The following is a 144,179-nucleotide window of genomic DNA, read 5'->3' on the forward strand; positions in this document are numbered from 1 at the left end:
TCACTTTGCACCAATTCCGGTTGCTGTAAAGTGGGGCCACTGCTGTGAAGATTCGCATCAGCGGATTCATAGAAAATAATAGAATTGACCCCTGTGTGTGTGACTCAGATGAACTTAGCAATTGTGAGCGATAAAGTGAAGAAAAATCAACCAATGAGCTCCTAACTTTTTAAACACAGCCTGTAACATGGCAGTTAAGAGCAAATTGTCTGGTACGTTATCTCTCTTACCAAGGCTTAGTATATGTTTCACTCAGACACAATGCGTTTGGGTAATGGGCCCCATACATCAGCAATCACAATTTATGGATTTCCAGATACAGGGATATTTTGGCCAGATAAATGGATTTTACAATCTATCTGACTTTGCCCACACATTACAGATTTATTTCAGTGATCGGCAGATTTTTCCATCTAAAGCTTGCATCTTCATATCTGGAAATTGCCCAATCGATTGTCATTTCAGCTGTTCATAATGTAAATAGATGAAGAAGACGAATTGGGAATGCCCACACATATAAAAAAGATCTGCAGATAATACCAGATTATTAAACATGTTTAAAAACCTGATTAAGCAATCGATTGGCGATTTTGATTGGGATTGCCAAAAGGGGGAGCCCACACATCTAAAATTAATTGTGGCAATCATCTCCATATCTGAAAATTGTCACAATTAATTGCTGATGTATGGGGCCCTTAAGTCAAAGATGTAGTCAATCCATGAACCATCAAAATAACATATGCTCTGAGAAGATGGTAAGAAGTAAGGCCCAAAATAGTGTCGGAAATGGTCACAAGCACGAAATTTTCACTTTAATCACTTTCCGTAATATTTATCCGACTTTCCTTTACACTGCTTAATTATAGACCAGTTCTAGAAGACTTTGAGGGAGATTTATCAAGGCTTGGAGAAAGGGAAAAAAAATGCAGAGAAATAAAATACCAACCAATCAGCTTCTAGTTGTCTTGTTACAGGCTGTTTGAAAAATGACAGCCAGGAGCTGATTGGTTGGAACTTTCGACCCTATTCTGGTCCATAACCTCCCCTTCGTGTTTGCGCAGGGGGTGATGGTGTGCGTTTGCGCATGCGCGTAAACTGTTATGAGCATGCGCAGCCGCATTGTAAATTGAATATTCAATAGCCAATCACCCAGAGCACTGCGGGTGCAGCCAAGTGGTCATGTCCATGGGAACGTCCAGCTTTTCATGGGCGTTCCCATGGAAATTCGGTGATGATGCGGGCGCGGGTAGCAGATGTCAGCTGCCTGCCCGCTTTCCGCACAGGGCATCATAGGTCTGCGAGTGCTGTGGGGTATCGCGGTGTGCGAGGAGGCAGCGTGTGACCATGCAGGAGGCGTTTAGTGGGCTCGTAAGGCTGCAAAATTTGCATCCTTGTGAAACACGCAGCCTTGCGAATAAACCAGAATAAGGTCCTTTATGTCTCTCCTGTTTGTTTTACTCCAAGATTTAAGAAGTCTCCCCTGTTGTTCAGTAGAATCACAGGCCTATCTCAGCCAGCGTACCTTGCAGCACATCTCCTAGTCCTAAATACTGACCGTTATATTCCTGCAGAGGGAATCGTCTGCATTATTCAAAAATAGGATACAGGAAATATTTGTTTGAAATATGCAAATATCCATAGTAATCAATGATCCGTACAAATGTTTGTAAAATATATATTGCTTTACATCAAAGATGAAGAATTTGTTCTCTGATAAAATAGATTATTCATTCAGAAAAGGGTCGAGTAACTATTGCACAAGTAACGTACTGTGATACGTGAGGGCTGAACCAATATCCCCGCAGTTATTCTGTCACAGTGATGATGACGTAGCTAGTTCCCGGGGAATTCCTAAAATCATGCACGTGTTCAGGTTATATATATATATATATATATATATATATCTCTACAGTCTTTAGCTTTGATCAGTCACATGTGAATGCCAGCCCTGTATAGAGCCACCATTCCATTTAGTAAAACAGGATGGTAATCCGGTAAGTTGGGATCCCAACAGTCAGGATGCTGACAGCGACGCCCCAAATACAGAATCCCGACACATCCCATATTAAGCATATTAACCCTACCCCTAACCTACCCCTCCACAGCCTAACCCTGAAGGCCCCCATACACTACCTTTATTTGGGACGATCCCGTTCCCAACGGAACGGGCTGAAAAATCTACCCAAATCAGGAGAGTGTGATGTCCCCTCAGGTCCACTGCGCGGTCCCGTGCACACGCCGGGCCGACTTCCCTTTTAGGAACAGGGGTCACATGCAATCCATCACAAGTTAAAGGACCGCGTGTAATGGATCACCCGCGAGCCGCCCGGGACCTTCCTCGGTTGCAGGGTCACATTCGATCCCTCCCATGCGGTCCTTTAACTTGTAATGGATCGCATGCGATCCCTTGTTCCCCGCCGCCGGGAGGTGAGAGGTCCGATGCATATGGGACTGCGCATTGGACCTGAGGGGACATCACACTGACCCGATTTGAGCCAATATCTCGGCCTGTACCTTCGGGAGCCTTTGAAATCGGCCCATATTGAGGTAGTGTCTAACCCTAAGCCCAGTACATTTTAGTTTTATTTCCGGTTCTCTGTGTGTAAAGCTTTTTTTGTTACATAAGCCAATGTGCACCTAGAAATTCTACAAGGTGCAACATAAACGGGTCTCATTAAAACTATGAGACTATGAAAACTCTGAGCTGGAGTTCCATTCCCTCATTAATGATACACTAGTACCTGCCTCGGCCGGCCAGCCAGAAGACTATGCCCTGGCCTTCAGGATCCTATTTCCTGCTCTTCCTTTCAACGTGAAATGTGATTCCTCGCAGAGAACAAAAGCCATTATTTGCTAGCTTGGTTAATGCCAGGATTATCTCCTGAAAGAAGGATTATATACTGTAGTAACATTCAGTCAGACAGACTGCTGGCAAAGCTCATGTAAAATTAAAATCAACTTTTTCTTTATTTGTATTTATCCCAATTACTAAGGCAGTTTAAAGAAACAATATTGTTCTTTGTGTACCATTCTTCCATCCTACAACATGCACATTGTAATGTGTGGTGAAGCCACAAACATTAGACGTATTTTTAGTAGTAATTGCTGAAATGAGGAGTTGGCTCAGTGGCTAAGACCTCCAAGCTACTGTATATAGGAGGAAATGAATACAAAGAAGTGCACACTGGTGTCCACCTTGCCCAAGAATGGTGCACGGAGGGACTGGGAAGAAGAGTGGTGATAAAAACAAATGATTTCTTTAAAGGGACAACTAGAAGAAGTATATTTGGTTCAAGTTTAGAACACAGGACCCCCGCTTTGGGCGCAGTGGCTCACTCTGCTCCCTTTCGCTAGCCGCAGGTTACTATTGCCAATAGCTGTCCATGTGGGTAGTGTTCTGAGGCAGGTAGTTATGCTAGCCGAGGGGTCCCGTGTTCTCTTCTTGAGAACAGGATGCGTTCAAAGTCAAAAAGTTGACTTTTAGAAGGCCGTCATGAGAAAGTCAACATGGACACCACAATGTTGCCATTGACATATTGTCAACATTGTGAATATAGACAGCCATTAGGGATAGAGTAGGGTTTCCACATGCCAACTGTTGACACTCTGGCAATATCGACATTGTCTATGTGGGAAGTCATCGCTGTTTGCCGTAATCACTTTTGACAATTAGTTTGCCCAATCCGGGGTTAAGGGTACGTAATGCTATAATATTCATTCAAGTCTGAACTTAACAGTGCCCCCTATGACAGTCACATGTAAGTATCTCTTTAATCTCTGAAAATAAACTGATGAGTTTAGTGCTTTAATACTTATGACCTACATATACATATATATATATATATATATATATATATATATATATGACACACCAATAAGCCATGTCTAGACTGGTTCATTGCACTGAGGCAATGTATATACAGTATACATGGCTACTCATTTAAAACATTTCAATTATGTAAACGTAGCATCTGGTCAGTAGAAATATTAGGGATCATAAAATGCGTACAGTACAAGAGTTGGTTTTGCTCCGACACCAACGTGAACTTGACAAATACAACTCTTCAATGCTTAACTACGAGAAAAAAAAAATATCTAAAAAAATAGAAAACTCTTATGTCAGATGAAAATATAACACTGCGTATTCGCAATATGCGCAACCATCGAATGAGGAAATCCCAGTAGCGCGTGAAAGCCCAGGGATTTGTTTTATAATAAAAACAGAGATGAGTACTTTACCAAAAAAGCATGCATACAATCGCTGTGGTCATACAGCACGGCCATCATGATCATGAACACAATAGTGAGGCAGTGATGTGGAATGGTGGAGAATGTGGGTGGACTACACGTTGACCAAGCTTTCCGAAGCTGCAAAGTGGGGACACAGAGCCATGTCCGTCTTCTGGAGCTGCTTCAAGATACGCTTGTGAAACTTGTTGCGTACGCGGTTAAACTCCATTATGTCCACGGGATCCTCTTCGATCCAAAATTTATGAAACTCGTGCATGAGAAAGCCTGGGAAGAAAATTTTTTCTATTATTGTATTTTCCATTATTGCTATTCCAGTACATTATGTATCAAGTGTCCTCTACAAGACATCTGGACAAGCCACCTGTATCTTCTGTATCTTGTCATTGTAACGTATTTATATTTATAATGATCCCCCTCAATGTACAGCGGTGTGGAAAATGTGAGCACACTATAAATAAAGGGTAGCAATAATAATCTATTTTACAGTAAATATTCTTTAAAAGCTTTTCCAATGGGGACTATCTACAGAAGATGTTATATGTCCAGGTAGTAAAAGTCCTCGGCGGTCGTTTCTCCAACATCTGAATCTCAACTGACTGGAGCCTGACAGGGGTGAGAGCGCATTCAAGCTACTTGCGAGCTCTGTGCAAGTTGCCTACTTTATTCTCCCTCTATGGGGGCCGTGGACCCCACAAGGGAAAAATAGTCCATGTACAGTAAGTCAGGATTCCGACTGTCAGGCTCCTGACTGTTAAAATTCCCATGTCGGAGAAAGGACTGTCGAAATCTTGACAGTCGGTCAGTCATCCAGCACACATATGTCTAACCCAATGCAGATTAACAAAAAGCTAAAGTGAAAAGACCAGTGCATTGAGTATCACAAAATAAGCAAAAGTAGAGTGACCAGACAATTGAGGGTCATAAAAGGTGCTAATTTGTGTTGACAGGCCCAACGACAATGACCAACCTATTAAGGAATCACAGCAAAGCCAATAAAATATGACCAGCCAAGTGAGGATTACCAGCTAATGTGCAGTGGCTAGGTTATTGCGGTTCACCATGGAGCTACTTTCGAGTGACTAACCCATTGAAGATCACTACAAGGGTAATGTGAAGTGACCAGCCCTCTGATGATAACTAGGGAGCAAACATGGAGTGACCAGCCCACTGAGGATCATCAGGGAAGTAATGTAGAGTGATCAGCCCTGAGTGACAGCAATCAGATGCTGCAGGATGATGTCATAGGGCAGCACCTGGCTTTATGTCACTTAAGAGGAGAAAGAGTTTTGGTGTCAACCCGTCCAAGAGAGACACCTGGGTGTGGTCTGCAAACCCCCCTACCTTCTGAGTACCAGTGCTAGACAGCACTATAACAAGGAGACCATGAAGATGGTGTATGTAAGTAAAATGTCATTACAATGTTCTGTCCTATATAAACTATACTTTACCTCCCCTGAACCCCTAACCTACCCTTGTGGCCTAACCCCCCCCCCCCCCCCCCGCAGCCTGATGGTAAAAAATATCATGTTGCTCCTCCGGTCCTGCACAGTTTCTCCCCAGGCTTCCATACTGTGACTAGCTCCTCTCAGTACTCTAAGTGGTGGATAGCTCGACCAATCAGCATACTAAGTACCATTCATTGTCTGGCTGCAGGCTGGGAGGCAGGTAGAAAATATTCCTTTCATTGTGTGACCACCACTTGTCCCTGCTCAGAAGCCTCTAGAATTGCGAGGCCCTGGGCAGCTGCCAAGTGTGCCTGTACGTTAAGATGGTCCTAACTATATGGTCCCTATGACCTCATCATAAAGCCATTACATCATCATGAAGCAGCCCGCAGGAGACTGGGGCAACATAATGGAGTCATTTGGGACAGATCAGACAGTCTACAGGCTACATAGCAATGTGTTACTCTGAGCAACCTCACTATGCTCCACAGGAGACCAGGCCCTGGCAAGTGTGTTAGACTGAAACATAAATATTTAATGATGACAACATGTTTGAATGTAGAAGCAGTAAGATAATTACCAATGCATCCCTACATAATAATGTTACATAGTAATCACAGAGATAGGAAAGTGTGTATGGAAGACTTACAGAACGTTTGCTGGAAATGATACAAAGATGGAGCTTCTGGGGCTACGTTGTACAGATGGGTCTTCAGGGCTCCACTGATCAGCAGGTTGTAGGCCAAGTCGGTGATGTTAATGCCAACAATGGCGAAGGAGTAACTGTAAGACCACAAAGGGTTTGTTGGTGAACACGGCAGAGATTACAGAAAGTGTCTGCATTAAGGGTCTGAACTGACTTTTGTTTGCGTCTGGCTGGATGAAGACAAGGTGGGTGGCTGATGTCATGTGAGGTGAGCTGCCTGCCCCCCGTACCCATGGTGAATACCCTGTGCTTTCATGGGGATGCCCATAAAACACTGGCCATTCCCATGCGCGATCCCATCCCCATCCCTCCCCGCTGCGAATGGTCGGGGAGTGTGTAACTTGCAGCGGCCCTTCGCAGTCGGGATTTGCACATGCAAATATGCATGCGGAAACCCTGACCATCGTGGCAGGGGCCAGATTCAGATCACTATAAGTGATCCAGAACCGGCCCCTAACTGTCTATCTGTTTCTACAATTATGCTTCATGCATAAAAGTCCATGTGAGACTGCATTTTTTTTTTAATGAATAATTACAGTGAAGGAAAATCGAGTTTCAAGAATAGCTTTTTCAAAACATTCTGTTTACATAATTCTTCTGCAGGACACACAACAATGAGGGGCTGGTCACAGCTTTTAAGAGGTCATGTGACGGAGGGTGAGGATGTTACACTGTAAAGAATAAACTGAGCTCAGAGGGGTGTTTCAAAGCCCCTCTGTTCAGTACATCACGTGCCTGTGGTTAACATTGTAATCATATGACAGTGTAGACCATGGAGTATTATAAATAGGTATTAGCAGCCTGAAGAAATAAACCAAATGAAAAATAGTGTTCACTGCATCAATATTCTTCTGTTAAAATTTACAAATCTAGTGGTTTTCATGGAATTGCCCCTTTAACGAGTGTTTAAGCAGTGGTTAAAATACTGTTCATAGCTGGAAGGATTCAATTAAGTTTTCACATTTTCCATTATGTGATTTATTCCAGTAGGACCCAATTGCAATTTTGCAAAAATAATGCTTTTTTTTTGGCTCAGTTCCAAACATTAGGATGTGGGTGGAAATCTATAAATGTACAAGGCAGACATTTATACACATTTGTGTAAATAGAAAAACTTATGAAAACAATGTACAATCTACTATGGTTGGGATTTACGTTAATCAATATTAAGTTTGACACTATAGGTAGTTAACCTCCTAAACTTACATACATATTTAGGCATTTTTATTTTTTTTAGTAAACATACCCGATCGCCTTGTCAAACTTTTTCATCTCCCATTCCATTTTGCTGATTTTACTGGAAGAGATAAACAAACCAAAAAAATCTTAGGTGGGATAAATGGTATTATATATATAAATCGCATCTTGGACCCATCAGTTGAGGGGCTTCTGGGGTTTTAACTCCCAGGATGGCCGGTACTATTGTATCAACCTACTATCATGGTAGTTTTGCCCCTTCCACCAAGGACTGGTGGTGACGGCAAACTTGGGCAATACGTTATGTTGCATACCGAATCTCTAGTATTATGGTTTTTTCATGCATTGGTTCAGAATATTACTCCCCCTGTAAATTTAGATATAGAGGAACCCCCAGAATTAGATGAGCAATAAAGTGGTGTGTGCCTGTTGGTGTTTTTTGTTTCTAATGAATTTTTTGAAAATTTGTTTGTGGATTTTACAGCATTTCTTAAAATTCTACTGCAGGTTTAAGGTGCATCTGAACTTCAGGGAACGCTGTAGTACAACAAGTGCCAAAAGTATGATGATGGCACTTGAGTACTACCATACCCAAACACTTTAAGATGGTCAGGTCATGAGATTTGTGGAGTAACATTTAAATATACAGTACTACACAGTACTAAATGTAGAAATGACCCTACACAGCTCGCACCAAGAGTGTGAGACTAGCCCAATGGCTCTCATCACAACGGTCCTGTCCGGATTCTCGGATATGGCAGTTGGGGGATCGGGGCATTGCCCCAATATATCTCAAAAGAATTGGGGGACCTTGAGATGAACCAGTGGTTTCAAAAGCAGGCCCCAAGCTATCACGGTCCTCTAGACCAAAGAGGTGTCAAACTTGGTCCTCAGGACCCCACACAGTACATGTTTTGACTTGGAAAACGTGAACTGTGTGGGGTCCTGAGGACCGAGTTTGAGAACCCTTGCTCTAGATGTATGTCTGATAGGTAAAGGAAGTACTGCAACCAGGTTTTTAAAATAACTCCCCATGTTTATTCATGTTCACATGATAACCATGTGCGGTCATATGTAACGGCGTTCCGGGAAAGACTGATCCCTTGCTCAAAGTGCTCCAACAGTGACCCACTTCTCTTATTTACTGGTGACTAACAAAAGCAGCGTCTCAGGCAGACTAATGGCATATAATTTATACTGCTTTTATTCAATGTACCGAACACGGGCTGTGGGCGGATGGCCTGACATTTGCTATCGTTATAAAAAGCAATTCTATGTCAAATAATGCTTAATAGGCCCATCTTTTTCTAAGCTATTGCTTGACTGAAGTGGTGTAAACAAGGTTAGAGAAGATAAACTTAAAGGGGAACTCCAACAAAATGTAAACTTTACACTTTCAAATGAGAGGCTTCTATTAAGTATATCCGCACACACATTTGCCGATACAGGATGGAACCCGGGATCTAACGGTTAAGAAGATCAAGCGATGTCTGCCTTCTGGTAGAGCAGTGCTCCAATCGGGTCAAGAGCTTATCATGAGTAATTGCAGCTAGGCTACAGAATGCTTGATGATATAGGGTGTTGTGTCCACATACATTTTCTTCCATGTGCTAAAAGTAATGTGTGAGCTCCGTGTTACTAGGCAGTGCCAAAAAAAGACGCACAAGCAGCTTCTGCTGATTCAAGTGATATGCAGCATACCTATATTCTGTTTGTGACTGCCGCTGTACCTGCATACAAAGTGATATGGGATGGTGTTTTACTATAAATTGGCACACAGAGAGACTCTGCACTATTGAGTTGTGCCATGGCATGACTAGAAGAGCTGTTTAATGAGCAAGGAGGCTAGATGTATGTGATTGCAGGGCTCTGCAATTTAGCCGAGCGGCGATTAGGTCTGAATAACCACAATGTTATAGAGCTCAACACTATGGGGACAAGAGCAGTGGCGTAACTACTGTAAGGCAGCCCCAGCAGCCGCTTGGGGGAGCAAGCAGTATCTGATATGCTGCTGCCTGCCGCTGCCCACTGACTGAGCACTGGAGGCAAGTCAGCCGCAGCGCGGGTGTGGCCATGGCAGATATGTCAAATTCCCCCACTGGTTCAATTGACTGTACACAGAGCTGGCTATTGGCTACTGTGTACAGGATGGGCAGGGTGGATGGGCGTGCTAGGGATGCGTCGGAGCCAAGGGAATCAGCAGTGTCTGCTGGTCTCTCTTCCTCTCACCTGCTTCAGCTTCTCCGTTATGCGTGTGATGTCATCATGTCACACGCTGGGGAAACATGCTGGAGAGGAGCCTGGAGGGGGGGGGGGGGCACAAACTTTTTGGCAGGGGGGAGCAAAATGTATAGTTATGCCACTGGACAAGAGGCCCTATGGCTTGGTGGTAAGCTTCTTCATGTTTATTCAAGCATCATGGCAAGGAAGGCAATAGAAGTTCTGTCATTGGCATCTTGGGATGGTAAGAACAGATCTTACTAATTAGACCCCACAATCACATATAACATACAGAGAATTAAAAAAATAATCTAATGTTTTAAAAATATTTATAGATGTGCTGTGATAACTTAGTCTAAAATAATAATTATTATTCAATAATTGCATGTTCTATTTCCATTTAGGCATATGATGAATAATCAACAGGTTCTGATAACAAATCCTGTACCGAAACAACACTGCAGCGTTCCACCACAACAAGCAACACAAAAACAGAACCAACTGTTACAACGCGTTCTGTAAAAAGATGCAACCCTGCTCAGAAATACTGAAAATGAACCCTTCGAGTGCCAACATCTCTGAGAGAGATGTGCAAAATTGTCCCTAAATATGCCGGCGTCGCGCACATTTGTTATATAAATTCAAATCAATAATGTTATGTTAAAAAACTATTAGATTTCCTATATAAGGTGAACGTTACAGGTCATTGTGATGAATGGAAAGGCTTGCTTGCCAATGTTTACACCTATCTTGGCAAATTCACTTGGCAGTCAAAGGGTTAAGGTGTCTCTGACCCCCATACTATATTATACTTGGTGCACGATGGCTGCTTTCACATACAGTATCTGCAGAGGCGTAGCGAGGGCGGTGCCGGCGGAGCACACGCTCTGGGCGCAGGATGATTGCATGGCGCCGGAGCTGTGCTGTGGCACCGCCAGCTCGCTCGCCAGCCAGCTCCCCCGCCCGCCCGCTAGCTTCCCCACTCGCCCACCAGCTAGCTTCCCCACTCCATCCGGTGACAGAGACATGCTCGCTGCTGCTATGTAAAATTCACGGGTCCCGCTGGACCGCTAGCCAATGGGCGCTTGCGGTCCAGCCGCCAATCAACTGATGGCTGCTGGACCGTGAGTGCCTATTGGCTAGCGGTCCAGCGGGAGATATGAATTTTACGTAGCCGCATCTCTCTCCCGGACACAGCGCAGAGAGCCGTGAGCGGGCGGCAGTGTGCACACTGGCAGGGGGGAGGAGAGGGGAGAGGTGCACACTCACAGCTGCAGTGCATCGACTGTCTCTGTCAGCACAGGCAGGGGGGGGGCGCCTGGCTGTAACTATGGTGTACTCCCACCCTCCACCCACCCTGCTGCACTCACCCTCCTCCCACCCTGCTGCACTCACCCTCCTAACCACATAACCCACCCACCCTGCTGCACCCACAAACTCACCCTACTGCAGCCACCCACCCACCCTGCTGCATCCTACTGCAGCCACCCACCCACCCTGCTGCATCCTACTGCAATCACCCACCCACCCTGCTGCATCCTACTGCACTCACCCACCCACCCTGCTGCATCCTACTGCACCCGCCCACCCTGCTGCACCCTACTGCCCCCTTGGCATCGAGCATGAAGCTCCTTGGCATCGAGCATGAAGCCCCTGGCATTAAGGTAAGTGGCACTTATGTGTCAAATGTGTAATCGGCATTATGGTGTGTTGTATGTAATGGGCATTGCGGAGTGTTATATAGTATGTCATGGGCATTACGGTGTGTTATATAGTATGTCATGGGCATTACGATGTGTTATATAGTATGTCATGGGCATTGCGGAGTGTTTTATAGTATGTCATGGGCATTGCGGAGTATTATATAGTATGTCATGGGCATTGCGGAGTGTTTTATAGTATGTCATGGGCATTATGGTGTGTTATATAGTATGTCATGGGCATTAAGGTGTGTTATATAGTATGTAATGGGCATTACAGTGTGTTATATAGTATGTTATGGGGATTACGGTGTTATATAGTATGTCATGGGCATTGCGGTGTGTTATATAGTATGTCATGGGCATTGCGGAGTGTTATATAGTATGTTATGGGGATTACGGTGTTATATAGTATGTCATGGACATTGCGGAATGTTATATAGTATGTCATGGGCATTGCGGAGTGTTATATAGTATGTCATGGACATTGCGGAATGTTATATAGTATGCAATAGGCATCATGTGTGGGCTTATGTGTAATTGGAATTACAGAGTTCACTAAAATGTGCAATGGGCATTACGGTGTGTGGTATAATGTTGGTCCCTGCCCACTTTTCACTGTGCAGGAGCCTCACCTACTACAAATTGGGGGGGGAGGGGCGCGAAACATGCCTTTGCTCCGGGCGCCGTGGTACCTAGCTACACCACTGAGTATCTGTCTGGGTAATGTATAGTCTCTAAATGCCTTCCTGTGATTGTTCACATAATGAGACTCATTCAGGTGTGTTAGTAAGTGCGCTATCATGTTCAAAGTTCCGATGCTCGATACTTTGCGCACATGCAGGTGCCGTTCCGTGCATGCACGATGGGTCCTGCAACATCGGAATCAGGACAGCAGCAGACTGACAGTTATTGAGAGAATGCTGCCGTCCAATGGGCGGGGAGGGATAGCAATGGCCTCTGTATGTGAAAGGCTTGGCACCGCCTTTGAGGGGGTGGGAAGAGGTCTAGGATCATAGTCATGTGACAGCGATTTCTTGGTCTTTGTGACCAGTGATAGCAACTCCAACCATATGTGAATGAACCTCAATGTTACTGGCTTAATAAGAAAGCATCTTTAGATACAAAAAAAAAGGATACTTGTGAAGAGAGATACCTGAAATCCTCCTTACTGACGTCCCTTTAATCGCAGAACATAAAAGAGAAACAAAATAAAAATGAAAATAATTTGTAAAGCAAATAAGCGCTACAGAAAGATATTCTATGTACAGTAAGCACAGCTACTAAAGGCCAACATAAAAGGATAGCTTGTAAGAGGATAGAAAAATGATACTGCTACAGATGGAGCCTTCTTCAGCTAGCCTTCTCTGCTGAGCCGTGGCTTATTATCATCTATTGTTCTCAGCCGCAATACAATACATAGAACAATACAGCAGAGGATTAAGTCCGACAGCTCTGGCTCACTTATTCCTATTGAAGGGCTAGATGAGGATGGCTCTATCTGTATTTACACTGCTACATATACTGTTATATACACTGCTACATATACTGCTATACAGGGCAGCCGAGAGGAATGTCGGGCCCCGGTAAAATTGTGGGGGCGTGGCCTAAGTGTGGGAGGTGTGGCCACCTCCCGCACTTAGGTCACACCCCCAAAATGTTTAGAGGAGGGTGAAAGAAACCTCTAAAAATGCTAAACTTGGCAGCACACACCTATAGCATGTGCTGTGCTGACAGTAGGCTCAGTATGACCTCTCACGCTGTCAGTGAGACACTCATGCTGAGCCTGCTATCAGCACAGCACATGCTGTAGAAGTGTGTGCTACTGTTGCTACCTGAGAGGGACGGAGGGGGAAGGGAGGGGTCGGACCAGGGCCCTTGCAGGGCCCCTCCAGCAAGCCTGGGCCCGGGTAATTAGTACCTGCTCCCCCCCCCTCTCGGCTGCCCTGCTGCTATATACACTGCTACTGTACATATACTGCTATATACGGTACTCTTTACCTAGCACGGCGCCCACGATGTTCATTGCGGTCATCGGGGGCAAAAAATCGCGGCCATCGCATGCACTAAAAAAAACGGGTGCGACGCGATGCCCGCGATTTCCCATAGGGATCAATGTTAAATGTGTGATTGGACGCGATTTTACTGCCTCAATGCCCGCGATTTTTCCATAGGAAACAATGTTAAATGGGCCACAGAGCCCTAATAGTCTCCCTGAAGTCTGAAATGGCCCCCACAATTGTTAACGCCACCCCACGATCAACGTGAACCCGAAGCGTGGCGAGCGCAGCGAGCCCGCGAGGGGCGGTGGTACGCGTCCTCCGACCTTTTCATACCCCCACTATCCACGTCGGCGTGGAGTTGAGAATAGAATAGTGTGGCGAGCGCAGCGAGCCACCGAGCCCGAAGCGTGGCGAGCGCAGCGCGCCCCGCGAGGGGACGCGGATACCTGTGAAGACCGCGAAGGGACGCGTTTACCTGTGAAGGTATCCGCGTCCGATCGCCACGCTTCGGGCTCGGTGGCTCGCTACGCTCGCCACACTATTCTATTCTCAACTCCACGCCGACGTGGATAGTGGGGGTATGAAAAGGTCGGAGGACGCGTACCGCCGCCCCTCGTGGGCTCGCTGCGTTCGCTACGCTTCGGGTTCACGTTGATCGTGGGGTGGCGTTAACAATTGTGGGGGCCATTTCAGACTTCAGGGGCACTATTAGGGCTCTGTGGCCCATTTAACATTGTTTCCTATAGAAAAATCGCGGGCATTGAGGCATTGAACAGTAAAATCGCGTCCAATCACACTTAACATTGATCCCTATGGGAAATCGCGGGCATCGCGGCCATCGCGTCGCACCCGTTTTTTAGTGCATTTGATGGCCGCGATGGACGCCGTGCTAGGTAAAGAGTACCCTATATACACTGCTACTGTACATATACTGCTACTGTACATATACTGCTATACACACTGCTGCTGTACATATACTGCTATATACAATGCTACTGTACATATACTGCTATACACACTGCTACTGTACATATACTGCTATACACACTGCTACTGTACATATACTGCTATATACACTGCTACTGTACATACACTGCTATATACACTGCTACTGTACATACACTGCTATATACACTGCTACTGTACATACACTGCAATATACACTGCTACTGTACATACACTGCAATATACACTGCTACTGTACATACACTGCTATACACACTGCTACTGTACATATAATGCTATACACACTGCTACTGTACATACTGCTATATACACTGCTACTGTACATATACTGCTATATACACACTGCTACTGTACATATACTGCTATATACACACTGCTACTGTACATACACTGCTACTGTACATATACTGCTATACACACTGCTACTGTACATACTGCTATATACACTGCTACTGTACATACTGCTATATACACTGCTACTGTACATATACTGCTATATACACTGCTACTGTACATATACTGCTATATACACTGCTACTGTACATATACTGCTATATACACTGCTACTGTACATACACTGCTATATACACTGCTACTGTACATATACTGCTATATAATGTTTCCATTCAATAGACCACATAATGGGCCCGATTCAGACGTATACTCGCAGCCTAGTGAACACGTCAACGCCACCCGGCAGAATGTCTGCCCCCGCCACCTGTGTCCCCTCACTAGCATGCGCAAGAACACACCCCCTCGTGCAGCCAAAGGGAAGAGAAACTATTCGACGGTTGCCGACCATCAAATGATTTCTCTCCCCTTTGGCAACAAAAGTCTGAACTGACTTTTGTTACCGTTGGAGATGGCCGAAGAGGGGGCGGGCCCTGATGCCATGTGAAGTCAGCCGCCTGCCCCACACAGGCATCAGCCCACTTGCATTCCCTGGGGAATGCCTGTCATTTTTATGGGGACACCCATAAAATGCTAGGCGTTCTCCTGCTGTTATTTAACCCCAAAACAACACAGCTCATATGGGGCCCTGAACAGTAGATGGGGCCCTTTTTGTAGCCACCATGAGAGGTCATCGCTGAGCTGCCCTGTTCCTAGTTAACGCATAGGCCCCGTTGACATAACATCAGGTGAGGCCGCAACATTGTAACTGCTGCATAACAGTATTACATACCGGTACCTCCCAACTTCTGTGTTGGGGAAATAGGGACACTCGCGCGGCGAAGCACAAAAAGGGGCGGGGCATATGCAAATGAGGGTGCAGCTTATGCTAATTAGCCGCAACCTCATTTTCATACTAGAATAGACGCTGTGCGCATGCGATAGATTGGGGGGTCTCCCAACTGCCACCCCCCGCAGCGGGACAATGCCTGCCGCGGGTGGGACAGCGTGACAGGACCCGAAAATCGGGACTGTCCCGCTGTAATCGTGACAGTTGGGAAGTATGGTATTAGCTATAGAAATAAATGTACAGAACCCACTGTATAGCAATGACATAATACAATCTCTACATCATTACCTGCACTTCGGCTGAAGGGAATCGGACAATATTTGAAGAGCTGAATTCGTGTCTTTCTCTGCAAAGTATCTAAACAGAACAGTGGACACACATTTAAAATCAAGCCACAGTGTTTGTTAAGTGTATCTCTCTCTCTCTCTCTCTCTCTCTCTCTCTATATATCAACAATACAATATCACTAGATATTTGCGCCAAGTTAGGGTGGTCGCTACTAACACTCGATCCCCTACTAGAGGGATCCACAATCAAATACACAACCCAATAGTGTTATACAGCGCCCATGTGCAATTAACCAATACAATGATTTCAGTCTTTCCACTAGTTGTAAAATATTGTCAACCAAGACTTCTTTCAGATATAAAACATTTATTATAAAACATATAAAAATTAGAATTAAATACTCTTGGAAACGAAGTGTTCTCTTGGTGCTAGGATCACACCAGATACCCGTGGTGAAGTACCACCAATGACCACTAGAGGCCACTCGACAGACCAAATGACTCCTTTGTGTGCTAACAGATGTCTTAACAGAAAGAGAAAGCAATGTTTGCAGGGGCGCTGATCTGTTTCAAACTTGCTGGATATGGAGAGAGAGGAGAGGTTTTATTTGTATGCTTATATAATGTATATATGTTTTCTGGGTATACTTTATTTATGTATTTTTGATGGGACAATGTCTGAGAATTTAGGTATAGCTGGAATCGTTCTTTGGTAAGAAGATCCTCAAAGTGTAAGTCCAACATTTGATAGCACCAGATGCTCCCTCTATGAGGTTTGAAACCAGTGGGACCAGTGGCAGCACCAGAGGTGGGGCTGCAAGGCAAACAAGAATTTGTATAAGGGAACCACACCAACTGTCACCCTGCATGCTGACAAATGTTTCACTGCCAGCTGGTGGGCCACTCCTGTTTGAATTTTGGACTGTGCTGCAGCCCCACCTCTGGTTCCACCATGGAAGAGAAAGAGGGGGGGACTGGACTGCACACCATATTTTTAAACATAATGAGAGGTGCTACCAAGTTAAGGCTTCTAGTAGCATACAGGAAAAAAGAACAATACTGATGCACACTCTAGGGGCTAAGAACACTGATAGTAAAAATAATTTTGATAACTCTTACAATTAACATGGAGTATAATTGAAGTTCTTAGCACACATTTGCGCAAATATGTGGGCCCATCCACCGCGTCCAGGTGAACATTAGATGGGTCCCTAACATTTCTAATACTAACACATTATATAAATCCACCATGGAAGAGGACCTGGTTGCAAGTACAGTAGTTGTAGGTGGAAAAGTCTAATCAATATGGCAGCTATGGAAAGTCCAGGCAAGTATATAATTTTCAGTGGCGGCTCTTACCGTTTTCGAAGAAGGGGGCTGCTACAATGCGGGCTGCACCCTCCGCTGCCGTCCCCAGCGTGTTCCTCGTCCGCGCACGCTCCCCGGACCCCTGCACAGGGCCGGCACATGCGCAGTAACTTCATACATACTGCACATGTGCTGGCCCAAGCCTCCATGGGCTGCCTTTGCAGCAGCCCCCGGAGGCTTGATCGGGTTCCCGGGTGCGCAGTATTGTCCGCGTTACTGCACATGAGCAGAGCCCGTTTTTGGGGCTGCCCTGCAGGGGAGGCATCCCGCAGGAAGAACACCTCCAAATGTCACTGCCATGAGTGACTGTCAGGTTGGACATCCAATAGGGAGTCACAGCCAGTCACAGTGAAGCCAGTGCTGTCTCACAGACTGTATCTGGCTTCACTTAAGGCAGAGACAGTGGCGGATTTTACCTGGGGGGGCTGCAGCCCTGCAGCCCATAGGTAAAAACTACCACTGATCATTTTAAATAAATCTGCCTTCTCCAAAACTCTCTGGGAGCATTACAGAAGGCACTTTGGCCATTGCAGAAAATTCTCTACCTAAATGTTAGAGTTTTCATGGTAAAAATAGTGAAAATGCCTCTTTTTTCACTAACTGCTTCATCGCTGCTATCCTATTGTTCACATTCCATAATTCTGCACAGAGTTTATGGAGAATTTCTCTTAACCTGCTCTGAGCAGGTAAAAAGTTGGGGAGAATCCATTTTTAGGGTAAAAATGGCAGGACTTGATCCAGAACCCCTTGTCCAGAAGAACCCATTAATAACTAATTAGGCACTTTTTTATTGTTTTTAATTAGCCAATAATGAGATGTCAGTTTTGGGGTGAAAAGTGCAAAGTGATGTAAATAGGGGTACAAGGTACGGGACAGGTTTAGTGGGCTGCTTTATGAGTGGGACAAGTGTTTTTATTCTTGCAGTTTATTCTAGTATGCCCTACTTCTATACTGTTGTCATTTGTTATTTTGTCGTATTTGTGGGTACATGCTGATCTCCCCATTTTCACCTGCACTTTTCACTGTTTCAAACATGCAGGTCACCCTATTTCACTATTTTGAAATAGGATAGTTTAAAAAACAGGGGCTCACAGGCGATAATTGGCTTTTTTTGGGGGGGGCGATATGTGCAATAACTTTACCTATGATCGCATATAGGATGCTGGGTACACTCCAGGACGATTAGGGCTCTAATCCCCCGATTTAGAGGCATCGTGCGACTGATTGTATGTAAAAAGAACAGAATCGTACCTGTTTTCAGTACGATTCCGATCCGATGCGAGCACCCGCTGGTTGTCTGTCGGTTTGGAGATTTGACCTGCTGCAGTAAAGATTCGCCATCTACATTGGATTGCGTACCCCTCATGTGCAGATCGTGTACAGGTTGAGTATCCCTTATCCGAAATGCTCGGGACCATGAGAATTTTGGATAAGGGATATTTACGGTTTTTGGAATACTTTTGTTTTTTAATACGAACCTGGTCCTCTGGTGGTGCCCCAAGTGTCCCCCGGCATCAACCGAGGCCTTCAGGATCCTTTTCAGCGGTCCCAGGAGTGCATTGTGTGAGGTCACCAGTGCGCCGACACACTCACGCAATGCAATCCTGGGACCGCTAAGGACGCTGAAGAAGTTCCTAAAGGGCACCGTGGACATCGGGGGACTTGGTAAGTATGAAAAAAGGGGCAGAAAAAAAAACAAAGAACAACAAAAAAAAAATACTAAAGAAAAACATGGTTTTTGGAATATTTAGGATAACGGATCTACGGATACGGGAGACTCGACCTGTACTCCAATCCATCGTGAGACCTTTCAAAGGAAATCGTTTCACAATCGTCGCACGATCATGGTCGTCCTGGTGTGTACCCTACATATGAGTGAAAAACTATAATTTGTGATATAAGTTATGTTACTTGTGCACCTAAATAAATAACAGTCGGAGGTCTCTTAACTTGTCCCGAATATATAGGATTCATTTCACTGCCATTTCACAGTGTTATATATACTTACGCCAAATTGTATAGTCCCAGGAGACCCATTCCTCTAAAATCTGTTTTTGGGTCATCGCCTTGGAAACCAATTTCACACCACTGCTTAGAGACCCGTGCTTCCAATGGTACACTAGGTTTCAGCATCTTCCACAGCTGTAAATTAGAAATGAATCTGATCACAGGATGTTTATGCTTCTTATCTAGAACATACTGTACACAGTATACAAAACCATCAATTATAATAAGAACTTCCATGCATCAAAAAGAATGGCAAGTAAAAAAAGACAGATACAGATCTAAATAGTCACAATAACAAACATAAATAAACAATAATAAATGACTAACTGAAAAAGTGAAACATTATACATGTACTGGTTAAGGGCCAGATTTACTAAGCCTGAAAAGTGATAAAATGGAGAGTGATAAACCACCAGCCAATCAGATCCTAATTGACATGTCACAGGCTGTTTGAAAAATGACAGTTATGAGCCGATTGGTTGGTGATTTATCACTTTGTTAAGGCTTAGTACATCTCACTCTTAACTGCCCTGGAAACAAAAATAAAAACAAAAGTATCTGCACTAAAAGTGCGTTTTTAATAATATGTACATTGGCACAACATGTGTCATGCAACTTGCTGTCCAATACGCTCCTGGGGCAGAATGGACGGTGTAATAGTTAGCATTACTGCCTCACAGCGCTGAGGTCATGGGTTTGGTTCCCAATCTTGTGCGGAATTTGTATATTCTCCCTGTGCTTGCGTGGGTTTCCTCCAGGTGCTCCGATTCCCTCCCACAATCATAAAATATACTGGTGTGTGTGCGCGTGTACGTGTGGTAGGGAATATAGATTGTAAGCTCCACTGGGGCAGGGACTGATGTGAATGTTCAACTACTCTGTAAAGCGCTGCGGAATATGTGTGCGCTATATAAGAAACTGTTAATAAATAAATATGATCTTGTGTATTTGTAATATTGTTTGACTACTTTTCTGCTCCTTATAACACTTATGCAGACCAAAATAGAGGATCTTTGAGAATATTCACGGACAAAGCTGGAGAGGAAAGTCCATAGATGTTGTTAGCTAGGCACCAGTATTAACCTTTTCAGTGCCAGCATCTCTGTAAACGATGTTCAAAATCTGCTAAAAATACCAGCGTCACTCACATTTTTTATATAAATTCAAATAAAAAAATGTGTAAAAAAAAAGATTATGGGTGAAATTTAATAGGATGAGAGATTCAGAAAGTGAGAGATTTGGTAAGAAATCTCCAGTTTTTTAAAAGCAACAATCATTTACACTTCAAAATCAAACTGTAAATGATCGCCAAAAATAACTGGAGATACCAAGGGCCAGATACACTAAGCTTCAAAAGTGATAAAATGGAGAGTGATAAACAGCCAGCCAATCAGCTCCTACCTGCCATGTCGCAAGCTGGGTTTGAATAATGGCGGGTAGGAGCTGATTGGTTGGATGTTTATCACTCTCCATTTTATCACTTTTGAAGCTTAGTGCATCTGGCCCCAAATCTCTTACTTTCTGAATCTCATCCTATTAAATTTCGCCCCCATATTTCCTATATAAGGTAAACATTACAGGTCATTATGATGAATACCAATGGTTTGCTGGCAATTTTCACACCTATTTTGACAAATTCACTTGGCACTCAAAGGGTTAATAAGGAAATTGTGGAAGTACTACAAAAAATAGTAAAATAATCTGGCGAGCAAGCAGGACCGAATTAGAGGCGGAGCTTCCGAGTACCTGACACACCCACAACCTGTTATAGGTGCATCCGATTCCCAAATCATCATGCTGCCGTCAGTGTGACTACTAACATGGCAAATACGTTTGTTATTACTAATAATATAAAACAGAAGTTGCTATTGTGCCAAATACAGCAAGGACTTCTTTTTGCTGGTCTAGACATCTATCCACTGATGCTCCTACATGATCATAGTTCCCCTAATTGTTCCTCCCACATTGCAATTATGGTCATATCCCTCTCTTGTGACACTATGAGACCCTGGGTGACAATTGTGGTCAGGCCACATTCTCCAAATAGGAATGACTATGAAATTGTTCAAGGCTACCAACTACATCGTAGTCATCATTGCCATTAGATTCTGCCTACATAGGGCCACATTCCATGGCAGATCATTACAACCAACCACTTTACTCAAAACTAATCAAGTTAAAAAAAAAAAAAAAAAAACGCATGATAACAATGGTCTGTAAAAATCTACCCCTCCATACCTTGATCAGCATCTCTTCATGTTGAGGGTTATCGGAGTCATAAGCCTCCCGACGCAGTTTCTCCACCTCTAGGGTCAGATTCCTGTACCCAACTATCTGCAGAAGGCAAGCTTGGAGGGACACTGCCAACCTACGGAAATAAAAACATGGCGGATAGAGAACCTCATGGGCATTACACCTTGTGCTTAATAGAATGATGGAGTGTACACTGGCTGTATGTACACTGTATATCAGTGGTTCTCAACCTCGGTCATCAGGACCCCCCCCCCAACAGGTCAAGTTTTCCAGGTCTCCACACAGACACACACAGTGGATCTTTTAAAATGTGTCAGTGAATAATGAGTGCACCTGTGGGGTGACCTGGAAAACGTGAACTGTTGGGGGTCCTGAGGACCGAGGTGGAGAACCACTGCTGTATGGGCCTTATTCTAGTTCACTCTCATAGGCAAATTCCTTCTTAGCTGGACAAAACCATGTGCACTGCAGGTGGGGCAGATGTAACATGTGCAGAGAGAATTAGATTTGGGTGGGGTTTTTCTTCGCAGTGTAAAAATAAAGCAGTCAGTATTTACCCTGCACAGAAATAAAATAACTCACCCAAATCTAATTCTCTTTGTACCCGTTACATCTGCCCCCCTGCAGTGCTCATGGTTTTGTCCAGCTAAGAAGGAATTTGCCTCTAAGAGTGAACTAGAATAAGGCCCTATATGTTAGTCTGATACATGCGTTAGTTTATGCAATATACCCTGTCATTAGCATATAACTTTCTCAGTCAATCAGCTGTTTCTGTTATCTAAGCCAGGCATGTCCAAACTGTGGCCCTCTAGTTGTTGTGAAACTACAAATCCCAGCATGGCTTGCCATAGTTTTAGCATTCCCTAATAGCAAAACTGTGGCAAGGCATGATGGGACTGATCTAAGCTCTCTAGTGCAGTGGTCTCCAACCTGTAGCTCGCGAGCTACTAGTAGCTCACAGTCATAGTTTGGGTAGCTCGCCTAGCTGCAGTACTGCTGTCAACTGGGATTAAGTGCCTGAGATCCGGGAGCCACCACAAGGAAGGAAAAGAGAACCCGGAAGCCACTGGCAGCTGCAGAGGGATCCAGTTTCATTGTCCCATAGCAGACTGGAGGCTGCTCCGAAGACCCACGAAGACGCACATCACCGGTAGCCACTGGTGGGAGACAGGAGAATAGGTCACACTCCCACAGAGATACTGTAAGTGGGAAGGTAGTTGGGAGTCACGGAGAGATGGAGAGGGGATTGTTGGGAGTTGGCCAGACAGGTATGGGGACCATATGAGAAATTTCTCTAAAAACATTTTTAGCTGCTCTTCAAGCGGTTTCATTTTTCTCGAGTAGCTCATACCCCAAATAAGGTTGGCAACCACCGCTCTAGTGCATTTGTTTGGGTGTCTCTTCTCTGTCACCAGGTCATGCCACAACCCAAGGTGGAGACTGCTCTGTAGCGGTCTTATCTGGTGAGCACTGTCAGTGTGTCTGGGTGACCTGTCAGTGTGTCTGGGTGACCTGTCAGTGTGTCTGGGTGACCTCCAGGAGGGTCAGTGCGTCTTTGTCTAGTCTGTTTGCCTCTTGCAGTCTGGAGGGCAGTGTTTTGGTTGGGGGGGGGGGGGGTTATGAATGCCCCACAACACCTCATTCACCCCTGTCTGCCGCTCTCATTCATCTCTGCACCTCACTCTCTCTTTCTTTCCATCCCTGTCTCACCCTCTCATTGTTTCATCTCTTACTCATTCCTCATCATTCATCTATATCCAGCACCAACACCTCTATCCCTTTTATCTCTTTCTATTCCAACCCATCCTAACCAGTGAGTAAGGGTTAATGGTTAAGGGCAATCGCCTGTGGGATAGCAGGCAGCCAGTGAGAGCTGTAAGAGAAGGGAGGGAGTAGGGTAGCCCCCCCCCCCCAGTCTGCTCTAGGCAGGCAATAGCATTATACAGAAGATATAACAGTACAAAGTGGGCCACATGTGATAAAGTACCAGCCAATCAGCTCCCAAGTGTCATTTTTCAAACACAGACGTAACATGACAGATAGGAGCTGACTGGCTGGTACTTATCACCAGCCAGTTACGTATCACTTTCCACTTTCTCACTTTTTAATGCATAATACATTTGGCCCTACATTTTATTTGCATATATAACAATGTCATGGAGTATACAGAAAGGCTTCTTACTGCGGATTGGTGTCCAGATTCACTTTCTTCAGCGTCAGGATGTCTTCTACGGTTTTTTCAATGGCATCGGGATGTACACCCACTGCACTCTGCAGGAGCTACAACAGAGAACAAGGACATGGGGCCATTCGTGAACAGGCTGACTAGTGGATGACCCATCTCCAAACCTACTTGGTTCACAGTAGAAGGGTGGAATGTAACAGGGTCAGAGTTTTTGTGCGTATGAGGCGCGTTTGTTCTGAAACTCACAGTGTGTGACAGCCTGCGGACTTGAAAGGCGCGAACATATCTGAAATGCGAGTTTTCTCCTTTTGTTACGGCAACTGGTAATAGGAATTTCATTACAAGGTGCAAGTTCGGCAGAAGCCTGCACCGATCAGCGAGATTCACGCAGGCTATTGTGTGTTAAGGTTAACCCTTTCAGTGCCAACATCTCTGAGAGAGATGCGCAAAATTTTGACAAAAATCACTTGGCACTCAAAGGGTTCATGAAATGTTATTATGGTTATGTAGCCAGTCCTGGTTGTACAAATATAGGGACAGAAAAAATGTTTGGGGTGTAATAGCAGGGGTACACATGTGATGGGGGCCCCCTGGCAAAGTATTCACACCTCACACTAGTCAGGCTAGAGATTCCTTGGGGGGTGGGGACTCCCCCATATAAAGAGGTTCCCCGCTCTAAGCAGCCCTAGGCCTGGGGAGATAAGTGCTGGTGAGTGCAAGGTCCATTATGTAAAAGATAAAAAATATTATTGTCCTTTACTGGGGTGTCTGCAGGTCCTATCAAGCCTCCCCTGCTTGCTGGTACTATGGGAACCACAAGTACCAGCAAGTCTGGGCATTAAGGGCCATATGGCACATGCAGTCCTTCTGTAAGAGAAATATTTAAAAAACACAATACACCAGTGGCGGCTTGTACCTTTTGGAAGGAGTGGGGCTGCCGCTGGCCGCAATGCAGGCACCCACCCCCACCCCCCGCCGCTCCTCTCGGTCCCCGCCTCAGGCGCTGCATTCCCGGTGCCTGTACTATGATGACAGGTGCCGGGATTGGCGCATTTGCAGTACAAACCTCTGTGCTGCGCATGCGTCCACATTCTATGAGCTGTTTCGGCAACAGCCCATAGAAGTAGAATCATGGTCCCGGCGGCTGTATAATACAGATGTCAGGTACCGGGACCGGCACATGCGCAATACCAATGGAGGTACTGCGCATGGGCAATCCCTAGGTTTTAAGGGCTTACATTCGGCAGCCCATGGAGAGGCATTCCGCAGGGAGGGAACACCTCTCATTGGGACTGCCTTGGTGACTGGCAGGTCGGACTTCCAGTAGAAAGTCACTACCAGTCACAGTGAAGCCCGTGCAGTCTCACTGACTGCATCTGGCTTCACTACAGTGGCGGATTTTACCCTCGGGGGCTGCAGCACTGCAGCCCATAGGTAAAACCACCACTGCAATACACACATTTAATAAAATAAATAAATAACTAGATTCTGATTCAGAGACCGGTAAGCGACCCTACACACAGCTGCTTGCCAAGAATGACATTTCCCACTGGGGTAATGCACTGATTGGCTGAGGGAGGACTGGCTCTTAGCCAATCAGCATTATAAATTTGCATACACACTAGACCATTATCGTTAAGGATGTGCACACTAACGTTATCTTTAATGACATATTCGTGAGCATAGACTAGGGGATAAGCACCATATCATTAACAATGTATGCTCCCGTGGGTCTTTAACAATCCCCATTGTCGTCTCTACAGGAAGTAAAATCCTATTGTCAATGATATCATACTCCTGGATGTTGCCACTCAATGATATTGTTTGTTAAATTGTTCAGTGTGTATGCACTATATTGTTTGTCAGCATAACTGCTGAACAAACTGCAGCTGAGGATGATGTAGGGTACACACCAGGATGAGCATGACCGCGCGATGATCAGGAAACGATTTCCTTTGAAATCACACGATGGTCTCACGGTGGACTGAAGTACATGATCGGTACCCAATCGCATGTAGATGGCGAATCTTTACTGCGGTCGGTAAAATCTCTAATCCGACAGACGACCGGCGGTGGCGTCCATTGGATCGGAATCATACAGAAAACAGGTATGACTCTGCTCTTTGTACATACAATCAGTCGCACGCCGCGTCAAAGTCAGGGGATTGGAGCCAATATCATCCTGCTGTGTAACCAGCATAACTCACTACCTTAAATTAGATTATTTTTTCCCCAAGGCTTATAACTTGCTGTCTTTAACTGCATATCCTTCAAGCATGGATGGGGTAAGGCTTCTCTGCAAAACTTCAATCTACTTTCTCCCCCACCCCACACTGCCAAAAATACCACCAAGTGTGTGGATGGCGTCTTAGAAGTTCCACAGCCTCCAGTGCCACCTGCATTAAGTACAACAAGGATGTCTTCCTCACAGAGATCCTTCATTTCATAAAAGGCAGACTTAGTGGCCTTTCAGTTGAATTTTTTGAATGGAAAATATCTAGACGTGTTTGTGTGATGCAAGCAGAGGTAATGTAATGTGAGCTTGCTGCCAGTTTGCATGTTCTCTGAGTCTATTAAATGTGAATAGATCCTTGCACGTTTCTTGGGGAAAACTCAGACTCTGACCCAATTACATTCCGCCCAAAATCTTCAGAGCTTATAGCATATTGAGGGTCATTCAGACGGGTATGGATTGTATGGTTGACCTAAAGATGGTTGACAGTCATTAGGTCGACACCACTAGGTCGACATACTGCCAGGTTGACAAGGGGTCTAGGTCGACATGGCACAAGGTCGTTAGGTCGACACTAGCAGTATGGTCTAGGTCGACAGTCAAAAGGTCGACATGGGGTTTTTCAGTTTTTGACCCAAATGTCGACACAGTAAACATGGACACAGTTTTAAGTGCACCGCGTGACCTCCCATGGCTCGCTGCGCTTGGCACACTATTTTATTCTCCCACCACGCCCTAGTGGATGGTAGGATATGAAATACAGCATGTCAGCAAAAAAACCCAGTGAAAAAGCCAATGTCGACTTAGACCATGTCGACCTAATGCTTGTGTCGACCTAAGGACCCGTCAACCTTGTGCCACGTCGACCTAGATCCTTGTGGACCTTGCAGTATGTCGACCTAGTGGTGTCGACCATCCCCTACCGACCGTATCCCATTCAGAGGCGGTTGTTCCTACTCCCGTTGCAATGATTTGCCTTATGGAATTGCGATTATATGCTAATATGGGCAGAGGCTTATCCATGCAAAAGAACAGCCGCTGCATCATTTGCGCGCAGCGCCGCATAGCTGCTGAAACATCGCTAACATCGTTGCACATCGTGCAGATTCTGAGGCAGCATTCCATGTTCTCTATCGGAATCATTGCTCTAGTTTCTCTAAGCCACTTCACAATGTCACCAGAGGATAAGCAGCTTCCCTGTGCTGTGAGGGAGTTAGAGAAAGTAATCTCCCAGGCTAACCGCAGTCTCCTACACAGCGATGGCCTGGGCAAGCAGCTTGCAAGTAACCATGTGGTCTATTGTCAGACAGAAACAAAAAGGTTATTTGTTCTAGAATACGTTTGCAGCTCTAACACAGAGACAATCCGAGAACGCTGCTGCAGAAGAGGGATTTCAGGAATGATTCAATTGCAGGTGCAGCTATACCAGGAGCACAGATACTGTCAGATTTTACTTTTAATCTAAATACATTGATTTTACAATCGTTTATCGTAAGGTTGAGCGTCCAGGTCGACAGGTGGAATGGGATCATAGGATAGACAGCAACTAGGTCGACATGCCCAAAGGTCAACATGCAGGAAGGTCGACAGTGTAATTAGGTTGACACAAGCATTAGGTCGACATGGGGTTTTTAACGTTTTTTAAGCAATTTGATTGATAGGAAGCTGGTGTTGAAGGGTATTACCAGCTGTTTTCTGGGAGTGTGAGGAAAATCACAGCCGCGCCCAGGAGTTTGGAGGGAAGTCATGTGACATCAGCTCCGGTCCCGATCAGCCTTAGGCAGCCACCGTGTAAGTCCTGGGCTACACACAGACTACACACAGTTCAGTGGCGTAAATAAGGCTCCGCAGCCACAGCAATGGCGGGGGGGAGCCGGTGCCACAGGGGCGCAGGAGCCCCACCGATGCTGGCGATCTGCTGCTACCTGCAGCCCAGATAAGCTAGAGTAGAGCGCACGGACTCGGAGCTCCACAGCCAGCGAGACTAGAGTAGCAAAGTCTCGTGACTGCACATACCCGGCCGGAAGTTACTCCGGGCAGCGTCAAGCACCATGGGGACATCAGCCGGCGGGTGTGCGGTGTACGCACGCGCATACCACAGCAGAAGTTTGAACAACGCCGAGGGATGGACGCTTGGCCGTGGGATAGGACTTATTCCACATACTTCCATCTCCATCTGTCAGTAAAAGCAGTGCGGTCTATCGGCAGACCCTAAGGTAATATAGGCACAGGTACACTGCGGTTGGAACGTCCCGCAAGCACTCCGCACCACCCGCCTGCACTGTGACTTATTCCTGCACTTCATTACTTACTTGCTGCAGGAAACTCCCCAACCATCCTGCCCACTCCATCCACCACGATTTTTGCATCCATTGTATTACCAGTCACCCATAGTATGATAATAGGTTGGCATTGTGACCAATAAAGACCGGGGGGGGGGGGGGGGGGGGGGGGGGGGCGCCAGAAAATACTTTGGCTGGGGGGAGCAAAATTTATAGTTACGCCACTGACACAGTTGAAAATGATTTAGATGTTGAGCGGCTTGTGTACGGATTTGCGGCTATTCGCCGATCCAGCTAGTCGTGCTAAGCAATTCACAGCCTTATACAGGGCGGGATTTCACTCTGGCGGGGCAGCGTTTACCGTATGGCAGGGCTCCAAAAATGAGCAGCCCAGGGATCAGGTCTGAATTATTCCCCTTGTTAACATTTTTGCCTCAAGTGAGGTGAAGAATACCCAGCAGTAAATGGTAAACTTAAAACCATTTGTAGATACTACAGCAAGCTTCATGATCACAATAGAAACAGGAGAGGTTTTGAGCGCAGTAACTGTGACTGGCAGGGACTTCCTATTGGAAGCCTGACCTTAAGTGCCCCCCCCCCCCCCCCAGGGCCTTAACCTGAACCCCCCCATTTCCAGTGTAATGCTAACCCGCTCAGGTTACTCACTAGTCGGCATTCCGGCACTCAGGATTTCGGTGCCGGCATTCCAATTTATGTCGGATTCCGGCATCCCTCCCGCCTCCCCCCTAAATGCATTCCCAGTAAACACCTGGTAAATATACCACCTGGTTTACGGAGATACATATTGGGGTCGGCGGGTTACTGTATACTGATGGCGGGCAAAGGGAAGCCTTACCTTGCTTTTGGATGACTTCAAAGATGACTCTACAAAACACAAGGAATAAAACGATTCAGTCATGATACAAACTTACAACACCCACATACAGTAACACACTTTAGTGTCGGTTGCAAACATAACATAAAGCATACAGTAATCAATGGTTTAGAACAGGACAACACGTTTCGTAAATAATTTCCCAAAGCCGCAGGGACAGGATATTTCTCTTGTGTACTATTCGTTTAATATTCAAATCTCTCTTGCTCATTCGCATAGAATTCTGTGTGAGATTTAGTCAAATGTAAAAATGTCAGACAGCTTTAATGGAATGTACTGTAGAATTAGATCTTTTTAATTCCTTTAATTGCGGCTAATTCCTTTAAGTTATCACGGTCTGGTAAATGCCAGAGAAAAGTCCTTTATTCTCAGACTCAGATGATACAATAAGTGGCGGCTGCATCCCCGACAGGTAGCGCAGGGAGGAACCGCTTGGCACATATAAACATACATGCGATCATGCACGTAATACATGTGCTGGATGGGTACCCGAGGCATAGGCCGCACTGAACACAGTGGGCGACATGTGGCACACACTCCTAACCCCACCACCAGACTCCTGTGGAACTAGCCAATGGGAGTTCGGGGGTGGGTTTAGGAGTGTGTGTGTATGAAGCATGCAGATTTTCCTAGGTGCCGCAAGCCGCCCACTGTATTCAGCTTTGGGGAACCCAACTAGCATAAATTCTACATACATGATCACATATAGGTTTATATGTGCTAAGCCAGCGGTTCCCAAACTTTTTTGAACCATGGCACCCTAGAGTGTCAGAATTTTGTTCACAGCTACCCTAGGCCAAAAGTTTCTTATTGAAAAAAAAAAAATTAAATTAAATTAAAGTAAATTGTGTCTTCCTTAGGGAGAGTGATGTGGTGAGGGATAGGATTAGCTCAGTGGCGTAGCTACGTTTTGGGCACCCCCCGCTGCCCCGCCAAGCACCCCTACCCCCCCCCCCGCCCATGCAAACCCCCCCTCAATCCCCCACAGCCTTACCTATCGCGCTGGTCCCGGCGGCTCTGTTCTTCTGCTGAGGACCACCACAAAATGGCCGGCCCCATACAGCAGACAGTTTCAGAGAACTGTGTGCTATATGGGGGCGGCCATTTTGTGGTGGTCCTCAGCAGAAGAACGGAGCCGCCGGGATCAGCGAGATAGGTAAGTCTGCGGGGGATTGGGGGGGGTTTAACTATAGCACCGGCGCCCCACAGGCGGTGGGGGTCGGTGCTACCAGGGCCGGTGCTACCACTAGGCAGCTGCCTAGGGCGGCGGCCACTGGAGGGCGCCTCTTCAGCCCAACATTTGAATCAAATATAGTTGTGGCAGCAGCAGGTGCTGGGAATAGCTCTCTCTAGTTTCCCAGCACCATTCTAAAAACCATCCCTGGTCCCTGCTGCTGGCGATGGCTGCCTAGCGCTGCTACCGCTGGTGGTGAGACACTGGTCTCAGCTGCCGCCCGCCCCTCACCATTGGCGTCAGCGGGGAACAGTGCCTCCGTGGCAGCAGCGCTAGGCAGTCAGCGGCTGCAGCAGGGACTAGAGACTGGTCTCCCCACCAGCCGCAGAAGAAGGAACCAGCGCAGCCGCAGAGGTGAGTGGCACTTCCTATTCCCCCTGCCACCCCCCTTCCCAGGGTAATGACGCAGCGGGTGAGCATTGCAGCGTCGTCGTCCCCCCCGGAGCGCCGCGATCACCAGCACCCCCCCTCTCCTGTACAGCGGACGGGTGAGCACCGGGGCGTCCCCCTCCCGCCTGGGGCGCTCCGGTGCCTTGCACCGGCACTGCCCACATGCACAGCGCCCCTCCGCGGTAGCGGGGGCTGCGGTGCTATAGTTACGCCGCTGGATTAACTTCTGTTTGCCCACATATTTTATGGTGGGAAGCCACAGACAATAGTTTTGCCTATTATACTTACCAATTTGAATTTGAATTACTCCTGTGCCACCAACGCGAGGCACCCTTGCAATGTGCCAAGGAACCCCAGGGTAGAACAGCACACAGTTTGGGAACCATTGTGCTAAGCGGTTCCATCCTGGGTTGGGATCATTTAGTCTACAGCATTATGGTCGACAGTCATTAGGTCGACATGAGAAAAGGTCAACATGGGTCTAGGGCGACTTTGGAGAAGATCGACATGGTTCTAGGTCGAAAGGTCATTAGTTCGACAGGTCATTAGTTCGAAATTGTCTAGGTCGACAGTCAAAAGGTCGACATGGGGTTTTTCACTGTTTTTTTTTACCTGAATGTCAACAGAGTTGACATGGACACAGTTTAAAGTGCGCTCGCAATGCGTCGGGCACACTATTTTATTCTCCCACCAAGCCCTAGTGGATGGTAAGGCATGAAATACCACCTGTCGGCACATGTTGGCTCAAAAAAACTGTGAAAAAGTCCATGTTGACCTTTTGACTGTCGACCTAATGACCTGTCGAACTAATGACCTATCGACCTATAACCATGTCGACCTCTTCCCATGTTGACCTAGACCCATGTCGACCTAATGACTGTCAACCATAATGCTTTAGACCAAATGACCGCATCCGCCCCCTGTATGGTCAGCCTTTCGATTACAATAGACAGAAGAGGGATACTCAATGCCCTGACAACGAGTTATAGGCTCCTCTTGCAGCTGGGCAGTCACCAGTTCCCTCCCTGCACTGAAGAGATGCCAGGTGCAGGTGCACGGTATCTCTTCAGTGAGGGACCGCGCATTATTTCACAGGTATTACGCGTCCCCTCGTGGGGCTCGCCATGCTTCGGGCTTGCCACACTATATAAAATCAACTCCACACCGACGTGGATAGTGGGGGTATGAAAAGGTCAGAGGACGCGTACTGCCGCCGCTCGCCACGCTTCGGGTTGGCGTTCATCGTGGGGTGGCGTTAACAATGGGGGGGGGGGGGGCATTTGTCATGTCAAATACCCATAAGGGTGGCTATACAATGAAAAATCGGGTCCATTGGCCCATTTAACATTGTTCCCTATGTAAAATCGCATCCATCGCATCGGTCGCATCGCATGCCTTAAATTAAGGCATGCGATGGACGCGATTTTTTTAATTGTCGGGGAAAAGGCTAAAAATAGCCATGAAATCGCGTCGGTCGCGTCCATCGCATGCCTTAAGTTAAGGTATGCGATCACCTGCGACAGGTGCCGTGCTAGGAAATAAGTACCGAAATCTCCAGTTTTTTTAAGGGGCAATCATTTACACTTCAACATCAAACTGGTTTTGCAGTGTAAATGATTGCCGCTTTAAAGAAACTGGAGATTTCTTAACAAATCTCTCACTTTCTGATTCTCTTTTAGTCCCCCCCCCCCCCTACCCCCAGATCTCTAAGTTGTCTCCCACTGTGGTGCTCTTACACAGTCAACAAGATGGCACTCTGCATAAGCAGACCTTACCTCTGTGGCCATCAAGGAAACGGGAGTGAATTCATGGAAAAGCAACACTGGGGGGCAGATTTATTAAGCTTGGTGAAATGATAATGTGGCTGGTACTCTATCACCAGCCAATCAGCTCCTAACTGTGAAGTTACAGACTTGGGGCGAGATGTATTAAACTGAAAATGCGGTAAAACCCCGGTTTTACTGCATTTTCCTATGTATCAAAACCCGGCCGCACCGATACCACATTGTAGGAAAAGGTGGCGATACCCTATAGAAGCCTATGGGCTTCTTTTCGCTGCCCGCCGCCTCCGACGCAAGAGGCGGAGACCAGAGTACAGGTATCGTGGTGGGTCTCCGTCACCGCACCGCGATGCCAGCTGCATATGTTAGTACAGGTACGAGCTGTTTGGCCGGTGATAAAGACCAGACACTTTATCACTTCACCGAGCTTAATAAATCTACCTGAGCCTGTAATACCCCACTACGCTGCTACACGTTTTATGGAGACTTGCTTGGCACACACTGCAGAGTGACTTTTTGAACTCCCTGTAAGCTCAAATTTGATTGGATGCTATGGACAACAGCTCCACTTAGTCATTTTTAGTAAGTTTAATACATTTCTCTTATTCCCCTTTTCCATCAAATTGCCACCAAAAACCCAGGTTTAACCTATGTAATTGAACATGGTTACAATTACCTAACTTGATACCCAGTTCACATCAGAGGCTAGAACCAGATTAGTGGCAGGTCAGAGAAGACCTGCCACTAATCTGGATCCAGCTTCTTGTGTGTCATCAATAAGCCTCTGCCAGCGCTTGTAGATGACATCATCTCCGAGCGCCTGCGGCTGCCCATAGGTTTTTAGCATGACCCTAGACATGTGTGCTCACTGCACCATTCATTCCCAGGTTTGACCCTGGTAGCTACCAGGAATGGATTCTTGGGTATCGCAACCCAATGGATTATGGGAAAGAGAAAACAATGGTATCTTCCTGTATGGTTAGCTCTGTGTGTAAACTTATTAGAAGGATACAATCCATAATATGAAATGAGAAACCAGGGTATTGAAAATCAGTGCTGGGGCGATTAGGTACCTATCTTTAATGTCCGCCCGGCGCCAGGCTTGTTCTTGCAGCAGATTCTTTGCAGCTCGCAGCGTCCAGTCAGCTTCCTCAAAATAAACTTTAGGCAGCGCCAGAGACAAATGCAGTAGAAGTACAGCCACACTTGAACCACCATTCTGTAGAGGACAAACAGCAGAAAACAATTACCACAAACGGAGATAAAAGTCAATCACCGTAAGAGTGACCCGGTGTCTTCACTTTATTGTACTTATTGATGGTTAGTATAGAAATAGACATGTTTGGCTGAACGGGTTACAGATAACATCAGCTATGACCAATAGTAAGGAGTCAATCTTTGTATTAGTAAATAAATGGGAAAACAAAGGCTTATAGTACAGATCCTGTTATACAAACACATTCCGGAGTATAGGGCATTTTCTGACAAGAAGACCGCAAAATGTTCCTGCACATACTACAGACAAGATGAATGCATGACGACACTACCAACATACAGTCAAGTGTAAAGAGAATTGTTACTTTTCACTCGTACATGGCATCAGCTCAATGCTGTGTATAGCTTTGTTAAGCAGCAATTCATGGATACTCTGGTGAAATGTTCCGACATTCAGAGCCGGTCTTTACCTGCGGTCCTCTGTGTTAGCGGGGAGTATGTTTGTAGGGAAGCAGGACCTTTGTATGCATGCGCCAGGTCACCACACGGGTCATGGAAGCAATAGTAGGATCTAGGGCAGTGGTTCCGAACCAGGGGTACAAGTACCCCTGGGAGCACACTGCAGACCGGTTGGGGGTACTTGAAATTAATATATTGGTAATGGCGGAAGAAGTCTACTGATGATGGAAGAAGTCTCTCATTGCTGTGTGAAGATGAACAAGGTCTCGTCACTTCCGGTTTTAACCTGCAGAGACATCAGCATTTCCTGGTGCTTTTGCCTGACCAGCATTACACTGGGACCTACCCGCACTTCCCTCAGACATCCATCATCATCTGGAGGTAGCAGTGGCATTAATCCTACAGGCGTTAGCAGGAACTCCGGAGACCGTACAAAGCCAGTGGCCAGACACAGAGGGACCGATTCCTGACCGCACACTACTCCTCTGCTACTCCTTAATATAAGCACATGTATAAGGACACGCATACCGCTCACTTCCACTCCACTCGGAAGTACTGTGGATATTGCTAATTAAAAGGAGGGGTACTCATACATGAAAAGCCTAGTCAAGGGGTACTGGAGAGAAAAATAGTTGGGAATTGCTGATCTAGGGGACTGTGTCTGTGGGGTGGTGGTTGGTTGGGGGGGGGGGGGGGGCTTTGGGAGGCAGCAGGCAGTCAGCATATGCCTAGGTTGTGGGTCATCTCTCTAACGGTATATAGCAGTGGTGGTGTTGAGAACAGAGTGGGCAGCTGAAAGTCAGCAGAAAACTGAGGTGAACCAACAATAGCAATTCAGAGTGGTAGTGGTGGGGGAGTAAATAATGGAGATAAGCAATGGGATACCCGAGAAGTCTATGCAACTTCTTCTGAGAATAGGAAAAAGGGCTGAGAAACCTCACACCCTTCGTTTCTCACACTTTCCTCTTGTCCATCTCTTTCCATTGGCTTCTAGTGTTTTAAATAAAGTCGCTCAACACCATGAGAGACAAATATGGAAAGTAAATATGGAAAGTGAATATGATGTTTTTGGAACAACAAATACACAAAGTAGAACTCTTCATGAAGTAGAACCCATTTCCCATTAGAAGCCTTGAACTCTTTTAACAACTCCCCTAACAGGGATCAAATAGGACTGGTTGACCCAGCTCTTGCCTAAAAAAAGCTGCTGATCAGCTGGCTCAGAAGAGCTTGGAGAGGACATTGGCTCTAATCATCCCAAGGATCAACCAGGTGTGGCTGCACCTGTGTTATGCACCAGGTACCGATAGGGTTGCCACCTCTCGCGGATTTCCGGGATTCTCCCCGATTAGGTGGCAACCCCCAAGGAGACTTTTCCAGTTCCCTGGATTCTCCCGGAATCCTGGTGTCTGGAAAAGCCTCCAGCCTGACCCCAGTGTACAGCAGCGCTGCGCCTGCCAGGCCTGCCTCCACAGCCTGACAGATGTACTCGCGAGATGATATCATCTCGCGAGTATTTGCCTTGTAGGCAGCTCGCCAGCCGTCGCCTGCCCACCATGACTGCTGGCAGCCCGCCACCCACCATGACTGCTGGTCTGGTAAAGAGCAGCCTGACCTCCTGCCTCCACCTTGGCCGCACTGCCACCAGCTTCCCGCCGGCCCACGTCCGTGTGAGCAGAGTATGAGACTCTGCCTGCTGCTCCCGGCGGGGCTGAACACTTTTCCGCCGCTGCCTGCCACCTATATATATATATATATATATATATATATATATATATATATATATATACATACATACATACACACACTCATATATTAAATGACAGGCCCACTTTAGAATATAACACACCCACATTTGAATAGGCCATGCCCTTAGGGTATGGAGTTTCAAATCTCCAAGAATGGATGAAGGGTGAGGTGGCAACCCTAGGTACCGATGTTCTGTACTTTGTACCTGTGCAGGACCCATTCTGTCCATGCGCGAATGGCTCCTGCAACGTTAGAAGCAGGACGGCAGCAAATTGTCAATGACTGACATTCAGCTGCTGTTCGGGGGTGGGGAGGGGGCAGTGATGGCCTCTGTTTGTGATGTGCAGCCCAGATATAGGTCCCCTGCAGTGTCAAGCACAGCGCCCCGGTCTGGGCTTCTCACAAAACACATGACACATGACCCGACAATCTCCATGGCCACCAGAGTGCAAATGAATATTGTATGTGGATGGTGGAAGTTGCATCATTGCCATCCATTTGTTATGCAGGAAGTGCCTCTGCATTTCATTATTCAGCATGACTGCAGCTAGTAAAGCCACACTCCTGCAGTTCTCCAGATACCTGAAGCGGTTTGCAAATACACCACTTTTTAATTCGCCATTGATTTCTATTTAACCGCATAATCTAAAAATATCTTCTAGCTTTAGTTTGTGTTGGAGTCTAGCTTCAGTTCTTCGACAGTCACCATGCAGGAAAACTAGTGCAACAGGAAGAAAGCGGCTTTTTTATATAATAGGCTTAATATATATACTTTGGTAATATAAAGCGGCTTCTGAACTTGGAATTTTTTTTATATCTGGAAGAGAAACACTTTAAAACGGACCTATTTCATACTCTCAGAAGGAACGCTGCACTTTTCCTCTCTTAGCTGCCTCCGGCACACTTTCGTTCTTGTACATTTCAGCAGCAGATTAAGATGTACACCTTCAAACATGTTCGGAGGTCATTGCTGATCTCAGCCAAGAGTCATTAAATAATATATCATCTTTTTCTGTGCTCCCAAAAGGAATGCCGTGAGATACGTTATTAATAAATAACGCTGGTACACGCTAAAAACAAACGTTTGAAGAAAAAAAAAACATATAAAAGGGGACAATGTGTAGTCAATCCACAGAGATGTGCGGAGATGACTAGCTAAAAAATAAAAACACAAAATCTCAGACTCAAAATTAGCTAGTGGGATCCAGGGCCATAATTAGGGGTGCACATGCGGTGGCGAAGCACAGATTGAAACCTCCATTGTCCTATTGTACCTGCATTTGACCTACGGAGTATCTAGAAATGCACCCTACAGCCAGTACCATTGATGCACAGCTGCATATGGGATGCTCAGCTGGCTCTACACTTGCAATAGCCAGTGGCCCTGCCCCCTGGGTATGACATCATGACATCACAGGTTTATGGGGCAGGCCAGCAGTGGGCAATCTGCTGCTACCTCCAGTCCCTGTCTTCACAGCTTCCTTTCTCCATGTCCAGCGAGTTTTAAACAGATCAGTGTCCCTGCAAAAATGGCTTTCACTTTCTGTTATGACTTCTTTAGCACACAAAGGAGTAATTTGGTCTGTCGAGTGGCATCCAGTGGTCAGCGGCAGAACTTCACCTCATAGAGGTGAGGAGTAGTTAGCCTTTTATATGTAAAGATAAGTTTGCAAAATGAACAAGTAGGTGTCTGACATAACGGTGTTCTCATGTCCGGAGCCATCAGGATAGATGTATTAAGACTTTAAAAATTATAAATTGGAGAGGAAGATAAATTACAACCAACCAGCTCCTGATTTTTTTTTGTTCAAACACAGCCTGTAGCATAACATGAGCTGATTGGCTGGTACTTTACCTCTGTCCACTTTATCATATTTCAAGGCTTAGTACATCTGGCCCACTTATCTCATGTAGGAGGGTCCTAAATGACATTAATATCCCATTAATCCGATTGGCTATGCTGTGATCATTCCAATAATCAGATTGGCTATGCTGTGATCATTCCAATAATCCGATTGGCTATGCTGTGATCATTCCAATAATCAGATTGGCTATGCTGTGATCATTCCAATAATCCGATTGGCTATGCTGTGATCATTCCAATAATCCGATTGGCTATGCTGTGATCATTCCAATAATCAGATTGGATATACTGTGATCATTCCAATAATCAGATTGGTTATGCTGTGAACATTCCAATAATCAGATTGGCTATGCTGTGATCATTCCAAGAATCAGATTGGCTATGCTGTGATCATTCCAAGAATCAGATTGGCTATGCTGTGAACATTCCAATAATCAGATTGGCTATGCTGTGAACATTCCAATAATCAGATTGGCTATGCTGTGATCATTCCAATAATCAGATTGGCTATGCTGTGATCATTCCAATAATCAGATTGGCTATGCTGTGATCATTCCAATAATCAGATTGGCTATGCTGTGAACATTCCAATAATCAGATTGGCTATGCTGTGAACATTCCAATAATCAGATTGGCTATGCTGTGAACATTCCAATAATCAGATTGGCTACAGATGTAGCAGGTCTCATCTTTGCAGCCTATGGCGATTTTTCCGCCATGGCCGTCATGGCGGCCGTGGCGCTCGGCATTCGCAATATCTTTTACAAGCTTGGCGATTCGCCGTGGCGTGCAATATCACAGATTAACCACCAGATGTCACTTTTGAAAATCTCATTTGCGCATGCGTAAAATTTGTGCTGCAGCGCGTGCATGAGGCACAGGAACTTTATTATCCCTTGCAAGCCTAGTCACCACCTCTCTTACGCCGCCTGCACGAGCGTGATCGCGTCTCTTTGGCGGAGACGGAGAGGAGCTGCATTTTATTTGCCTCGCAGGAGCGTCTCTGACACTCCTAATAAATAGCCGCTGAGTTCACTAATAAACAGTATACTGTAATTCTATTACAATATTCAGTATAAGACTTTTATGCAATAGTGCTGCGTCCAGCAAGCTGTACTACAGTATTCTGTAGATAGTGTACAGCCAACCCTAGTCCTAAATATACTGTACTGTACATGGACGCTTTTGGTGTATACAGTACTTGAGCGGCACGGATGCTAGTGCGTCTCAGTACAGTATATTGGTCTAAAGTTACCCACAATACAGTATGGTGTTGCAGTAGGACATTCACAGTACTGTACTGTACTGTACTGATTCGTATAGCGATCATTTTACTGTACTTTGAAGGACGCAGCTCTGTTGTGTAGTGTAGTTGATACTGTACCTGCACGGCTCTTCATGATGGAGACCCGTGTTCGATTACGGCGTCAAACTTTTTATATTATAGTATTAGTTTACAGTATATTGTATAAGTATTATATAAAATATAATGCTTTTACAATATATATAATATTATATAATATATATATATAATACTTTTATACAATAGTGCTGCGTCCAGCAAGCTGTACTGGTCATGGGCGCTTGTGGTGTATACCGGAGCGGCACAGACGCTAATACTGTACGTCTCAGTACAGTATACTGTAGTGTTCAAAAGTTCTTTTACAATATACAGTATAATACTGTACTTTAATACAACAATGCTGCGTCCGGCAAGCTGTACTGTTCATAAAGTACTGTAGTTTATCACTGGCCAGTGATAAACTACTGTACTCACTACTCTTGCGGGCGCACAGAAATGCGACGCTGTTCCGCACAGCGCACAGGACGCACGTGGGCAGAGCGCCATTACAGTAGTAATACAGTATATAGTACTGAATATTGCATTGCTGCACTATGGCGGACCGCAGGCAGAGAGCGAGGCCCTTCGGGACAGGGGAGCTCCTCACCCTGGTGGCTTGGCGGGACAGGCCCCTGGTCTCCAATCGTGAGGTTGTGGACGCCTACCAGGGGGCAAGCCAGGCCATCAGGGACAGATTCCGGAGGGACAGGAATGTCAGGAGCCTCCAGCGCAGGTGGAGCGACCTGGTTCGTCGGGAGCCCCAACTACTGGACTCCCTAAGGGAAAGTAAGTACTGTACAATGTTGAGTGCTACTGTACATTTTCTACTTGTTGCCATGGTGGATTTCATATTTGTTTTTAATGTGCTGATTACTGTACAGCATACTGTACTTGCCTCCTTTTGAAAATGAGTTTCAGGGAGATTATACAGTAGTTGCTAGTAGAATTTTGCACAGGTGTGTCTAGTTCCAAACTTTACTGTAAACAGTACAGTATGGAGATATTGTGAAAAGAGATTGTGAATGTGGCACTTAGAGTAGAAGCGTGGGGGCAGGGGTGCCGAGAGGGGAGCAGGTACAATTTATCCGTGCCTGGACCTGTCAGGGGTGCCCTGATCTGGACAGAGGTTTTTTTTTAAAAATTGTTGGCGAGTGCGCCGGGTCTGAGTGCACCAGAGTCAGCTGTTCAGTAGTGGCATTGGGAGTGCAGATGTGGGGGCAGCAGTATCACAGAGGTTCTTCTGAGCGTTGTTCCGTTCTCCATCTCCAGGGCCTGCCACGTGACTTGGGAGTCTCTGGGTGCTGGGAGGAGCAACCCTGCGTTAATACACCCACTCCGCAGAATTCAGCCCACCCCACTCCCCACATTCCCATCTTAGCAGCCCTGGTTCTTAACCCATGTCCAGGTCACTGTGGAAGGTGGGTGGAAGGTGGGTGGCTGGCTTTTCTGTGTCTGCTGCCTCCCTGCATGCTGCTGGGGCTGAGATCCAACTCTGGATGTCCGCATGTTAACCCCTTGCAGAGCATGTACTGTAAATCCTTGGCAATGAGCATGTTACCCCCTGGCAGAGCATGTAACACCTGGCAGAGCAGGTTAATCCCATGGCAACGAGCATGTTAACCCCCTGATATGCAATGAGCATTATGGTGTGTGGAATAATGTGTAATTGCCATTATGGCATGTTGTAAAATATGTCAAACTGTAGGTACAGTATTACGTGTATGGCATACAGTAGCGTGTAACGAGCATTATGGCATGTGGTATAATACAGTACAGTATGTAATGGATGTGTGACATGTGTACTGTAATAGGCATTACGGCGTAAATTTGTGTCCCTGTATCCACCTTGGAAGCAGTGGCGTAACAACAGGTCCTCAGAGGAGCTCTGTCTGTGGGGGCCACAGGAAATTGTTGTACCGGGGCCCAGGATTTCTCTTGGCGGCTCTGTGTGGGTGTGTACTGCTACAGTACTGTACTGTACATCTGAGAAGACTCTTCAAATAGTCATTATACTGTACTGTACTGTTTCTTATTTTTCCAGGGATCAGCAGGATGACGGCGCAGGAGAGGCGTCAATGCCACTGTAAGTACAGTAGAGTATTCTTGGTGCAGTTAAAGTACAGTATACTGTAGTACAGAACATTGCATATTGACTTTCAAACATGTGGCATACTGTACAGGACCTACAGTACCAACATGACCCATTCCAGGGGCCACAAAATGCTCTGCTCCTGGACTTCCTTGCCAGTGCCACTTGCAGAGGTGGGGCTGCACAATTGTTCAAAGTTCAAATAGGGACTGGTGTTTGGGGTGGCAGTAGGTTGTGCTCCCCTATCTGAATTTTGGACTGTGCTGCAGCCCTGCAACTTTGCAACTGCCACTGGCATTGAGGTCAAGGAACAGAGCATTTCATCCCTCCTGGAATAGGTTAAAGTATGTTGGGAGGTTCTGTATAGTACAGTACATTAGTGTTACAGTAGAAAATATACTGTACAATAGTTTTTTGTGTGCTTTTCCACAGTGCCAGGGAGTGAGCGGCTTGCCCCCCCCCCCCCCCCCAACCCCGTCAGGAGGAGACGGAGCAGCCGAGCACCAGCTCTGGTGGTAAGTACAGTAATGTACAGTACAGTAATACTCTACTTACAGTATGGGCCCAACCTGTAACATACAGTAGCTACAGTGCAGAACAGTAGTTCTCTACCTGCACTGTTGTAATTAAGGCTGAGAAAAGATGTTAGTCCATCAAGTTCAACAAACGGAACTGTACTGGACAGTATCTAGAGTAACTTGTACTGTAACTACTGTACTGACTTGAGTAAAACATACTGTACAGTATCTATAGTACAATATACAGTAGCAGAGCCAGCCCTAGCCTAAATTACACCCTAGGCAATATTTTGGCCCCCTAGCACATCCACTAGTTCCACCTCAGGATGTGCTTACACTAATTCAGTACGGAAGTTATTTTCCTCCGGCCTCGCTACAGCACTCTACTGTACGGTACAGTCTCTTTATTTTGTATTTTTTTTTTTACATTTGCAGCATCCGAAAGCCTCCCGCCCAGCCAGGAATAGCTGACGGCCTCCACCTCCACCCAGCAGGAGACGGGACCCAGTGCGGTTGGTAAGTATTGTACAGTGTAACACCAGGGCTCCCACCACGTGTACCGGAAAGTACTGTACGTGTAGGTCCACCCTGTAACATACTGTACAGTAGTACTCTACCTGTACTGTTGTGCAGTAATTCAGGCTGAAAAAAAGATGTAACTGTAGTCCATCAGGTTCAACCAACTGAACTGTACGGTATCTACAGTAACTTGTAACTCAGTAGTTACAAGTTACTGTAGATACTGTCCACTACAGTTCAGTTGGTTGACTTGAGTAAAACATACTGTACAGTACAGTATCTACATGTACAGTGCAGTATACAGTACTGTAGGATTCCCTTAGTGGCCAAAAATGAATACAGTTTTGATTAAAATTAATGAGCAGTAGTAGCTGTAACCGCCCCCACCGACAATGACTTTCAGAATGTTACTGCTCTAATGGTGAAGAATCCCATTCTTACACTAATTCAGTACGGAAGTTATTTTCCTCCGGCCTCGCTACAGTACTCTACTGTACGGTACAGACTCTTTATTTTGTCTTTTGTTTTTTTACAATCAGTGGCATCTGCAGCTCTAGCGGCGAAACACGAGTCCTGGCAGCGTCTGAGACGGGCCGCCCCTTGGCGCATTCTGAGTCGCAGCAGCGTCTGAGACGGCCCGCCCCTTTGCGAGTCCCAAGTCGCGGCAGCGTCTGAGACGGCCCGCCCCTTCGTGGATTACATTACAGTAGCTCTGCAGGAGACGTTGTGGTGTAATGTCCTGTATTAGCCGACCCCCTACACCCCTGGGGGGGAGGGGAGGAGGCGATTGACTTCAGTTGCATAGACATCACTCCTTGCAAGAGACAACACTAGTGCAATGGTACTGTAGCCAAATCAAGTCCTCTTACTGTACAGTATACCAACACTTCATGAACACCCACAGTGCAGTAGCTGGGACACTGGTGTACTCGTTACTGACTGACACATTTATTTACAGTTTCTTATATAGCGCAGCAGATTCCATTGCGCTTTACAATTGTAGACAGTGATAAAACAAACTGGGTACTGTAGCAACAGACAGACTTGGAGGTAGAAGGGCCCTGCTGCAAGCTTACAATCTATAGGGACACATTATAAATGTATAATAACACTTTTACGTTTAATGGTCTGGTTTTATTAAATATCACTCTACAAAATATTGGAATAGAAGGGAAAAAAAGGATGTCACCGTAGTCTAACCCGGGTCTCCAAGCATGAAGAGCCGCGCAGCTAACCACTAACCTACGCAGCACATTGATACAGTATGTACAGGCTGTGGAGTGCAGATACAATCAGTGGCATCTGCAGCTCTAGCGGTGAAACACGAGTCCTGGCAGCGTCTGAGACGGGCCGCCCCTTGGCGCATCCTGAGTCGCAGCAGCGTCTGAGACGGCCCGCCCCTTTGCGAGTCCCGAGTCGCGGCAGCGTCTGAGACGGCCCGCCCCTTCGTGGATTACATTACAGTAGCTCTGCAGGAGATGTTGTGGTGTAATGTCCTGTATTAGCCGACCCCCTACACCCCTGGGGGGGGAGGGGAGGAGGCGATTGACTTCAGTTGCATAGACATCACTCCTTGCAAGAGACAACACTAGTGCAATGGTACTGTAGCCAAATCAAGTCCTCTTACTGTACAGTATACCAACACTCAAGGGCGTAACTACCATAGGTGCAAGGGGTGCAGCTGCTATGGGGCCCGGAGCTGAAGGGGGCCCATCTTTGCTGTCTAATTAATATGTTTTACATACATTTATCACCATCAGTTGCTAAATAGGGGGCCCTTACAAACTTTTGCTATGGGGCCTACATATACCTAGGTACGCCTCTGCCAACACTTCATGAACACCCACAGTACAGTAGCTGGGACACTGGTGTACTCGTTACTGACTGACACATTTATTTATTTACAGTTTCTTATATAGCGCAGCAGATTCCGTTGCGCTTTACAATTGTAGACAGTGATAAAACAAACTGGGTACTGTAGCAACAGACAGACTTGGAGGTAGGAGGGCCCTGCTGCAAGCTTACAATCTATAGGGACACATTATAAATAACACTTTTACGTTAAATGGTCTGGTTTTATTAAATATCACTCTACAAAATATTGGAATGGAAGGGAAAAAAAGGATGTCACTGTAATCGAACCCAGGTCTCCAAGCATGAAGAGCCGCGCAGCTAACCACTAACCTACGCAGCACATTGATATGTACAGGCTGTGGAGTGTTGCTCATACAATCAGTGGCATCTGCAGCCCGAGCAGCGAAACACGAATCCCTGCATCCCTTACATGGATTAGCGCTGTAATATAATGTCTTGTACTTTTGTGTACTGTAGGTCAAGTCTGGAAGGGGAGGAGGCGGTTGCCTTTAGCTGCATACTGTACACATTACTGTTACACATTACGGCTACGTGAACAGCTTGTAGCCCTTTTGCTCACTCCTACGGCCACGAGCGTCTCATTTCCTACGAGCAGCATATTATGCACGAGCGTCTCATACTGTAAGCGCACTCTTTACAGTGAATGTACCACTGGCACATCACTCCGACTGTAGCTTGATGGAGCATTAGCCACCCAGTGGTGGCGGATTGTATTACATGGCGTGCTCCCACACCCCTTGGCGGACGCCAGCGCCAGGAGAATATCGATGCGCCAGAGCCTCCGCCATGGCGGCCTGGCGGCAAAGATGAGACCCAGTACATCTGTATGCTGTGATCATTCCAATAATCAGATTGGCTATGCTGTGAACATTCCAATAATCAGATTGGCTATGCTGTGAACATTCCAAGAATCGGATTGGCTATGCTGTGAACATTCCAATAATCAGATTGGCTATGCTGTGAACATTCCAATAATCAGATTGGCTATGCTGTGATCATTCCAATAATCAGATTGGCTATGCTGTGAACATTCCAAGAATCAGATTGGCTATGCTGTGAACATTCCAAGAATCAGATTGGATATGCTGTGAACATTCCAAGAATCAGATTGGCTATGCTGTGAACATTCCAATAATCAGATTGGATATGCTGTAAACATTCCAAGAATCAGATTGGATATGCGGTGAACATTCCAAGAATCAGATTGGATATGCTGTGAACATTCCAATAATCAGATTGGCTATGCTGTGATCATTCCAATAATTAGATTGGATATGCTGTGCACATTGTAGTGATTAAATAGGTCAGTGGTTCTCAAAATCTGTCCTACGAAACGCCAAACAGTTAACATTTTTCAGGTCAATTGGCAGGTGCACAGGTGTACTTATTACTCAGTGACACATTTTAAAAGGTTCCAAAGGTGGCACTAATGAATCCAGTTGTGAATCTGTGACGGGACCAGAAAAACTTGCACTGTTGGGGGTTGTTGAGGATGGGAGTGATATAGCACACCAACCGTCCGGATCCTGACAGTCATTAGCCCGATGTCGGGATCCTGACTGCCCGGACTCAGACAGCGGGGGTGCACAACAAAGTCATGGACCCCCACGAGGGAGAATAGCCGGTGGCCATCAGGACGGGTTTGAACAGTCGGGATTCCGACGTTGGTGTAATGAACAGTCGGAATCCCTACTGTCTGTCAGTCATCCGGCACCCGTTGAGGATAAGAGTTTGGGCTATGCTTTGGTGTACATTCCAATGATCACATTGGCTATGCCCTAAACATTTAGATGATGTGCATTAGCTAAACTGTGGACAATCCAATGATTCCATTGACTGTTCATTTAATAATCTAATGAGTGGCTATACAGGGATACACACCTTAGGCCCCAACATTCCAAAGAAGAGGTCTAGTCAAAGATTTCAACAAATAATAAATCTTCTCTATACTGTATAACATTTCCTTGTAAATATCTACTTTAATCATCATTCCAAATTTAGTAATAACACACATTCACCTTAAACGACTTGAAAATTATTAGAAACTTTAATATTTATATACAAATATTATACATGTACATATTTGCCTATATAAAAAGTTTGGAGACGGAACCAAGAATATTTGAGAAAAGGATTTAGTGTGACTACTAATCTGGAGAAGAAGGAACGTCACGGCGCGGCACGGTTATTGAGGAATGCAGCAGGAAGCCACTTAGCCGGGATTACAATGACAGCAGCGCGCACATGAAGTAGTTAGTGAGGAAGAGAATGTGTCATTTGGAACACTTTATGTGACTGTTACATACACATTAAAAAATGCTTTTCTATGGTGAAGAGAAATCTTACAATTAAATCTTCCTGTGAGAATTAATTAAGGGAGATTATTAAAGTAGGAATCAGCTACAGCAGGGCTGGATTGTTCTCGAAGTTGTAAGGAGGAAGAAAAGATTAGTAAAGAGCAGGGAGTTTTTTTTAAATGCAGGTACACCGCTGATTATCCAGCACACGATGGTCCGGCGCCTCTTTTAATACAGACACAGCAGGTGACAGGCGGAAGTTAGGCTGCGGGAGGGCTCAGATAGGCTGCGGGAGGGCTGAGTTTGTCTGTGTGGTAGAGTCAGGTTTACCCACTTTTAGAGTCTTCTACCGGAGAAGAGATTATCAGAAGCACTTCAGGGGGTGGGGCCCAATCTCAACGTCATCAAGCCCTGCCCCCAGTAACGCAAATATCTTGATTTGCGGGTCTCCGAGGAGGGGGCTTGACAGAATGACGCCATTTGCATCTTTTTAGCCCTGCCCCCTCCCTGAAAGGCCGCAAATCATGATATTAAAACGCTGACCAAGGGGAGATGCAGTGGGTCTGGGGGAATGCAGGAAGCTTGCCCACCTTTCCGGGAGGGTAGACAACCCTGGATAGAGTTAGGCTGTAGTCAGGCCGCAGAAGGTTTAGGTGCTGTAGGGGTATTTAGGTTACAGGAGGGCTCAGGTAGGCCGCAGAAGGGCTTGGTTAAGCTGTGGGCAGGAGTCGGGCAGTGGGTGATTAGGGTTTAGGAAGTTGGTGGGGTGGTTGAGTAAGCAGGGGAGTGGAGTGAAAGGTCTACAGTTCTTAGGTAGACAGTCAATAGGTCGACAGCAAAAGGTCAACACAGGAAAGAGATCAAAATGCACTGTCAACAGACAAAAGTTGACATGCAATAAGTCGACAGTGTCAAAAGTTCAACACCAGAAAAAGGGTCGACATGGAAAAGATCGACACATGCAGCAGTTGACATACATTTTTCAAATGTTTTTGCAACAATGTCGACACCGTTCGACATAGAAACCAAGGTACTTATGTATTATCTGGACTCCCATGTTAAATGCACCCAATTTTTTCAGACCCCTACTATCCAACTACGCATGGAGTTGATTTTATAAAGTGTGGCGAGCGCAGCGAGCCACCGTGCCCGAAGCGTGGTGAGCGCAGCGAGCCCCGCGAGGGGACGCGGTCTCATAAGAAAAACGGGAGTCCAGATATTACATAAGTACCGAAACCAATTAGTGTAACGCGCAAATCACCCTGCTCTTTTCGCTCGGCACACTTTACCATTTCCAATTGTAGTTTACTTGGATGGTAAAATTTTTTGGTACTTGTGTATTTTGGCGGCGCCCATCGCATCGTATACCATAAGGCATACGATGGTATGCGATGCGACGCGATATCGCGCGATAGTGTACAATGCCATACAATTTTTAAATTATATACAATGCGATGCGATTAAACATTGTATAAGCACCCTAATGGGTGCTTACAATGTTAAATGCACCCCCCCACTATAAACGTGAACCCGAAGCGTGGCGAGCTCAGCGAGCCCGCGAGGGGCGGCGGTAAGCGTCCTCCGACCTTTTCATACCCCCACTATCCACGTCGGAGTGGAGAATAGAAAGTGTGGCGAGCGTAGCGAGCCCGAAGCGTGGCGAGCCCCTGCGAGGGGACACGGATACCTGTGAAGGCCGCGAGGGGACTCCGATACCTGTGAAGGTATCCGCGTCCTCTCGCCACGCTTCGGGCTCGGTGGCTCGCCACACTTTCTATTCTCAACTCCACGCCGACGTGGATAGTGGGGGTATGAAAAGGTCGGAGGACGCGTACCGCCGCTGTGCTCGCCACGCTTCGGGTTCAAGTTTATAGTCGGGGGTGGCGTGGGGGTGCATTTAACATTGTAAGCACTCATTACGGTGCTTAAAAGCACCCTTTAGGGTGCTTATACAATCTTTCATCGTATAGGGGGCAAAAATCGCGTTGCATCGCATGCCATCGGGTGCATGGCATGCGATGCGATTAAAACATCGCGCAATGGAAATCGGGGGCGCCGCTATAATACACAAGTACCCATTTTTTTTTTAAATCCCAATTTTTTTCAAAAATGTGAAAAACTCATGTTGACCTTATCATGTGTTGACCAACGCCATGTCAACATTTTACTTGAGTTTACCTTTTGTCTGTGTTGCCATATTGCACCTTTTGGTGTCGACTTAGTAATTGTCTACCTAGACTCTCTAGTCCTTTCAACCACTTCCCAGAAGCTGTTGGGATACCGCTGTATGTACCATCGATAATCCGGCAAAATAGATATTATGGCACAGTGCTGGAACCAGGGGGGATGGACTATCCGTGGTCTACTTGTACTCTGCTAGATACAGTAAATGACAGAAGATGATTGGGTGCTTCTTCTCCACTTTACAGTATCTCTCCATGACTTGATACATCTACCCTCCAGGTCTGACTGCTTGTAATAACCACTGCTCAGATCTATCTCTACAAATACAGTAAGTTATACATACACCCACTTACACAACACAGGCACAATTTGATGGGTATCCAGACTTTAGGTCAACAGAAATAAAAAACGACAGTCAATAGGATGACCACTATTGATTGACATGCAAAAAGTAGCATGTGGCCGACATCAGTTTTTCACATTTTTTTTTTGATTTTGGAATTATTTCATACTTGACCATTCAAGTGGACTATCGGCCAGACCTAACAACTTGTAAAAGGGATAAAATGGAGAGTAATAAACATCCAGCTCACGATTGTCATTTTTCAAACCATGGGGTATGAAGAATGGTGATAAGGGAGGAGAAGTGATAAAGTGCCTGGTACTTTATCACCGGCCAATCAGTTCATAACTTTTTTAAACTCAGCCTGTAACTTAACAGTCAGGAGCTGATTGGCCGGTGATAAAGTACCAGGCACTTTATCACTTCTCCTCCCTTATCACTGCTTCATACATCTACCCCCCCCCCCCGTCTGTAACATGACAATTCAGAGCTAATAGTGATACACAACCAGCCGATCAGCTCCCAACTGCCATGTTACAAGCTGGGTTTGAAAATTGACAGGTAGGAGCTGATTGGTTGGTTATCTATCACTCTCCACTTTATACCTTTTTGAAGCTTGAAACATCTGGCCCTATGCTGGGAAACGGTAGTGTGCCTGAAGAATAGCAAGAGAGTCATGTGGGGGCCGATGCGGGGACACTTATGGGAGGTCCATGGACCAAATGTAATAAGGTGTGAGAATCAGAAAGAGATTTTGTGAGGGTTTTCTCATATTTTTTAAAAGACGGCAATCACGTACATGACAAAAATCTACTTGTTTTTTGTGTGTGTGTAAACAATTGCTGCTTTAAAAAATAGAAAAACTTATCCAAAATCTCTAATTTTCTGGTTCTCACATTGTCATGGTCGACCATTTTGCTGGTATCAATCTTTTTCTTCTCATGCCGATCTTGTGCATATTGACCTGTTGGGGACGACCTACAGTGTCGACCTTTTCACTGTCTACCTACTGAATGGCATCCAGCTGTAAGCGGCTTAGCATTGGAATACAAGTTGTTAGTGAGAGGAACAGGAGAGGGTCGTACTACCTACAGTTACCTGGAAGTTATTGAACTTTTTCTCTTGGTCTATAGTTGTTTGCATCAAAAATGCACGGAGTCAGCACTCTATGGAAAAAAACCATAATGTCATCATGCTTTATTTAGTCTATAATGTTTTTTATGCTATGTCAGAGTAACACAATTAGGGTGTTTTGTGGGTAATAGACACTTCTGATGCGCATCATGTTTTTTTTATTAGTAACCTCAATAATAGTAGTAGTCAGGGGAGGATTGGCCCACCGAGAAAACGGGGCATTTCCCGGTGGGCCGGCCCAAAACTCCTGAAGGCCGCGCTCCCCTCCTGGACTGGCAGGGTCGTGGCACTTTACCCACATCCAAAATGGCCACGGGAGGGCTGCTGCGCATGCGCGCCAGTGCACAGCACCTCCCATGGACCGCCATGTGTGGCGGCAGCGGGCTCCCAGCTCTCTTTCCCCCATCTGGAGGCTGCAGAATGGAGCAGGCGAGCCCCCCCCCCCCCCCGCATTACAAACACCACCGCCCCCGCATTACATCAGTGGCCGCCACCCCCCGCATTACATAAGATGCCGCCTAACCCCCCCCCCCATGACATACGCCCCACCGCCAGCACCTATACCCCCCGGAGCAATCTAATGCATATGCGCTGCCGCCAGCTACACCCCCCCCCCCCCCCCCGGGTTAGTAGAGCTAATACAGACGATTTTCTATTTCCTTGTTATTGTATATAAATACATTTTATATATAACATACAGACCCAGTCAGGTTCATGGGCATACACACTGTAGCATGTTGCGTGGGATGCTGAAGTGCGAATAGTTACACCTGGCAATCGGCCATAGACTGTAATGGCGTATGTACGCACGTGTGCATCACACTAGTGGCGCCATGCATACGGCAGTGCCTGGGCGTGGCTACATATCTATACTGGATACACAAGTCATTTAAAGGTCTCCCCATATGAACATATTATTATTGAGTTTATACCATGTACCAAGGCAATTGTAAGGCAAGGCGAGTTTTCTTTGTCGCGTGTTCATTGAATGCAGAATACCTCAGAGCCACCTGCTGCAAATGTTCTGAAAAATGTTACTCCCAAGGGGAACAAATGTTCAAATCCTGAATGTAATCTAAGCAAATCCGTGTATTTACATGCTGTGCAAACAATGAATTCTAACAACGTGATTTTAGCAAACTATTGAATATTTATGAAGGAAACAATCGGACATGAACAAAAAGCGCACATCAAAACCTCAGCATGCGCCGGTCACATGACCAATTACAATAGTCAAACAGTTCTGATGTGCAAATGTATTTGGTTATGAAACGTTTGTGAGGTTTTCGGTTTGGATACATTAATGTGACCTTTGACCTCTCAGTGGCATCGCTACTGGTGTGCGGGCTACACCCGGGTGTCACCAAAGTGCCGACTCCTCCTCAGTTAAAGGAACAGGGCGCTGCGCTGTAACATTATGAACCGCACAAAGACTGGCCTCCAGTGACAGCCCACCAGTTCTGTACCCCTAGGGCAGTGGTTATCAAACTCGCTCCTCAGGACCCGACACAGGGGTAGATTTATTAGCTGGCGATCAGGGGAATATGCGCTATCCCCGTGTGTTACGGATATTTCATACTGCGCCTCCTGCCTAATTTATGACCGTTCCGCCGCCTGCAGCTATCGACTTCGACAGCTGCAGGCGGCGATGCACTATGCCCACAGCACTGTCCCTGCTGCTGGCTCTGAGCTGCGCTGGGGATCTCGCGAGAGCAGCGAGATCCCGCGCATACCCCGTCCAGCTGGCCGGGGGGGAAGACATCGCCGGAGGGGGGAGTTAGCGCTCCCCGATTCAGCGGACAAGATGTTAATGCATCTTGTCGGTCTCCCCTCCTGCTTCGCACATAGTAAGGGATACTGTATATTCAATTGCAGGAAGTGTTATGGCGGCACGTCTAGCGAGTCAGAGCGAGTCAACCAGAATAAGGACCTGTGTGGGGCCCTGACGACTGAGTTTAAAAACCTGTGATATAATGGGTGCTGCCCATTTCTTCAATACATTCATTAGCGGCAGCACCTCTCCACAAGTAACCGGTGAAATGACAAAACAGCAAATATAATTTGTGCCCCTTGATGCTCAGTCAGACTCTACTGTGTACCATACATTTTAACATCATACCTGCAAACCATATAGGACGGAGCCTATTTGCGGCATGAGACCCCAGTTCAGAAGTGTTCCATAGAGGTGGACTAGTCACCTCATACAATTAAGCTGCTTGGTTAGGTGACATACATTTGTAATCCTGCAGGATGCAATGATATTTCCATTGATTCAGTGGGGACATATGATTAATGACTTCAGAATTTCCCTAGTGCACAGAAGTCTTGCACAGCGAAGCAATGGTTGGCACAAACACGACACAGTGAAACGTATAATAACTCACAGATAATTAACAATACCAGAATTTTATAAGAACAATTGGTTTGCCCTCAGTTGGTAGGTTATAAATACAGTATGAAAGTATAATGATACAAAAAGATAAATAACAAAGGAAAGGATTACTAAAGAAGTATACCATACAACAACAATTAAAAAGGTTACCAATATGGATATGACAGAGCCACATTGAAATTTAAAAAGATAATAAATAAAAAAAAAATCGACATCTACAGTTATATTACCATGTTGTAGAACATGTAAATAGATGCTGTATGATGCCATACAGAATACATATATGTACATGCAGCCCTTTTTGGGGGGTTTTCCCGCGTGTGCATGCGTACTGCATCTCCTCCCCCTAGCAAACAGAGGCAAAATGGGGGCATGGCCTCTCATGAGTGATGTGATTTGAAGGGCACGCCCCCACATTTCAGGCATGCGCAAACGTCCCTCTTCCTGACCATTGAAGTTGGGAGGTATGGAAAAGTGTCCTGTCCATAAAGAGAATATAATAGTGTACCGAGCACAGCGAGGCGGGATGTGGCTGCTGAATATTTTGAAATGACTTGCCGAATTCTCTCAGCCAATCAGTGTCCGGCCAGTCATTTCAAAATATTCAGCAGCCACATCCCACCCCGCAAAATGCCGTTATTGTATCTCCTAGCCACCTCCGCCGCTAGTACCGACCCCGCTGGACGCCTCTACGAGCTGACTGTACACAAGAACTGGGCAGAACCATGCTGCACTGCAGGTGGAGGAAATGTAACATGTCCAGAGAGATATAGGCGTGGATGTGGTGTGTCCTAAACCAAAATCAAAATACTGTAGCAGTGTAAAAATAAAGCTGTTTGATATTTGTGGGCTACATGCAAAAGCAGCCAATATTTATCCTGCACAGAAAAATATAAATGTGTTTGCTCCTCCTACATTGCAATATGGTTTATTCCAGACACAAAGTAACATGTTTTGTTTTTTTGCTTTACTACATGAATCAGGCCCAGTATAGTAGTGGTTGGGTGAGCCAAGGAGTACTGTATGTGATTACACTTTTTAAATATCAGCAATTCAAATTGGTAAGATGCCCACACGGATATACTGTATGTAACAAAACTGGTCAGCCCCAGAAATTTGTTTTGGGCCCAAAACAATATGAGGTGCCAACACCTGCCAATCACTGACCACCCCTCACCAGTGTCACCAACACCTGCCAACCACACCACACCAGTGTCAACAACACCTGCCAACCACACCTCACCAGTGTAACCAGCACCTGCCAACCACTGACCACACCTCACCAGTGTCACCAACACCTGCCAACCACAACTCACTAGTGGCACCAACACCTGCAAACCACCAATTACACCTCACCAGTGTAACCAGCACCTGCCGACCACTGACCACACCTCACCAGTGTCACCAACACCTGCCAACCACAACTCACTAGTGGCACCAACACCTGCAAACCACCAATTACACCTCACCAGTGTAACCAGCACCTGCCGACCACTGACCACACCTTACCAGTGTCACCAACACCTGCCAACCACAACTCACTAGTGGCACCAACATCTGCAAACCACCAATTTCACCTCACCAGTGTAACCAGCACCTGCCGACCACTGACCACACCTCACCAGTGGGACCGTAACAATCTCAGTAAGTCAAGATGATAAATTGAGGATCCAGTATGAAGGTTGGTGGTTAAATAATGCCATCTCATTCAATTATTAATCCATTAAAAGACAATATTCCAGCCTCCACGTCTTCAAGCTGTTCCCCAAATAGCTCAACCCTTGACCTCTATGCTCTAAAATCTGTATCTCTCATCCACACTCATTACGGACTCTCATTTCCGTTTACAGGACCTTTTCTCCAGGCCATAATGCCCTCTGTGGAATTGCTTCCTTCCGCAGCATCAAAACCACATATTGGCTGGAAATTCACCTCCGTGTACAAGCTTATCAAATTCCCAAGACATCTCTTAAACAAACCTTGGCTATTGTATGCGATTATCTCCACGATACATAGGTCATTAAAACTTGCATTATTGTATTCTTCTTCCACATTCGAAACCCCCTTTGATCCCCCTAACACACAATACACTATCTCCCACTGCTATCTGGCTGAACTTATATGAAATACATGGCACTTAATTGATGAAAGTTTCATTTGGGCACTGCGGATCCCTTGTGGCACCATATAAAGAAAGGATAATAATAATAATAATAATAATAATAATAATAATAATATAACAGGGAGCAAAGCTGAGGTGCTTAGCATTATTTGTGGGCAACAAATTGGTCCAAGCAACCATAACACGATGCCCACATCTGGTGGGCAGCGAACACTAATGGTAGGATGTCAGTGGGTGGAGTCAGGGGTAGATGTATGAAGCAGTGATAAGGGAGAAGTGATAAAAAGTCTGGTGCTTTATCACCGGCCAATCAGCTCCTGACTGTCCCTTTTTAAACCCAGCCATTTACTAAACAGTGAGGAGCTGATTGGCCCAGTGATCAGGTACCAGGCACTTTATCACTTCTCCTCCCTATCACTGCTTCATACATCTACCCCTCAGTAACAAGCATTTGGTGATGGTAAGAGAAAATGCCTTGAGGAGTGAGGTCCGATCACACCCCTAAACAACACTGCGGACAATTTGAGATGCCTTTTAAATAAAAAATAATAATGAAAATAATAATAATGATAATGATGACTGTTTGGTGTATTTTTGCAGCTTTTTCTTTACTATAAGCCCTTTTCCTTGTGTGTTTTTTTGTCATATAGCGCTATAACTATATACACTGTATATCCCGATTTCTTGGGTAGAATTGTTAATTTATACTGCTTTCACATTGCAGAAATGGGTAATGACACGGTATTCTTAAATGGGACTTTAAAATGGGTCTGAGCCTTGAGACCTTTCACATTGCAGGTGAAAACCGTTTTAAAAATCATTTAATACCATTCAAAATTCAACCCGTTTAACCCCCAAGGGACACGTTTCAAGCCATTAAAATAGAGCCATTCACTCTGCTTTTTAACCGTGTTGAAATACCGGTTATCTTTAACCGGTAAATCAACTTTGGCACTTTCACATTGCAGCCTTAAACGTTTTAAAATGGGAAAAAACGGCAATATACCGTTTTAAAAGTGCAATGTGAAAGGAGTATTAGTGTAAATGTGCTGCTCTTATCCTTGCGGTTTGCCAAATAACACTACACAAATGGAAACTGGTCAAATAGCGGTCATAATAAAGCACATAAATCTTATCAGGGAGAATGAAATGCTCGATTAGAAAAAGAGGCCATAGTCAAATGAAAACCTCTATTATCACATATGAGTCACTACTAAGGCTGTGAATGTCACCTCCTGGTGTTATATTGGTTTCTTCAGTCGTACTAGGTACCAGGCGACGGTTCAGAACTGCTAAGTAACACTGGCTGCACACTATGTTAATTACATTTGTGAGCTAAAATTCAAAAAAATAAAAAAGCTGCTCTGAATTTGAGAAAAAATAATTTTAATTATGTACCTAGTTGTGATGAGCATGTGAGTTTTACCGCAGAGGACATTGTACTTAGGAAATTCGTCAACACCATTCATATTTGCCTTCCCATTTTATAGTACTTTATACCATCATGCATTGCTTTTTTATATAATAGAGGACAATGATGTGCAGATTATTGAACGTCATAAGGAAACTGGTTGCAGAACCTACTGCTTGTGTTCCTCATCTTTTCCTCATTAGTGCCCTACAGTAGTTCTATCAGTTATTTTAACTAGGACGAGACCGGACTTCCGGTTCCGCCCCCTGATGCAGCAGTAGCAGGGGAACAGAGCTCCGATAACCGGGAGCCCAAACACCCGTTTTAACGGCTTTTAAGCCTCCACAAAGCCCGCCAGCTGACATCCCAATCCCTTCCGCATCCCCCCACTGCTGCATGAAGCGCTATTACAGCGAAATGCCAATCAGCCAGAGCCGCAGGAGAGACAAAGAGACCAAGACTCCTGGTCCCAAGATGGCGCCGGACGCCGTCTCCCGCCGCGCAGCTCCGTCCTCTCCACCATCTACCTCCAGGGACTCCACTCCCTCCCAGCATGAAACCCCGCAAGGGGACCTGGGGACATCGCACAGTGAGTACCAGCAGTCGCTGCAGCAACTACCCCCGCCAGACGCCCCAGTTACTTATGGGGATATGATTGAAGCTATCAGAACGGCCATAGGCCCACTACTGCAAGCACAGACTGACACCCTGAGCAGGAGAATAGATCAGCTACACCACAGACTCCAATCCACAGAGCAAACGGTGGGAGCTAATTTTGCTGATATAACTGAACTAAAATCCTCCCTGCAATCTGCAAATAAAGAAATAGACGACCTTCACAACAAAGTACAAGACTTGGAAAACAGGTCGAGAAGATGTAACTTACGCCTGATAGGCATTCCTGAAACAGTGAAAGGGCAAGAGTTGTTTGATTTTATCAGATTTACACTGCCAGAACTACTTCATATCACTGACAAATGTAACGATCTGGTTGTGGAACGTGCACACAGATTGGGAACATTAAGGCCACAGGAGGGCGCCAGACCCCGCGCTGTGATCTTCAAAACTTTAAACTTCTTACACAAGGAACTTATCTGGGCATCCTCTCGCAAGGTGCGAGACATTTCCTGGCAGGGACACAAGATTTTAGTGTTCCAAGATTACTCGGCCGAACTCTCTAAGGCGAGAAAAGACTTTGCCCCGACCTGCTCAAAACTTATCCGGGATGGGGTGAAATTCGCAATGATATACCCGGCGCGACTGCGAATCTTTGATGGCAACTCATACAAGGACTTTCTGTCGCACTTAGACGCAGAAGCATACCTCCGAGAGATGACACCCCCAGACCCACAGCAAGCGAACCAAATTGACTGGGCAGCAACCCCCGACTAATGGAGAGACACCACCCGCACCTTATCCATCTCATCCATGCATCATCTACATCACATCGGCTCCAACATCTCACAACCCCCTCCCCCCCCCCCCTTTTTCCCCCATGGATATCTCATAACCATCACCACTGGACACTACCTACAGTCAGAGTGTTACCAAAGTTCTGAGACAGAACAGTTTTCTACCACCATTCTTACCTACCCCTGTTGAGACGCAACCGCGCTGTCTTTATATGAACACAAAGCTCCTGATGTGAAAGGTTATGGATCTGCATGGACACACACTTCTGGAACCCGAGCTAAATAACAAGCTCTTATCCGCATATGTTATAGTTAATAAGTGTTATAAAGCGATAATATTACCTCAGTTGTTAACGATGATTACCTCAAAAGCGAATTATACTGCACTCAGGACCACAGCACTTATATTACTCCCTGTTTGCAGTATTCTACCCTCCCAATCTCCCCCCCCCCCTTCCCTCCCCCCCCCCCCCCCTATTTTCTCCTTTTACCTAGTTTTGGTTCAGTTAAAACGCCTGGCGGGCGATGCAAAAGGTTCTGTTACCATGTTATGTTATAACTTGGGCTCCTTGGTTTTAAGGAGCACCGTCATAACACCGATGAGTATAATATCGGTGGTTGTTGTAATTTTGATATTTCTATTTGGAAGTCTATCTATAACTTGTGACTCTATCCTTCTCCCCCTCTTCCCTCCCACCCTTCTCCCTAAAAGGTATCAATGCTGCAATATTGAGATAAACAGAACAAGACCCCTGTTCTCTAGAAAAATGTACATACCCTTCCACCCCCCTATTACTTAGATGTCAACGATAACCCTTGGTAGTTGGAATGTGGGCGGTATCAACTCCCCACAAAAACGTAAAAAAGTGCTAATGTATTTAAATAAACTTAATTTAGATATTGTCTGTTTACAGGAGACCCACCTGATACCAGCAGAGGTTGCCAAGCTCAACATCCTTCAGTGGCAGGTACTATCATCTGCCTCGTACAACTCGAAGGCGCGCGGGGTCGTGGTCCTGGGCAGGAGACGCACACCACTGACGGCTGACACACTCTACTCCGATCCAGATGGTAGATATACCCTCACACGCCTAACAATTGCACAAACACAATACATCCTTTTCAACGTCTATGCACCAAACACATATACCAAATCCTTCTTTCAAAACATATTAAAAATACTTACCCCACACATGCACCTCCCTATATTATTATGTGGAGACCTAAATCTAATATCCCACACAGGCCTAGATAGGCAATTCCCCAATACAAGAAAACTGCCAAACCTAGGAGTCCCAGCTCTAGCGACCAAGCTCCACCTATTGGACCTATGGCGCATTTTTCACCCCACTGACAGAGAATACACATGCCTCTCTGCCGCACAGGGAACACTCTCCAGAATTGATTATATCCTTGCCTCAACTAACTTATTTCCAAAAATCCTACTGACCCACATAGAACCCATAAGCTTATCAGACCATGCTGTAGTATGGATCTCGTTCCGACCGACACATGAACAGAGCTCTTTTATCTCATGGAGATGCCCATCCAATATAGTAACTTCAGAATCCCTAAAAACCGTTGTGCAAAAAACATGGGCAGATTATGCCCACCACAATGGAGACATAATGGACTCCAACCCAGCTCTATTCTGGCAAACATCCAAGACAGTAATAAGAGGAGCCATAATAGCTCACACATCCCACCAAAAGAAAACCATAGCCCTAGAATTCGCCCAAGCCCAATCTGACCTAACAAATGCATTTACAGAATTCAAATCCTCCCCATCCCCAGAATCAAAACGAAAATATAATCAAGCCCAATCCACCTTCGAGGGATTGTTTGTCAAGTCTGAGGCATTATACACCTTTGCCGCTAACGCCAAATTCCACAGATATGGCAATAAGTCAAGTAAATTACTTTCCAATCTTCTTAAAGGTCACCAATCACCTTCAACAATCCACCCCCTAAAACGCCACGATGGTACACTTACTACTACTAACGCCCAAATCGCCCAGACCCTAAATGCCTTTTACACATCCCTATATGCTGCTCCTACATCTGACGATCACGCAGCCGCACAATTTTGGAACCATCTCCCTATCCCACACCTGCCATCTTCTACCGCTACAACGTTATGCACAGACTTCACGACTGAAGAAGTCTTAAAAGCCATTGCAGGCCTCAAACCAGGCAAAGCCCCAGGTCCAGATGGACTGACCTCGGAATATTTTAAACTATTAGCCCCCCAAATCGCCCCTCTCTTAGTCAAAGTCTATAACTCTATAGTACATAATGACCAAGCCCCTTTATATTTTAACGCAGCAACGATCAAAGTCCTCCCTAAACCAGGTCGGGACCTGTCAGACCCCGCATCCTACAGACCTATATCCTTACTAGACCTAGACTATAAAATAGGGGGGGTGGATTATACAGGTGGGTGGGGGCAAAGCCTACACCGTACTGCACAGTTATCTGGCGCTGTTGGAAAAAATGCGTCTAAAATATAATGGGCAGTATATAATTAATCCACTGCTGCTTGCAGATGGTTTATATGAGTTGGCTAAAACTCATAAAGTACAAAGGAGTGTGTGTTCTTTAAACCACTTTGCGCTGCTAGATGGATTTAAATAGTTGAATATACCACTGGACAGATGGACACTGGACACACTGTTATGAAATTATGAAAAATATTTTATACATAAAATAAGAATATACACAAGCATAAAAAAATATATATATCAATATTAGAATATAAAAACAAATAGCAAATAATCATGTAGCTTAAATGGCCATCAAGAGAAAAGGGGGTCACGTTTGCAAACTTTAGGTGGAAGCTCCTGGGTATGATTAATGGTTAGTAACAGTCATGAAAATATTGATGATGAGGTTATGGAATGAGATGGGGGATGAAATGAATGGAAGTGAACAGCCAATATAAACGTCAGTTAGCTGATTAGTATAATAGTCAGATGCCGTGAATAGGCACTAGGTGCAGAACATAAGTTGAGATACTTCACCCTCCGCAGATGTATTGAGATTGGGGAGCTCCTGATGAAATACAGGCTCACCCGATTGTAGATTGGTGCTGGGACGGGGAGCAGGTGGCAAGCTCAACCCGATTGCAGAGTCCTGGTGACGCGGGGAGCAAAGCTCTACCCGTGATGTTAGAGATGAAAGTGGGAGATGTGACATCCACTGAGTAATCGGCTTGTATGTAACGCCGCACAGCGGGAGAAGAAGCTCGACCGCTGACTTGTGCACAGCGGCTGCTGCCAGATGACGGTGGATCAGCGTGTTGAAGACCGCGGCAGACCAGCCCGTATGGAACTCAGTTGGAGGAGGAGGAACACGTGGGTTTGCAGACGTGACGTAACCTGTGACGTCGACGCGTTTCGTCTCAAAGGCGGAGACTTTTTCAAGACGGATAGATGTGCTGGCTTGGTGAATGGTATTTAAGAGATATGTGACACTCGTTCTGGCCAATCAAAGCATCCACTACAGCAACAGGCTCATCAGTAATCATATAATACATGTGTGTCCAGTATCGGTATACAGACTCTATATAACAATATAAGTGACAAATAAGAATAAAAATAGGAAACATAGAGATATATATTCTCATTTCAATATGAGAGGTAGTGTTGCCGGATAAAATTTCTTAACAGACTTTGCGCTGCATAATTATAATGGGATAACAGCATTTAAAGAGATATGAACGCTTTTATTTTATTTGAGATAGAGTAGAGAGAGATAAGCGATCCAAAGGTAGCATTGACACAAAATATCGTTAAAAATACAGAATAATAGTTCTTATTGTTTTCTGCATATATTTGTTATTAATTCATTAAGGAGGAGGGAGTATAGAGCATAAGAGAGACTTCAGTATAATTTTTATATTTTTATAAAAAAACGCTAATTTTATTTTCCAATAGTACATAGAATAGTATTAGGTATTATAAATTAATAAATTCGTCCATATGTATTTCTCGTCCTATCTGTAGACAGATAGTGTCTTGACATAAGAGTATGATAATAATTAGGGAAAATAGAAATAAGAATAAAAAATAAATAATAAAAAATAATAAATAAAAAATAATAAAAAATAATAACAATAACAGTAACAGTGAAAGAATTATAATAATAATGGTGAATAATACAGAAAGACATATAGTAAAGGGTATATGAAAAATTGCGTTTTTTAAGGTTATTCTTATCATCACCATTAAATTTCACTCTTTATCTTTTTATTATCATTATTATGTTTTGGTTTAAAAGGTAAATGTATGGTAAACATATATGAAAATATAGTAATACCTATATTTTTATGCAGCTACGGATAGCTCATTATTACATGAGTCAGAGTTAATAGCCAAATATATTTATTTAATTTCCATGGAGGCCGGGGGAAATTTCATCTGCAAACTAATATTGATATATATATTTTTTTATGCTTGTGTATATTCTTATTTTATGTATAAAATATTTTTCATAATTTCATAACAGTGTGTCCAGTGTCCATCTGTCCAGTGGTATATTCAACTATTTAAATCCATCTAGCAGCGCAAAGTGGTTTAAAGAACTAGACTATAAAATACTCACAAAAATTCTGGCAGACAGATTAAAACCAATACTCCCCAGCTTGGTCCATGGGGACCAGACTGGGTTTGTCATGGGACGCAATCCCGTGACGAACATCAGAAAAGTCTTGTCAGTGTTACAGTGCTCCCAGTGGGACATGTCGGGCCCCGCGCTGGCGGTGTTGTCGCTGGATGCGGAAAAGGCCTTCGACATGGTCCACTGGGACCATCTCTACACCACCCTACGCAAATTCTCTTTCCCTGAACAATTTATCTCCCTACTTCGAACATTGTATAATGGCTCTGCTTCCAGAATATCTTGCAATGGAATATTATCAGAACCATTCCCAATACTAAGAGGCACCCGACAGGGCTGCCCCCTGTCCCCACTCCTGTTCGCCCTGGCCCTAGAACCCCTAGCGATAGCCCTGAGACAGACTCCAACATTCCAAGGAATCCAAATTGGCTCTGTGGACTTGCGAGTGTCTCTGTTCGCAGATGATATGCTGCTGTTCCTCACTGCCCCACAACACTCCCTACCCAACGCATACCACATCATTAAACAATTTGGATCCTTTTCCGGGTACAAAATAAATATCCACAAATCCGAACTAATGACCCTGAGAGGCACCCCCCCCTCCTTCCCAGATGACCCAAACCTCTGTAATATAAAAATCCAAAAAACACAGATCAAATATTTGGGAATCCACATCCCTGTAAAACCAAACCTGCTATACTCTGCAAATTATGACCCAATAATCCAATCCATAACGAAGTCACTGACCACGTGGAAAGACCTACCTTTATCAATGTTGGGCAGGACCGAAGTTATAAAATCAATGACACTGCCCAAGTTGATGTATGTCTTGCAGATGCTCCCCATCTCGTTGAAAAACAGAGACACTCTCAAGATAAATTCCCTGCTGACAAATTTTCTTTGGAACGCCAAGAAGCCCAAAATAGCACTGCACAAGCTTCACCTGCCCAAACCTTTGGGAGGACTAAATATCCCGAATTTAAAACAATATTCCAAAACGCTCTTGTGCAGATTTGCTATGGGATGGTTATTGGAAAGGAGTGACTACTCCGATTTCCACGTGGATAGTGCTATGTTCGCCCCCTACTCCCCAGGAGCACTCATACATACCCCCAAAAAACACATTCCAACACGAATTTACAACAACATTCTTTTCAAGGACATACACACTGCATGGTGGTCGGTCTCTGCTGCTCAGGGCCACGATCCTCGTTCATCGCCTTGGCTCCCCATTTGGGGAAACCCAATGTTCTCACCAGGAGTGGACAGCTCCATATTCCACCGCTTGCGAAACAAAGGCCTAAAGGCCATCTCTCAGGTATTTGACCCTGGGGGAGAGCTACTGGCAACCTCGGCACTACAAAACAGGTATGGGCTCCCTGCAGATAGTTTCTACGCTTTATACCAGCTAAGACACTATGCAAAATCCCTACCTACAATACAGTTCCCTAACCCGACGGACCAGGGGTTGTGCAGCATGGTGATAAAATTCCAGAACAATAAATACAAAACCAAATTCCTGTACAATACTATAGCTGAAAAACCAGCAAAAACAATCTGGGAAAAAATTACACACAAATGGGCACAAGACCTCCCACAGATAAATGACAACTCCCTGCTATACAAATATTATCACAGCACTATTCGTACACTGAAAGCCTCAATTCTACAAGAGGTACACATAAAAACGCTCCATAGAGCGTATATCACCCAGCAGCAAAGAAGTCATTATGTACAAGACGAAACAGGTCTTTGCCCCAAATGTAAACACCAATCGGCGACCTACCTGCACAACCTCTGGGACTGTAAATATATTAAGAGATTTTGGTATAAACTCATATACTTTATCAATTCCAACTTCCGACTACAGGTCCAATTGCATCCAATACCTCTCCTATTTGCGAACTTTGATGAATGGGCTCTCACCCCACCCCAACTTCAACTAATCCCCATCCTGACCCTTGCAGTCACGGTGGCAAAAAAAGCAATCCTAAATGCCTGGATCAAACCTCACATCCCAAATATCATGGAGGTGGAATCACTACTTCTAAAGTACTTATATTATGACCGATACGACATTCTTCGGCATACAGGCACACCTCCCACGCGATTCCTCAGAGTGTGGGGCCCATTCATCGACAGTCGCACGCAATCACTGAGAGATGATATCTATAAAACAATCGATATACACAATGTCTAGAGTGAATAATGTGAAACTTTATTGCATCAGAAATGTTCATACAAAGCATATTACTATGATACTTTTATCCCCCCCCCCCCCTCCCCCTTCCCCTTCCCCTCCCTTCAACCCCCTCCAATACCAACAACATCCCCCTCCTCCCCCCCCCCCCTTAACAGAAAATTGACGAGCTAACAATGTTTTAATTGTAATTCTGGCCATAGGCAAAATTAAGGATATTTGAAAATGTTTGCTTCTTTTCCTTTATGACCGTTGCCAGAACATATCAAAGTCTGTATTTATTCAATTGTTGACTCTGAATAAATATATTTAAAAAAAAAAAAAAAACTAGGACGAGACCACCACCATCACATATTTGAGAGGCAGGTATTCACCACAAAACACCCAGGACAAAAACACAATTAATAAGATTTTGTTCTCAGAAATCTTTATACACTCAAACAAATGCAATAAAGATTTAGGGGGGGGGGGGGATTCAATCTGGCGCCACGACTGTCGAGCTAGCCCGACAGCCGTGACCCGATCCCATTTCCCACCTACCGAGCGCCGGAAAGGGGGAATGGCCACAAGAATCAGAAATAATCAACCTGCGCCCGGTAGCTTGACAATTTCCGGCTGTTCTCGGCAGAGCGGGGCCGAGTGCTTGTAAAGTCGGGCCCGTTCTGCCGAGATCCCTATCCTATGTAAAAGGTACGTTAAAGACGCACAATACAGTATAATATAGGAACTAATACCAGAACTGCTTCAACTTATTTATGACTTTATGCTCTACACCAGTGTTTTCCAACCACTGTGCCGTGGCACATAAGTGTGCCTTGAGCTGTTCTCGAGTGTGCCCCCAGATCTAGAGATGCCTAAACCAGCTTACAGCCACCACCAGTTCAACTGTTATTTTTCATGTAAAGGGCCAATGTATTTTTTTTTGTTACCTGTGTGGACCAGTGTGATTGATTTTTTTTTCATATGGGGCCAATTGGTATGTTTTTTTTTATTTAGTTTAAGTTTAGACTTAAGTTTGATATTCTTCTATTCCTACAGAACTCTTATTAAATAGATAATGGAAAGATTATTCATATACCTTAAAATTATATCATTAGATATATAATCCCCCAGTCTTTCTTTTCCCACTTACAGCCCTAGACTTGGACCCCAATTGACATCATTCTTCAAGATATCTTCCCCAGGCAGTAAACAAACTACCTTGAGTTCTTACATCCCTTGTGTTTGGCTTTAAAGGCCTGGTCCTCCATCATCTTATCCTACCTCTATCTGCCCCCTTGTCCTTATCAGCTCTCAGATTTTCTGTGCTCTTGCAATGTGCATGTCCAAAGTTTGCCCACTTCTTCCAGTTATAGAAACATAGAATTTGACAGCAGTTAAGAACCACTTGGCCCTATATGTCCGTGCACAGACGGGTTCATTTTATTCTGGAGCAAATAAAACTACCAGTATCAGTTTGGATTGGAGTACCCAAAGGAAGTGACTGACCACTTGCCAGCCTTGGCGTTAAGCTGTTGACAATACGGATTGAGTGTATCATTGGGTTCAAGGCTAATTATGTCACACAGTGTAAAATTAGATCTCTACTGTATTTTGTTTTAACCTATTCTCTGGAACAGCCCAGGGGGCAAGGGTGATAATGTGGTGAAATCATTCTTTTTTACCCACATGGCAATGCAGCATCAAACAAGGTGGAGGCTCAAATTGCATCATCAAGGTCCTGCTCTCTGAGGGCCAGATGTACTAAGCTTGAAAAGTGATAAAAGGGAGAGTGATAAACCACCATCCAATCAGCTCCTACCTGCCATGTCACAGACTGTGTTTGCAAAACGACAGGTAGGAGCTGATTGGTTGGTGGTTTATCACTCTCCCTTTTATCACTTTTCATGGCTTATTACAGCTCGCCCTTAAGGCCTGATTCAGACCTGTCTGCTAGACCGAGTATACTGGTAGCCTAGCAAACAGGTCAGCGCTGCCAACCGTCCTGAATCGGATGCTTAATACAGTGGGCTAGATTGAAGAGAGCCTCCTACTATCCTGGGAGTCCAGGGAAATCTATAAGACTGGGAAATCTGCGAGACGTCAGGCACCATTATTACGGAGTTAAAGATTTGAACGCAATTTCAACTATAACGGTGCAAGGAGCATATTTATGAACCTAAGAAAGTGCCTATTTTATTTCATCAGACCCCACCGCATTTATTCAGCCAACTAAATGACTTTCTTCACTGTGTTCAGGTGACCCCCTCCCTCCCCTTTAATTAGTGAAATCTCTGTAACCGTATTGCTGCAAACATTTATCTTCTGCATCTCGTGTGGATCTGCCCTTGGCAGTTTGGATAAGTTTCATCTCTTCAGCTCTCTCTCCTTCTCCAGCACCTCCGGAATCTGCAAGAAAATCTCCATAGCAACATAGAGTTCACGTCCCCTACATCAGATCCATCACACCGGCAGGCGCGATGCGGCAAGGGCTGTGCTGCTTGCATGCATATTAACGTCATCTTCACACTCAATCACAAACACATTATCATCCCAAAAGAAGCGGCCACGGATCGCACCAAGACATATTTTAATGCGCACACTTCTCTGCGTACCACATTTGTATTGCATGGTCTGGCAACATTAACATTTTACTCATTTGGTTAATTTAGCAATGTTACATGTGTTGCCTTTCATGACGTACATCTGCTAGACTGCTGCCTAGTTACACGTCTTTGAAATTAAACGGTCATGCAGGTATAACACTACAGCGATTATCGTTTATGCTAATGTGCAGCTCTTCCTGTGAAACCTGCATTGAATAATAAACATATCTTCATTTCATAATGGTTAGAATAGAGGCGGTTTCACAAATAGGGCATACTTGCCTACTTTTGAAAACTAGTTTTAGGGAGATTATAGTAGGTAGTATAATTTTGCATAGCGCACCATTGAGGGGGCGTGTCATGCTCCGCCCATAGGGCGTGTCTAGTTCCATATATGGAGAGATTGTGAAAAGAGATTGTGAACGTGGCACCTAGAAGCGTGGGTGTGTACTGCAGCATCAGAGGGGAATCTTTTAAAATTACTTATATCCAAATGTAGATGATCCCCAGCTGATTCAGAAGCAGATGAAGTTTTGATAAAATAGCAAAACTGCAACTGCTGTCTCCCGCATGCTGGGGGCTGCCTAGCACAGGACAAAGCTACCCAGCATGCCAAGTGCCTCTCAGTAATGCAATCACAATTCAATGCAAACCCAGGCATTAAGGGTAGCGGTCACCATTTTTCAGGCGGGACATCATGCAGCTGCCCCGAAAACAATGCATTGTCCGGACTGCACCCACCAAATGCTGCTTTGCTGCACCCCCCCCCCCACCCCACTGCCCATGAAACTGCAGTTGCATCTTCCTGGAATGATACCACGCTTTGAGCTTTGCACATGCATACTGCGGGTGCTGCACATGCATACTGCGGGTGCTGCACATGCACAGAAGTGAGAAAATCAGTTATTGATTTTCACACATCTGCATTTCATCCTGAATTAGGCAACTAATGTACTTTAGTGCGTTTTCCCTGCATTTACCTGTAACAATATTTAAACCAAGAAAGGGGCAGATTAAACAGCAAGCAATATTGTTATCACTCACAAATATTACAAATATTAAATGGTGTTCCAACCATTCGCCGCCACTAGAAATGTTGGGGCCCGGGACTGACCTTCAGCCAGGGCCCCCAGCGGCAACCCCCCCCCCCTCGCTCGCCGGCACCCCCAATTACTTACCAGCGGTGGTGTCGGGTGCACAGCAGCATCTTCTCCCGGGACTCGGAGAACGCACTGCACAGTGCAGCCTGCAGAGCGCCGAGCCCCTTGTGCAAGCCTGGCCGCCGGGTGGGGGCATTTGTGCGGGTGCGGGAGGGTGGGGGTGGTGGTGCCATGCCACCTCCAGAGGCTGGGGCCCGGGACAGTTGTACCCCTGGCACCCCCCTGTTGGCGGCCTTGCATGCCAGTTAGGAGGTTATTGGGTTATAGAACCAATATTTGTAATGAGTGATAACAAGAATTATCATTCGTTGTTAAATCTGCCCCTAAATAAAGTTTTAAATACTTGTAAGCATAAGAATATTTAATAAATCACAAAGAACAGGTATTGGGGTAGAGCGGTTTTTGAGTCTATGCCCCCTTTAGTTAATGTACCCAGCATTTTTGGGACAAAAAGAGAGAAAGGACTGCTTTGGGGGAACGCACTAAGAAACTAGAATCATAAAATATAACTTTTAATTCTTTATTGTTAAGAATCCCACAATTGGCTTATATGGGGATGCAGCGAAGAATAGAGGTTAAAATTAGGACATACTAACATATACACACAATGTGCTAAAAAAAGACAAGAAATGAAGTGTTATTAAAATTACACTTGAATCCTGTCTGAAAAAATGGATTCAAGTGTAATTTTAATAACACTTCATTTCTTGTCTTTTTTGAGCACATTGTGTGTATATGTTAGTATGTCCTAATTTTAACCTCTATTCTTCGCTGCATCCCCATATAAGCCAATTGTGGGATTCTTAACAATAAAGAATTAAAAGTTATATTTTATGATTCTAGTTTCTTAGTGCGTTCCCCCAAAGCAGTCCTTTCTCTCTTTTTGTCCCAAAAATGCTACATGCCTGACTGCTGGGAACAGCACCCCCTTCAGTCTATATATGAAAATTGGGGTTCTTCTCTCTGAAGATGTCATAATTATCTGGTGTGCAGGCGTGTAACAGGCTTCCTGGTGGAGCCACAATACGTTAATGTACCCAGACATGGAGTTAGGAAGTGTGATTCCATACCTTTAAAATGCTATTGTTTTGTCTAAAATCTAGTTTTTTACCGGTTATCTGGCTACCAACAGTAGAAACTTGTACCCTCGTGGGATTACTGGCAAGGCTGCGTACATGGTGGCTCACTCTGCTTGCAAGAGGTTCCCAATAGATGATGACGTCACAGTGTACATTAACTGGAGTGGATCTAGCAGCTAGAGTTGTCCTTTGTGATGATAGGACTTCCTGGTTCATGACCCAGACTCCTCTCTAGCGATGGGGGTGCTGGGAGGGATCTGATTGGATCCCTTTCAGCAGAGAATTGTGAAAGGGAACCCCAAACGGTGTGCTTTTCCAAGCCCCGTAATCTGTTGCGTTCCGGAGATTGGTGCATATGCTGTAAGCGGGAAAACCACAGTAAGCTGCTTTTTCTGCCCTTTGTCTGAAAGTATGAAGTCTTTCATCACACCTCACAGATGATCACAAGTCTATGATTTAGCGTCACTTTTCCACTCTCTCTAGCATTGCTAGGAAATGAGTAACTGCCGTCTTTGTTCTCTCATAACAGTTATTTATCTCTGCTCCAGTTTCCAACAAGCTATTCTTTTTACCTCACACAACCTCCTCTCGTGCTTCCCTCACATAACCCATCACCTTTCACTCACATGTCACAAAGATGCGTACAGTATAGGTCTCAGCTGCGTGCCTCTGAGCAGTCCTAACAAATCAGCAACCCTCCGTAACGCCAAGTCATCAGCACCAAAACTAAAGGCGCATGAATTGCAAATACGCTTTACATTTAATGCTTTACCCATCGTAGACTGACTCAAAACAAGGCACTTGTAAGGATTGGCACTTCTGTTGAACACTGGTTTACATCCATAATAATGAATAATAACATTCGTGTGCAATCATGGCTCCCGTAAGCAGAAACAGATGAGATAAGTAATTGAAGTAATCCCCTAGCAGTGTGAGCTGCAATGGTACCAACTGACTAAAGACGCCTTGTGTCCCAGTATGCAGAAGACAAGCCATCGCCTGCGGCGCCGTCTCCTTGATCTGCTTCATGCTGCTGTTTTTGCAATAAGCAATTCCAATAGCAGATTACTGATGTTCTGAAAATGAAATCCCTGTGGTTCTATTGGTCACCCATAACTGTATTGGATAAAATCAGCAGTGGCTCTACATATTAGCAAGGCTGTCTTAGCCATGATAATGTAGGTAGCGGGATGGCTGACACAGACAATGATTAGGTCAACAGTCCATAGGTCCAAAACATATGGTCAAAAGATTCATAAAAGTTGGGAATCACTGACTGACGTTAGCTTGCCGTTTTTAACTACCGTATATACTCGAGTATAAGTCGACCCAAATAGAAGCTGAGGCACCTAATTTTTAGCACAAAAAACTGGGAAAATGTATTGACTGGAGTAGAAGCCTAGGGTGGGAAATGCAGAGGGTCTAGGGGCACACTAACACACACACTGTACAGAGTCTAGGGGCACACTGACATACACACACTTATTGTAAAAGCACACTGACCAGACCAGAGGCCTGACACCCCACTCCGAAGAGGAACAGTACCTGCTGCTCTGCCCTGTGGTGCCCATATATCGCATCTGATACGGTCCACAGGTGTGTGCCATCGGTGCCGCACTGCTGGCACACACCTCCCTGCAGAGTGGGGAAACATCAGACAGGAGAGGTACTCTCCCTGCTCTGCATCCCCTGCAAGTGGCGAGCAGGAGATTAAAAAAATGGAAAAAAAAATGGGTGGCTGTTGATTGGCTGTGTTTCTTTCCTTTAATTCTTCTGCCCACCCCCCCCCCCTTTCTTGGGGGCTGCTGGGGGAGCTTGGGTCCAGCTTATCTTATGACCCTCCTCTGCCAGTCAAATGCCAGCATTCCCGGCTCTTCGGTGAGAGGCTTCAATGTTGCAAATTGCTTCATTTTAGCTACTCCTCCAAGGGACACATGTAAAGTCAGCAAGTACAGTATGTACTCATTTTATCTCCCCCACAATGAACATGGTATTTTTAGATTAACCTCATGATTTCTCATTTTTGGACTATATTTGGAAACCCTCTCTAGAAATCCAGCATTTGCCACTGGTCCTGCAGTTTTGACTGATATCAGGTGTAGATAATGGTGCACACAGCTGACAGCTTCCCCATGTATCACCTCCTGACCGCAACGAAGGAGCTTACAGTAGAGGACAATGGGAGAGAGGAATGATCGGAAGACTCTAGACTATCCTTGCGGTCTCCTGTAGTAACGGACCTATTGATAAGTAACTCCAACATATAGCCCTGTTATATTTTCCATTTACTAATGAGCTATAACAGGCCACTTGGAGGCAACACAGAGGTGTACACCAAGGAGGGGGACAATGATGAACCTCTTTGGACAGGTAAGTATTAGTAAATACAATTAGTGCAGGGAAAATTACAGGTATATACTGTCCGCAGATATATTTAGTGATAAATACAGCTTCTAGTGGACACATCCCTGGTAAAGGATATTACACTCCTTAAAATATGTAATCCTGGTCTCTGTACTAAGCCTAACTAGATACATGGGTATGATTTATCAGGCTCTGGAAATGAGCTCCGGAATATGGCATTAGCCCACCGTAGCCCCATAGACTATCTTTGCCATTTCCGCTCCTCATGTTGTATAGGTTTCCTGATAGGTTCAATAAAATCAGGCTTATAATTCGTACAACCGGCTTCAGACTCCTCATTGGATCCCCTACCCCTCTATAATACAGGGTTGCCTACTTTTAAAGTCTCCTCTCCAGGAAAGCAACACTTGGGGAGGACCTGACAGTAGACGTCTTCAAGCAATTTGCATCTTTAGCAACCCCCCTGAAAAGCCGTGAATCGTGTTCATTTACCGATGCGGCCAGGGAGACTTGGGGGGGGGGGGCACCTTTCCGAGGGGCCTGGAGGGGGACCTGATTTTTGGGAGCCTCCCAGCCATTCCGGGTGGGTAGGCAACCCTGCTAGAATACTTTTTTTTTTATCAAAAACCATCATTATTAACGCAAATGGCTGCTATAATTTTTACATGCTCATATAGGTGGCCAAATGTCAACTGTTTGCTGCTATGTTCCCTCATCCTCAGTCATTTAAATGTGTCAAAGTCAAATCCAAAACAGAATTTTGTTTTCTACAGATCAATTTGCAGTTAACCTGAGCAGCCGAGCTGGAAAGCAGCCAAGGGATTATAAATAATGAACATAAGGCTGCTTTGTAATTCCAATGCTGCAGCACCAGGCATCGTGCCGAGTGCTTTCTTATTTGGAGAGGAAATTACTTTAATTTTGGAAAAAAAATACATTTAAGAAAAGTAGATTCCTGATTTAAGCAATTAGAAATTCAGAATCAAAGAAGCGATTGTAATTAGCTATAGCAGACTGCCCTTCTGAATACGGACATGAAAAGATTTGCCGAACTGATTTAAAAACAGACTTAAGGCAGGGTTGTAGACTTTTACAGTCTCCTCTCCTGGAGAACCCCGGAGAAGAGACTGTCAGCATCACTTCTGGGGGCGGGGCCTGATGGAGACATCATCAGTCCCCGCCCCCAGTGATGCAAATCCCGCAATATGCGGGTCTCCGATGAGGGGGTGGGGCTAAATATGTGTGATTTGCATATTTAGCCCCACCCCTTCCCCCGGAAAACCCGTGAATCGCGGCAATTTAAAGCTTCTGCCACCAGGTACATGAGGGGGGAAGGGGGCCGCCATAATCCGGGAGGGTTGCCCACCTTTCTGGGGGGGGACCCGGTTTTCAGGATCCTCCCGGCCTTTCCGGGAGGGTTGGCAACCCTGACTTAAGGTGCCCATTACAATTATTGCATACAATATCGCATCTCATCGCATCTCGGGTTTTGCGATGAGATCTAGTACAAAAAGTATGTGCAGCACATACTTTTTGTACTAGATCTCATCGCAAAACTGAGATGCGATATTGCATACGATAATTGTAACGTGTATGGACACTTTTGGGCGGGTATTCAATATGGGATTCCGACTGTGGGAACGTACCGACAGTCTGAATCCCGGGCCATATTCGTTTCATCTGACAGCAACTCGACAATGTTTAGGCTGTCGACAACAAAACAGACTTGACTTATCAGACACCCTTCAATGCGGTCAGTAATCCGTCAGGAAATATCGACACATATTGAATACCCTCCCTATGGGTACATTTTCTAAAGCTGCTAAAAATGTAAAGAGCTGATGTTACCCATAGCAACCAATCACATTCTATCTATCATTTCTCAACTAGTATAAAGGCCCATCAACATGACAGCTTAGTACCTATCTGCTTCTACCTTCAATCTCTGTCTTCACAGCTCCCTCTATTCATATACAGCAAGGATGAAACAGATCATTTTTCCATTAAGTGGCCTCTTGTGTTTAGCCTTTTATATGGGGGGGGGGCTATGCAAGCACTATGCAAAGTTGTCCACAAAGTTGCTCATCTGCTGGTAATACAAGCAGATGAGCAGCTTTCCCAGCGAGGATACGGGAGCGCGCTTCTCCGCCGGGCCATACACACTGGGCAGCTTTGAGCTGAAAGCCACTCAAAACATCAAGTTTGAAAATCGCCCAGTGTGTATGGGCCTTTACACTCAGATTCCAGATCCCTAAAATTTTACAGGCAGTCCATAAGCCTGATTCTGGGTGGAACATATTTGCAGAGGCTTTTCTGTCTGCCCATAGCAGCCTGCTTACTATTTTAAAATGTATGCTAAGGTGAATATCGCCCATGTATGCAGAGCAATTGCAGGTCTGCGTGCGGAAAGACTCGTGATTTGCTTCCACCCCATGCTGGGTGCAGATCTCTCTGAAAGAGGGACCTCATCTCAGACCACATTGTACAAATGGGCATGGAAATCTGGCTACACACCCATGTTAATCATAGGACACTAGCACAAGATGGATCAGTAACACGCAATCGCATGGTCACTGCCCATAAACGCCAATCATCCATATCACTTGCAATCTCTGTCTGCGTATGCATGGCTCAGTGCATGTGCAGTAAGAGACTACTCTTTGCGCACTGAGCAGATCTCCACGGGAACCATCCGCCTCAGAATCGGCCTAAAGTTGTATCTGTGTTGGAGGTAGGTGTCACAGTATATAGCTCATATTTATATATAGGAAACCATGCACAGCTTATAGTTACTGTGATTAAACTTCATTTATCTAAACTGGAGATGTGCAGGTTCTGATTTACTCTGATTTCAAGGCAAGATTTTATTGGCTATCCCAAATCACATGACAGTTGTTGATAGCCAATAAGATCCTGCTTTGAAATCAGATACTGCACATTTTTAATCTAAACATGAATTCACTCATCACATATATACTGTACAGTATTTATCAATGTTCAGTTACAGGTTGTATCATTTGTTCATGATCATCTATACATATTTCCTACAGTATATGTGATATCCTGCAGAGGTGCCGAGATGGGCAGGGGGCATGTACAGATTATCCAGGCCAGGCCTGTCTGGTGATGGGCCAAGCAGCTGCCTAGATCAGCCAGGGAGGAGGAGGAGGAACAATAGCCCCCTCCCCCCTCACACTGTACATTCTGCGGCATAACTATACCAAATGTGCCAAGCAGGGCGTGGCCACGCATTCAAGACTGGGCTCTCTAGCACTGGGGCCCACCTGATGTCTCAGTAGGCCCCAAGTATGCATGCAATAACAAATATACTGTAAGTCCCACAGGAAATGCTGGTGCGACAAAATTGCCTTGATACATGGAACATTTTTCTGTCAAGTCTGTATGTAGATTCTCATTAACATTTAGATACACTGTCATTAAATATTCACCGTCAGGAACTGGCGATATCATCAGGGCACGAGGCGCAGTGTCTGATGCTGCAGGCTTCCCGAAATACTTGCCTCCGCTGCAACGGGTACCCTTTAAATAACCTCACGTTGGTAAAATAAATACACAGTTCCAATTACTTACTTCATGAAGTGCTTCATTGTTGATGCCTCAGCGATCCAAGCGTAAAATCCTCAGCAATATTACTGATAATAGACTTCTGCCGACAGAACCTGAAAAAAAAACAGCAGGGATGAAATTTGAGAAAAACAGAAATTGCCTCATTCCCGTGTTCCGATTTCCTTATTAGAAGACAGCGTGATACATTGCATCTATATGAAGAACATGAGGGGTATTCAAGCACCACCGCTATTTCCGACGGGGGCGCCTATTCAATGCGGTATAGCCCGAGAGCATTGAAGAGGCAGATCGACAGAACGGGCCCAACTTTAAAACCTGTCGGGCCCGTTTTGTCACGATCATCGACAATCCACGTCCGTTTATGCGGACACGCCCCCTGTGTCTGCAGTTGTGGGAGCGACGCCGGCATATTTAGCGGATATTTTGCACATCTCTCACAGCAACATTGGCACACAAAGGGTTAAAACCAGAAAGAAAAAAAAACAAACAAAAAAAACCATTACACCGTTATTGCGGTCGATCTACCAGCGGAATCACTAAACTGATCAGTGAACCCAGATGCAGGTGTGAGTCTGCACTGCTTCACCTTGACTTCCAATCGGAAGTCCGACCTGCCAGTCACCCAAGGCAGTCCCATTGGGTGGTGTTCCCGCCCACCAGGAACGCCTCTACATGGGCTGCTGATCGGCAGCCCATAAAAAACAGGTTCTGCGCATGCGCAGTACGAGGATGATCCTCGAGATCTATCAACAGATCATGTTTACCAGGCCACCTGTGGATCTTTAGAGTGTGTCAGTTAGGAATGAATCCAGCAGGTTTGAAAATATGACAGTATGTAATGACTACACCTGTGCACAAGGTAGTTAGTAGAGATGTGCACCGGCCACTTTTCGGGTTTTGGGTTCTGATTACCTTGAGGTTTTGGGTTCTAATGGGTTTTGGCAAAACACCTCCTAAGTGTTTTGTGTTTGGATTTTTTGGGTTTTGGGTTCTGATTTTTTTATTTTTTTTTGCTCCTACGCTATATTTACCTCAATAACATTCATGTACACTCATTTCCAGTCTATTCTGAACACCTCACAATATTGTTTTTAGGGCAAAAGTTTGCCGAGGTAGCTGGATAACTATGCTAAGCCACAAGTGTGCGGCACAAACACGTGGCTCATGTAAGAGTGGCACTGCAGCGGCAGACAGGATGGCAGTTTAAAAAAATAGGCCCAAAAAAGATCCCTATCTGGCTTGATCATGCACTATTTACCATGTGCAGCCAAGGAGCGGTGGGCATTTTGTGCAGCACAGAGTTTGTCTGCAAGTGTGTAACTGTTTTGATCACTTTAACATCCATCAAGACCCCTATCTGGCTTGATTGTGTGATTATGATTAATTAATGTAATCTGATTGTTTAATTTTGTGATTATTATTCATTTATTACCAGTCGTCTCTTAAATCATTGCCTAATGGGTGTAGGGGAGGGGGCTAATCAATTTTAAGGTGGCAGATGGAAGATGTAATGTAATGTGTAAACCATCACTAGCATTGGTTGCAGCAGTGGCAGTAACTGATGGACCCGGCTGTGCAGATAAGGAATGCTGACAGCGATCACTAGCTGTCCATCAGTTACTGCCACTGCTGCAACCAATGCTAGTGATGGTTACGCATGCCCTATGGCATAGGGCATGCGTAACCATCACTAGCATTGGTTGCAGCAGTGGCAGTAACTGATGGACCCGGCTGTGCAGATAAGGAATGCTGACAGCGATGATGTCACAGGGAGAGCCAGAGAACTGTTGCTCCATGCAGCGCTGGAAAACTTTGCTGCCCGTGGTGACGGCTGGTCCATCAGTTACTGCCACTGCTGCAACCAATGCTAGTGATGGTTACGCATGCCCTATGGCATAGGGCATGCGTAACCATCACTAGCATTGGTTGCAGCAGTGGCAGTAACTGATGGACCCGGCTGTGCAGATAAGGATTGCTGACAGCGATGATATCACAGGGAGAGCCAGCAAACTGTTGCTCCATGCAGCGCTGGAAAACTTCACTGCCTGTGGTGATGCCATAGGGCATGCGTAATCACTAGCATTGGTTGCAGCAGTGGCAGTAACTGATGGACCCGGCTGTGCAGATAAGGATGCTGACAGCCATGATGTCACAGGGAGAGCCAGCGAACTGTTGCTCCATGCAGCGCTGTAAAACTTTGCTGCCCGTGGTGATGCCATAGGGCATGCAGAGGAAGACGTAGCACCCAATAGGGGTCATGAAGGCAGTAAGCAAGGAAGAGGCTCTGTCCAGAGGGATCTGCCAAAACCCACACTTGGCATTCAGGGTGCTAAAGACCGTTGCACCTGTCATGTCAGCGATCACCTGCTCGATGGTGCAGAGTGTGTATCTGTTTTGTTCTGTTATTTAATAAGATCCCTATCTGTCTTGATTGTGATTACGATTATTTATAATTAATTAATTTCATCTGATTTTTAATTTTGTGATTAGTAATAATTATTCATTTATTATTTATTACCATTCGTCTCGTCAATCATTGCCTAATGGGTGGAGGGGAGGGGGCTAATCAATGACTAGGTGGCAGCTGGAAGAGTTCTATCTGGCTGCGACTTCTGTAACTCTATTGATCGCTAGGGTGGATTCAGGTGATCTGGCTAGCTAGGCAGGTGTTACCTTTGCTCACTGCTTCACATGCGTCCCTCGTGAAGCTGCGCGCTCTGTCGAGGGGGATGTCCTTTGCCGGTAGAGAAGTACTGATCTCCTCTCAAGGTGTTACGACTCGTAGCTGCACTCCCCTGCTACAACCTCAAAACAAGCACCAAGACCCCTATCTGGCTTGATTGTGCACTGTTTACACAGTGCAGCCGAGGAGCAGTGGGCGATTGGTGCAGCAATCAATTACTCTCATGAGTGTAATGCAATCAGTTATATATGCATTTAAAAGACAAGTCCCTCATACGAATGACTCTCAGCAGTGGGCACCAGACCAGACAGGTAGATGAGGCAGTACTAGTTGTGTGTGTATCTGTTTTGGTCAGTTTAATATTTCATAAGACCCCTATCTGGCTTGATTCGGATTCTGATTGATTGATTATTAATTCATTTTATGATGTGATTGATTCATGGTCGAAACAATTGCAGCCACCCACAAAGAAGTGTAAGTGCAGCCGCCCACAAAGAAGTGTAAGTGCAGCCACCCACAAAGAAGCGTAATTGCAGCCACCCCCAAAGAAGTTTAATTGCAGCCGCCCACAAAGAAGTGTAATTGCAGCCACCCACAAAGAAGTTTAATTGCAGCCAATGCTGCTCAGAGGAAAACTGCAGGGATGTGAGGGGTTAAACAGCCCCAGCTCAGTCCACGTGCAGGGAGCCCGGTACCACCCTGATTGGCTGCCCAGGGAGACGCTACCGGCCGGAGCCGGCAACAGCAGCAGAGTACAAGGGTGCCCTACCCCCACTCAGCCTGTACCCTTCCTGCCCCAGCCCTGACTCCCCCAGGTCAGGGAGATCACATTCTCACCCATGAAGATGGTGATGGTGACACAATTCTAAAATAGTACAGAGAACAACCTCTTGCACACTAGACCACTGTGCTTGATACAAGACAGACCAGAGTCCACCTAAAGGTGTCGGCTAGTACAGCATCCCTAAAAGTCTCAAGGCTCCAAAAAAAAAAGGCTGCAGTGGCAGACTCCCAAATTAATGCAGTGTGAGAGCTGCAACCAGCAGTGGGCGATTGGTGCAGCAATCAATTACTCTCATAAGTGGAATGCAAACAGTTGTATGCATTGAAAAGACAAGTCCCACATATGAATGACTCTCAGCAGTAGGAATAATGAATGGTGATGCAAGATGGAATTGTCCTTGGGCCCTTCCCACCCACCCTTATGTTGCGAAAATAGGACATGCACACTTTAACAAACCAAACATTTCAGCGACAGGGCCTACAAAACTGTGGCTGAAATGATTGGTTTGTTTGGGCCCCCACAAAAAATTAACCAATTCATAATATCTCCCTGTATAAACTGGCTCTACAGCAACAAGATGTCATTGTCGCTCATCATCATCCTCCTTCTCCGATTCCTCGCCCCCTTCAGTGTGTACTTCCTCATTCTCAGAGATTATCAATTCGTCCCCGCTGGACTCCACAATCACAGGTCCCGTTATAATCTCTGGAGGCAATTCCTGGTCTTCATTGAATAAGTGATAATTCATTTTTATAAACATCATTTTCTCAACATTTTTCGGGAGCAGCCTCCTTCGCCGCTCACTGACCAGGTTCCCCGCTGCACTGAATACTCTTTCGGAGTACACACTGGAGGGGGGACAACTCAGGTAAAATAGAGCCAGTTTGTACAGGGGTTTCCAAACTGCCTTTTTTTCCTGCCAGTACAGGTAAGGACTGTCTGACATGTCTACTTGGATGCTGTCACCAAAGTAATCATCCACCATTTTTTCTATGTTGACAGCATCCAATGCACCGACAGTAGACATGTCAGCAATCGTTGGCAGGTCCTTGAGTCCGGACCAGATGTCCAAACTCCCTCCTGCTTGCCCTGCATCCCTGCCAGCGGGTTGTGTGGGAAATCGCAGCTGTTTCCTCACAGGCACAGGTGGGGGAGAAAATGAAGGAGGAGCTGGGGCAGTGTCACGGTCCCCTTCAGATGACAATCTCCTGACCAGCAGGTCTTTGCACCTTTGTAGACTTGTGTCCACCGGAATCAGAGACACAACATACGCTTTAAACTGAGGATCGAGCACTGTGGCCAAAATGTATTCCTCTGACTTTAACAGACCGACCACCCTCGTATCCTGGCAAAGCGTATGGAGGGCTTCATCCACAATAGCGACATGCTTTGCGGAATCGCTACGCTTTAGCTCCTCCTTCACTTTCTTTAGCTGCTTTTGTAACAGCCTGATCAGGGGAATCACCTGACTAATGCAGGCAGTGTCGGAACTGACTTCACGTGTGGCTAGTTCAAACGGCTGGAGAACCTTGCACAACACGGAAATCAGCCTCCACTGCGCTTGAGTCAGGTGCAGCCCCGCTTCTCTGCCTATGTCGTAAGTGGCCGTGTAGGCTTGAATGGCCTTTTGCTGCTCCTCCATCCTCTGCAGCATATAGAGGGTGGGAGTTCCAGCGCGTCACCACCTCTTGTTTCAGCTGATGGCAGGGCAGGTTGCGGAGTTTTTGCTCCCGCTCCAGCCTTCGGCAGGCAGTGGCAGAATGCCGAAAGTGTCCGCAAATTTTGCGTGCCACCGCAAGCATCTCCTGCACACTCCTGTCATTTTTTATGAAATGCTGCACCACCAAATTTTTTGTGTGGGCAAAACATGGCACGTGCTGGAAATTGCCCATGTTTAATGCCCGCACAATGTTACTGGCATTGTCCGACACCACAAATCCCCAGGAGAGTCTAAGGGGGGTAAGCCACAGGGAGATGATTTCCCTCAGTTTCTCTAAGAGGTTGTCGGCGTTGTGCCTCTTCTTAAAACCGGTGATACACAGCGTAGCCTGCCTTGGAAGGAGCTGGCGTGTAGGAGATGCTGCTGCGGAAGGCGGTGCATCTACCCAGTGGGCTGTCACAGTCATATAGTCCTTAGTTTGCCCTGATCCACTTGTCCACATGTCTGTAGTTAAGTGTACAGTGGGTACAGCCACATTTTTCAGGGCACTGAGGACACTTTTTCTGACGTCCCTGTACATCGCGGGTATCGCCTGCCTAGTGAAGTAAAATCTAGACGGGATTTGGTACCGGGGACACAATACCTGCATCAACCGTTTAAATCCCACTCCATTGATGGCGGACACCGGACACACGTCTAACACCAACATAGCTGTCAAGGCCGCAGTTATCCGCTTTGCCATAGGATGACTGCTGTCATATTTCATCCTCATGGAAAACAACTGTTGGAGGGTCAATTGCTTAGTGAAAGACGTAGCGGTCTTACGACTTCCCCTCTGGGATGATGACTGACTTCCAGGAGCAGCAGCAGCGGCAGTAGTAGTAGGTGTAGCGCTGCAGGATCCTCCGGAGGAATCTATGGAGTCATTCATGCAGGTGAGATGGACTGCAGGACTCCCCCCTATCCGAATCGAGGAGGAAATTGTTGAGGAGGGAGTTGGTGGTGTGCTTTTCAGGCACTTGGCTCCAAAAGGAGGACCAAGTGATTTAGGTGTCGCTGGACTGCTAGCCGCACTTTCTGGACTAAACACTGAACCATGAATCTTCTTTAGGTGACGTTGAAGGGAGGTTGTCCCTAGGTGGGCAAGATCCTTACCCCTGCTTATTGGAGTTTTACATAAGCTACAAATGGCAATACTTTTGTTGTCCGGATGCGGATAAAAAAAATTCCAGACCACAGAGTTGGATTTATTGGTCCTTTGTCCAGGCATGATGATGGGCTTTTTCATCCCATGGACAACAACTTTTTCCCCCACAGGTGCCTCATTCCTCCCTGGTGCGTCATTTAAGCAAACCAACTCTCCATCCTCCTCGACAACTTCCTCCTCAGTGCCAGCTACATCAATATCCTCCTCCTGGTGTACAACATCACCTTCACTAATAAAATCTAGAACTAGACTGTGGGTGATCCTTCCAGCATATGCAGAGGGCGTACTGCAAATGGTGGAAGGAGCCACCTCTTCACGTACAGTGATGGGAGGTCCGGCATCACAACCACCGCCACCCTAGGACTCTCCGTGGGGATTTGGGATATGTCTTTGGAAGGCTGATTTTTTTTCTGATTTATTTTCCGAATTTTTATCGGGTTTTTTTTTTCTGCAATTTTTTCAGACTTTTTTGAGTCGGTGTCAGCCTAACTCTCTTTAATTTCCTATTGGGCGGGGAGAGAGGAGGAGGAGGACTTTCCTCGTCATCTGAAGCTGCACCACTAGTCATGAAGTTAGGCCATGGCCTTAGTCGTTCCTTGCCACTCCGTGTCGTAAATGGCATATTGCCAAGTTTAAGTTTCTCTTCCAACGATTTACATTTCATATTTTTATTACTTTTACGGAAGTTTGGTTTCGATTGTACATGCCTTCTGCTTTCACACTGGGCATCGGCCGTGGCAGACGACGTTGTTGGCATTTCATCGTCTATGTCATGACTAGTGGCAGCAGCTTCAGAACTATGAGGAAGTGGATCTTCATCTTTCCTTTGTTTGTTAAACTCCATATTTTGGATCTCCATTATTTTTGTGGAGTTATGTAACAGGACAGCGCCACTGGAGTGCAACTAATATATGTCAGTGAGTATACTATACACCAGCAGGCAGTTATACAGATACAGCAGTATTAGGCAGTGAGCCACAGACCAGACGGTAGATACGGCAGTATTAGGCAGTGAGCCCCAGACCACACAGGTAGATATACGGCAGTATTTATTAGGCAGTGAGCCACAGACCAGACAGGTACGGCAGTATTAGGCAGAGAGCCCCAGACCACAAAGGTAGATATACGGCAGTATTTATTAGGCAGTGAGCCCCAGACCACACAGGTACGGCAGTATTAGGCATTGAGCCCCAGACCAGACAGGTACGGCAGTATTAGGCAGAGAGTCCCAGACCACAAAGGTAGATATACGGCAGTATTTATTAGGCAGTGAGCCCCAGACCACACAAGTAGATATTCGGCAGTATTTATTAGGCTGTGAGCCCCAGACCAGACGGTAGATACGGCAGTATTAGGCAGTGAGCCCCAGACCAGACAGGTACGGCAGTATTAGGCAAAGAGCCCCAGACCACAAAGGTAGATATATGGCAGTATTTATTAGGCAGTGAGCCCCAGAGCACACAGGTAGATATACGGCAGTATTTATTAGGCAGTGAGCCCCAGACCAGGCGGTAGATATGGCAGTATTAGGCAGAGAGCCCCAGACCACAAAGGTAGATATACGGCAGTATTTATTAGGCAGTGAGCCCCAGACCAGACAGGTACGGCAGTATTAGGCAGAGAGCCCCAGACCACACAGGTAGATATACGGCAGTATTTATTAGGCAGTGAGCCCCAGACCACACAGGTAGATATACGGCAGTATTTATTAGGCAGTGAGCCCCAGACCACACAGGTAGATATACGGCAGTATTTATTAGGCAGTGAGCCCCAGACCACACAGGTAGATATACGGCAGTATTTATTAGGCAGTGAGCCCCAGACCAGACGGTAGATACGGCAGTATTAGGCAGTGAGCCACAGACCAGACAGGTACGGCAGTATTAGGCAGTGAGCCACAGACCACACAGGTAGATATAGCCTTGCGAAATCCGGCACCGAGAGATGACGTTCTAATCACGCGGACAGACCCGAGTCAGGCGGGAATCTCCGAGCGCTGCTCGGAATCGGGCTCGGAATGATGACATCCGTGGGGGCTCGGATCTCTGAAATCCGAGCCCGCACATCTCTAGTAGTTAGTAGTCTATAATGAATCTTATACTAGTATACTATATATAGGTTTTGCTGTGGTGTGGAAGGGTCAACACGGGTCTTAAATCCCGGCACTCCCCCCCTGGTCAAGAGAAGGGTCGGAGTGCCGGGATTTAACACCCGTGTTGACCCTTTCACATCACCGAAAAACAGAGGTTCTTCAGCAAATTACCAAGTTGAAGAGCTTTAACCCGGTAATTTGCTTCTCGGTGTGAAAGGGGTATAACTTTCGCTAGTCTTGTGGGGGATGTATCAAACTTTCTAAAGAGCGGAGAAGTCGTCCATAGCAATGTCTCCACTTTTCCCCCTCAGTCACTTTGCTCATCACTGGCAGTGGTGCGCCTGTATCCCTCTGGCTTACAGAAGTCCATATGACAAAGAATGACATTGCCGCGACAGAAGCACTGACAAGGATAGTGATAGGTGATAATATAACTAATGATGCGCAGTGTGTATCCCCATAATTACCACCAACCATCTGCCGCCGCTACCGACAACTGCTGCTCTGAGAAACACATTTAGTTACGCGCTCACCATAAAAGTATAGCACAGAAAGGGACACTTGTCTCCTTCATTTACTGCCACAAGTATCACGTTGCTTGCCTGCATTATGCTGAAATAACAATCTACAGACTCGTCCTCAGCTGGGACGTAATTGTTGTGACAGAGCAAGAAGCAGACAAGGACCCGATTTCCTCGCTACAATGAGAACGGTAGCTGCCGAAGAACAAGCATGAGTCATCTGTCTGAATGGATAAACCGCGCTTTATCATGGCTCATACAACACTTTCAGAATAAAGCTAGCTGATCACCATCTTCCTCTGTCAGTTATTATCATTATCAGGAGCATCCTGGAATAAGGACAGGCAGAATGATCCAGGACTAGGAGACAACATGACTCCAAGGGAAGGAGTGCCCCATTGAGAAGGCTCGAGTCAGCAATATTGATCTACGCAGTGTGGCTGCATAGTTCATTGGATTTAACCAGCACTAATCTGCAATTTCAGTACCTACATAGAAGACCACGGACCCTTACAAAGTAGAAAAATCAAATGAAGCACTTATTAGGGAAAGCTAGTCTGCTAACTTGTGATTGCCTCTGTGTTTGTGCATGTGTGAGAGAAACAGATGGCAGTGTTCCCACCATGGCCCTAACTGTGTGGAGTTTGTATATTCTCCCCGTACTTGCGTGGCTTTTCTCCGGGTTTCCTCCCACAACCCAAAAATATAATTGGCTCCCAACAAATTAACCCTAGAATGTACATGTGGTTGGGAATATAGATTGTAAGCTCCGCTGGGGCAGGGACTGATGTGAATGTTCAAATATTCTCTGTAAAGCGCTGTGGAATATGTATGCACTATATAAGAAACTGCTAATAAATAAATACATTTAAACTGGTGTGGCCATCTCTAGATTTGGGGGCACATTTGAAAACATCTCAAGGCACAATGGTTGAAAAACGCAGCTCTAGGTGTATAATATTCTTATATAAACTGTTATAATTGCTATTTATAAACCTAGAGGTGGCAGTGTGCAGGAAGGGAGTGGGGGGACATCATGCTATAAAACCAAAAATGTGGTTTGAAAGTAACTTGGGACAAGCAAGCTACCGACACATTCCATCAAAGGGGGCGGCTTGGTGCAAAGTGATCCAACTTTTAAGTATAAAATATCTCTCTAATAAAACCGTGCCTGATGCCCACAGAGTTTATTTATAGGACAGCCTCATTGTCAGGATGAGGCTACTTGTTATGGCAGGCTCCGGCATATGCAGATTTGTCCTCACACATCTAGCCTCAATACGCCATGCACTGCAAAATGGGTGGCGTGAGTGAGCCGGCAGTTCACGTTTAACTCTACCAAAAGTATGTCTTCTTAACATCACCATGAATAGAAGACGCACAAGCAGACATTGCTGAGTAAAATGATATGCAGCATTCCTATAGTCTGTATGTTTATCGGCATTTTAAATGCTATATTACATTGTTTGCCAGGGAAATGGCTGCGTAGTGCGTTCAGCATTGTTAAGGAGTGCAGTATAGGCAAGGATGACAGCCAAAAGGTCAACACGGGGTTTTTCACTTTTTTATTCCCGAATGTCGACACAGTCAACAAGGACACTAAAAAAAAAAGTGCATCGCTGCGATCACCATGCTTCGGGCACTAGTTTATTCTCCCACCATGCCCTAGTGCCTTGATGGCTAACCTTGAGTTTCCAGCTGTTGTTGAACTACACATACCAGCATGCTCTGCATCAGATTTAGCCTGGCCAAATAGCAAAACTGAAGCAGAGCATGCTGGGATGTGTAGTTCAACAACAGCTGGAGTGTCAAGGTTAGCAATCAAGGCCCTAGTGGATGGTAGGTTATGAAATACCGCCTGTCGGCGCAAGAAAAGTAAAAAAAAACCATGTCGGCCTTTTCATTGGCGACCTAGCCCATGTCTACCTAATGCATGTGTCCACACATTTGCAGACTACAGGCAAAGATGAGAAACATCGAAGCGAAGGGTTAGTTTACGTAGCGGCACGGGCGCCATGTTTTTGCATGTACAAGCTCACAACGCCAGAATTTCCCCACCACTCCCGTTTAACTCCCTGTTAAAACACCTCCAAACAGCCACTTTGTATCCATTACTTTGCAATGAAATCCTTATCGTGGGCCAGATCCCAGCTACCAAGTAACGGATGCTCATTGCGCCGGTAGAACATGCTAACTCTTACGCCGTTGTGTGGTAACTGGCCATTGATACAAACATAAATTGGGTCCATGTCATACCTCCCAACTGTTCCAATTTTTGCAGGACCCTCATGTTTTTTGGGCGGGTCCAGTGTCCGATCTGAGGCTGGCAGTGTATCGCTGTGGTGGGGGCAGTTGGAAGTTCGCCCTGTTACCCACTGCTCTGCTTAGCAGTGCAGCGGAGAATAGACACTGTACACATTTATTCACGGTGGGCAGGGGGACAGGGGGTATGGCCAGTAGCTCACAAAGCTCTGGCCATAGCCCCCAAGGTAGTAAACAGGGGTGTGGCCTTGAGGGAGTGTCATCCCCTCAAAGTCACACCCAGGTTTGCATTGCTCCAAAGTTGGGAGGTATGCCTTTGTACCATAAAAGGTGCATGCAGGGCCGGTGCTAGGGTTTTTGGCGCCCTCCTGCGAAATATAAATTTGCGCCCTTGCAGCAAAAAAAAAAAAAAAAAACAACTTGATTTTACAAGAAGCATGGCCGCACAATAGTACCCACGTTTCATATTACACCACACAGTAGCACAATCTGATTTACAACACCCCCCCCCCCCTCCCAGAAGGCAGAGCTAGAGTTGGTACTAGCATGTTTGTTGCACTTTCCAAATTAAAAATTTGCTCCCCACTGGCCAAACACAACAAAGAAATAGTGCGCGCCGTAGGCCCTTATTCTGATCGGTGCGGCCGGATCCGATTATGCGGCCAGGACCGTGCGTGTGAAACCCCGCCTTCCATACGGATCGCAAACTCCGTCCGTACGCGGTAATAAGCTGGCCGAACGGACCGCACGTGTATTTTTCACGGAATACGCCTCCTCCATCTCAGGGAACCTCCCCCATCATTCGATGGTCGCAGACCAGCGAATGCAGGACCGAGTGCTCCACCAGCTCCCGCAACCTCAGACCACATGGACATTTTTCCGTGCAAAAGCAGGGATCTGGGCGGGCAGCTGACATCCGGCGATGTCATATGTCCGCCCTCTACACGTGCGTCACGGCCGCATTACCATACGTACGCCCGTTCGGATGTTCTGCCCGGAGGGGACCTTGCTTTCTTGAGCATCATGCCTGTGTTGCATATTTGGACTATGCTAAGTACCCGTTCCTTCCTTTTAATCGTGTGAAATGACCTTTTTTCCTGATTGCACTTATGCCATTTTTCTACATTGAAGATTTATATTTTTTGGCAAGGATGTTGCTGGCTCTCTAAATGCTTGAATGCATTATATACATATATTAGCTATAGCACTCCATTTTTTAGCGATGTTAGTGTGTGCAGTACAAGTCCCATGGTTTCTGTATATGTAATATATATATATATATATATATATATATATATATATATATATATATATATATACATACACACACACACACATATATACACACACATACTATATTTATACATGTGTGTTCAGTAAAAAGTGTCATGGGTGCCTACCTGTGTGCACCCAGGCTGAGAGCAAGCAGCGGCAGAAGTTTTCTTATTTCAGTGCCTGCCTGGTAGGGAGCACGCCAGAAAAGTAGGGATGATAGGAGGAGCCAGGTGCCGGGCCCGGGACACAATGTAGCAAGTGGGTGGACGGTGAAGGGAGGCTGCTGTATACGAGGGACGTAGGCGCAGCGTAGAGTGGAAGAGTGTGTGGGATGTCGGCGCCAGTGACAGAGCGGGGGGAGCCATACAGGTGCAGCGCGCACAGAGGCAGGGTCAGCGCACACAGCAGCCGGAGCAGCAGGGCAGGGACGGCGCCTCTCCAGCGCAGCGTCTCCCTGCTTTGCAGGCTCTGCTGAGCGGCTAGCGCCGGCACTGGGTGCATGGAGAAATCAGTGACATACACATGTGTCCTCCTGCATCCAGCCTCAAGTGGATGTACAGTATGAGCCATCAGGTCCCATGCTAATCTGCTGTCATCAAGAGAATTATTTGCCAAAAATGCATCTTAGTCGCAATGCAATTCGCACACACAAGGAGACTGTGTTGAGTAATGTGATATAGGGCACTTGTATATCTGTGTGTGACTGAGTCTATATACAGTACGTAGCAAAACAGAACTTATATTGGAAAAAGCTGCCGCTAGCATTTTGTGTACAGATTCAAAGACAGTAGCAGATCCAGAAATGATAGGGGGGGGGGGGGGGGGGGAACCATTACAAGAGATATGGGGGAGGGGGGATACTAGGGCAATGCGGGAGTCGGTACTTGTGTATTATCACGGTGCCTATCGAATTGCATACCATAAGGCTTAATATGGTTTGCAATGAGATGAGATGTGCTGCGATGGGACCCGATCTTATACAATTTAAAATTTTATACCATTGTATATGGCATACAATGAGATGAGATGAGATTTTAAATTGTATAAGCACACTAATGGTTGCTTTCAATGTCAATTGGCCCCCATATAAGATTTTTAATTGTATAAGCAATACAATGTTAAATGCACCCCCACGCCACCCCACTACCAACACCAACCCGAAGCGTGGCGAGCGCAGCGAGCCCGCGAGGGGCGGTGGTACGCGTCCTCCAACCTTTTCATACCCCCACTATCCATGTCGGCATGAAGTTGATTTTATATAGTGTGGCGAGCGCAGCGAGCCACCGAGCCCGAAGTGGGGCGAGTGCAGCGAGCCCCGCGAGGGGACGCGTAATACATGTAAAGTAAAACACGGCCGCTCGCCACGCTTCGGGCTCGGTGGCTTGCTACACTATATAAAATCAACTCCATGCCGACATGGATAGTGGGGGTATGAAAAGGTCGGAGGACGCGTACCGCCGCCGCTCGCCACGCTTCGGGTTGGCATTGATAGTGGTGGTGGCGTGGGGGTGCATTTAACATTGTAAGCACCCATTAGGGTGTTTATACAATAAAAAATCTTAAAGGGGGGCCAATTAACATTGAAAGCACCCATTAGTGTGCTTATACAATTTAAAATCTCATCTCATCTCATCGTATGCCATAGACAATGGTATACAATTTTAAATTGTATAAGATGCCATAAGATGGAAATCGTGGGCGCCGTGCTAATACACAAGTCTTGCCCACCTTCCCTGGCCATTCCGGGAGGGTACGCAAGTATAATGACTCTATAGAAATGCACCTGGCAGCAGGGACATCCCATGTTTCTCTAGTACATCAGATATTAAAGTTGCATGGATTATGTGCAAGCTGTTCTAACAGGGTGTTTAGAGAGCCAACCAGGAAACAACAAAGGGCTGCAAATAGCACTGCATCAGTAGTTACATCACACAGCATATGCAGCTCTAGTGTCTGGCTACAGATATATTTTTATCCCTTCCTCCCACCTTTCTGCTACCAGAAATCCTGCACAGAACCTATGTTACATGTTTAATTGATTCCCTGTTGCTTAGCGACCTGGGCATTAGTGACAAGCAGTAGAAACACAAGGTACAGAAGAATATGAGCATCATCATAGGTTGCAGGGGGATAGGTCTCCTGGCCCAGACGAAATACACCTAAAAGAATTGAGTTCTGTCATAGCACTACCATTATATATGATATTCGAGGAATCAATAAACTCGGGGACGGTGCCAAGGGACTGGCGCATAGCTAACATAGTACCAATATGGAAGAAAGGTAGCAAAACTAACCCTGAAAATTATAAACCGGTCAGCTTTACATCCATTGTGGGGAAAATATTAGAAGGAATAGTAAGAGATAGTATCCAACATTTCTTAGAAGAACAGGAGAAAGTGATAAGTAAGGCTCAGCATGGGTTTGTCAAAAATAGATGATAAGACATTGGTTCCTCCAGCACACTGAATAGTATTAGTAGCCAATCTTGAACACTACATGATAATAGAATTCAGAGATATTGGTTACATATACCTGCGCAGGTGTATGACATGCCCCCAAGCGCAGGTATATGTAACCAATATCTCTGAATTCTATTATCATGTAGTGTTCAAGATTGTGTGCCGGGGGAACCAATGTCTTGTTACTTACTAAGTATTAACCCCTCCCTTGCATGCACCTGAAAAGTTTTACTGAACTAATTGAGCATCTACCACTATCTGTATGTATGTTGTGAGAGGCAGAAGGGAGCCTGTATTAGGAGATGCAAGACCTGATATGCCACATGGAGTAGTCTGGGGTTGCTCCAAGGTAGATAGCTCTTAGTTCAGATATACCAAGTAAGGAGCCATTATCATGTGTAGACCCAATTTAGGGTAACAGTGGTGTGGGGTGTCAGTAGCGCACGCAGGGGGGGTTTCTGAGTACCCAGAAACCCCCCCAGGAGTCTAAGGACCCTAGGCTGAAAGCTGAGGGTCCCCTCTTTCCATGGGTATAAGAATTTTAAAAATCGGCCCTTGGGAACCAGAGATATCTGACTTCAAAGCAGTGGTCCCCATCCAAGCCTGTTAATTGCTCTTCCCAGTCAGATATTTCACTTTCTGTCTGACTTAGAGTTTTTCTGAGGGTATATTCTAAAACCTGGGACTCTCCCCCTTTGATGGACACTAGTAGCTTGTCTCTACTGTTCCTACAACCAGAGATATCACCCTTCCAGCAGCTGGTTACCGCTCCAGCTCCACACAACTGGTATGTAGTTTTATATACTCGTTGGCAGATTGCTCTGCCTCCTGAACTCTGATCCCCTAGTCCCCAATACCATTTGGTAGGTGGGATTCTCTAGTTTTAAATTCAATTAAAATCTAAGAAATCTATTTTTGGGAACTGGAGATATCTGCAGTCAAGCAAGCTGTCTTCCCACCAGAAAATTATGAATATTAAGCCAATTCCACTATACACCCCTCCTTATGTATAAGGGCCCCTTCATTCAGCCCAATGCCCCCTTCTCCCACCCCATCTCCCACCATCTGTGCAGTAAAGGGGTAATTAGTGGAAATTACTGATCCAGACCCTACATGCTGAGCAGTTGATATAATACCCACTACCACCCGCGGGACATCAAAGCTTCCCCCACCCCTACCACTGGAGGATCAGTAGGGGCCCCAATACATTGCTATGCCCGGGGGGTCTAGACTGCTGTTGACTCCCCTGTATGTATATATATATATATATGTATGTATATATATAGTTATATATGTGTGTGTGTGTGTATTTTATCTCTTATATATTTGGCTACATCTGTCACTCAAAGTGTGTCTGGAGCTATAACGCTGGGTTGTGGACTTTCATCTTAATTTATGATTGTCATCACCTGTTTTAAACAGAGTAATTGATAAGAAAGGTGTTTAAGCACAGGTGATGGTAATCCATAAATTAAGAAGAATGTCCAGAAACAGAGCAATGTGTCCCTCCTGGAGAGGGTCATGTTGGGAGGTATGCACCTCCCTCCCTCCCTCCCCCCCCCCATTCACGGCATCCCCACGATTAAATGGCACATGCAAAACACTGACATGGCTATGGTCGACAATGAAAAAGGTTGACAAGATTTATTTTTCACTTTTTCAATGTTTTCATATTCATTCTCATGTGTCGACATGGACACCAATAAAGTGCCACACTTATGTCAACATTTACATGTGTTGACCTTTCTGTGTTGATTTTTTCTTGTGGCGATTCGCGGCACCCCCCGCGACCCCCCTCCCGCGATTTGCAGCACACCCCCCGCAATTCGCGGCACCCCCGGTGACTCCTGCGATTTGCGGCCCCACCCCATGACACCCGGCACCCCGCGACCCCCCTCCCATGATTCGCGCCAACCCCCCGGGCCCCCCCTCCCGCGGTTCATGGTGCCCCCCACGACCCCCCCTACTGCGATTCCCCACCCCTGACCCCCCCTCCTGTCATTGCGCAACCCCCCGTCCCCGCGACCCACCCTCCCGCGATTCACTGCAACCCCCGCGCCCCCCCCTCCCACAATTCGCGGCACCCACACCCCCCCCCCGCGACCCCCCCTCCCACAATTCACGGCATCCACCCACAACCCCTCCTCCCGTGATTCGCGGACACCCCTCACCTCCTCCCTCCCCCCCCGCGCGCGATTCACAGCAACCCCAGGATTAAATGGCACATGCAAAACACTGGCACGGCTATGGTCGACAATGAAAAAGGTTGACATGAGTTTTTGAAGATTTATTTTTCTTTTTTTGAATGTTTTCATATTCATTCTCATGTGTCGACATGGACACCGATGAAGTGCCACACTTATGTCAACATTTACATGTGTTAAACTTTCTGTGTTGATTTTTTCTTGTGGCGATTCGCGGCACCCCCCGCGACCCCCCTCCCGCGATTTGCAGCACACCCCCCGCAATTTGCGGCCCCACCCCGTGACACCCCCCCTCCTGCGATTCGCGGCACCCCGCGACCCCCCCTCCCACGATTCGCGCCAACCCCCTGGGCCCCCCCTCCCGCGGTTCACGGTGCCCCCCACGACCCCCCCTACCGCGATTCCCCACCCCTGACCCCCCCTCCTGTCATTGCGGCAACCCCCCGTGACCCACCCTCCCGCGATTCACTGCAACACCCGCGCCCCCCCCTCCCACAATTTGCGGCACCCACACACCCCCCCCCCCGCGACCCCCCCTCCCGCAATTCACGGCATCCACCCACGACCCCTCCTCCCGTGATTCGCGGACACCCCTCACCTCCTCCCTCCCCCCCCACCCCCGCGCGCGATTCACGGCAACCCCAGGATTAAATGGCACATGCAAAACACTGGCACAGCTATGGTCGACAATGAAAAAGGTTGTCATGAGTTTTTGAAGATTTTTTTTTTTTGGAATGTTTTCATATTCATTCTCATGTGTCGACATGGACACCGATGAAGTGCCACACTTATGTCAACATTTACATGTGTTGAACTTTCTGTGTTGATTTTTTCTTGTAGCAATTTTTTTCCAGTGACAACTATGAACTATGTGCACGTCAACCTACACATCATCAACCAATTCTTTGTATAATATATAACACCTGTTCTGTTTTACTGTAGGTGTTTTAAGTCAGACCTTTTACTGCTACTATTACTGTTTATGTAAATGCATTCTGAATGACAGCAACATCCTACCATCCTTCTACAAGAATATATAACCAACTAGGTGATTCATCGCGCCCCGTGCCCCCCCCCCCCCGCAATTCTTTTTGCGGACCCCCGCCCTCTCCCGCGATTCGCCGACACCTGCGCCCCCCCTCCCTTGATTCACAGCACCCCCCGCGCCCCTCCCGCAATTCACGGCACCCCTAAGCCCCTCTTTAGTACCCCGTATACTCACACACCCCTATCACTACCCAGCTTCCTGCTCTCCTGAACCGTAACTTCCACCACTGGGGAGTCGCTGACGCTGTTTTGCCCACATGCCCCTATCATGCCTCATAGCCCAGCCTCCTGCTCTCATGAACCCGAACTCCCACCCAGTAGGAGGAGACACTGACTAAGGGCCACCATCCTGTACTCCTGTACTTCCACGCTGGACCCTCACCCACTGGCAGAAGCTGCACAGTATCTCCCACCCTCCTCTTTAGTCCCCCTTATGCCCACACACCGCTATCACTACCCAGCCTCCTGTTTTCCTGTGTCGTGACCTCCGCCAGTGGGGAGCCGCTGACTCAGAAACACCCTACTATACTATTGCACACACACACCTAAACAACATGCACACACAGCCCCCCCCCCACACCCACAAATGTCACTGTAACATCCACACTATCAATGTACATCTTACTCTGTAACCGCTTTTTAATTAAACAAAACAATACACACCCCCTTCCACATCATATGCTCTCTATGTAACACATTTCACCTATAACTGAAGTTGCAATACAGGCATCTTACATACAATTCTAACCATCTTTCTCATATGCAAATGTTCACAAATTAAGGGGGCGCAGCCCCTTACGACGGTGTGAAGAGCGCCCGTAGGGCGCGATGAATCACCTAGTATATATATATATATATATATTTTTTTTTTTATTATTTCTATACATTTGGTCTATCTATAATACTTTAACCGGCATATACTGGGTCACCTAAGTGTCCATCTCCGTGGTTTGCTCCGCCCCTCTGGAAACCCCCTTCTGAAAATCCTGCGTTTGCCACTGGGTGTGGTGCCCCTGGACTGGTTGGGCTGGGTGGCTTTAGTGCGGCATGCCCTTACATTCTATTAACACTTTTCCCTCACTAACACTATCTCTCTCTCTTATTTTAATTACATTTCATTTATCTCTCTCTATGTATAGCTTCGGCTTCCTATCACTAATTATTAACACTTAGTATCTCACTGGCATGCCGCACTGGGCCTCCTAGCTTATGATAGTTTGGGGGCATGTCAAACACCTGCGCAGGTATATGTAACCAATATGTATTAACCCCTCCCTTGCATGCACCTGAAAAGTATTACTGAACTAATTTGAGCATCTACCACTATCTGTACAAAAATAGATGATGTCAGACTAGCTTAATTAGCTTCTATGAGGAAGTCAGCAGGGGGCTGGACTTAGGGAAATCTGTTGATGTAATACTGCTTGATTTCGCTAAAGCTTTTGACATGGTGCCTCATAAAGGGTTATTAATGAAACTGGGTAATTTAAGGTTAGGAGATAAAATTTGTAATTGAATTAAAAACTGGTTGCCTAATCGGGGAAAGAGAGTGGTGGTAAATGGCATACATTCCAGCTGGGGTAAGGTCCAAAGTGAAGTCCTGCAAGGTTCAATATTGGGACCTACCTTGTTTAATATATTCAGTAATGATATTGGAAGTGACTGAGGGGCAGATTTATTAAGCTCAGTGAAGTGATAAATTGTCTGGTTTTTATCACCGGCCAATCAGCTCCTACCTGTAATTTTTCAAACAAAGCCTGTAAACTTCAGTTAGGAGCTGATTGGCCGGTGATCAAAACCAGACACTTTATCACTTCACCGAGCTTAATAAATCTGCCCCATTGTGAGTAAATTGCAATATTTGCAGACAACACAAAATTGAGTAAGGAAATTAACTCAGGAGAGGATGTGGAAACACTACAAAGTGACCTAAATAAACTGGAAAGGTCGGCGGAAAGGTGAATAATGCAGATTAACATGGAAAAATGTAAAGTAATTCATTATGGGAACAAAAATGAACAAGCTATTTATAGGCTAAATGGGTCATCATAAATGTGGGTGTCATCATAAATGAAAAATTGGGAAATAATGCACACTGCTCAAGTGCAGCAGCAAAAGCAAACTGGACATTTGCATGCATTAAAAGGGGTATGGATTCAAGGGATGCCAATGTGATAGTGCCTCTTTACAAGGCATTGGTGAGACCACACTTGGAATAGTGTTCAGTTCTGGGCACTGCACCTTAAAAAGGACATAAATGAATTGGAACAGGTGCAGAGAAGGGCGACTAAGCTAGTAAAAGGTCTCGAATCACTAGAATACAAATATCGGTTAACCAGCCTGAATATGTTTTCACTGGAGAAACAGAGGTTGAGAGGTGATATGATTGGTATGTTCAAACACAGGATTGGGAATCATATGGAACTCTGAGATGAATTAGTCACTAACAGGCCTATACTTAGGACACGTGGGAATGTACTAAGGCTCGAGTAAAAGAAATTCCGTACTGAATTAAAAAGAGGATTCTTCACCATTAGAGCAGTAAAATTCTGGAACTCATTGCCGGTGGGGGTGGTGACAGCAACTACTGTTAATAAATTTAAATCAAAACTGGATACATTTTTGGCCACTAAGGGAATCCTATAGATATGACCAGGTCAGTAGTTACAAGTTAGATAGGTTAAAGTCTATAGATTGTAAGCTTGCGAGCAGGGCCCTCCTACATTTTGATTTTGTCTGTAAATACCCTGTTTGTTGTATGACGGTCTGCTTTGTAAAGCACAACGGAATATGCTGCGCTATATAAGAAACTGTTAATAAATAAATAAACTCGATGGAGTGACGTCTTTTTTTCTGCCTTATTACTATGTATGTATGTATGTATGTCAGGGTTGCTGACTTTTGAAAGCTCCTCTCCGGGAGAAGCCAGGAGAGGATACTTTCAGCAGTAGTTCCGGGGGAAGAGCTTAAGTGTGATGTCATAAAGCCATAAGGGAAAGTGACCCAGTTTGCCGATCTCCGCGGAGGGGGGGGGGGCTAAATTATGCGATTATGCCACTTAGCCAGCCCCCCCCCCCCCCCCCCTGAGATCGGCAGATAAGGTTATTTAAATGCCGCGGTCAGGGGCGGGGGAAGCCGCAATCAGGGAGGGAGGGGGGAGAGCGGGGGTCACCCAGAATCCGGGAGGGTTGCCCACCTTTCCGGGGGGCCGGGAGGGTGACCCGGTTTTCGGGACCCTCCCGGCCATTCAGGGAGGGTAGGCAACCCTGATGTATGTATGTCATATTTTTACACCAGGAACCGTGGGACATTATTCATAGAATGCGATCTTCAGGTCAATACTCACTGATTTATCAAAGCTTGGAGAGAGTTAAAGAGGAGAGGGATACAGTACCAACTGATCAGCTCATAACAGTCATGTTACAGGCGGAGGTAAATAAAATGACAGGAGCTGACTGGTTGGTACTTAAGCTCTTCCCATACGGGATTTGAGAAATCTCTCCCGGGAATCGCACGTGGTGATTGCCGCAGGATAGATGGGTGTGGCTACATCTGTATGAGAGCATTGACAGTATCTGTATATTATAAGCTTACCATGCTATCCCTTTAAACCAGGACACTCATGAATTATGCAAGTTGTATGGTGAAATGCAAGCTTGTATTCAGCCAGTAAAATTCATGACTGTGAGTTTAAAATGATAGGATGTGATGTACTTTACAGTCCGTGGCCACGACAGTTCAAACAGACACACTTTCCCGCTTTTCATATACATACTAGCTGATGGGGTGTGGTACAGGGGTCCGACAGTCATTATCCCGACTGGCCGGACCCAGAAAGCATGGTGAGTGCAACTAAGCCCCTTGTGGGCTCGCTGCGCTCGGCACCTATTCTATTCTCCCTCCCGGCCGCACCTCACCACAAATGTAAATTAATATGCGGGGCGGCCAAGGAGGGTTTTTCTTATTAGGGAAGCCAATCCCGGGATTGGGCATTTTTCAATCCCGATTTCCGGGATTGAAAAGAGGCCCCAGGATTCGCATCCCTAGGTCACAGCCCAAAGTGAAAGTACATTGCAGAAGCTGTCATTATCACGGGCTTTAAACTAGTAAAAATCTAATTGTAAAATTTAACATTTTATCATTTTAACAGTCAGGCTACTAGTTATCAAAGATCTTTGAAACAATAGTAAGAAATAAAAATACCATACTGATAATGTATCTCAGGCTTTAAAACATGGATAGCTTTAATAGGGTTTAATCTATCAACACGGTCTTTACTGCTGGTGGCTTTAGAACAACACAAGGAACATTCGTTTCAGTTTAAAGGAAATAGAGCACCAACATTACAGCAAGCGGACTAACATGGTTCTTTAATGAGCTCATTAAAACAGAAAGGATCTGTTCCACTTTTAAAGGTAAAGTACTAGATGTTGGCTTTAGGAATATATTTCTGGGGTGTATAATCTCAGAATCTAGGACATTATCAAAATGTTTCCACACGTTCTCTGAAAAATATGTTTCCCGGAAGATTTTACCTGCTTGAGAGGCAATTTACCACTAATGGCTTTCCACGGAAAGTAATTCATCAGTTGGTAATATGAAAGACTTAATTAACGTCAGCATTAAATATATATGTGTTGGTGCTATCGGCATAGCTGGAGGTGTTCTAACTAACATGGCTATGTCTGGGCTCACAGAGGACAGACGCTGTAGTTATCTATACACATCTATGGGGCATATGTACTAAGCAGCGGTAAGTGCTTTTTCTGCACTAACGCTATTAAAAGCTGTTTTTTAACGGCTTGTTTAATCTATGAAAGGACACATTAACATCTGCCTGAGGCAGCCCTGAACTTACCGTCCAGGTGCAGTCCTCCTGGTTTTTTGCCTTCCCAGACGTAAAGCCTGCTCTGTCCTGTTCGCCAGCCCCAGGTTGGTGTTGCGGTGATTTTGATCTTTTTTTTTTCAAGTTATTATTATTATTTGCAGCTGGCCAGGGGGACAGGGGCGGTTGCTGTGGGCAGGGGGACGGGTTGGCTGACCAAGGCCAGGGGAAGCAGCTACCGCATCCGGGGAAAAGGGGATTAGCTGCCATGGGCAGGGGGGAGGCGGGATGCAGCGGCCGGGGGGCACAGGAATCTGCTACTGTGGTCAGACAGACGTGGAGCAGAAGCAGGACGTGGCAGAGATACAGGGAGAAGATGCTGCGGGCAGGAGTAGCAGCCGCTGCGGTTGGGGGGACGGTCAAGGGGAAGGCAGGATCCGGCAAAACACGGGTAAGGATACAGTGAAAAACTGCCACATCCGGGGGGACAGGGAGAAAATAAAGCAAAGTAAATTACATTTTTAATAACCAATTAAAAACCTGAGAACCACACATGACTAAGGCCCGAAGGAATCATGGGTTATTTTAAAAAAAAAAGACATGGGCATTGCAAAGAAAGGAACATAAAAAAAGAAAGGAGAGAGGTGAGTTAACGATTACCGTTAATCACTAACTACAGTAGCTGTTGAAAAATTAGGGGGGAAAGGGTGCCCAATTCTCCAAGTTATGGCAGGAGAAGTGGGAAACTCCATACTTCAATGAGGTGAAGTACCACCAGCACTAAAGGCCTCGCCCGACCAAATCACTCCTTTGTGTACTAAAAGATGTCACAACAGAAAATGAAAGCTATTTTTGCACGGACACTGATCTGATTCAAACTTGCTGGATATGGGGCCAGATTCTCTAAGCTTCAAAAGTGATAAAATGGAGAGTGATAAACAGCCAGCCAATCAGCTCCTACCTGCCATGTCACAGACTGTGTTTGAAAAATGTCAGGCAGGAGCTGATTGGCAGGCTGTTTATAACTCACCATTTTATCAGTTTTGAAGCTTAGTGCATCTGGCCCATGGAGAGAGGGAGAAAGGGATTAGAAGTAGTAGCAGAAAGGGACTGGGGTGAGGTGGGGTAGGGAGTTTGTGGGCTAAAAAGTGTCACAGCTCAAAGTGAAAGTTCACTACAAAAGCTGTAATTTTGATCGGCTTTTAGCTAGTGTGTGTGTAGCTTTTGCAGGACGATATATTATATAAATATATATATATATATTTTTTTTTTACCTCAGAACCGGCACACAAAATATGAAGGAAATCTTTTTATTTTTCCATAGGTGCAGTAAATACAGATAACAGCAGCTGTACCTGACAGCTGTTTCAACCAGTCAGGGGCTAGAGATTTTTCATCTAGCAACCTCTTCCTCACTCAGCAGCACGCTTGGCCGAGGCCGCACTGCGTCATCCAATCTCAGCCAGCCAAGTGGAAGCAGCGTAGGCAGTGAGGGGGCAAGGTACTGGGTTAAAAAAGCAGAAGAAACAACCCTGGTTGCTATGCTACCTGATCACTGCTGGCCAATGATCAGGGCAAAGAGAATTGTTTCAGATGGACGCATGGCACCAGGCAATGTGAATATTAATGAGAAAGATAAAAAGAAAGAGGTAGCCGGCACTCCCAATCCACTGTAAAATGCTGCGGTGCCCTGGAAGAAATCAAACAGTCCATCCACATAACCAAGCACTCAGCGGGCTTAATAAACAAGTTTATCTCACTCAGTGTATATAATATATATATATTCTATATCTATAGAAAAAAAAGAGTATTCACCAGATAATATAAAAGAATGAATAATTATAGAATAAAAAATAAAATTGTTTATTCCATTTTTCAACAAGTAAAATTGACAGTTTTTCTTAAGATTCCGATTTCTGATCCAATACCTGAATGACATCAATTCATAAAGGAGACCCTACGCGTTTCATCCAAAATGGACTTCTTCAGGGGTAATCAGGATCTATTCAGATCTAATGAAGGAGATAATTTTTGTCAAATTCAGGAATGGTAAGATGTGGTCTTAAGAACATGGTGTGGCATATGTTGCCATAAAATAGAAGAAATTGTTCCTAATATCAGAAAATGGGTTTTAACTCAAGCTTTTTTTGATTACAGCTTGGAGTTTTTTTTCCTCCAGACAGCTTGTACCCAGAGGTATGTTCAGGAGTTAGAAGTAATCGGTATAGCCAGTCTGAGAGCAAGGAGCAAGGATATATATGTGGTGGCCTGGCACTCTGGATAATGGACAACCACCGGGGTGCCTTCCTGATAAACGGTAATAGTAGCTGTGGATCACTGTAGTAATCACGAGGCGGCACTCTCTGGAATTTTGTGAAAAAAATTGTATTACATAACAGCAAACATGTTAGAAGAAGGTCATTCAAATCAACAGGTTCAGGGAATGCACACCTTCATCAGGACGACCTATGGGGGGGATCGGGCTTCCCTAACAATTAGGGATGCTATTGCGAATCTCCATGACAACCACACCACGTCAGTGCCGGGCCGTTTCCGGAGAGTGCCGCCTCGTGATTACTTACAGTGATCCATAGCTACTATCCAGGTTTTAGAGCAGCAGCAGGCAAATTACAATAGATCCAGTCCAGGTTTCCTAAACTGATGTGATCAAAGTTTGTTTGATTACCAGCACCTGTGACTTCTTGTTATATGTGTGTCCAGGGCAGGAGGTCATTGCTCCCAATGCCGATAAGAGGAGAGGTATTAGGCCGGTATTGTAATATTACGTTAGGACTACATCTTTATCCAGTGTATGATTCCTTCTCACAATATATATGTATGTATGCACACAAAAGTAGACACACACACACACACACACACACCTGAAAGCTGAAGCGGTTTTACAATGCAATCAATGATATTGACTGGCTAGCCAATGCTAAAGTATAATTTATCGTTCCAGGCAATTACATTCAGCTGTCCTAGCAATATTTGCTGATAGATCTGGGCGAAAGGGTATTTTATAATTGAGGAATAAATAATGACAATTATCGCTGCAGTAGGGGAAAGTGTGATAAGTCGGCTCCTAGATTCAGGGTAATTAGAGGCAATGTAACAAGAATAAAGATTTTAGGGCAGCAATGTTAATTGGCAGCTGTTTACAGCTTTGCTTGTATTGTGCGATACTAAGTAATGTAAGTAATTAACGCTTCAATTCTTATTATTGCAGTGTAGGTGTAGCAGAGCGTAAAATAGGCCCAAGAGGAGTCTTATAGCAGACACATTTTCTGCATCAACAAAGATGTAACTGGTTGCAGCTCTGCTGCCAAAGGGAACAATCACCTGGCTCTAGCTGTCGTGTTCGTACCCATAGAGATTCTATTACAGACTGGATATCTAGAAGATGTGATCAAAGTTTGTTTGATTACCAGCACCTGTGGCTTCTTGTCAGGGGCGGATTTAGGGATGAGGGCGCCCCTAGGCACAACAATAATGTTTACTAAGTAGGACAGTTTATAGGGGCAGTATCTGCATGTCCTATCCATTTACACTCTATTTAAGATGGAATATAGTACAGTACAGTGGATATTTTGCAGTTATTGGTACATTTTGGGCTGACAGTACTATCACAGGCATCCAAGTGCCGCCCCCAAACATGCATCGCCCCTAGGCCGGTGCCTCACGTGCCTAATGGGAAATTCGGCTCTGCTTCTTGTTATAGGTGTGTCCAGGGCAGGAGGTCATTGGTCATTATATATCCATGCATCTTACAAGGAACAGTTCTTCTATGGCAGGCATGTCCAAACTATGGCCTGCCAGCTGTTGTGAAACTACAAGTCCCATCATGCCTTGCCGCAGTTTTGCTATTAGGGAATGCTAAAACTATGGCAAGGCATGCTGGGAGGTGTAGTTTCACAACAGCTTGAGGGCCATTCATTTTTAGACAATAGCATGCACAGGAGCCAACACAGGGGTGCCACTCTGGGATTTCCCCCCTCTGCTATGCTCTGATACAGGGTACATATCTGTATTTGGAAAGTTATAATGAGCTGGTTATTTGCCTCCTCATCACCTATATTCCGCCTCTTCACACAGACAGGGATATCCTATTAAAGGCCCATACACACTGGGCGATTTTGAGCTGAAAGCCGCACAAAACACTGAGTTTGAGCGGCTTTCCGCTCAAAGCCGCCCAGTGTGTACAGCCATTATTTAAGCACAATGGCAAATACAGGGGGTTATTCAGACCTGATCAGTGTTGTGCATTTTTGCAAGCCTATCAATGATCAAATGACTGCGCATCCGCCGCAGCACACATGCGTGACGCCAAACACCAACTAAAAGTTTTGATTGACAGGCGTTAATCGCCATGTGTGTGCACAGGGGCAGGGGGAGACTCTGGCAGTCCAGCGATCAGGTCTGAATCAGGCCCATTATTAGGATGTGCACAGGGGGGGTATTTTTGTCCCCTTTGTAATAAGACAACACACATGGAAATTATACCTCCCAACTTTCCATACCTTCCAAACTTGTGCCGATGGACAGAGGGACCCGAAATCAAGGGGTGACCACGGGGAACGCAGCAGTGGTGAGTCACATCTTGTGGGGGCACGCCCAGTCTTCTGTAAGCTGCTGGACACGTCCCTTTTACCTCTCTGATGTGAGAAGACACAGTTGCTCCGCTAAAGTAGTGCAACCAGTGAGGGGCCCTCCCAACTCCTCATCAACACCAAGGGACAGGGCAGGTGCGTCAGTGCCCAAAAAAACAGGACTGTCCTGCCAAAATCGGGACAGTTTGGAGGTAGCCTAGAGGCCTGAATCTGATTTGGAAGGAATGCAAAAAAAAAAAAAAACGGGAGCAAATGTACTTATAGTTTTTGGTTTCAGGGTAAATACTGGCTGCTTTTGCATGCAGCCCACAAAAGTTATTTTAAACTGCAATGCAGAATGCAATCTGGACATATCCCACCCAATTCTAATGCTGGATACACAATGGGCAATTCCCGAAGCGATCACTGGTGCCGAGGGAAAACAATATTGCACCTACACACTGACCGATATAATTCAGCGACATCACCACCCCTGCTGCGACCATGCAGTGCTGGTGATATTGTCATATTGAGATGCATGTACAGACTACAGGGGGAGTCGGTAACGAGCCACTGGCATGCGCATTGTTAACGATATTGACCGTGCACACTGGCCTATATGAACGTAATATCTTTAACAATGTCAATATTGTACGTATAATTAATGATTTATAGTCTAGTGTGTACCTATTTTGTGCACATTTTGCATCTGCACCACCTGCCGTGCAGCATTGTTTTGCTCAGGTGTACAGTTATCTGCTTTTTTTTTGCCATTCCTTTCAAATCAGAAGCAGGCTCTGCTGGTGGATGGCCGGTCCATCTGACTGGGACGTGGGAGTGTCTCACAGTTTTTCGGCGGCGGGGGGGATGGAAACCCTGCCCACCTCCACTGCAGTGTGATGTCAGGGTTAGGGGGGTGCGGGGAGGTGGTGGGGACCGATGGAGAGCTTTGTCAGAAGGGGACGCGCAAGTGTCTTCCGGCGGTTGGTGATCCGACTGTCAGACCCCCGCTACATGAGAGGCGCTACATCTGTATGTATGGACCATTACCGTCGCAGTAGCACTTCCTGTCATTCGATAATCGACCAGATTAGGTTATCTCAGTTTAGCAATCTGTGATAAATTAGGCACACAGAGAGAATACTGTAATCATTTACATCAGTTCCTGCCCAATAGATCTCCTAACCTGCATTGTGTGCATTTAAAGTACCCCCCCCCCCCCCCCCCGACCCTCTCCTTAAAAAAAGGCGAAACAAATATTGGGCGAGATTCACCAAACTAAAAATGCCGTAAAAACCCTGTTTTCTGGGTTTTTACCGCATTTTCATATGCAGCAAAGCCCCACCGCCAGGGCTTCGCTGCGGGGGGTTACGCCAGTTCTAGATGGCGTAACCCCATGGAAGCCTATGGGCTTCCCTTCGAGTCCCCCGCCACCCCGCTCTCCCCTCACCTGTGTCCGGGCAGCCTCCTGCTGTGTTGCCCGGACCAGAGACCTCCTCCTCCCTGCACAGCTTCCAGGTGCAGGGAGGAGGAAACGGAGCCCTTACAGCTGGGTAAGGGTGCAGGGAGGGAGGGGGTAACCCGCCGGCCATCGCCTTTGAGTTAATAATCGCATATGTTACTGCATATGCGATTATTAACAATGCTAATGCTGGCAATGTGCGGTGGGGGTTATTGGAGAATCCTGCACAGTGGGAGGTAAATTGACTATGATGGAAGTTCAAGTGAAGATGGGATGTTGTCCATGGCGACCAGAGTCTGTTTTCTAGAAGGTGCTAAATAAGAAATGTAATCTTATTTGTTGCTATGGACAACATTCCATCTTATACAGAACTCCCATCCTATCAACCTTATCCCTGTGTGTCCCAGAGCCCACAGTGAATAGGCAGGGCTCCAGGTACGTCATGTGAGAATGGCCGGTGTGTCAGGATCAGAATCACGAGCATTCAGAATCAGCTTTCACCAGTGAGTCCCTTCTCACGGTCCAGCAGCACTAGGTGCACCGCTGCCTGATACAGCGCAGGTTGAGTAGGTGTCGTCCTGTCCCTTACAGCAGCTGTTAGCAGGGCTCCTGAGATAGAGCCAATTAACAATGTGGGCGTGCTGCAGAGCTCCATTGGAAAAGGAGCAGTCACATTTGGATCCTGCTGTACATGGAGGTGCCCCTTCAGTGCTTGGAGCCCAGAGGCAGGTGCCTCCATTGTCACTGGAAGTTACGCCCCTGATCTGACGTTAGTGGCTGGTAATGTACTACAAGGACATTCACAGATTACCTTTAATTAAACTGTTAAGCAAAATAACACATTACAGTCAGCTAAAAAATGTCTTGTGGGTATTACTTATCCTTTGAGCCTTACCTAATATAAACACATTGACAAACTGTTCCTCTAGTCCAAGGGTGTAGCTACCATAGGTGTAGGGAGTGCAGCTGCTATGGAGACCTTCCCTGTCCTTTATTCAACATTGTGTTATACAATACATAGGGACCCCTACAGACTTTTGCTTTGGGGCCTGGGGTACTGTACTGTATATCTAGAAATGTCCCTGGATCTGCTCACTGTAAAGTAGTTTAAAATGAACTGCATAAAAAAATAAAATGTTGCATAAATGTGATGTGGTATAATATGAAGTGGATGCACTGCAGCGTGGCATAAAATGAACTGGGGACACTGTCAATACGCCATGATGATGGAGATGCCTGCTGCGAGTCAGATGGCATGTCCCCCTAACCTCTTCTAGCATTGTTTTTTTTTTAAATGTATTTTATATGCAGCATGATGCAACTAGGATACTCAGGAGACTGTGCTGATTAGTTTTATATTGCACACTTTTATATCTCTGTGTGCGACTGAGTCTGTATATGAAGCACATCAGCTGCATACACTGCACAGTATTACTTTGTATGCAGATTCAGAGACTCAGTTGCACACCGATATAGAAGCATACCTCCCAACTTATCGCGGGAACTTTCCTTTTTTTGGAGGTACCCCCGTCCCTCCTGCGGCCGGCAGTGTCCCGCGGCGGGGGGAGGGGGAAGGGGGGGGGGGGGGGGAAGTCACCCTGAATAGACTCTGTGCGCATGTTCTAATTAGACACCCAACTATACAGAGCCTCAAATGACCTGGTATGCTAAGAAGGGCTGTTTGGTCCGCCTGCAGCAAAGATGTATGAGGACAATTCTGTAATATGAACTGCGGTTAGTGTGTGGCAGAATGTGTACTAGCAGCCTTAAAATGAAATGTGAACTAGGGTACCACTATTGTTCACAAGATAAACTAAGGCACTACTATAGAGTGGTTCAGAAAATTAACTAGGGCACTATTATGGGGCATAAATCATACTTGCCTACTTTTAAATTCTACTCTCCGGGAGAAGCCCGGAGAAGAAACTGTCAGCATCACGTGTGGGGGCGGGGGCCTGATGTAGATGTCATCAAGCCCCGCCCCCAGCACTGGAAATCCCCCACATTTGCAGGGCCTCGTGGAGGGGCGGGGCTAAATGGCGCTATTTTCATATTTAGCCCAGCCCCCTCCCGGAAAATAGCCGCGAATCGCGGTGATTCAACTATGCGGCCGGGCAACTGCTGGGGAGATCAGGAGGGTGAGGCAGAATCTGGGAGGATTGCCCACCTTTCCCGGGGGCTGGATGGGGGACCAGATTTCCAGGACCCTCCCGGCCAATCTGGGAGGGTAGGCAACCCTGGTATAAAAGCAGCATCTGCTGCAAAGAGATGTCCATCTAGAAGCACTGAGACTGGGGCCCCTTAGAAATGTTGCTATGGGGCCCACAAAGTTCTGGCTATGCCCTTGCTATATTCTCTGAATAATAATCAGGTAACCTATATTATGCATTGATGAAGAAGACAAGTATTTATCTTGTCCCTAATTTTCAGCTAGTATTTGATCATCAATGTTTGCTTAACGATGTTATGTGACTGCATTGTGATCTGTGACATTGTTAGAACCCCGGAGGCTGTGATATAAAAACTCCACGCTCACAATTACCAGGCAGAATAACGAGACTGGCTGGAGATTTACCACGGCATGTAAGTACCATACTATTATCTCAGTGGTTAAAAGGGAACAGCAGATTCATATAGTGCTCATGTAAAAAACTTTACAAGATTAGCTGCATTACCCTTCCATCCCAAAAATTCAGGCGTAGGCATACCAAAACTGGTATCTAGACTACTGCCTGAAGAATCCTAAAATAATTTAGGAGGCTAGCGCCAGAATACTGATAACTGGGCTCCCAAGTGTTAAGTATGTGGCCAGTGCTAGTGTCTGGCCGGGGAAGGGGTGGGGTTAGGTTAAGGCACTAATTGGGGGACTTAGCATTAGGGCTATTACCACGCTCCGGCTCCTGCCGGGCGGCGAAACCCCGCACGGCCAGGAAGCCGTGCCGCACACCGTAGTTAATAATGGACACAATTGTGTCCATTCACACGTGGCCATCCCCACCATTCTAAACTCCTGAGTGCGGCACGGCTTCTTGGCCGTGCGGGGTTTCGCCGCCCGGCAGGAGCCGGAGCGTGTGAAATAGCCCTTAGGCTTCGGGGAATGGAAGGTTATGGTTAGGCTGCGGGGAGGTGGGGTTAGGGTTGGTCACCTAGAAGGGGGGGAGGTTAGGTTTTTGGTGGCGGGGTATGGAGTTAGATTTAGGCACAAGGAAGGAGGTTAGGCTGCAAGAAATGAGGGTTAGGGGTTGTAGGGAGGTAAATATCCTTACCTGGCATCCGTCGGGATTACCTCCTTTCGGATGCATCGGTAGTCTAATTGCCGGCCTCCGGACCACCTGTAATCCCTATACACACACACACACACCACAGGGATATGTACAAGATGAGAATCATTTTTTTTTTAAAGACAAAACCAGGCTGGCTTTACCTTCAAAGAATATCAATGCTTAAACCTTGCTGTAAAAAAGCCATTGGTCATTACATTCCCCCAAATAGATGAGACTTGACAGGCCACGGGATCACTCACATCTATACCAAGTGTACTCCTCCGGGAGTAATGGAAATTAGTACGATACTATGGGCTGGAAATGTACAAATCTGACCAGGACAATAATTTGCAGTACATTGGTAGCTTTAAAAACATGGATGCAATAATAATAATAATTTGTCAAAATGCATCAAAAAGGGGATTGGTCAGGATTTATAACGTATGAGCCCAAGAACACTACACCACCTCACACCTTTGGTGTATATCTTTGATAAGGGGAACCCTTATGGTGTTTTTTTCCATAGCCTAGAACCCACCACAAGAGCTCAGATCACTAGTCAGTGGGGAGTCTATCACCTGCCAACTAACGGATGTGCCAGGTAAAACCATGCAAAGGTGTGCTGGACAGAACATTTTACCCCTTTTCACAGTAGTACTGTCACAGTTTCCAGACCACCCAGAAGGTCACATGTTCTAGGTCAGCCATCAGGTGCACAAGGAGAGTTCTCCAACCGTCTAATTTTAAAAGATCTCAATGGTGATGGAAGTGATTGGCGAGTGGAAGTTTTGCCACATAACTCCAAAATAAGCAAATGAGCAACTGAGTACAACACCAATATAATTCTGCACATCTATGGACAAAGATCTTTAATCTGATATATACTCACACATCTCATCATAGAAACATATCACTCATTAAAGTCATCCTTCTGATTAGATAGATAGATAGTAATCGTCAACATCATCAGAAATCAAAACATTGTTGCTGGCACAAAAAAGGAAAAAAAGAAAATCAGGGCACTTAGTAGGTGGGGTTAGGGTAAGGCTGTGTGGTGGGGTTTAGGCAGCGGGATACTAGCAAGGGAGGGATAGGGTAAGGAGGGGTAGGGGAACCGGTCATTGGGTCACCAGCAAGCTGTTAGACAGTCATTAGGTCAAGATGTTATGACAGGCGGTATTTCATGCCCTACCATCCACGTGGTGGGAGAATAAATAAGTGTGCCGATCCTAGAGAGGCACTGTGCCCGAAGTGAGCTCATCATGCGAGGGGACACGGCGCACTTTAACCTGTCTTAATGTCAACATTCGGGTCAAAAAACTGAAAAATCCCATGTCTACCTTTTGACTGTCGACCTGACCCTGTCGACCTAGACTCATGTTGACCTTCCTACATGTATGTCGACCTAATGACTGTCTAACAACTTGCTGGTAACAAACTGATCCTCACCCAGGGGGAGGAGGTCAGCATTCTAACGGAGCCCATGTTAGAATTGTCCATATCAGGATGACTAGGTCTATCCTTTGATCGCTGGCATCCCCACTGCCAGGATATCATATTTATTCCTAAAGGGGAGGGGGAAGAGAAGTACCGTAGTACGGAAAACGGGAAAGAGAGGGGAACTTCAACAACTTGTAGGGTGAAGTGGGTTTGTGAACATTAAAGTGCACAGTAGGAGAGGAGACTCACATTATGTTGTGCAAGAAATGTTTTGTAGGATCTCACGCAGTACTTGATATTTATGGTAAAATTAACGACAAAAACTGGGTTAGCGGTAACACATTTATCTACTTATTATTATTATTGAGGGAAAAAAAAACAGGCAACCATGTCATGCCACAAGTGACATCACACTTCTAACGCAGAAAAGTAAAGCGCATCATTTCGGCCCAAACACTCATATGTGGCATCAATAATAGTTCTGATGAATTTTTCACAAACATGTTTTTATGCTGGATGGAATTATCGGATTTGGGAGAATTCAGAGGGGAATTCACTAATATTAGTAATTAACCATCGGTGGTCAAACTACTCATTTCATTAGGTTTCGGTAGCCAGTGATTAAAACAACACGCCAAACTAATTCATAATACAGAATAATTAAGCTAACAGTAATATTAAAAGTGTATTTTAAATCCCCCCCCCCCCCCAATCTAATCTTACTCATTATACAATTATACAAATACAATTAGTAAAACAGGATTCCTTTAATTAGTAGTATGATGTGGGGGAAATTAACGAATAAAGAGCTACAGTAGGTACAAGATAAGCACAGAGGTAGGGACATCTATATGTCACAAAAGCAATCAATGGAATCAATAACAGGCTTTAACCAAGCAACAAATGAAGAACACCTATAGTCTAGCAGGCATTTAAAAGGCGCAACAACAGCAGCAGCAGCACAGGGGTGATGTATAATACATAAGTGCCCTAGATGTTTTCACAAAAACAAGACTGTCTCATAGGTGCTGGCACTTCTACATTGCTGCACTATCAATTTCATTGGTTTAGGGCAAATCCACAACACACATATATATATATATATATATATATATATATATACACATACACACACACACACATACATAAAACATCACCATCTAATTAACAAGTCAGCATAATTAGATGGCAGGTGAGATTGCAGTGTTTGCAGGAATTAATTGCACTGACAAGAGGGGAGGAGGTGGTCTAATACTGGGTCCTTTATATTACCCCCTTTGTACTGCAGAAATGGCCAGCATAGGAGCACACAGCACCATTCCCTGCGCTGTTATTATATACTGTAGCATGTGTGCTCTGAGCACATAGATATGCCAGTCCTGAGCACTGGTTACTATGCCTACAGCCTGCATGCACCACAATAGGAATGCAGCAAAGGTACTGATCATGGACGGTGGTGAGGAGCAGCATACTGCCGCCTTACAGGCATCCATGGTGTGGTCTCTCACCTGCACTGGTGACTCCTGTGAGTGGGCGCCGGTGCTGCAGGATCAGGATCCCATGATCAAGCGGCCGCTGTCAGTGACTGTGTGAGTCCCCTAATCCTGTAGCTGCTTCTCTGCACGGGGGCGCGCTTCCCAGGCTGAGAACAACACATGCGCGCCCCCGAACCCTGCTCCCAATCACAGATGTAGCAGTCTCTCAGGCCACCCTCACACCTGTGAGTCCCCCAGGCAAGGAATGCGTGCAAAGAAATGTATCAATACTGTATATAATATAAAATAATGGGGAACAATGACTGTAGAATCTGCACGGTGTGTAAATGCTGTGACAGGTGCTCAGCCTTCACCATTGGGCAGTAAACGGGCATCTGAAGCTTTGTACTTTATTTAGAAAAATAATGTATTGTCATTATGAAATTAACGAAACACACACACATATACACACATATACACACAAACACACAAACAGTGTATATATGCGTATATTCGCTGCCCAGCAAGTGGGTAAACGTGGCCTACCTCCTTCATGAATTAACCCCCACTGCCCAAATCCCCTTGCAAGAGGATGTCACCAGCATTTTCATGGGGACGCTCACAAAACTCTGTGCGTTCCAGTGATACCACCCCCTGTTTGCCCCATCCATCCCCTGCCCGCGAAAACGCAAGTGTGATACTTGCCGAAGGCGTTCTCACAGGGGGTCTGCATACCTCCCAACATTTGACTGAGGGCATGGCCTAGCAGAAAGGGAAAATGGCCTGTACTCACAATGCTGTCACGAGGCCACGCCCCCATTTTTGCCGCTGTGGGTGTGTACTCAGCAGCTCCGTGAGCTATGCCTCTGACTACAGGAATAGACGCTGTGTGCATGCACTCACTATAAACCATGGAGACTAGTTCATACATTACTTGAGAACCCTCCAATCCTGTTAGTGATGCTTATTCGTGGTACTTGCAGCGGGGGTTTGCGAATTGTCTACCAAATGTTATGTGACGGGGAGACCTTCCTGGGCCGAAAACAAATGACAAGGCATCCCAGCATGCCTTGCAACAGTTTTAGCGTGACCAAATAGCAACGCTGTAGCAGAACATGCTGGGATATGAAGTTCAATCAAGGCCGTCTTAACAGCAGTGTGGGCTCCTGGGCAAAGCAATGCACTGGGGCCCTTACCCATTCTCCCCTCCTACGGGTGGGGGGTGCTATCAGCAGCAGCTTTGATGTCCCACGGGTGGCAGGGGGTGCTCTATCTTCCACTCAACATGTAGGACCTGGAGCATTAACTTCTGCTAATTACCCCTTTACTGCACAGGTGGTGGGAGGGAGAACACTAACATGTGGAAGGGGGCACTGAGCTGAATGAAGGGTCCCTTGTAAATGACTTCCAGGAAGGTAGGGGGTGTTTTATAAGCAGGGGAGGGTTGGATAATGGAGTGGGCTTAATATTCGTCATTTTCCGGTGGAAGTGCAGCTTATTTGACTGCAGATATCACCATTATCTGGAAATAGATTTCTTAAGGTGCGTACACAAGCTCCTGCGACCAGCGATTACAATGGGGCAGAAAACGGGAGTGCGCACACTCCCAATCACTGGCAATATGGTCGCCTGCGACCATATTCCCAGCGATTATAGCCCCTATCGCCCCCGTGTGTACACAGCATAAGCCTTCAATAGTATAAAAACCTAGAGTCCCAACTTTCAGGAGGTGCTGGGACTTGGGCATCAGAGATCAGGAGCCAGAGCAATCCATTGACAAATATATAAAACTGTACACCAGATGTTTGGAGCTGGAGCAGGGACCGTCTGTGGAAGGCTGATATCTCTGGTTCTGGGAATAATAAAGACAACCTGCTAGTGTGAGCAGAAAGGGGAGAGTCCCAACTTTTGGAATATACTCTCAGAAAAACTCTGTCAGAGAGAACCTGAGAAATATGACTGGGAAGTGCAATTAACAGGTCGGATGTGGACTGCTGCTTTGAAGTTGGATATCTCCAGTCCCCCAGGGCCGATTTTAAAAATTCTGGAAAAAGGGGATCCTCAGATATCAGCATAGGGCCCTTATACACCTGGGGCCCCTGGGCAAGTGCCCATTAAGCCCATACGAAAAGATGGCCCTGAGTTCAATAACAGCTGGAGGGCCCAAGGTTCCCTATCAGTGGCATAACTATAGTCCCGCAGCCCCAGGGGCTCCAGGGGGCTGCGGGACTATTATTACTCACTGTCTTCTGCCGCCGGCGCTTTTGTCTGCACCGGGTCCCAGCTCTCCTGGCTACTGCTGCAGTGCTGCTAATACAAAAAGTGACACTTGGAAAATGGCTGCCCCCATACTGCAGACATTTTTTTTGTCTGCTGTATGGGGGCAGCCATTTTCCAAGTGTCACTTTTTATTAGCAGCAGTAGCCGGGAGAGCGGGGACCCGGCATCGACGGATTGAAGAAATATTTATGAGGTAACGGCCACACGGGGGGTAGCGGGAGGGGGGGTTTGTTTACCCTAGGAGGGTGCCCCCCTGCATTTTTTAGCAGGGGGGCGCAGAATTATTAGTTACGCCACTGTTCCCTATCACTGATGTAGATGTCTGTTAGTGGGCATAAGGACGGTAGTAGATGCTCTTAAAAGGTGTCAGAATGGATTATTTATGCATTTTTAAGTAAAAATTTCTGTAAACCAAACTGATTTTGTTTAATCGCCAAGGAATTTAATGGGAAATGCAAAAAAAGTAGAAAAAAAATACTTTTTGGAACTTTGAGATGATTTTAAATAAAATGAAAGAAAAATATGAAAAACAATTATTTGCTGTTGAAACAAATACTTGGGTGCATAATTAAATGATAAAGCTTATTTTGGGGTCGTTTGAGGCCTTTTTTTTTTGCACCGAAAATGACATACAATTATTGGGCCAATTAAGCTTCCGCCAATAATTGTGCAACGCAAACTCAGCTTCACGCAATCTCAAACTGCGGTCGCATCAAAGCAAGATTGTCCAGACCATTTTCATGGCGGGTTGCAGTTGCTGCGTGACATCAGTGGCTGCGTGGAGATTTCTTACCAAATCTATCACTTTTGGATTCTCTCACCCTATTACATTTCACCCAAAAATATCAACCTGTGCATAATTGGTGTGCATGGGGTTATCCAATTAAACCCAGTTAGATAGAACGAGGGCTGCATAGGCTCAAGTGCATTTAATAGCCTGTGAATTTTGTGATTGTTTAAATAAAGTTATTGAAGAAAGCAGATTACTCAAGAAAAGCTCAGATAGTGAGTGGCAGGTGTATTAGCCAATCAGGTAGCTTAGGGGAGTTAGTTTAGAGAGGGGGATATTAGGAGAAGTCTCGGGAAGCGACTTTCTCTTTGAGTCTGGAACCTATTCCCTTTCTATCTCTGTGCTAACTGACCTAATTCGGCTTCTATAACATTAATTAAAATTGGCGAGAAGGCACTCTTGACCAGTGGTCAGGTAAGGTGTCAGGTGGTCGCTGTGCGGTATTGCCTCCCTTTGTCAGGAACAGCTAGTGAGTCCTGCCTCTGCGGGGGGACGTTGGACACTTCATGGAAGTGTCCTCGCCATGCCATAGAAGGGGCGGTGAGTCCGTCACAGCACGGGCTGTACCTTCTAATAGGGGGTGTTATGGATTGGGGCATTTAGTCACCGCCATGATTAGCACCCTTGACTGGAGCTGGTCTCAAGTGCTTTCTTTGCCATCAATTTTACAAATAGGGTCATACCATTTAAATAAATGTATATGATCATTTAAACTTATGCAGTTGTTGTCTGTGTCGTTATTTTAGAATAAGGTGTCCATGAGAGTTATTTCTAAGTAATATAGAGTTAAGTAAAGGTTAAGGGTCAATCAGTATAATTCAATAGGCGCCTTAAAGCCAGAGCTACTGTATGAAGGATTTGTTTCGCCAAATCCACAAAAGAAGTCCTGGTGTTACGTAGAATCCAGGCTCCAATGCTGACAACACACGGGTTTCATTGAACCCATGTGTTTTCAGGAGAATTAATTATTTTGTTTTGGGCAACCATATTGGATAGCCCATCGGGACAAGATGGCAAAAATCGTCTGTGTTCCACTTCCAGTGTTGCTTTGCAGCTAGTTGGATATCCCCCTTTGTTAAATAAACACTTGTTTGTGGAGTAGATATACAAACTGTGGTCCATTTCTATGAAATACAGTGAACAGTGTAGTGCGCTTACTAGGTTACCAGCATATAGGTAACGCAGGATTTAATGAATGAAGAGTCGCATTACAAACAGGTGTCTATGTGACGGACATCATGCGTATCATGTTTTCTGCAGGTAACTTAATTCAAAACCTTCATTATTAATGAATTACACTTTTCATTTTCAACTTGTTGTGTAAGTGACATTTACATCTTGGAATGTGTGCCATTTTTGTGAGTTAAAGCTCATAAATGTAGAGGTACTGTACATTAACTAAGTTATGCAAGGAGAAAACATTTAAAATGGACAGAAATAAAGTAGTAGCCAATTTACCCATAACTGCCATTTTACATGTTGGTCTTAAAGTGACTGTTGGGGGCTGGTTGGTTAGTACTTTATCTCTCTCCTCTTTATATCCACACTTTGATAAATCTCTTGCGTTAAGAGCTGTCCTTTGCGGTGGGAGACGGCGGGTCCCCCCTCCCTCCCTTACCTGGCGCTGCTGCTGAGCTGGGCTCTCCTCCTCCCTGCACCCGGAAGAGGATCATAGTGCAGGGAGGAGGAGGTCACAGGTCCGGGCAGCTCTGTGCTGCCCGAACACAGGGGAAGGGGGGGGGGGGTTGATGCGGGGCGGCGGTGGATCGGTGCGGCGGTGGGTTGGTGCATGGCAGCGGTGGGTCGCAGTAGAAGTGATGCCGCCCGTCGCGATAACCCGGCGGGGGATGCTTTGAGCATCCCAAAATGCGGTAAAAACCCTGATAACAGGGTTTTTACCGCATTTTTAGTTTAGAGAATCTCCCCCTCTGTGTGCTTGTTCTGTTTAGATGGAGCAATCAAGTCTCTGTGTGTGCTCTAGCTCTGTGCCTCAGCTGTGGTGGACTAGCTCATTATCTGAGCTTAGGCTGCTCTTCAGTTACTAGACTTGGCTGTATTCCTTCCCCCTATATCTTGGAGTCAACCCAGCCATACCTTGTGGTCATAGACTCTGAGTCTAACCTCTGTCCCAGAGTATGTTCCTGGTCATTTTTCCTGTTCCTGAAGATTTGCCTATGCCCTGAAGCATACCTCCCAACCGTCCCGGATTGGGCGGGACACTCACGATTTACGGCCGATGTCCCGTCGTCCCGGTGCTGCTTACCGCAGTCCCGGCTTCCCGAGACGGTTGGGAGATATAAACCACGATAATATTACGACGAGCGGCGAAAACGGGGGCGTGGCCGGATTTCGCGTCACCCCGTGAGGCCATGCCCCCTTTTCTCGAGGCCACGCCCCCTTTTCGGGAGCGCGCGCGGCTTCGCCGCGCGAACGTCCCGACCTCCCAACTTCAAAAGTTGGGAGGTATGCCTGAAGTCTTACCCTGCTGTGTCTTCATTCCTGCATCTTGGCTCAGTGTGTTGTCCTGCACCCATTCCCTGTCGGATCCTACCTTGTACCTGTTATCCTGGGTCCGGTCCTGATCTGTGTCCAGTCTCCAACCAAGTCACTGTGCATTCATATCCTGCCAGTTGCATTTCTCCAGGACGGGGTGGGGGGGGGGGGGGGGATAGTAGGTCCGCACACTGCTTATTTTCTAAACCAAAAATGTAGGTTTGTGAGTCCACCTTTTATACAGAATTGTGGGTTAGGCGGGGGTGCTATCCGGGACAACCAAAAGTTATATACAAGAAGAAAGAAGAGGGGCAGCGGTTGTACGGTTGGATGCACACCTTTTATGATATGTTTTACTGTCTTAAATTTTTACTTTTTAATAAACTGATAAAAATGTCCCATGTTGTTTTTCTTTTATTTAGTTGAAACTCAGGGGCATGTAGTATTCAGGTTAGGTGAAGTAAGAGGTTAAAAAGGGGGATTTACACATAAACACATACTATACATTCACTACAGTATGTGATGGGAAAAAAGATAGGAAAATTGGTGCAACAGTAATGTGCTTAAAATACAGAACCTCTGTTATGCCGAAATAATTCAGAGATGGGTACTGGTTTTAGTTCGCTGTGGTCAATTAATTATTAGGCTTCAAATAGCTCCTTTTTGTTGACCACAGTGCTCTGATTCATCGCCAGTGTTTATTATGTGACCACTGGTTCCTGGTGCAGAGTCCCAGCTATTCTTAGGGAGGGGGTGTGTGTTTATTACAATTTAGAGCTAGGAGGACATGTTTTCTTATAATGGAGGTAATTGGTATCAGGTGTCCTCTTATAGGTCCACTATTTAGCAAGAATTTACACAGAGGTTGGATTACTCTCGAATGCCTAATTCATACGGCATAGTACCTTGGTTGATCATGTATTACCATTGGCATTTATTGGCACAGAGCCCAAGCTTTTTCTTGTGACAAGAGATGTGCTACTTATTTGTACAGCCTGGTAGTATTTACAGTCATTCAAGTACAGTCAGGGGAGTATATCCAATATTCTGTCACAGCCTGGTATGGGCACCGATGTGTTTATGTGCACAAAACCAGGTGACAGTTGGGGTATCCCTGTTAGGGCTAGTATCCCTGCTGTCCCCTTGCTGGGGATTATTGCTGGGTGGACCTAGGTGCTATGGCTCTTTTAATCTACCACACATATCCTATCATATTAAAGGGTATTTCAATCAACTCAATACAGGATATATACGGCACAAACAGAGGTTCTGGGCATTCAGGGGAGACTGACACGTGTTTCACCTTACTAAGAAGGCTTTTTCAAAGTCACAAATTCAATTTGCTGGATACATAGCAGGTGGGGTTATTGTTCGTGGTAGAAGAGCGTTGTTAGTCTGCGGCATTCCTGACTGCTCTAGTTTCTCCCACAGCTGCTTCCACGAGGATCATTGCCTAAGAAATGGGGATCTACAAGCTTAGAATTGCAACAGGGACTAACCTGAGTGCTGGGACATGTGGACAAGTCTCCATTGGTCTTGTGGGAGTCGAAGGGGAAAGTGCTAAACACCAACTGCCCCATAAGTGGAGCAACTTTATACGTGGAGCAGTAAGTATCTTATGAAAGTCTCAATGATGTCTATAAATGGTTGAAGACCATTCAAACGCAAATTTAAAATTTTCATATACAGTAAAATATATTTCTTCCTCTTCCAACAAGAACTATGTTACATTGCTCCAACTCCCATTTTGAAATGTAGAATAGAGAGGTTCCTTTGTTATATATTATGTATTTTCTGGTTTATTATTATTATTATTATTATTATTATTATTACGTGATGCCTGTAGACAGGGTCATCTTAACGCATGGCCTCAATGGGAACTGCCCAAGGGCCTCCCATTTCTAGGGGCCTATGAGCTGGGGCAGATTGGGCTGAGGACATCTGCCTCCTGAGCTTCTTAGTAGAGGTTTCTGCCTGGTCGTCATGATTGTGAATCCCACAAAAACAGAGCGACCAGCAGCATTCTCTTCCTGCTTCCCAGCCTATAGCCAGACAGTGAATGGCTATGAGAATGCTCATTGGTGGATGGCTGGATAAATCCACCAATCAGAATCCAGTATTTTCTACCTGCCTCTCAACTACAGCCAAACAGTGGGCATGAGCATGCAGATTTCTGGATGGCTGGGGCTTTCCACCAATCAAAGTGTTGACAGCCATTCACTGTATATAAGCAAATGGAGAGATGGCATGGGACCGCAGGAGGGACGTGCTTTGATTTTTTTTTTTTGCTTACATTTTTTCACGTGACTGGGTGCGGAGGGGCTTCAAATGTATTGCTTTGCCCGGTGCCTACAATGCTGTCAAGATGGTCCTGCCTGTAGACAGGGACGTTGGAACTGGGGGGCACAATTTCCCCCCCCCGCAGAAATAGCGGCCAAGATTGGAAACCCCCCAAAGCATGCCAGTCCAGAGCAGACCAAACCACATTATTTCATAGATTAGACGAGACAATATTATTTTCTGTGACTATGACCCATATTATATTACCCATATTATATTCTGTAGAAATAAAATTATGCAACTTTCACTATTACTAGTAACCCTGTCAAGCAACATACCCAACTAAGCATATGCAGTCATAAATTTACTCTTCCTTTATACGTTCCATGTACAAATGTGTCCAACTTTACATGAACCCATTGGTGTCTGTCCTACTGGAAGTCCAGGGTTCCTCCATACATGTCTCTCATACACAGCTCTGTTTTTCCAGGTGACTGATTTTGAATTTGACACGGAGAAATACAGAGCCGGCCCTAGCCTAAATGATGCCCTAGGCAAGATTTTGGCTGGTGCCCCCTAGCACCGCCACTAGTTCCGCCCAGGGCTGGCAACAGAAATCTTGGGGCCCTGTACAATTATATTTCTGGGGCCCCCACCTAATCCTAAATCCACACAACCCTCTTCTGTACAAGCCTCATTTAACCTTTTGCTGCCCCAGATCCTGCTTTCAGGTGCAGACTTCTCTTCTTCTCAGTCCTGTTGGCCTGGCTCCTGGCTTCTGCTGGCCTGTCACTTTCACAAAAGAATGCAGAGCACTACAAGCAGGCATGGAACAGATGATCCACGCATGTGCTATAAAGTACAGGAGCCAGAGACTGAGGCTACAGTGCCAGCGGCAGGTATGGCTGTGTACCTGTGGCCACAGGCCATGTGCACACACAGAGTAGATGGCTCTGAGCACTGAATGGCAAGGCACACACAAAGTAGACAGCAGTGGCACAAAGTGAGTCAGTCAGACTCAGCCACACACAGATGGTGCACAGTAGACGGCCTGGCTGCGAGGGTCACTGACAGGCCAGCGGCCGTGATGGGGCATGGAAGCTCTGGGGCCCTTGAGATTGCTGGGGCCTGTCACACTTGTCCCCCTTGACCCCCCCCTGTGGCCTGCCCTGGTTCCGCCTCTGACCCTACTCCCCTTTCCCAGCACCATCAACCTTCATCATAGCAGTCATCATTTTGGTGCTCCTACCCGCAATATTTTAAATAGAAATAGTGCACACATTCAGTGCGCAGCCCAAACAGGGGTGTGTTCTTACTGGGAAGGGGCATGGCCACACAATTTTACCCCCAATTCACATTATATCATGCGATGGTGTCCCTTTTCACGTTACATCACACTGTAGTACCACTTTACCTTATATACATTACTCCTCACATTATTCACATTATACCCTTAGAAAAAAATCCGGAGAAAATATTGTATTTTAACCACCTCCATGGCCACACTGCAACCCAGCACAAAGCAGTGTGTGCTGGGCAGAGGAGAAGAGCTGCTGCTGTCACTTAAGGGGAGGGGACCCGGGGCCCCCACTGGGCCCTCCCATCAGACTTTGTCCTGGGTAATTTGTACCCCCTACCCCTTTCTCTTGGCACCCCTGATATTACCACACAGTAATGCCCCTTACACATGACACACATTATTAATGTCCTTATCCTTCATACACATAATGACACACATAATGCCCCTTATACATATGTTGCACATTATTAATGCCCTTATACACATGACACACATACTGCCAATTACACATATGTTGCACATTATTAATGCCCTTATACACATGATACACATAATGCCTGTTACACATGTCGCACATTATTAATGCATTTATACATGACACACATAATGACCCTTACACATATGCCGAACACTATTGCACAACCAACCCACCGGCAGACAGCACTCGCACAGCCGCTAACACTGCGACCTCTGCCTCTGTTTGGATACAGATGTTTCCTCATACATCGTGTCTCAATAGGTCATGCAGCTCCTGGCCAGTTCTGCTAACGTTGGGTGACTTTTTTGCTGAACATTCATCTTATTTGCATTGTTATGACCAGCACACACAAGGAGCTTCTGATGATTAAAATGATATGCAGCATGCCTATATTCTGTGTGCGACTGTGGCTGTATCTGAATACCGAATGCTATGTTACAGTGATTTCCATGAATACACTATTTCATATGCAGCTACAGCCTCACTCACACACAGAATATAGGCATGCTGCATATCATTTTAATCAGCAGAAGCTGTTGATGCCCCTAGGCATTGCAAATGCCCTAGGCAATTGCCTAGTTTGCCTATGCCTAAGGCCGGCCCTGGAGAAATATCTTGGGGAGCTACTGCTGGTCCGACTGTCTACAGAGCAGTACAAGACCTTTAATATGGATGCTTGGCAATGCCAGTATGTTCATGTGACCAGTCCCAGTGGTCAACTCTACCAGTTCCCTTACTACCAATGGATATTTGGGCCAACAACTGTTGAGATCCCAGAGGGGAAGGGTGAGATGAAGTTTTCATAGCTTCAGTTTCGTTTTTTTGGCTTCTGCTGCCTGTGTTATCATGACATGACAATGTGGCTGGTACAGGATATAATAATTATTTATATAGTGTTTTTTCCCCCAAAGCCTCAAGGTGAATTTTTTTTTTTATTATTGTGGGACCTGAATACAGGTAAGAGCTCATAAATCAAGTTATACTCAATAAATCATAATCCCCTACAAACTATGGCCCTTATTCTGGTTGGTGCGGTAATATCCGCGTGCGTTCGTGCCGCCGATGTTTTGTGTCTGCGCATGTGCAGAGGCGTCTCTGCGCATGTGCGAGCGGGGCGTACGGCCAAATCCCGCATGAAATGTGAACACTCCGAACAGGGGGTGGAGAGGGGCGTAAAGGGCTATTTGGGCTCATTACCATATGCATACGCCCCGCGTTTCATGGGCGTTCCCATGCAAACGCTGGGCATACGTATGGTAATGTGGCCGTGACGCACGTGTAGGGGGCGGACATATGACATCGCCGGATGTCAGCTGCCCGCCCAGATCCCTGCTTTTGCATGGAGAAATGCCCGTGTGGTCTGAGGTTGCGGGAGCTGGTGGACCACTCGGTCCTGCATTCGATGGTCTGCGACCATCGAATGATGGGGGAGGTTCCCTGAGATGGAGGAGGCGTATTCCATGAAAAATACACGTGCGGTCCGTTCGGCCAGCTTCTTACCGCGTACGGACGGAGTTGGCGATCCGTATGGAAGGCGGGGTTTCGCACGCACGGTCCTGGCCGCATATTCGGATCCGGCCGCACCGATCAGAATAAGGGCCTATGTAATGTTGCCAAATGAATATTAGCATACAGTGTTAGAGATTATATTGCTGATTAGAGTGGTTCTATATAGGAGGATTGGAGCACTTGTTGCTCTATAGGCGGGAATGGGTCCGGTCATTAAATCGACGGTAAAAAGGTTGACAGTCATTCGGTCAACCGCTATTGGTCAACAGTCAAAAGGTCACATGAAAGAGTTTGACAGGCTTTAGTTTGACATGTTCACAAGCAAAATGTCGACATGGAAAACGGTCGATATCAGTTTTTCAGGGGACAGAGAGGGAGAATATAATAGTGCCAAGCGCAGTGAGACACAGTGCCCGAAGCGAGGGGATGCAGCACAATTTCATGGGGTCCATGTTGACATTTCTCAACCCAATTAAAAAAAAAAAAAAACCTCAGATAACCTTTTCCCATGTCAATCTTTTCCACGTCGACCTATTGCTCATGTCAACTTTTCTTATGTGTTGACCTTTTGACTGTCGACCACTAGTGGTCGACCTTGTGACCTTCAAAATTTTTACTGTCGACCAAACTAATGACGTCCAGGAGGAAAGGACCATGGATGGTCCTTCTCTTACGGAGTCACATAGCTCAACTGTCTGCATGCTCAATATCAATCCTTAATCACCAGCTAACTTCAGTACAATATTAAGGGGTATTGTAGTATGACCTGTTCTCTGTTTTAGGCATTATATTGTCTGGGAATACTCACCCTATTCTCAAGCAACAACGGAGAGTGGAACTGGAAAAGTGGAGAACAACACATAAGTAAGTGGCCAATATACTGTACTGTACATGCCTTTATGTTTTATATACCCAGGACTGGCACTACCATTAGACAGCTACATAGGGCGTGCAAATCTGGGGGTCACCACCTAGTATGCCTATCACAAAATTAAGGATGTCTAAGATGCCAACTTCTCACTTGAGGGGCTGGAAGTTGGGTATTGGTGACAGTGAGTGGTTGGGGGGAGGGTGGCAGCAGGTTGTAGTTTTGACTAGGGTGCCCAGATGCCTTACACCTCTCCTCGAGTAGATTCTCTTGAAATTACAGTCAGTAGAACTCACTTTATCTGGGGACAATAATGAAATCTGTTTGACAAGAGGAAGGTGCTACAGGTAATAATGAATAATCTATTTTTTTGTAATTTATGTACAATGGAAACAAACAGCTGAAGCAGCTATAAATAATAGCACATATTTGTTGTGCACCAGATTTTATAAAAATTCCCAACTAAATAAGCAAAGTCCTGTAAAGCCCCCTCCTCTTGGCAAGTGGAGTTCCCCCCGCCGAGCACCCCTACCCCGGCGCCCCGCCGCCCATGCAAACCCCCCTCAATCCCCCACAGCCTTACCTATCGCGCTGGTCCCGGCGGCTCCGTTCTTCTGCTGAGGACCACCAGAAAATGGCCGCCCCCATACAGCAGACAGTTTCAGAGAACTGTGTGCTATATGGGGGCGGCCATTTTGTGGTGGTCCTAAGCAGAAGAATGAAGCCGCCGGGACCAGCGCGATAGGTAAGTCTGCGGGGGATTGAGGGGGGGTTTAACTATAGCACCGCAGCCCCCGGCGCCCCCACATGCACAGCGCCCCCCCCCGCTGTGGCGGGGGCTGCGGTGCTATAGTTACGCCCCTGCAACAATAGCAATGGTATGGAATATGATTATTAGAGCTGCCGCCTCTGCATGCAGTATAAGGGACAGTGCGGAGCTGCTGCACATGCCCAGTGATAGCAACTTCTTTTGCAGTGTGTGTGAATCTGAGTCCTCAATTAGTGCACTAGACCAGAGAGTAGCTACCAGGAAGAAGAGACAGGAGCCTTACCATGAGGTGGGAGAAAGTGTGCTTAGAAATTGCAGTAATGGTTCTATTATGTTTGTGTATTTATTTATTATGGTATGTTTAACCATTTCCTGTCCACTTATTTATATTATTTCAATGTTTTATACAGCCTATACTATAGCGATAGATAGTAATACTTTATCTCCATATAGTATCCAGGGTATAAAAAGTACACACTGAGTAGATATATCGCCTGTTCCATCAGACAGTCAAAATATCTGTGGCTCATTGGCGGGTGTGTACACCCAATAATTCTGTGTACAACATCATTTATGGACATATGTGGGGAAATGTAATAGGGTCCGAGTTTGCAGAGGTCCGAGATTGCCCGTATTTGTAAAATACAATGGAATATGCTGCGCTATATAAAAAATGTTTAATTAATAATAATTGGCAAGGCAACATCAGGTTGTGATGCCCCTGTGTTTGATTTCTAAATTTGAGCAAAAGGTTTAGTGCACGAGAGCTACCAACAGTTCACCTTTTCTAGATCACCTGGCTGGGGCACAGGTGCACTCATTACTGACTGCACATTATAAATGATCCACAGGTGGAGCTAATTACTGTGCTTATGATTCTGTGAGGAGACCTGGAAAACGTTAACTGTGTTGATAGCTCTCGAGGACTGGAGTTGGCGACCCCTGGCCTATGCAGTCGGAACATAACTGATTGTTCTCTGTATAAATAACCTAGTCTGTCTCCTGCAGGTGGAAAGTTTATGCAGAAGGTGTTCCTCACTGCATTGATGCAGACACAGTGAATGAACTGCCCACTAATGACCAGTTCTCTTTCCTCAAACGGAGCAGCTTCGCCTTGGTTAAGACGTCCACGTATGTATCTATCCTAATTGGACTACGGCATTGTCACAAATCTCGTCAGTGAATTCTAGACGTGGCTCCATCTTAATATGTTTTATAAGCTGACTACCTGCTGTGTGCATCTCTTTGGGCATTTTCTGGTGTGTACCAAGGATCTTCTTCTACATAATGTGAGGCAAGTGTATCAAAACTTGGAGAGAGGTAGAGTGGAGAGCAATAAATAAGCAACCAATCAGCTCCTTACTGTTCATTTACAAGCTGTGTTTGAAAAATGACAGGAGTTGATTGGTTGGTACTTAGTACATCTCCCCCTGCATCTGGTATTTTGGTCACTGACCTTAAGGTAAAGAGGGTGCTTGATAGATCCTTATATTGCCCCTGATATATGCACATGTTAAGCACGTCACCTCTTAGATGTCTTTTTTCAAGCCTAAACATTCCTAGCTTGGTTAGTCTGTCTTCGTAAGACATGTTCCCTGTCCCTTTAATTAGCTTAGTTGCCCTGCGCTGAACATTTTCCAATTCTATAATGTCTTTTTTTGTAGTGTGGGGCCCAGAATTGTACTCCGAACTCCATGAGGCCTAACTAGTGACTTATAGAGTGGCACAATGACATTGTTGTCCCTTGTTTCCATGCCCCTTTTAATGCAGCCTAGGGTACTGTTGGCCTTATTTGCTGCTCCTTGGCAATGAGCACTGCACCCAGGTTTATTGCTGATTAGTATTGCTTGCTACCGTAGGTCCTTTTTCATTTCTGACTGACCTAAGTGATTCCCCCCATTTAAAAAGTAACTAGCACGCTGATTATTTCTCCCAAGATGCATAATCTTACATTTAGCAACATTGAAATGCATTTTCCATTTATCTGCCCACTCCTCTACTTTGTTTAAGTCCCTCTGGAGCATGGATACATCCTGACCCGTTTTGACCACCCTGCACAATGTAGTATCATCCGCGAAGTTGGACACTATGCTTAATAGACCATCATCTATACCTTGCTAGCACCAAACCCTGAGGTAGACCAATAAAGGCCCCATACATCAGGCCGAATTGTCCGAAGGAAAAGTCGGACCTGATTGTCCCGGCAGCTCCCTGGGAGGGCTCACACACGATTTTTCGATCTGCTTCTTCAATGCTGTAGGGAAAGACAGCATTGAATAGGCGCTCGCCAATATTTCCCCTATTGGAAATATCAGCAGGGATTGAACACCCCCCTAAACGGGTAACCCGGGTCCAGCAACCCGGGTCCAGTTTACAGTATAGGGAGAAGGCAGCGTCAGCTCCAAGCGCTGCCTACTCCCTTGCCCCCCCCAATGATGCACCTCTGCTCCGCCCCTGTGGGATGTCAGTGACCCTCGCTCTTGGGATGAACCCGTATCCAAATCCCTGGTGTGACCCGGCATTTGCGATGTGCAAGCAGTATTACACTCATTCGACTCTTCAATCTGTCTGTTTATTCATCATAATGGCAACAGATGTAGAAGCTGTATCTGGAGCCATATATGCACATTTGCACTAATTTGTAACTGTCATTCATAGTCGGCCATGGTTTGCTGTAATTATTTCATTTTGCATTCCAGATAGGAAGACGTGCATTGTGATTTGTCAAAAAAAAAAAAAAAAATCTCCCTGACAATCTCCCTTCCCATTCTTCCCACTTGGTATAGATGGGGTAACTTCAGCACCATTAATACATAAGGAAATGTAATACAGTATGTTTTAGTCATCTGTCCATACTTGGGTACTTATTGATCAATGATGTCATACTTTCTCTCACAGAGAGTATGAAATGACGATGGAAGGCTTCACAACCTGTAAGGATTCATGGACGGATATAGAAGACATTAGATTTGTGGTTTCCCTTCAAAACTCAGAAATTTCTGGTATGTCTACATTTATTGACTTTACAAGACTACTTCAATACCCCCTGTGGAACCAAAAGCCCAGGTGGTCTTCTGCAGTACAGTATCTGCCAGGGGCGGATTGGGATGGAAATTCAGCCCGGGGTGTGTGTGCTGACGATATAGCCCGTTGGGTGGTGGGATTAGGGGGGGTGCTGACGCTGCTGCCCGGGGGGGGGGGCTGGCGATACAGCCCGGGGGGGCTGTATCGACTACTCACCAGGGGGCTGTATCGACTACTCACCAGGCACCGTCGTCGTCATCGGACAGCGACCAGCGGCCGCAGCTGGTCACAGAGTACAGCATCGCCCAAAACAAATATGGCCGGCAAATATGTAAATGTAATCTCTTATATATTTGGCTACATCTGTCACTCAAAGTGTGTCTGAAGCTGTAACGCTGGGTGGAGCCTCTGACTCACATGACTGACTCACACGACAGAGAACCAGCCCTCTCCATGTTACACAGCAAAGACACAGCTACTTACCAAACACACCAGGTGAGCGCCCCGCCCCTCCATACCTCCCAACATGACCCTCTCCAGAACGGACAGAATGCTCTGTTTGTGGACTTCCATCTTAATTTATGATTGTCATCACCTGTTTTAAACAGGGTAATTGATAAGAAAGGTGTTTAAGCACAGGTGATGGTAATCCATAAATTAAGAAGAAAGTCCAGAAACAGAGCAATGTGTCCCCCCCCCCCATTCATGGCAACCCCACGATTAAATGGCACATGCAAAACACTGACACGGCTATGGTCGACAATGAAAAAGGTTGACATGAGTTTTTGAAGATTTATTTTTCACTTTTTCAATGTTTTCATATTCATTCTCATGTGTCGACATGGACACCAATGAAGTGCCACCCTTATGTCAACATTTACATGTGTTGACCTTTCTGTGTTGATTTTTTCTTGTGGCGATTAGCGGCACCCCCCGGCGACCCCTCTCCCGCGATTCACAGCACACCCCCCCCAATTCGCGGCGACTCCCGCGATTTGCGGCCCCACCCCGTGACACACCCCCTCCTGCGATTCGTGGCACCCCGCGACCCCCCCTCCCACGATTTGTGCCAACCCCCCAGGCCCCCCCTTCCTCGCGGTACCCCCCACCCCCGCGACCCCCCCTACCGCGATCCCCCCCCTGTCATTGCGGCAACCCCCCACCCCTGCGAACCACCCTCCCACGATTCACTGCAACCCCCCGCGTCCCACCCTCCCATGATTCGCGGCACCCACACCCCCCTGCGACCCCCCCTCCCGCAATTCACGGCATCCACCCACGACCCCTCCTCCCGTGATTTGCGGACACACCTCACCTCCTCCCTTCCCCCCCACCCCCGCTCGCGATTCACGGCAACCCCAGGATTAAATGGCACATGCAAAACACTGACACGGCTATGGTCGACAATGAAAAAGGTTGACATGAGTTTTTGAAGATTTATTTTTCTTTTTTTAATGTTTTCATATTCATTCTCATGTGTCGACATGGACACCAATGAAGTGCCACACTTATGTCAACATTTACATGTGTTGACCTTTCTGTGTTGATTTTTTCTTGTAGCAATTTTTTTACAGTGACAACTATGTGCGCGTCAACCTACACATCATCAACCAATTCTTTGTATAATATATAACACCTGTTCTGTTTTACTATAGGTGTTTTAAGTCAGATCTTTTACTGCTACTATTACTGTTTATGTAAATGCATTCTGAATGACAGCAACATCCTACCATCCTTCTACAAGAATATATAACCAACTAGGTGATTCATCGCGCCCCGTGCCCCCCCTCCCGCAATTCACGGACCCCCCGCGCACCTCCCCCCACGATTCACGTCACCCCCCGCACACCCCCCCCTCCCTCAATTCGCAACCCCCCCTCCCGCAATTCACGCCCCCTCCCACGCTTTGCGGACCCCCGCCCTCTCCCGCGATTCGCGGACACCTGCGCCCCCTCCCTCCCTTGATTCACGGCACCCCCCACGCCCCTCCCACAATTCACGGCACCCCTAAGCCCCTCTTTAGTCCCCCGTATACTCACACACCCCTATCACTACCCAGCTTCCTGCTCTCCTGAACCGTAACTTCCACCACTGGGAAGTCGCTGACGCTGTTTTGGCCACATGCCCCTATCATGCATCATAGCCCAGCCTCCTGCTCTCATGTACCCTAACTCCCACCCAGTAGGAGGAGACACTGACTCAGGGCCACCACCCTGTACTCCTGTACTGCCACACTGGAAACTCACCCACTAGCAGAAGCTGCACAGTATCTCCCACCCTCCTCTTTAGTCCCCCTTATGTCCACACACCCCTATCACTACCCAGCCTCCTGTTTTCCTGTGTCGTGACCTCCGCCAGTGGGGAGCTGCTGACTCAAAAACACCCTACTATACTATTGCACACACACACACCTAAACAACATGCACACACAGCCCCCCACACCCACAAATGTCACTGTACCATCCACACTATCAATGTACATCTTACTCTGTAACCGCTTTTTAATTAAACAAAACAATACAATACACACCCCCTTCCACATCATATGCTCTCTATTTAACACATTTCACTTATAACTCAAGCTGCAATACAGGCCATCTTTCATACAATTCTAACCATCTTTCTCATATACAAATGTTCACAAATTAAGGGGGCGCAGCCCCTTACGCCGGTGTGAAGAGCGCCCGTAGGGCGCGATGAATCACCTAGTATAGTCATATATGCCATATTTGTTTGGGGCAATGGTGCCGTTTGTGACCAGGCTACGGCCGCTTGGTTCCGGCAGCCCTGGAACCAAGGTAGGCGGCCCAGCCGGAGGGACATCTGGTCCGGCCCACCGGGAAATGTCCCTGTTTCCCGGTGGGCCAATCCGCCTCTGGTATCTGCTTATTTATTTACTTAAATGCTAAACTACTTACCCATAATGGTTTAAAACCAGCATAATATGTGTAACATGTAAAGTTGGCAAATAAAATGTTAATGTAGAGCTTTAGGTGGTTAAAAATTGGTTAAAAAGGGTGCCGCCTACACCATCAGAAAATATGAAACCCGTAAATACGGCAGATTAGTAAATTTGCCCTATTTATTCAGTAAGTCATATATTCCCCGAAATACGGCCAATGCCGGACGTATCCCTTTGTATTCAGCATCAGCCGTATTCAGATTTTTTAGTAAATTTTCCCCCCAAAGAATGAGAAAATGACAGTTACAGATCTATTACATTCTCAACAACACATTTGTGACAGAAAAGAACATGTTCTGCCCACAGAATCCCACTCACTGCTACAACAATTGTGCGATGACGGAGACTTAACCAAAGAATGTTTTCTTAGCCAGCGTGTCAAATCCTACCACGCCTGCTTTTTCTATATTGAATCTCTGAATCCTACAGAGGAATTAGTTCATTTTTCACAGCTTGGGCTAACATAAGTTGGTTGGTTTGGTGCTAGCTCATCTTTAGCAGTTGATAAGCTCATTTATTCTATTACTATTGATGAAGAACAATGGGCCTGATTCACACCGGATCCCACGGTTGCTCATTTTTGGAGCCCAGCTATTAGGCATACGCCGCCATGTCAGAGTGAAATGCCACCCCGTGCCTGTGAATTGCTTTTCATGGCTTGCGAAAATATTGCAGGCCTGCTATTAGCTGCAGATCCATATCTTATCTTCTAATGATTTTTCCAGTGTATACAGTCTGTGCGTAGCCCAGGACTTACTCGGTGTCTACGATAGAAACAGAGCCGACGTCACGCGCCTTCAGAGGCATAGGGAGGGCTCCGGTGGAGAGAGGGCACACCAGGAGATGTGGCTACGAGGGAGGCTGCGCAGCAGGGGTGCAGAGTCTCTGTCCACATGCAGACGGAGACTCTACACCCCTACAAAAATGGCCGCCGCTGAGACAGATAATAGAGGTGCTCCTTCACCTCTAGCATCTGTCAGGAGAGTGCAGAGTGCCCAGTGCTACCCGGAAGTGTGGATTCCGGGAGCGCTGTGGCCTTGTAACGCCTGGCCACGAGCATGTAACCCACCTAGCAACGAGCTAGTAACCCCCTGGCAACAAGCATGTAACCCCCTGGCAAAAAGCATGTAAACCCACTGGCAATAAACACGTAACCCCCCTGGAAACAAACACGTAAACCCCCCTGGCAACGAGCATGTAAACCCCCTGCCAATGAGAATGTAACCCCTGGCATGGCACATGAAACCCCTGGCAACGAGCAAGTAACCCCCTGGCAACGAGCATGTAGGTAAGCGGCACTTAAGGGAGCATTATATATGTAAGAGGCACTACAGGGGGCATTATATGTGCAAGCGGCACTACAGTGGGGCATTATATGTGTAAGCGGCACTATAGTGGGGCATTATATGTGAAAATGACTAGTGGAGGCATTACAGTGTGTGGCATAAAGTGAATTAAGCATTACGGTGTGTGGCATGTGCAATGGGCATTACGTTGTGTGGCATAATGTGTAATGGACATTCCATATTTTGTGGCATGTGTTAGAGGCATTACTGTAAGAAGGAAAAATTACTGGGGGGTGCCAAAACATACCCTTGCGGGGGGGGGGGGGGGGCGCTGTGCATGTGTGGGCGCCGGGGAGCTGTGGTGCTATAGTTAGCCCCCTCCCGTCCGCCCATCTGCCGCCCGCCAATCCGCTGCCCGCAGCCTTAGCTGACTTCACTGGTCCTGTCCCGGCTCCCTTGCTGGCTTCATTCTTCTGCTAGTGAGACGGACCACAATAAAATGTCCGCCCCATATAGCAGACAGTTCTCTGAAACTGTCTGCTGTATGGGGGCGAACATTTTGTGTTGGTCCGTCTCACTAGCAGAAGAATGAAGCCAGCAAGGGAGCCGGGACGGGACCAGCAAGACAGATAAGGCTGCGGGCGGGGGGTGCGGCGGGGGGCGCCCAATTCATAGTTACGCCACTGTGGGCACGGCTGCCTTTTCCCTGACATTCCCAAAAAATGGCTGGTTACCACCCTAAAACATAGAATTCCTGTCAATCACCTTGTCAACGACCAGGTAGCAGGCATTTTTTGCAGTTGTACATATTTATAGTCTATTCGAATTCGTAGCCGTGACATCAAGTCTGAAGTACTGTAAGCCTAACATTTTGACCAAAATAAAATACATTAAATGCGTATTAAATCACATTGGGAGAAGTGGTCTAAGTCAGAAGCCAGTCCATACTTAAGATAAAATGGGTTAATCTCTTCAAATCATTCATTGACTAAAGTATTGATCAACGGCGTCTAGTTAAACGTCTATACCTGGTTGACCAGGCTTACATAGACAGTGACGTTGGATCGAAGGGAAGCAAGCATCGACGGAACCTGGTCGACCGTAGCATGGTCGACACAGGTTTTTCATCTTTTTTTGGTGCCAGTCTACTTGGTTCCTACTCTACTATCCAAGTGGACATAGGGTGGGAATATCATAGTGTGTCGGAAGCATGGCTAGCATAGCGAGCCATGCGCAGGGACACTGTACACATATACAGTGTACACGGGCCCCCCTCGATTAGGTTACTGTTGATACTTACCTCCTGTCGATCCAGCATCACTATCTATGTAAAAACGGTCGACAAAGAATAGACATCTAACTAGCCGTCAACCTCTAGTGGTCAACCATGGTATTGTCTACCTCAGCCACATCTATCCAATAATCCATAACCATTGATTCTGCAGTAGTTTCAAATATGGTGGAATTTCAGTAGGAGCCAGTCTAATAGTGAAGACTTAAGGTGGCCATACATCTACAGATCGATTGTCTGAATGACAGTTTTGGGCAGTTTTCCAGCATTTGAAAGCAAATGGTCAATGGTCATTTGCTCTCATCCATTACCAGGATTTTGTTCCAACCAGCCCAATCTGACAATCGATCTGTAGATGTATGGGGCCCAATATTTTGCACATTTCTTACCACAAGATTCTTGTGAACATAAATTTGCTGCATAAAATCTATAATTCAAAGAAATACTCCCAAAAACAAAATGAGAGGTTCCCAAGACCATCATCATCTCATCATAGTGTGTCAGTAATTATGTTATGAGTCTTTCCTTCACACATCCTTTGGTTAGAGATGGCCATCAACCATCGATGGTCAAACAAACGTTGATCATTTGCCTCCAATGGCCAATGGTTATGCCTTTGATGGCAGAGAGCTGATGGTTCTCTGTCAAAATTGTTGGAGGCAGCAATCGTTTTTCTTCCCTTTGACACAGGGGCAATGGTGCTTAGCCCAGTCCTTCCATAATATTGCCCATAGCAACAAATCAGATTATACAGATGGAGCGCCTCTCAAACAGCTCCAGCCCTCCTCAGATCCTCTGAGCTAGCGGAGAGGCGCTCCATGTGACGGGGATGTGCGAGCGTCTCACACACACGTGTGTCCCCGTCGTTTGACGGTGGGCGGCGGAATCCCTGCCCATCTCTGCTTCAGGGAGACGGGCAGGGTTAAGGAGGGGGGAGTGCGGGGACCAGCGGGGAGGTGGCGGAGAGCTCCTTCGGAACGGGGCGCGCGAGCGGGGGCCCCTTGTGGAGGCTGGCGACTGGCTATCGCCAACCCCGGCTGAATGAGCAGTGCTCCATCTGTCTACCTTTCATTTTATAGTATCTATTTGATAAATGCTGCCTGGAATCTGGTTGTTAAAGGAAAGGCCGTCACTTTTCCACTTCTCTGCGCTTAAGGAGTATTGATACTTTGCCCTATTACTCTCCATGTCCTCTTGGTTGCTGATACTAAAAAGGCTTTTGGAATTCCCCATCGACCAGATCGTATGCGATGCGACGCAATTAGACCCGATTTTTAATTGTACAGCCACCCTGATGGCTGATTCCTAAGTTAATTGTCCCCCCAGACCCGATTTTTTAGTAATTACCCATCAGGGTGGGTATACAATATGTCAAATGCCCCCCCATTGTTAACGCCACGCCAAGATCAACGATAACCCGAAGCGTGGCGAGCGAAGCGAGCCCGTGAGGGGCGGCGGTACACGTCCTCCAACCTTTTCATACCCCCACTATACACGTCGGCGTGGAGTTGATTTTATATAGTGTGGGGAGCGCAGCGAGCCGTTGTGCCTGAAGCGTGGCGAGCCCAGAGAGGGGACGCGCATTTCTTCACATGTATTCCGCGTCCGCTCGCCACGCTTCAGGCTCGCTGCACTCGCCACACTATATAAAATGAACTCCACACCGACGTGGATAGGGGGGTATGAAAAGGTCAGAGGATGCGTACCGCTGCGCCCGCCATGCTTTGGGTTGCCGTTGATCGTGGCATGGCGTTAACAATGGGGGGGGGGGGGACATTTGACATACTAATTAACCATCATGGTGGGTATACAATTAAAAATCGGGTCTGGGGGGGGGCATTTAACATTGTACAGCCACCCTAATGGCTGATTACAATGTAAAATTGGGTATAATTGCGTCGCATCGCATCGCATACCATTGTAATGGCATGCGACACGATGTTAAAATTGTATGGGAACGTCTTCAAAAGGTTAAAATCAGGTCGGTCGGGTCTGATCGGGTCCCATCGCATACCTTAAGTTATGCTATGTGATGGGACCCGACGGGCGCCGTGCTAGGAAACAAGTACCAAAAGATGTGTTGTTGGTACCAGGGTGAGGTACTGGATACAGGGTGAACAGACAACATGCTTGTAAATGCAGAAAACCAATACTTGAGTGACAAGGTACAGACTAATGTCAAGTTCGATGAATACTACAATTGATAGTCACTGGTAAAATGAGCATTGAAACAGGCAGGTACATGAACTGGGTAATTGGAGCCAGGCAATAAAGTACAGAGTGCTTGAAATCAGGAGACATAAACAGCCTTAAATAAAAGTCCACAGTACTGACAGGTGGAATATAAATCAGGGTTGACTACCCTGCCTCCCGGCCCCTCATTGGGGGGGGGGGGTTGTCCGTAGGAACACATGGTGCGAATTGCATCATTTTAGCCCCGCCCACTATTGTGCAATGCCTGTAAGACAGATAATGCATGGCCACAATAACGCGGTCACACTGGCCACTCACCAAACAACAATTTCCCCTCATAGCTCTGTCCCAGTCCCTCCCCTTTTTCATAAAGCTGGTGGCCTTGTCACACTGCCTCACGGAGCTGGCTGCCCTGATATAAATGACACACATAGGCGTGCGCACATTGAGTGATAGGGGTGCACAGGCACCCCCTTATTCTGTGCCCACCCTAATGAACACCTCCCTGCCACTAGCAATACCTTTTTACGAAGACTTTTTATTCCAATAAAAGAAGTGCCCATAAATCAATTACAGTATGTGTGTTTTGCATTGTTGCTTGTACTAGACCATAGTCATATCACTACATACCTGCATCATCCACAGGGCAGCCATCAGGGGGGGGCTGTGGGGACTCCAGTCCTGGGCCCAGACAGAAAGGGGGCCCAGGACTACAGTTTTTAAAGTATAATTTGTCATAAACACAGTTCACATTTCCCTTGAAGCAATGTAGAGGTAAAGTAGTGGCCCAGTGCTGTAGACACAGGTCTTACCAGTCATTCCAGGTGTCTGAGAAAGAGAAGGGGAGCCCTGCCTATTTTGGTAGTCCCAGGCAGGGACGGATCCAGGAAAAAATTACAGGGGGGGGCACCATGATAGGAGAGGGTTTGGGAGGGGGGAGGGTGTTAGTGGTGCCAGTGTACATGCTAAGGGAGCAGCGAGAGAGAGAGGAGAGCAGAGAGAGGGAGGGAATGGGATTAAAAATAGGCCCTTGCGTTTAAAGTACACAGGCCCACCTTGGCGACAAAAGTGAAGGATGTAATTGTGCGTGCGCCGAAGGCGCACTCCGGAAAAGGGGGTGTGGCCTCTCAAAAGGGGGCTTGTCCCTGAGTGACCACACCATTATACAACTTCTACACATTATGCAACAAAATACGAGACCCCATTATACTTGCCCTTTACACATGATGCCAAATGGAATGAGCCAAAATTCATCTAATCCCACACGGATTGAGCCAAAATTCACATAATGCCACACGGATTGAACCAAAATTCCTATTATGTTACACGGATTGTGCCAAAATTTACATAATGCCACATAATGCATAATGCCAAAATTCACAATATGCTTCATAAACAGGGCATTGCGCGCCAAAGCCGCACATTAAAAATTTACACCATAATGCCCATTACATGTTAAGCCACAAAGCATAATGCCTATTAAAAATTATGCTACATAAGTGCTGCTTACCTACATGCTCATTGCCAAGGGTTCCATGCTCATTGCCAGGGGTTCCATACTCATTGCCAAGGGTTCCATGCTCATTGCCAAGGGGATCCATGCTCTTTCCCATGTGGGATTACATGCTCATTGCCAAGGGGGGGATACATGCTTCTGGTAACAGGGGGACAGCCACTGCCAGGCAGAAGTGACAGCCATTGGCAGCCAGGCAGGGAGCGGGGGGCTGCCCAGCTGTATTCAGAGCACTGCAGGTCCCGGCTATTTGAAATAATACCCCTTTCACACCAGAAAATGCAGGGATTTACCAGGGAATATTATCCAAGGATCATACAGGGACATTCCCGGGTTGGCCCCTTTTCCACCAACCTAGTCCCTGCATTTTCTGGTGTGAGGGGGAGAGAAAACCACCCCCTCCCTTCCCTTTAACCAGCTATCTCGTTTAACCGGCTATATCTTTGGAACCATTTACATGAGACCAGTATCATATTGAAGAAGTGGGCTTCAAATGATTTTGGTCCGTGAAACTAAGGTGTTTGGTTCCAGAGAAATCTGCCCTCAAAGAACATGAACAGCCATAAAATTAAATTTCAGAAATAAAAATCTCTGTTTACCCCTGAATCGGCCCATGGTCCCAGGCCCCACAATTTCTGATGCAGAAATCATCCATATCACTACATAACTGCGTCATCCATATCTGTTTTTTTTACTTTATTTGCATGTACTGTTACACAGAGTAAATAGAAGATTAAAACTGAAATAGGCAGGAAATTATGTTGTGGCTGAGAGATGTTTTATTTTGTATTGAGAACCAATTGATGATTGTAGGGGAATCCCTACAAAATCCCGATGGTTAAAATCCCGACCGGGTCAAAATCACGAATGGGTCAAAATACCGACAAGGTCAAAATCCCGACATTTAAAATCCTGACAAGGACAAAATCCAGACATTTAAAATCCCGACATTTAAAATCCCAACAAGGTCAAAATACCGACATATAGAATGTACAGGTGAAAAAGTCAACATGAGTTTCGGTCGACAGGTCGCGAGGTCGACATGGGTTTTTTCACTGTTTTTTGACCCGACATGTGCCGACAGGCGGTATTTCATGCCCTACCACTAGGGCGTTGTGGGAGAATAAAATAGTGTGCCGAGCACAGCAAAGCACCGTGCCCGAAGCATTGTGAACAAAGTGAGCGATGCGAGGGGCTGCGGTTGACTTCCAACTGTGTCCATGTCGACTGTGTCGACATTCTGGTAAAAAAACTGTGAAAACCCCCATGTCGACCTCGCGACCTGTCGACCGAAACTCATGTTGACTTTTTCACCTGTACATTCTATATGTCGGTATTTTGACATTATCAGGATTTTAAATGTCGGGATTTTGTCCTTGTCAGGATTTTAAATGTCGGGATTTTCACCCTGTCCGTATTTTGGCCGTCGGGATTTCATACCGAATCCGATTGTAGACATGTCCGATAGACGGTGTTAGACATGCCCAATAAGTGGTGCTAGGCACACCCCTTTGACAGTGTACCCCCTAATAAAATGTGCTGCACACGTCTATGATGACACAGTTCTGAAAACAACCAGAAGAGTCCACATGGAACAGTTATAAGGGAGAAGTGATAAAGTGCCTGGTACTTTATCACCGGCCAATCACCTCCTGACTGTTAAGTTAAAGGCTGGGTTTAAAAAAGGGGCAGTTAGGAAATGATTGGCCGTGATAAAGTAATATTTTTTCATTTATCCTCCCTTATCACTGCTTCATACATCTGCCCCACAGTTTCCAGAATGAAGACATACCAGGAAATCCTGATACCAGGCAATACTGTAGCAGAATGCAATAACTCAGGAACGCAAGGATGGGTGGAGCAAGGCCAGATACACCTGGAAACCCTCATTTAATAACAGTTACCTAGAAAGACTAATGATCTGCATAAGAATGCTTGTGAGCGGAACACAAATTGCAGTTCCCACAGCGGCTCATAATCAAGTACTGTATTCAACATGCAACTGCAAGATCACAGAGTTCAAGAGGCTAGTGACTAGTCAGAAGAACACAGTTAGAGAGTGACCCCTACAGGCAGGGACGGAATACAATGCAGGGAAAAATAACGAAATATTGATATCTACCTTATGCAGCCCATACACTTGTGAGATATTGAATGCAATCCATATTTGCCTACTTTTGAAAACTAGTTTCAGGGAGATTATAGTTGATAGAAGAATTTTGCACAGTGCCCCATTGAGGGGGCGTGTCATGCTCCATCCAAAGGGCGTGTCTAGATCCATATATGGAGAGATTGTGAAAAGAGTTTGTGAACGTGGCACCTAGAAGCGTGGGTGTGTACTGCTACATCTGAGAGGAATCTTTTAAAATGACTTATATCCAAATGTAGATGATCCCTAAAGCAGTAAGTAAGAGCTGATATACTTGGTAAAGTGCTGGGAAATGGCGCTGATGATTCAGTGTAAATGTATCTATCTCTTAATCCTTTTTTCCCAAAAAATGTAACAGTGTAATGTGGGCTAGGTGAAATGAGGGAGATTGCTAGACTAATGAGGGAGATAGGGAGATTGCTGCTATTTCAGGGAGTCAACTATGATGCAATTGTTCGATTTCCACCACACCTGGGCGATAAATCGAATGATTTTATGCATTGTTAAGGGGACATTAGACACGATGCGCGGATACGCCGGTCGAATGTCGGGTCTCAAGATCTTATGTGTTGCACATAATATTTATCGAATTGCAGGAGCAATTGCATGTGGTTTTCAACCACATGCGATGCTCGAATGCAATCCGCTGGTGGGGGGCGGAGGGAATGCTTTTTCAGTGGCGTGGGGATGGGGCGAGGGGGCCGAATGGACCGCTGGCAGCGTGGGAGATGGAGGGCAGAGGGCGGTGTATCGCAAGAGCGGTAGCGGGCGACAGGGGTCAGTCAGCGGTGGCGGCAGAAGTGTTTAAAACACTGAGCAGTCCTCTGATTGGCTGAGATAGCTCAGCCAACCAGAAGGCTGCCCAGTGTTTAAACACTTCTGCTGCCACTGCTGACCTCTGCCACCTGCTAGCGCTACTGTGGCGGCAGAATTGTTTCAACACTGGGCAGCCCTCTGATTGGCTGAGCTATCTCAGCCAATCAGAGGGCTGCTCAGTGTTGAAACAATTCTGCCGCCACCGCCGGCGCCCGCTAGCGCTACTTTTTGGGATACATAACTCCGCCCTCTGCTCGCCCTCTTCCAGCACCCGATGTGCCATCTCAAGATGGCATGCGACATCAGGTGCTGCAATGGGGGCACTTTAGCACCACAAGATGCGATTGGGTTTGATGGACAACGCACTGGGATATCGCATCGAATCCGATCACACCAGTGTATGGGCAACATAACAATAACCCATATAGTGAGAGCTACAGTACAGGTGCTATAGACCATCGTTATGTGGATTGCTGATTGCCCTGCATCTGCCATAAGCGTCTGATTGAGAAATCATTGAGAACCTGTATTGATGACACAATGTTTATGTTCTTTTGTATTGAACAACCAAATGTCCTTTATCCCCACTCCTGGGAATCCTTTGACTATTGGATTATATGTTAATATCTGACACATGCAGGGGCGAATTTAGGGGTCAGGCAGCCCTTAGGCACAACATTTTTGGCTGCCCAAAACTTATACTTTAGTTAAGTGGCAGCCACCACAATGTAGTTTGCACCTCAATATTTTTTTTTATTCTGGAGTGGACTGGGAGGGGGAGGAACAACACACACTGGTTTGGCGACAGGCGCGCTGCTCGGCAGGTTAGCTCAGCTGCAGCCCATTCTATATACAGCAGCCGATAGGCTGTGTGTATTCCAATGGGTGCCGAGCGGCAGTGGCTCAGCTCAGCCACTGGGATGCGGGGCCAACTCACTGATGTCCGCTCAGCCATGCTGCTACCGGCTTGGTCAGGAGGTCTGTCACCCTGTGACTCACAGGTAGTCTGGCTGCGCACGTTATATGTGCCGCCCCTAGGCCCGTGAAAAACTCATTTCAACCTTGCCATTGTTGACCTCATGCATGTGTCGACCTTCCAACCCAGTCAATCTTTGCCATATTGACCCATTTCAGGTGTTGACTTACTGTAAGTTATGTCGACCTTCAATGGTTCACCCAATGCATGTAAACCTAATATGGGTTACCTTATCACCCATACCCGCTGGACTGATACAAGGCGTGGAGTTGCTGGAGGACATGGGCGATGAGCTGCTTAAGGGACGGATTAAATGAGTTCTACCACTTCCCAGGGATCACTTTAAGCCCTGAAAACGCTTACATTTAATATTGTATGTGTCATATAACATGGGGATCAGACAGACATACAGTAGCTTTCCCCTTGCAATGCAGCAAGAGATTTTGTAGCAACTTTAGTCATACAGGCAACAGGAGACTGTAAACCCCCAGTCCCATGACCAGACCTGTGGTTAAATGTAGTAGCCTCCTACATCGGTGGCCGTGCAGTAACAATCAGGGCAGCCGAGCAGTGAGCCCGCATGCTGTAAAAAGGGTACAGCCAGGCAGAGCACAGGGCAACCCACCTGTATCAGAGGTTCAGAACAGGTCTGCGGCTCTTTCAAATGCCGTGCTGGCTCATGAGTGCTGGCTCCTGATTGGCTGCCATGCTGCGCTTTCCGATTGGCTTACAAGCCAGCACGGCTGAGCACTGCTTACTGCCCGGCTGAACGCTGCAAACCCCCAGTGGCAACAAGCATTGCAATCCCCCTGGCATCCAGTAGGAAACCAGCAGCATCAAGCATGAAACCCCTGGCATTGAGCATGAAACCCCTGGCTTTTGAGCATTAAACCCCTGGCATCGAGCATGAAGCCCCTGGCTATGAGCATGTAGGTAAGCAACACTTATGTGGCATAATATGTAATAGGCATCACAGTGTGTTATAATATGTAATGGGCATTATGGTGTATGGCATAATGTGTAACGGGCATCATGGTGTGTGGCACAACGTGTAATGGGCATTACGGTGTAGTGTGTCTAAAGGGCTTTAGCTGGCACAATGTGTATAAGTGGCACTACTTTGTGGTGTAATGTGAATTTGTACTATAATTATACTCCACCACATTGTTGCTCACCCACAATATCCACAGTGAGGGTCGCCAGTACATGCGAGTAGTGCCATTACATGGATACTTAAAGTACCATCAATGCTGTGCTGAGGGGTGCAATATATATACACATCTGATTGCTAGCTCCAGGTGATAAAATTCAAATGAAGACTTGTCCTATGACCTACTAAGAATGCATTTGGGAAGCTAAGATAGCCTGTAATTTTCAGAATTTAGCTATTTCAGGACTAACCACTATATGGCGCTTAATTAAAATGAATTCATGTGAGCATAATTATGGGAATTGGTAAAAACTGGAACCTGGCCAGACCACCGGACTGGGCAGGTTCCATTCATCAAACTCTGACATTCCGGAGCATGTAGTGTTCCGTCGGGATAGTGCCTTTCTGGAGGGTGTCAGATACAGTAGGGGTGCCTGTGACACCTGTCACAAGAGAGATGGGGAGGGAGACATTACAGCCTCCCTGGATGGTCCGGTGATGTAGTAAAAACCGGAAAGGTCCGGACTGTCATTTCTCTTTCCCAATCTTCCAGATGACAGCTGTGACAGGCACCTGTTTGGTCGGGACACCAGCCCAGACAGGCACCCCTGGACGGACACTACAATTTCAAGAATTGCAGTTTGATATATGGAGCCTGTACAGTCCGGTGTTCCGGGGTCTATTCCAGTTCCGGTTTTTAACTAGTCCTCATTTATGCTGAGAGATATGACAATACCCTTTATATAGCTTTGTTCCTGGAGATGTACTGCTTCCAAGTTATTCTCTAATAATAATACCACATTGTATTATGGGAAGAAAGATTCAAATGTGTTTGTGTCCTCAAAAACTCCATGTAGGGATCTGTATTTCTGGTCGTTGCCGATACAAATGATGCTGCTTTGACACTAAGGCGGGAGAGGGCGACTTACCGGCACCCCGCTCTGGTCAACGAAATAATGGAAACATGACGACATAGTTTGTGGCAATTAAAATGGTCACAGCTTTATTTTACAAATCCATAATCATAACCAAACACTTTTGCAGGGCAAGGGGTAGAAAGGGGAGCGGTGCGCTCTGTTCCTGCTAATGTGGTACCCCTGGGACGTGTGCGTTCCACCGCCGTGGGTACGCGACCACGCCCCCTACCAAGTTGGTACCGCCTGGGCCGTGCCAGTCACCACCATGTGACTCACGTGAACACGCCCCTTACACGATATGGGCCGTGCCAGCCACCGTCATGTGACTCACGTGAACACGCCCCTTACCATCTGTCCTAGCTGGGTGATGAGTGAACACAGACCCCTTGCTCTCTGCTTTTGTTCCTGCTGTTGCTCACTCCCCCCTCAATTAAACCTGTCCTTTCTCACTGGCCCTCCTCGTGCCTAGGTGACAAGAAGGGGACCGGCTACCCTGGCTGCTGCCTCCCCCCCCCATCCCCCTGAACCCAGGTTTCCCGCCGTTGACCTGCAGGTGCCTAGCGCCCCACCCCCTTATCCTGCTCCAGGGGCCATTTTGGCCCCCTGCGCTCCCTTTTTCTCCTACTGGCTTTCAGAGACAACTTGAAATAAAAGGATTCCCAAACTCGAGAATAAAAGTGGTCTTTCCTATGAATAATTCTGAGAACTCGGAGATGTTCATAGTTCCCCTCTACTTACCTTGTAACAACCTGAACATTCCACTCTTAATGGGCTTCTGTCTGTTACTATCTATTTCATCAATATCATCCAATACGGGAAGATAAACGCTACTTTACAGTATGTCAGTCTAAATAGTGCAGCCACCTCCAAACTAAACTGCAGTGTTTAAGAAAGAGTTTTTGTTAACATTTTGCCAACACTACATGTTAGATATATACACTATTGTGAAATGGAATTGAGTTGAAACACATTGACCCCTGATTCTCTTATCTTAATATTTTGGGCTTGTGTCACTTTTTTTCTTTGGAATGATCTGTATTGTTTACCGTAAACCTTCTAGTTGTCCTTCCACTTGCACAGACTGATCATACAAAATCCAGGATCTCCTTTCTTTTACCTGTCCGCAGATGTGGTAGCTGATATATGGAAGGAGGATCACTTCTTCGGTAGCCAATATCTGAATGGAGTTAACCCTACGCTAATCAGGAAATGCTCCAAAATTCCTGAGAACTTCCCAGTTAGTGACAACATGGTGGCTGCATCTCTGGGGACCACCACCAGTCTCCAGAAAGAACTAAAGGTGGGTTTTCTGTTTCTGGAAACAGGTGACCACAAAACATGCTGGGCCAAATGTAAAAGCCTCAAAGTTTACAAAAGTGATGATATTTAAGCAAATTTTGTCAAAGGGTTTAAAGTGGACAATTTTTTTTTAAAGGAAAAATTTAAAATAATGTCTGCTTTAATTCTAGACAGAAATTTGCTGGAAACACAAAAAAACAAAATATAAATTTTGGCAATTATATTTGTCACTCTGTCTCTACAGTCCGGGATCCAGATACCCAACAATAAATGGTGTTTCTGTCTTGCAGAAAGGCAATATCTTCCTGGCAGATTACCAGGTTCTGCAGGGGGTCCCAGCCAACAAATCCATAAATGGAAAGCAACAATACATGACTGCTCCTATGTGTCTACTGTGGAAGAATCCTCAAGATCAACTTGTCCCAATAGCCATCCAGGCAAGTAGAGGCCTAGACCAGCAATGCCTACCAGATTTAGCCATGCCCTTCTGTACCTGGGCCCCATTAAGGGGCTGTAATGTTCGACACCCGCAGAAGCAGCAAGCTGTGCAGTGGGATGCTCCCTCACTCTCTGCACAGGCATTGGTTAGGATTCAAAATGCCGCTGATCCACGGTCCGACAGGCACCTCAGCTAAGGCAACAGTACCGAAAATAACGGCATGTTGCAACTCCAGATTTTTAGCATATAGACAGCAGAAGGACCATCTCGCTGTTATTTTTGGCACTGCTGCTCCTGGAAAAGTGGGCATGGTTCTTGCAATGAGGGCATGGCCTCACGAGGGGAGTGGCCTCAAAGGGAATTTCATATCCATATGATGGGGAGAGGATGCAAAAGGCAGAGGGTTTGATGGGTAAATGCAGGGGATAGGCATTGAGTAACAGGGAAAGGGGGATGCTAGGGAGTGGGTGACAGAAACTTTCTATAGGGAGAGGGTGACACCAGGTAGAGAGTGACAGCAGTGGGTGACAGGGAGAGGGGAACAGCAGTGGGCAACAGGGTAACAGCAATGGAGAACAGGCAGAGTGGGGCAGATGTGGATAACAAATATAGAGTATTATAATTTTCTTACCGGGGCCCAGAACTGCAATGGATTGATGGCGAATCCTTCATGGGTTTAACGGCAAGGAAAACTCGGCAGCAAGGATAGGTAGCCAGGGTCAGAGAAATTGGGAGAGCAGATGCTCCTCCTGTGGTCCCATGCCTTCCCTGCACATGGGCATCCCCACGGAAACACTGGGCCTTCCCATGGGGATGCAGGCGGGATGGAGTCTGCCAGGGGCACATGACGTCAGCCTCCCATTCTGTCTTTGTCCCGGGGCCCACAAATATAAGTCAGTCTCCCCTGAGCGAGCGGCATCAATTTAAATTAATTGCCATTAGATCTTTGGGAGGAAATTTACTAAGACGGGAGTTCTTTTGAAGATGG

At 46.0% G+C, this 144,179-nt stretch overlaps 1 protein-coding gene across 2 annotated transcripts; it reads right to left on the reverse strand.

The window, feature by feature from the left end:
* Positions 1-2,979: 2,979 nt before the first annotated feature.
* ELMOD1 (ELMO domain containing 1) lies at positions 2,980-110,600 on the reverse strand. 2 transcript variants are annotated; one of them, XM_083169996.1, is made up of 12 exons: positions 110,443-110,600; positions 75,165-75,253; positions 33,717-33,862; positions 29,200-29,228; positions 23,826-23,923; positions 21,629-21,758; positions 19,392-19,525; positions 16,017-16,085; positions 12,676-12,699; positions 7,649-7,699; positions 6,346-6,479; positions 2,980-4,515 (listed from the first exon to the last, which is right to left on the reverse strand). In XM_083169996.1, exons 2-12 carry the CDS (start codon positions 75,179-75,181, stop codon positions 4,343-4,345), a joined length of 1,005 nt encoding a protein of 334 aa, XP_083026122.1. In that variant the 5' UTR covers positions 75,182-75,253; positions 110,443-110,600; the 3' UTR covers positions 2,980-4,342. The 2 variants fall into 2 exon arrangements, with proteins under 2 accessions (XP_083026122.1, XP_083026123.1); XM_083169997.1 differs by lacking the exon at positions 110,443-110,600 and adding an exon at positions 50,196-50,263.
* Positions 110,601-144,179: the final 33,579 nt, after the last annotated feature.

This window comes from Crinia signifera, chromosome 2, assembly GCF_055691185.1.
Source record: "Crinia signifera chromosome 2, ASM5569118v1, whole genome shotgun sequence".
In the NCBI taxonomy this organism is placed as follows: domain Eukaryota; kingdom Metazoa; phylum Chordata; class Amphibia; order Anura; family Myobatrachidae; genus Crinia; species Crinia signifera.

Coding starts and splice junctions, on each gene's coding strand:
- ELMOD1 (XM_083169996.1), bottom strand. Junction 29,229..33,716: donor CGGGCGGACATTAAAGATAG/GTACCTAATCGC, acceptor TGTGTTTTGTAG/AGTCATCTTTGAAGTCATCC. Junction 16,086..19,391: donor CTGGGACTATACAATTTGGC/GTAAGTATATAT, acceptor TGTTCTGTTTAG/ATACTTTGCAGAGAAAGACA.